The 105,951-nt window shown below is 47.1% G+C and overlaps 16 protein-coding genes, 1 long non-coding RNA gene and 1 pseudogene across 21 annotated transcripts; 10 read left to right on the forward strand and 8 right to left on the reverse strand.

The window, feature by feature from the left end:
- Window positions 1-3,193: 3,193 nt before the first annotated feature.
- On the forward strand, window positions 3,194-7,434 carry LOC117864507 (sm-like protein LSM1B). The gene is made up of 5 exons (XM_034748638.2): window positions 3,194-3,485; window positions 5,465-5,533; window positions 5,623-5,738; window positions 5,826-5,888; window positions 7,169-7,434. Exons 1-5 carry the CDS (start codon window positions 3,425-3,427, stop codon window positions 7,244-7,246), a joined length of 387 nt encoding a protein of 128 aa, XP_034604529.1. The 5' UTR covers window positions 3,194-3,424; the 3' UTR covers window positions 7,247-7,434.
- A 1,329-nt stretch (window positions 7,435-8,763) lies between these two features.
- Window positions 8,764-9,714, reverse strand: LOC117864508 (uncharacterized). The gene has a single exon (XM_034748639.2). It carries the CDS (start codon window positions 9,569-9,571, stop codon window positions 9,221-9,223), a length of 351 nt encoding a protein of 116 aa, XP_034604530.1. The 5' UTR covers window positions 9,572-9,714; the 3' UTR covers window positions 8,764-9,220.
- Window positions 9,715-15,726: 6,012 nt separating this feature from the next.
- On the reverse strand, window positions 15,727-16,857 carry LOC140223543 (uncharacterized). The gene is made up of 2 exons (XR_011898874.1): window positions 16,363-16,857; window positions 15,727-16,264 (listed from the first exon to the last, which is right to left on the reverse strand). It is a non-coding gene; the product is annotated as an uncharacterized lncRNA (long non-coding RNA).
- LOC117864362 (protein LURP-one-related 6) lies at window positions 16,249-17,799 on the forward strand. The gene is made up of 3 exons (XM_034748439.2): window positions 16,249-16,473; window positions 16,850-17,092; window positions 17,461-17,799. Exons 1-3 carry the CDS (start codon window positions 16,249-16,251, stop codon window positions 17,590-17,592), a joined length of 600 nt encoding a protein of 199 aa, XP_034604330.1. The 3' UTR covers window positions 17,593-17,799.
- Window positions 17,800-18,869: 1,070 nt separating this feature from the next.
- LOC117864360 (uncharacterized) lies at window positions 18,870-21,940 on the reverse strand. The gene is made up of 2 exons (XM_034748437.2): window positions 20,039-21,940; window positions 18,870-19,577 (listed from the first exon to the last, which is right to left on the reverse strand). Exon 1 carries the CDS (start codon window positions 21,807-21,809, stop codon window positions 20,145-20,147), a length of 1,665 nt encoding a protein of 554 aa, XP_034604328.1. The 5' UTR covers window positions 21,810-21,940; the 3' UTR covers window positions 18,870-19,577; window positions 20,039-20,144.
- Window positions 21,941-24,203: 2,263 nt separating this feature from the next.
- On the forward strand, window positions 24,204-26,689 carry LOC117864887 (uncharacterized). Its single transcript, XM_034748955.2, has 4 exons — window positions 24,204-24,482; window positions 24,856-25,008; window positions 25,994-26,169; window positions 26,395-26,689. The coding sequence occupies exons 1-4, from the start codon at window positions 24,324-24,326 to the stop codon at window positions 26,495-26,497; spliced, it is 591 nt and encodes a 196-aa protein (XP_034604846.1). The 5' UTR covers window positions 24,204-24,323; the 3' UTR covers window positions 26,498-26,689.
- A 434-nt stretch (window positions 26,690-27,123) lies between these two features.
- On the reverse strand, window positions 27,124-29,711 carry LOC117864888 (signal peptidase complex subunit 2). Its single transcript, XM_072295429.1, has 5 exons — window positions 29,532-29,711; window positions 29,263-29,412; window positions 29,049-29,132; window positions 27,765-27,907; window positions 27,124-27,359 (listed from the first exon to the last, which is right to left on the reverse strand). The coding sequence occupies exons 1-5, from the start codon at window positions 29,637-29,639 to the stop codon at window positions 27,266-27,268; spliced, it is 579 nt and encodes a 192-aa protein (XP_072151530.1). The 5' UTR covers window positions 29,640-29,711; the 3' UTR covers window positions 27,124-27,265.
- Window positions 29,712-32,379: 2,668 nt separating this feature from the next.
- LOC117862840 (uncharacterized) lies at window positions 32,380-33,544 on the reverse strand. The gene has a single exon (XM_034746367.2). The coding sequence runs from the start codon at window positions 33,210-33,212 to the stop codon at window positions 32,784-32,786; it is 429 nt and encodes a 142-aa protein (XP_034602258.1). The 5' UTR covers window positions 33,213-33,544; the 3' UTR covers window positions 32,380-32,783.
- A 1,740-nt stretch (window positions 33,545-35,284) lies between these two features.
- LOC117863902 (peptidyl-prolyl cis-trans isomerase FKBP53) lies at window positions 35,285-39,510 on the forward strand. The gene is made up of 12 exons (XM_034747807.2): window positions 35,285-35,501; window positions 35,582-35,655; window positions 35,754-35,971; window positions 36,319-36,421; window positions 36,501-36,597; window positions 37,531-37,828; window positions 37,916-38,134; window positions 38,236-38,458; window positions 38,782-38,866; window positions 38,956-38,997; window positions 39,104-39,152; window positions 39,230-39,510. Exons 1-12 carry the CDS (start codon window positions 35,486-35,488, stop codon window positions 39,306-39,308), a joined length of 1,503 nt encoding a protein of 500 aa, XP_034603698.1. The 5' UTR covers window positions 35,285-35,485; the 3' UTR covers window positions 39,309-39,510.
- Window positions 39,511-40,068: 558 nt separating this feature from the next.
- Window positions 40,069-42,164, forward strand: LOC117863900 (uncharacterized). Its single transcript, XM_034747806.2, has one exon. The coding sequence runs from the start codon at window positions 40,108-40,110 to the stop codon at window positions 41,884-41,886; it is 1,779 nt and encodes a 592-aa protein (XP_034603697.1). The 5' UTR covers window positions 40,069-40,107; the 3' UTR covers window positions 41,887-42,164.
- An 18,666-nt stretch (window positions 42,165-60,830) lies between these two features.
- Window positions 60,831-65,249, forward strand: LOC117864503 (putative lipoxygenase 5). The gene is made up of 7 exons (XM_034748636.2): window positions 60,831-61,511; window positions 61,950-62,480; window positions 62,664-62,987; window positions 63,096-63,181; window positions 63,341-63,753; window positions 63,837-64,103; window positions 64,252-65,249. Exons 1-7 carry the CDS (start codon window positions 61,118-61,120, stop codon window positions 65,003-65,005), a joined length of 2,769 nt encoding a protein of 922 aa, XP_034604527.2. The 5' UTR covers window positions 60,831-61,117; the 3' UTR covers window positions 65,006-65,249.
- Window positions 65,250-67,265: 2,016 nt separating this feature from the next.
- Window positions 67,266-69,637, reverse strand: LOC117864504 (glutamate decarboxylase-like; annotated as a pseudogene).
- Window positions 69,638-70,011: 374 nt separating this feature from the next.
- LOC117863068 (serine carboxypeptidase-like 7) lies at window positions 70,012-76,636 on the reverse strand. The gene is made up of 13 exons (XM_034746650.2): window positions 76,403-76,636; window positions 76,129-76,274; window positions 75,825-76,024; window positions 75,231-75,333; window positions 74,772-74,809; window positions 73,923-74,024; window positions 73,677-73,757; window positions 73,158-73,301; window positions 72,943-73,014; window positions 72,739-72,857; window positions 72,447-72,560; window positions 70,381-70,426; window positions 70,012-70,247 (listed from the first exon to the last, which is right to left on the reverse strand). Exons 1-13 carry the CDS (start codon window positions 76,564-76,566, stop codon window positions 70,164-70,166), a joined length of 1,413 nt encoding a protein of 470 aa, XP_034602541.1. The 5' UTR covers window positions 76,567-76,636; the 3' UTR covers window positions 70,012-70,163.
- Window positions 76,637-77,562: 926 nt separating this feature from the next.
- LOC117863540 (deoxymugineic acid synthase 1-D) lies at window positions 77,563-82,763 on the forward strand. 4 transcript variants are annotated; one of them, XR_004642247.2, is made up of 6 exons: window positions 77,563-77,783; window positions 78,387-78,837; window positions 79,410-79,653; window positions 80,854-81,030; window positions 81,446-81,741; window positions 82,339-82,763. XR_004642247.2 is itself a non-coding variant. In XM_034747316.2 (5 exons), exons 2-5 carry the CDS (start codon window positions 78,404-78,406, stop codon window positions 81,671-81,673), a joined length of 1,083 nt encoding a protein of 360 aa, XP_034603207.1. In that variant the 5' UTR covers window positions 77,563-77,783; window positions 78,387-78,403; the 3' UTR covers window positions 81,674-81,993. The 4 variants fall into 4 exon arrangements, 2 of the variants coding, with proteins under 2 accessions (XP_034603207.1, XP_034603208.1); XR_004642246.2 differs by lacking the exon at window positions 82,339-82,763 and adding an exon at window positions 81,825-81,993; XM_034747316.2 differs by lacking the exon at window positions 82,339-82,763 and having other exon boundaries at window positions 81,446-81,993.
- Window positions 82,764-83,999: 1,236 nt separating this feature from the next.
- On the forward strand, window positions 84,000-85,897 carry LOC117864734 (chitinase CLP). Its single transcript, XM_034748840.2, has one exon. It carries the CDS (start codon window positions 84,419-84,421, stop codon window positions 85,721-85,723), a length of 1,305 nt encoding a protein of 434 aa, XP_034604731.1. The 5' UTR covers window positions 84,000-84,418; the 3' UTR covers window positions 85,724-85,897.
- Window positions 85,898-88,126: 2,229 nt separating this feature from the next.
- LOC117864735 (chitinase CLP) lies at window positions 88,127-90,483 on the forward strand. Its single transcript, XM_034748841.2, has 3 exons — window positions 88,127-88,363; window positions 88,944-89,080; window positions 89,156-90,483. Exons 1-3 carry the CDS (start codon window positions 88,127-88,129, stop codon window positions 90,282-90,284), a joined length of 1,503 nt encoding a protein of 500 aa, XP_034604732.1. The 3' UTR covers window positions 90,285-90,483.
- A 4,592-nt stretch (window positions 90,484-95,075) lies between these two features.
- Window positions 95,076-97,483, reverse strand: LOC117863539 (deoxymugineic acid synthase 1-D). Of its 2 annotated transcripts, XM_034747314.2 has the most exons (4): window positions 96,993-97,474; window positions 96,591-96,834; window positions 95,825-95,992; window positions 95,076-95,681 (listed from the first exon to the last, which is right to left on the reverse strand). In XM_034747314.2, the coding sequence occupies exons 1-4, from the start codon at window positions 97,334-97,336 to the stop codon at window positions 95,454-95,456; spliced, it is 984 nt and encodes a 327-aa protein (XP_034603205.1). In that variant the 5' UTR covers window positions 97,337-97,474; the 3' UTR covers window positions 95,076-95,453. The 2 variants fall into 2 exon arrangements, with proteins under 2 accessions (XP_034603205.1, XP_034603206.1); XM_034747315.2 differs by lacking the exon at window positions 95,825-95,992 and having other exon boundaries at window positions 96,993-97,483.
- A 2,961-nt stretch (window positions 97,484-100,444) lies between these two features.
- On the forward strand, window positions 100,445-101,976 carry LOC117863541 (NAD(P)H-dependent 6'-deoxychalcone synthase). Its single transcript, XM_034747319.2, has 3 exons — window positions 100,445-100,907; window positions 100,982-101,411; window positions 101,669-101,976. The coding sequence occupies exons 1-3, from the start codon at window positions 100,561-100,563 to the stop codon at window positions 101,897-101,899; spliced, it is 1,008 nt and encodes a 335-aa protein (XP_034603210.1). The 5' UTR covers window positions 100,445-100,560; the 3' UTR covers window positions 101,900-101,976.
- Window positions 101,977-105,951: the final 3,975 nt, after the last annotated feature.

The following is a 105,951-nucleotide window of genomic DNA, read 5'->3' on the forward strand; positions in this document are numbered from 1 at the left end:
AGTCGCACGGCTCGCCGCCAGCACCCTCCGCCGCCACCGGCGCGTCTATGGAGTCAAAGGTCGGGTCGGGTGCAGGGAGGTAAAGGAGAATACGGGGGCAAAAGCGTCGATGTTTCGTGTGATCGTACGCCACGCTCTCCTCACTTCTGATGGCTAGCACTCAAAAGACAAGGAGTAATACTGGTTCGGGAAGATCCCTATGTCTAGTTTCGGCAGGAGTCGTGTTCCTTGGATCAAGTGCACTAGGCTTACAACAGGGTGCTTGCAAACAAATTCGTGTGATGTGTGGGTGTATGTGTCTAATGTGAGAGAGAGTGAAAGGAGGCACGATTCCCTTTATATAGGCCAGGGACGGGGGACAATGCTGAGAAATGGAGGGGTCTCCAACCTCATAGGTCGGGGGTTGTGGTGTGGTCGGGTCTTCCTTACACCAAGGGGCTTCCTTGTCCTGTCCTCTTGGCCGGTCGTGGGCTTCGCACGCCAGCGTGGGCTACTTACGCACGGCCTGGCATGCTCCGTGGCGTGCCCTGTCCCGTCCACCAACCTCGTGGCAGTGAACGGGATGGGAGCTATTTGCTGACGTCCGTACTGGTGATGAGTGGGCGGACCTTGATTAGCGGCCTGGACGGGGCGTGCCACTCATCCCGGCTCCTTTTTAGTGTGCTCATGGCCGCTTCTCACCGTAACGTCTGTCGCTGGGTTCCGCCTCACCCGCGGGACCGTATCGGGCCTGGCGCGGTGCTATGGCCTTGACCTTGACGGGTCACCCTGGTGAAGGCGATGACGACTCCGGGACGCGTGGATGTGTACGGCCGCGTGACCTCGTCCTGCAAGCCATTCTGGGCGGTCCGAAGGGTGTAGCCTCACCCTCGGACCCCCTACAGCCTTCGGACCCCCTAGTTAAAGGTGGCTCCCCTCGCCTGGTCATGTCTCCGACGTGAGGCGGTTAGGGGGGCCACACCCTGCATTTAATGCCTCTAGTACGGCACAGGTCTTCTTGAGTCAATGAGTGGGTAAGGCGCTATGAGCTTCTTGCGGGCCCCACCCTCGATCTAACCGAGCCGGCGAGTCATGGCTCTTGGCTCCCGACCAAAGGGGGGGTGGTAGGCACACAGCGTCGTCTGGGCCGTTTCCAGTATGTTTCTAACTGTTAGGCCTTTGGTCTTTTGACGCCTGGTCGCCTTAAATTCCTTACCAGGGGTACCCCTGGTAAAGGAATCCGTCAAGAAGTGACATTTTCGCGTGGGTCAACACGCTGGCGGGTTGACGTGTCGTGCCACGTAGGCGAATTTTGCAAAAATGTTAGAATTCTTTCCTCACCGCTGGCAAAATTTGTAGATCATTCACAAAATAAGCATTTGAAGAGTGCCCATCCGTAAGGAGGCAAAAACTTAAATATCCCAGCCTGGGGCCGCTATCCCTTTCTTGCTTGCTAGCAGAGCAGTTCACACTTAAGAATTTCAGATGACTCTGTGCACTGTGCTCGACTTGTATTTTGAGGTCCAGACTCCAGAAACGTTAAAAGGAACACGCCTCCTAAAAATTCAGATGACCGAAAATACTGCATTTAGTCTTATCTTTGATGTAGTTTTTTTCTTTTCCGGATAATCTTTGATAGAGATTTAACAGGCAGGTCGTTTGGCTAGTGCTGGGCTTAGCAGTCACAACCCTATGCTCGACTCGTATTTCATGAGGTCCTTCAGATGAGTGAAACTAGTGCATTTATCTTCGATGGAGATTTTTTTGTGCGCGTAATCTTCGATGGAGATTTAACGTTCTAGGTAGAGGCATATCGTTTTGCTAGGCTTAGAGAAATGGTTTTGGACGGCGACCGAACATGAGAAAGGGTGATGGTGGAAAGTAAACAGGGCTCTAGCAGTAGCAGCAAGCAAAGGAGCTGGTCACACCGTTCTTGAAGAAACAAAAGAAACAAAGGATCCGTTGTGAAGAGATACAAGAAAGAGGGTAACCCAATTATGTTTATCTAGTTGCTTAAGATGGTCGACTATAAATTTTTATGGACTAAATTCTTAGCCGCTGCACCAACTATTTTGTTGTTTTACACCCTTTTTTAAGACTCTGGAACAAAGAAGAGCACATACTTCCCAATCCCAATCATAATAAACTAGTTCTAACACCTGCACGGATTGCTCGCCCTACCTATGAGCATGCTGCGATTGATCACAGGTTTGCTCTTCAGCAAGCATAAGTCCTAGGCCCATTTATTAGAGCTCCAGTTTTGACTTCTCCTGCGGCTCTAGGTGAAGCTCTACCGAACAGTTTAGTTAAAAACAGCACCATCCCTGGATCTCGGACTACTAGAGTAGTCGGAGCCGCTTTATATGGAAAAGCTGGAAAAAAAAATTGCTCCTTCCCATTTTAGGAGGAGGCGGAGCCCTACCTAAGGAACCTTAGAATTAGAAGATTGAAGGCCAACTGTTTAATTGCATCATAGAACATGCGCATGTAATTGGTTTGTTTTACTATCCATTATGCAATGCTTCCTTGTTTTACGTGGGGTAGTTGAGTACGAAGGTCCAAGTGCAGCTCATCTTCTCAAAATGGAAATGCACATTGCGTTGTAGCAGCAAGCTTGCCTGTACGGAATCATTTGCTTTGTCGTGTATGTTTCGATGTATCCTTCACACAATTCATATGTCACCATACTTGCAGCACAAAGTTTTGGATATTGCTTGGAAATTGGAATGTAAAATAAAAGCGGGTGGAATTTTCTCAACTCAGTGAGCACTCTACCGAAAGTAATCGTTCTTTAAGAAATAATTCAATTGCTGCTCCTTACTAAACATATACCTGTTGTTATTCTACAATCTGGTCAAACAACCTTTCAAAGATTAAACCTTTTTTCAAGACTAATGCTCACCCATTTATTAGAGTACACCAATATAGCCACTCATAGAATTCACCAAAGAAGCATTAATCACAAATTTCATCCAGTCCAATTAACTTTACTAGTAGTAGTACATTGTTTTGGGATCAATTAACCACATAAGCACAAATTCTTGTGGCAAAAAAACACATGTTCAATTAATATTTTTTCCACCATGGAGATTGTATGGAAAATCCTTTTATCGTGATCTGAATATGATACGTGTTAGCCTAACATGGAACACTCTCGGGGCCCACCGGTCAGTGCACGTCTCTTCTCTTATCGAGTACCCAACCCTTTCCGATCTGCTTCCTTTTCCTGTCCGTGTATCAAGCACCGAACTCTACTCCTCCCCTGCTTCCGTCCCGTCCACGCCAGAGCACTCCACTCCCACGCAAACCCTAGCAGCGGTTCTCCCCTCCCTGCGGGAGGCCCGCCAGGCGGCTTTGGTCCAAGCCGTCGGAGCAACTCCGATCCAGCTGCGGCGGGTTGGGGCCGCCGGCTCCGGTTTGTGGCGCCGGATTTGGGATCGGCGCGATGTCGTGGGCCGGGCCCGACGAGATCCTCCTCTCCACCTCCCTCGCCGGCTTCTTGGACAGTGAGTTGCTGAGATCCTCTATCAGGCGATGCCTCTGAGCTTGTCTGGTTGCCTCGTTGCTGATTGGTCCGCGGGACTGAGCCGGTGCGGCTAGATTTGATTTATTTTGTGGGGTTCGTAGATCCGATTGGCCTCCAGTTTCCGGCTTGTGTAGGCCGCGATTCTAACCCGGAGTGGAATTTTCTGTCGGCGATTGCCTTCCATGGGTGGCTCAGGCCAAAAGTAGACTCTTTGCGAATCTCTGTAGCCTTTGTTAGTACGCGAACTCGAGAAGTGACTTTCATTGGTTGTGCAGGCATCGGTATTTGATACAGCTCATTTGAGTGGTTTTGACAAATCATCGTATCTTCCTGTGACTCACTTCAAATTCGTGCGAATGTGTTGAACCTTGTGGGAGCTTTTCAGTAGGTTGATTTGTGTGGATATGCGCATAGATTGCTTATTTTGTGTGGACATTTTGTGCCAATGTCTGAATGTTATTGTGTCTGTACTGAATGAGAATGCCTTATGGTGTTGATGGAAATCTTACATTTAGTTGGTCTTGCCCTGTGGCATACGAAGGTGCAGTTATGTGGGTTCACACTAAGCATGTGTGGTTAGTACTGGTGGATTATATTGTGTTGTGAAAGGTTTTATGCCCCACTATTTGTTCAGTTTAATCTCTATATAAGTGACACTTTCTTTTGTCATTGATTGTAGATTTCAGTTTTTCTTTCTATTTGCGCTTTAGTGGATCATGTGTGCCTTTGAGTATAATATAGTTAATTATGATAGCTGCTAACTATTTAAGTCTGTTATTTGGCCCTCCATTTGCCGTCACTATAATACAGTCACCTTTTGTCCACCTGAGTTTCTCTGAATTAGTCAATGTGTTCATGCCTCGATAAATAAATCTTTAAAGTGAAATTATCTGCGCTATTTCAGTAGAACCTTATTGTGATTCTATAACCTGATGGTGATATGATTGTTACCTCCATTAGTGTATATATGAGACATTGACCTTTGATATTGTGTGTAGTGAATGAGCTTCCCTGAATCACTTGATATGCTTCATGCCTCAATAAATGTCCAGCTGAAATCATTTTCCATGTGAGGTAGAAGGTTAGGGTGACTTTACAGACAGATGTCATTATGACTGTTTGGCACAGTTGTTGGTGTAAACGAGATGATGATGAGAGCTGGTTAACTTGTGCAGCCATCATAACTGCAGAGCTACACAAGTGTGTTTGGTATACGATTGCGTGACTTGTCACTGGAGCAAAATGGCAGAAAATCTTTTGTGTTTCCGAAACGATCTACTAAATATATTATTTTTTACTGGGTTTTTGGCATCTTTTTAAGCCCCGAATGGATAGTCGATACTATATGCAAAGGGGTAGTGTCTTCAATCAGTTTTTTTTCCTCGGGCACGCCACAGAATGTAAGATTTGCTTCATGTCACACAGTGTAATTGTGTAGAAGTAGGTTACGTAGGACTTATAAGCATATATGGATAAGTTTGTTTCCTGTATACTGTTATTACCTTGGGAGGATAACAAAGGCCTTAGTCCTGCTTTTCATAGAAAGCAAAAATATAGGTTGTTGGGGCTACCAGCTTACGGACCAAGCATTGAACTGGTTCTTCTATGAAGCAACCAAAAATCTTACCATCTCCACCAAACTAACTCCTGCTTAGGATGACCTTAACCAGGACAAAAGAGCAATTACAGATCCTTGGAAAGATAATTTCCAATTGGTAATTGCATGGGTAGCATACGCTCTTTGGGGGTTTGAGCTAGATCATAGTTATTGCCGAAACAGCTGGAACCAATGTATTGTAGTATGAGTCTTGCGCTTTCCTTTGCTATAACACAGACAACAACAATCATGCGTAGATGTTCTGCATGCTTTGGCTGTTTTTTATCACTTGGTTTGTGTCAGAAACAATATTTATGTTTGGCAACCTATTCTTACTAACTTCTTACACATTCTGATTACAGAGAAGCTTATTGTCCTGCTTAGAGATGGACGGAAACTGCTTGGCACCCTGTGCTCGTTTGATCAGTTTGGTATGCCGCTTTTACACCCACTTGCCTTAGCGTTGATTCCAATTATATTTTCTGCCATTAATGTTCTGCTTCATTATTTTACTCTGCAGCAAATGTTGTTCTTCAGGGTGCTTGTGAACGAGTAATTGTTGGGGAGCAATATTGTGATGTTCCTCTTGGTCTGTATGTGATCCGGGGAGAGAATGTTGTTTTAATCGGAGAATTGGTAATGACCTCTGTTGCATTAGAAAGTGGCCATGGTCAAACTCATATCTCCATGTTGATGTCATAAATCTGGTATTGCATTGAGCAGGACCGCGAAAAGGATGAACTCCCTGCTCACATGACATGTGTTTCCGAAGCAGAAATTAGAAAGGTACGCACTTGTGCACAATCGTTCCCTTGTTTTGAAGTAGGTGTTTAGCTACCTTCTCTTTGAATGCGGCTTAGCTCTATCGTTCACCTTAACCATTTATATTCCATGCATTTATGTTCTTGATAAATTGAACTAGTGCCTTTAGTCTGTCTGCACTCTATAGGCATATACAGGTTATACATGTATGGTGATGTCCTATTGATACAGATGAACAGTACTGTTTCTTTTTTCTCCTGAAGGGCATTTTTAAATTCGGCACTAAAATGTTCATGTTTTTTTCACTTCTACTGCGCATTCCATTGATGTTGTTCATGGCAACAGTTTCTTCCTTATGTAACAGTAGTTGATAATTTTAAATTGTAAAGTGTGCAACCCATCCTGATATACAAACATGGAAAACTGTGGATTCAGCTGTTATTATGTTCCGGTCCTTCTCGCCCTCCCTCTCATGTTCCTCTCCCTCTCATGAACATGATAATGCTTATATGCCCGAACCTCTCATTTGTGAACTTTATCAATGAACCGATTGCTTGCATATATATTTTTTTAATCCTGTAATATATGTCTTATAACTCGGTTCAGCAGCAGCTTTACATAACATTGGACCTGTGTAGGCTTGCTTGCATTAGATGGTAGACACATTGGGATTGGCCCTACTTTATTCTATAGAAAGCAAAAGATCTGGAGGACTAGGATTCCAGTTAACTATTAACTGAGAGTACATAACTTGAAAAAGAAAAGGTCCTCTTCACAGTTAGGCAACAATTCTACTCAACCAAGTCTGACTAGATTAGTTTCTTAACCCGGCAAAACTAACTAGGAATGCTCGTATGGACCTGGGTACATCACAGGAGCAGAACAAAGTGATTCCGGTCTGCTATCTATCTTCAGCCTCCTGCATTAGTTGCCGTCTTGCCTTCAGCCTGACATTGCACTCTCAAGCATGCTTCTTTCATCTAGTCTTCTGATGCTACGGCAAACGATAGAGAAGTATTACATCCCTGTAAAGTCTTGAAGTCGTTGCAGGCTAGCATAGGAGGCAGCTTCTAGGAGAAACAATTTGAATATCTTTAATACGGAACCACCTGACCCCAAAACTCTTCCAAACAACCTGATTGTTTTTAAGCTGCGTTTTCTTAGCCAAAATTGATACAAATCTTTCAATCAAGCATTGAAATATTTGTGTTTGGCTTATATGTGCTCTTTGAAAGAGGAACCTGACTCCTTTATATTGTTATTTTTACCTTTACAACTAACACGATGCACCTATCTTTACCCAGGCCGAGAAGGCGGAAAGGGAAGCAAGAGACCTGAAAGGCACGATGAGGAAACGGATGGAGTTCCTAGACTTCGATTAGTTCCCTTGTGGTATGTCAGTTGCTGCCCCCCACCCCATTGTGGCCGCGTTGTTTTTAGTGGCGGCTTGTGTTATACATGTCGGCAGAAGAAAGCCTGATGATTGCGCTGTATCCCAGTCGAATGCTTCTTGTTTAACCAGAACGCTTTTGGCCCTTTTGGGTTGATGAAAACAGATTCTTTTGTAGCAGTGTGCCGTTCTTTGTTGTTGTTGTTGTTGTTGTTGTTGTTGCTACAGTTCATTCAGAGCCCTCCCTTGCAAGTTGTAACTTTGTCACCTTTCTGCCTGCATGGAGGTGAATGAGATACGTTTTGCTCCTGTTGTCGTTTGCAACAGTACCCTGCCTTATCGGGATTCTACATGGCACGCCACTGTGCACCTGATTGGATCTGGGGCCAGTGCCATGCTTCGCCGGGATCCTCGAGCTGCCAATCAGCAGCTCAACATGGCTGCTGACCTGGTCCAGTGGTGTTGCAGTTGAGATAATAATATCTCCATCTCCAGTCTGTTGCTGCTGCTGGATCAGCAGCCCAACATGCAAGTGAAGCGAGCTAGCTGTTGGTGTCGCGCCAATGCTCCCCTTTCCGCCGTCCCCATCCTTGAAAGGCGCCGTCGCTAAATGAAACAACGCTGAACCCCTCTCATCAACAGAGTTACGGAGCCACATCGGCATCGGCGGCCTGGCCTGCCAGTCACAGGCGCCGCCGGGTTTCAATCAACGGTGGGGTGTCAGTGTTACCGAACGCCCGAGGGGAGCAATGACGACCTGATAATGCACGCTGCTGGTACCAAACGAGCATTGATGAGCAGTGACCCCATTGTTACCGACACCAATCACTGCACCCCTCCAACCTCCGTGACGCCAACAGGTCACTGAAACGAGCAAGCATTCCTTCCTCCCAATGATCACTTGATCAGCAACAGCAGCCTAGCTAGCCAGTAATCAGACGCGTTCGAGAGAGTACAAATCGGCAGATCCCATCCCCCCAGTTTCAGAAACCACTCAGGTTCGGTTGCGCTTGCACTTGCGGTCACGCACGCACGGCAGGTTGGGCGCCTCCATTGATTAATGGCGTGTACTGGGTGGCAGGCAGGGCAGGGGCGAGGCAGCGCACATGGCGATGCGAGGCCGGCAGCGGCAGGGCGCCTGCCTGCGCGGCCGCGCTCGATCCTTATCCGCCGGCGGGCCGGCCGGGGCATTGAACTTGAAGACGGCAACGTGCACGTGGGTGGGCTAGCTCCCAACGGCGGCCGGCCGAGCTTCACCTGCCGTGCGACGCGGGGTCCGGAGAGGGAGAGAGAGATCAGGCGTTAATTGGCGGCGTGATGGGGTTCACGTGCCACCGAACCAACACACTGTTGGAAAAGCCCTCGGAGCTGTAGCTGTGTGCCCTCAGTCGGCAGCTCGTGCTGTACTTCTGCTCACTGCGGAACTGTGAAGATCAAGGGAAGTGTCGTCGTCTCTGAATGCACGAACGAGAGCAGTTCATTCACATTATCGGTGTGGGGAGGATCAGAGGCAGCAGCTATACTTTCATTAACATTGATAGGTAGCAGTACAAAGTACAGAACACTATGTGCCGTAACGGAGCTACATTTTTCCTAAAGCTGGAGTGATCGGTCGAATTGAAAAGAATCAGTAACGCCCATGATTGGAGCTGCAGCAAGCACACTGTTTGGCGGCAGTACTGCGCATGCTTCCTCGTTGCCTGAAGAAGCAGAAGGAGGAAGAAGAAGAAGAAGAAGAAAAGGAGGAGGAGGAGGAGGAAGGTGGATTGAGCACAGTGCGCGCCTCTACGTGATCCACCTGCTGCGATCAGCGTTGTCGGACGCGCACACCATGCACGCGACGCGATCACTGGAGACCGATCACCACACGCCGACGCGCCGCGGCGAATCACCGGCAACATGCAGACGCCGCGTTGCGCGTCGTGGCGAATGCGGCTAGAGACAAAGGGCGTGGCGGCGACGGCGGCTAGGCCTGCGCGCCCGCCGCGCGCTTCATCCGCGCGATGGGGACGAAGGGCGCCGCGAAGTAGGGCTCCACGCCCGTCCACGGCGGGTGGGCGCTGGCCGCCGGCGCCCCCGCCGGGTGGTGGCCCGACGACAGCGCCGCCACGCACAGCTCCGCCAGGCGCCAGACCGCGCGCCGCAGCCACCGACGGAGCCGGAACCCGCGCCGCGCCGGGGCGCGGGCCCCAGGGCCGCCGCCGCCGCCGCCGAGCCGGACCACGTGGACCTTCCGGCGCCCGTGGCGGGGCAGCCGGAACGAGTGCGCGGCGGCGCGGCGAGGCGCCACGACAACGACGCACGGCGCCTCCCCCATCCTTGTCCTCTCTTGGCGGCTTCGACCGTGATCTTTCTCCACTCTGCTCTGCTCGCTCTGCAGCGCCTCTCGCTTTCCTCTCCCTCGCCGCAGCCCACGGTTTGCTTCTTCTTCTTCTCCGTTGCGTTGCGTTCTCGTGTGCTGCCGTGCGCGTATATAAAGGGAGGAGGGACACACGGACACACACGGTTGAGCTGGGCCAGTGTGCAGCGTGTACACGCGTATTTTAAAATTTAAACTAACAATCAAATAATGAAACAAAAAAGCGGGAAAATGATAAAAAGCAGCCGCAAGACAATATATTCAATCTGCGAGGACGAACAAGCTGGCTGGCAATGCTGGAGCGCAACACACTTTTTCATGATTTTGGAGGGTGCAGTGTCATTCTTAAAACAATGGAGGATCAGAGGCAAGCCTAGCTGCAGCCTGCAGCCAGAGAGTTCATATGGCAGGTGCCAAGAAATTGAGATGCCTGCCACTTCCAGAGAGCCATGTGTCCCTATGGAATACATTCTGATACTATCATGTTTGATTTTATCTTTATGGAAGAAAAAAAAATACTCGAGGCATTCCTTTGGAAATTCGAGGGCACGGAATTAAGGCAAAAATTGGAGAATAATCAGAGGATCGTCATCTGGCTACCTTGTGAACCAATTCTCGTCAGTTGATCAAGGATGATGGGGATTTAGCATCTACATTTGTACACATCTATCTTACCAAATGAAGTGAAATCAGGTGTGCGATAGGACAATTGTTCTGAACATTTCCATGCCTTAGGACCTGTGTACACGCTTGACGAGTACGGGGTAGCTACTACAGCAAGCAACGCATGGGACTGTGGGAGTGGTTCAGACACGTTTATCAGGACAGGTGACGCTCACGGTTGGTGAAATAAAAGGAGAGCAAAGAAAAGGAAAAGCCGGGCAAAATTAAATGGAAAAGGGAATTCCAGGCGAGGACCATGTGTGTGCGGGGTACGTACTACCAGTCCACCACTGCCTTTTTCTTTCATTTCATTTTTTTCTTTCTTTGCGCAGCCACATCTCAGTTGCTGCTGCTTCTGTTTTTCAATATGATGATCACGTGCTTGGTCTCTTTCTTTGATCATCTTTCTTTTTCAGAAGACACAGGGTCCTGCACCACTTGCATGTTCATGTTGGAAGTTGGAACCCTTGGAGGATTGGATTTCTCATGTACTGCTACTGTTAGTAAATTTCCAGTTAAAAATTAAAAGAGAGGAATTGTTTGTCATGGGAATGGAAATCTGTTACATTCTCAAATCCATGTGTCCTGATCATACGGCTGCTGATTTGTTTGTAGGCTAGGCTAAGACAAAAGGGTGTGTCGTCCCCGTCGGCGAGGAAGAAGGAAACAAATTTGGGACCCCGGGGCGATTGACAGACAGGAGACTGCATTTGGTGCCAACATAGAAACAGAAACATTATGGATCATCCCCAATCATGTCAGTGATCGACATTGGAGGCTTATGAAAATGGCGTCGACACGTACTGGGGGACTGGGGCCACACCATGGAATGCAAGGTTCGTGACTCTGTCTGCACTGCATTTTTTTCGCTGCGTGTTTATACGAAAAATAAGCATAGTGCTAATTGGGGGGGGGGGGGGGGGGGGGGGGGGGGGTTCGTTAGGCGAAGAAGTGTTGACTGATGACAACTCCACAACAAAAAAGCAGGCTCTCACCATTTTTCCAGCTCTCGCGTGCACGGAAGCACGTAATGGCATAACAAGTGCATAACAGCCTGCCCCTTTTTAAAGCCAGAAGATGCACCGACGGATCCGAGAACGAAGTGGCGGCCGGCAAGGTTCGGCAGACGGCGAGCATCCGAAGGGCAGGAGCAGATAAGAATGCCGTCGGTGAAGTGGGACGATGCGGCCGCGTTGTTCGTTTGTTCTCCAGGGTTAACGCCAAGGGAGTAGTAACTGGCACGGGCAGCGGGGACAAATCGAAGCGTCACCCCGGTGCCGCGCCAAAACGCACGGAAGGAGGCAGAGCGGTCTTCGCTTCGTCCGTTGCTTTGGCGGTGACGATGGTTGATTCGGTTCGACCTCAGGACGGCAGAGGGAGCGTCAACTTGCTACGAGCGAGTGTTGTTGGTTTGGCAAGGACGGGCGCTTCGCTTGGCAGATTCTGTTGAGAGGCAGGCTCTGTGTACACGGCACTTGCGACCACCACTGGACTGTCACGTCGCTTTATCCGGCCCAAGTCAAGTGAATCGGCTGGTGGGCTATGCGCCTATGCTGCTGCCAAGGCACGGCCAAGCGGGCGATTCCGTCTTCCAGCCACATGGAACCGGCGCTGAGCTGAGGCAGGCAGGAACGGCACGGCCACATGGGGACGCCTTCACGCCGTTCAGCCTGCGCGCGGGCGACGACGGTGAGAGGAGGAGGAACGGGACGGGAGCAGCGCACGCGGTCGGGTCGGTGCAGCTGGCGGCACCAATGCAGGTGCAGCAGCCAGGAGGGGCCACGGGCCACCGCAGACCGGCCGGGCGGGCCGCGGTTTCCGAGTCCGGCGGGGTGCCGGTGTCCGCGCCGCGCGGCGTCGCCAGCCCAGGCGGACGTGAGGATGCTGCGTGCGGGACCAGGCCCCAGGCGGCCAGGCGTACACAGCTAGCACCCGCGCTGCGGCGGCATCGCGCGCCCTGCGGTTTGCCCACGCCCCCGACCGCGTGTTCCACAATGCTCGATGTAGATGTGCAGATAGTCCGCAGCCCGATGGCCCGGCACGCAGCACGATTTTTTAGCCTGGCTCAAGCCTGGCCCGGCCCGGTAGCCAGCGTGCTCGGGCCGGCACGGTCTAGAGGGCCCACCCGTATAAACCCCGCACAAGAAAACTTCTAATTGTCTCCGGTCTAACCTAAACTATTTCACCAACCTTAACCTGCCGCCACCTCTTCGTTCCCCGTCATTCCTATCTGGCTTCCGGAAGCTAGATAGTTACTTGGCTCAGTTACTTTAAGATTCGTGCGCAACTTCCAGGCCATCCGATCACCTTCCTCTTCCTCTCCTCTCCTCCTCTCTCGCGCTGCCGTTGACCTCCCCACGCCACCACCGTCTCCCACGCCACTGAGGAATCCAAGCCCGGTGGAGTGGGCGGGAGGTGGGGGGAGCGCTGCCGGTCAGGGTGGTGGTGGAGGCGGCGGCGGGGTTAGGGTTCAGGGTTGCTAGGTGGAGGCTCCAATGGTCGGTGGACATAAAAGAGGAGGGGGGGGCAAGGGCGTCGGAGGACCGGCAGCGGCACGGTAGCGTCGGACAGTCGGATGGGCTGGTGACTGGCGGCGGGGGCGAGGATGCCCATGGGATTAGGAAGGACGGGCGGCGATAGTTGGGGGGGCAGCTGCCAGCCGGGGTGGAGGAGGAGGGGGCGGGGGTGGTGGCGCGTCAAGAGGAAGAAGTCGAGGAAGGAGAGGAAGGCCTACTGGGCCTCTAAGCTACTGCTCCTATCTGGCTTCCACAAGCTAGATAGGAGCTCCCTTCGTTCCCACACTCGCTACTGAGCTGCCGCTTGACCGCCTCTCTTCCTTGCCATACTCGCCTGGTGCTTCCACTCCGGCCTCCGGCGGCCACCCTCCTCATCGAAACCACGTTGCGCCCGGCAACCAGTGCTTCCCTTTCTTCCTGACCTCGAGCTCGCCGCTCCCTTTCTATTGTTCGCTCCCCTCCGGCCTCCCCCCCTCCCTCCTCTGAATATGAGCTCCAAGCGCGGCCGTGGCTTGTGCAGCTCGGAAGTTGCTCCGATGCCGCCCCTCTCCGAGGCTTCGAGCCACGTCGATCCCACCGGTGCCACCCCTGCTTCCCACTCAACCGCGCACATCAGATCCCAGCGCCCTGCAGCTGGGGCAGTGGATACGGTGACGTGCGCGGGGCGGCTCGTCGAGCCGAAGGCGACGCCAGCGGCGCACAGGAAGCAGGCGCACGCCGTGCTTCGGGATGGCCCGTAGTCTGTTGTGCCTTCGGACCGCCCATAGCCTACCGTGCTTGGGCTGCTGGCTCACGGGCACGGCACGGCATGGCATGGCAGCATCACCGTGACGGGTCAGGCACGGTGCACGGTGCACGGTGCAACCGGGCCCGTGCCGGGCAGTCCGAATGGCCATCTATAGTGCTCGCCCATGGCTGCGAACCAGCAAGGCCCGAGCTCCCAGGCATGCGCACGCGATCGGACTCTGCTGTCTCCTTCACGAGGAGAAGGATGGTACATGTTGGCGTGCGATGACGTTACTGGCATCAGCCTCACAGTTGCCGGAGATCACTACTCGAGTCTCTACTCCCGTAGGCTGTAGTGTCCAACGGAAACCGCATTACCCAACAACCCATCTCCCAGAGCACCAATCATGACGCACAGCGTTTATGTAATGTAACCAAAAGGTTTCCAAGGCAACAAAAGGCTAATAAAAGGTGTAACCCGGGTCTCTCCACCGAAACTTTGTGAACCTTCCGTCCTTCCGTCCACTTCGCAGCAGCGACCAACGTTCGTGCCAGCGTTTTCGCCGGGGCGACGAATAGCCGCTCCCTCCGTCTACCATATCTCAAGGTACAATAAAAGCAGTGCTCACAGATTATTTCCTACATAAAACTGGACTTTGCAGAGAGACGATGCGGTCAAGTTTTCCTTTAGCAGGTGGTTGCTTCGCCCCAAAGGTTCGGTCTGAAGGGCGCGCCGGCAATTCCCTCTTTGCGAACTGGCCGCAGCTTTGCTTGCCACTTGCCAGAAATGTTTGACGATGTTCCGCCGGCGCCACTGTTGGGCTTTTCCTGGCCACGGAGAAACAGTAGGGTTAGGCAGGAGAATCCTCTAGGGTTAGGCACCTTGTACCAAAGCTATATAGAGGTTGCTGCAAAAAAAGGCCACAACTCTATGTGATGCTTGATCAACTCTATAGCATATACTCACTCCGTTTCAAATTGTAAGTCGTTTTGACTTTTCTAGACCCACTAAATATAGTGTATGTCTAGAACCTAGAAAAGTTAAAACAACCTACAATTTGGAAGTTAAAACGACCTACAATTTGGAACGGAAGGAGTAGCTTGTTAACCACACACGCACAAACATCTGCTGCAGCATTAGTGGTTGGCTTCACATAATATGAAGAATCATCATGTATTCTTTCCCAAAACCTCAAGTATAGTTCACTAATAACCAGCGAAGGACAGCAATATAGGAAAAAATCAAGCATTCTTTTGTCCTAAAAAAGAAAGTCACAAAAGATTTGGAGGCCACCAGAAAACACCAGTGATGGAATATAGTCAATCCCTTTTCAACCGAAGTGATATACGCATCAAGAGTAAGAAATGCAGTGCGCTTTTTCATGCAAAGTGCCTCAGAAATCAAGGATCCTAAGATCCAACAGCTCTGTCCAGTATGATTGATTGCATGAAAGGGACATTCGTTCTTCAAGCAAAGAAAAGGAAAAACTTGTCAACAACAACAAAAGGACATGGTGCGAACAAATTTTTGTTCTAAAGATCCCAAACTCACCGGTGGAATGGCAATAAATAAAACAAATAACTCTAGGTTCAGTACAGTTTCATAAATTTTAATAGTTGCACACAGATGAAAAGAGAGAAAAATCTCTTCAAACGCACAAAAATGCAGGACGATGGGCACCAACCAATGACACGCTAACAAGATGCAAAGGTTCCATTTCATTGTTGGTGTAGCTATCATTCACATGCTTCATTTGGCGCTTTGGCATTTTCCTTGAATAGGTTAATAGCTTGCTCAGCAGCTCAGCCAAACTGGATAGTCTAGCAAAATCAGGTCGCCCATTTTCATTACCTTTCATCCAACGTCTCCTTTTCTTTCTGCTCACCTCTCAGTACATATCTGCTTCCATGCTAATCCACATGTTTGGTGCATATGTAATCCTTGAGATTGCCAAGTATCATTACATGTTTAACTGCTGAACAGAACATTTTTATGAATTCATGAGCAATATGAGAGCTTTATAGCTAAACAGAAAAAAAAAAGTTACTGATCACCTGCAATTACAAACAATAGTAGCAATGCATAGAGCATGTGCCAAGAGGCCAGACGCCAGAAGTACTTTTCCATGGACATGGATTACACAAGGCTACTTCATTCGGACAAAAGTATGTGTAATAAGAAACAGCTCTGGTGACAAATATTCTGCATTCTGGTAAAATTATTATCATCTAATAATGCCACACCCTCTATATTTGAGACATTACAAGAAGTTTGAGATGAAATCAACAGCAGTGTTGCAACCTCAAATGAAATGAATTAGAATGCGCATCAGAAGCACTTGCAGAAGAGATACATACAATTGCCAAGGAGAAACTTCTGAGCAACACCACCAGAAAGATGCTGCTTTATGAAAGTTAGACAAACTATATTCAACCAGAGCAGTTGTTTTCTGGTTGCTTTATGCAGGGCTTTTGTCCAACTTCCAAGAAAAGGTTCTTGCAGTGACTTTCCATTGTAGAGAGACTCTGAACCACACCAACCTACTGGATTTTCCTCATTGCTTCTCAGCTTGGGAGACTACCTTGTTTGAAACAATTGTCCTTTGCTCCAATATAAGTACTCGCCTGCTGGCCACAGAACTTGCTAGAGGCAAGGTAGGCAAACAGAAACAGGGGTACAGATCCAAGCAACAGATCTCTCCCTCAACTTCGTGAGCAGCATCGAGCAAAATGGACAACAGCATTCCTGTAGTTAGCAAGATTTTTTGCTCAGACACTCCAACAATGCTGATGATCAGGAGACGACCCATTGTAGTGAATGGTGGTGGTTTTGTTGTTACTGACCTCAGTCACAATGTTGTCTTCGTCGTAGATGGTTGTGGAATACTTGGATCCAAGGGAGAGCTTATGGTTAAAGATGGTGAAGGAGAACCAATACTATCCATCTCTAAAAAGGTAATGGTAATAACTGCAAAATATGATGCATGCTTTCTTGATTTTCCATGATTTTGAGTGCTTCACTTGAACCAAAAATTGATAGGTCAAGAACTATAGCTCCATCAAGTTGATCTAATTCCTATGAGCATATTTACATTATTAGCAAAGGCTAGGCTAGCTCTTAAATTTTTTAGAGATGTGGGAACACCTTTCTGTTCCAGCTCCCATTTACAATAGGGAGACTAGTTCTTAAAGAAGAAAATAGCGAGAAGGATGCAAGAACTTCACATACTTTTCTTGAGAAATGGCAGAAACATAAATGCGAAAAATACACAAATGATGTCTTCCCTTCATATGTTATTGATGTTCACAGTATTAAAACTCTACACCACAGGGAGGAATTGTCCAGGCTCTAAGCACTAGGAACAAATGGAATGGATACTTGATGGATTACCAAGGAAAAGACAAGTTGGTCTTCAGCCTAACTGATCCAAAATCATGTATAGCACAAAGTGCTCCAATTAGAATTCATATTGAACCCAAGATGCACTGCAAAAATTGGGATTTCGAAATTGGTGGATCTTTTGCAGATAGAGACTGTACAATAGTTGATTGCACCAGAAAAATAGTAGCCCAGGTATGCCATCCACACCATTATAGTTACCTACTCTTACTTCAGCTTTTGTAGTAAATTACCTTGGCAGACATTCTTTTTGTTGACACCGAATTTGATTAAGGCATACATAAACTAATCCAGGTCATGATTAACAAGAATTATTCCATGACAGCAGAAAAAACAAAGTATATTCTAGACATCTACAGTCACGGTTCATGTAGGGCTAAGAAAAGTGTTTAATCATCTCAAATGATATTGCTACCCTGTTATGTAAATGCACATGCACCTGTTTAAATGAAAGTGTAGAAGTGTATGATCAACATTGCATTCGTGCCACCAACATTTGAGCATCAAGGATTGAGATCTAACACATGGTATCTGTTCTGCAGATGGGTAGGAAAGAACTGATGGGAGGCAAGGACTTCTATCATGTGGAAGTGCAGTCAGGATATGACCAAGCTTTCATCATTGGGGTGATGGCAATTCTTGACAATATCCATGGAGAATCAACCAGATGCTGATAGCATAAATGAGAGAATAGAGTAGGCTCATGTTCAATAGCATTGATCTTGCAACCTACTTTCATCTTCAAGTTAGAAACAGGTGCACGCTGGCACCATCACATGATTGTATGACCCACACTGAATATCATTTCGAGGCCAGCTGATATGAGCCTTTCGCTGCCAGTCAGTTGTTCGTTAATAAACAGGGAGACACATAACAAGCAAGAGGACTAACCGACTAAGGGCACAGAAACATAGAGCATCCCTATTCCAACGGTACCTACCTGCTATGTATTATAATTCAACAAACAAAAATTTGCAATTGTCATGAGTTATCAACGAAGTTGCCTTGTACCATAGTCAGTAGAAACCTGGGTCGAGGTCAACCGGGCCGTGGGTAGCAGAGGTGCCTAAAAATATGGGTCACTGATATGCCAACATAAGTAGTTATTGAAGATCAGTACAAAGTAAAAAAAGTTTTTTTAAAAAAAAGACAGTAAATTCATTCAGCCCATCCAGCCAACTACACCACCTAATGTTACAACAGTCACGCACGCAGCACCTTCTCCCTCCTGCAGTCGTGCCTTGCTCCTCACCTTCTCTCTCTTCTCTGGCAACCCACCTCCGATGTCCACAAGTCAACCACTGGTAGCCCACATCTCAAACCAGGCAGCAGTAAAATTGATTGCCCATGGTCTCCTCTTCTGTTTTGTGCCCTAAATTTTGTTGGAGACAGTTTAATTTTGCGTTGGCCGTTGGTGCTCCCTAAGTTGTGTGGTCCTATCCGCCTTTGGCTGTATCAGCTGTCCCAGACATCATTGCACCCCCCCCCCCCAACCCCCCGCTCCCTCGTCTCCTTTCCCCTGTTCCTTTGTACGGGCCATTCCACCCATGGTGTGCCCCTGCTGGTGCAGAGTGGTTATCCACGAAGAAATGGACATGTCTACACCATGACCCTTGATTTGGGACAATGCCCCCCGGGTTGTGGAACGCGCCATCGACCCCGACATCTGTCACTATGCCTTGTACACCCCAAGTAGTGCTCAAGGATATCCCTTAAGCAGCGCAAACAGAAATAGGATGATTGAAATTATGAAGAACATTACAACCTTAACTTGGAGTTCTTTTGGACAGCTTAAACTTAATTTTGATGCTGGAACAAACTTAAGTACTCCCAAAAGTGTGATATTTGAGGCCTAGCAGACAAGCCAATGTGGAACTTTCATGAAGAGATCGAAGTCCATCCTTGGCTTAACTGATTCCAGATCCTCAACAGAGTATAGAATATGTTAGTAAAACTTGAAACTAGATACTCGTGCTTGATGGCATGCTTAAAGTTGGAACGGAAAAGGCATATACTCAGGCTTGCGTAGACATGCTAGCAAAAATTGTATACGAGGCTACTGTAGACATAGCTATCTGGACATGAAAAATGCACAACAGTGTGCATACTCTTTCCTAAAAGAATCTATATGAGGATGAACAATACACAGAGAAGAAAGAATACAGCTGAGGTACCTCTGCTAGAGAGTAAATTACTTCCATCCAATTCCTCAAGCATAGTCTTCAACTGAAGAAAGGATATAACTGAAGTAGCTCTGCTAGAGAGTAAATTTACTTCCATAAAAATTTTCAAACATTGAATCATCAACTGCTACTTCAATCTTGTTCAGTTAAGAATCTCCAGAACATAGTGGCTCTTGAATCTTGGCAAAATGCCCAAAGTAACGGAAACTATGCCCGGATATAATGTTTACAGGAGCGTCCCAAGCATTGATGTGTGCAAGATCATCACTAAAGCAGGGCAGCACTACGGACACTTGTTTGAGTCCTCTTCATGAGACTCACCAAATCAACTCGCTGAATGCACAATGCACCAAATAGCTTAACCTTTTCATTCTTATTCAGTATGAACTTGGTTTGATTACTTTCTTGATAATTAGGTAGCCTTGGTGCAACCAAGATCTCAATATTTACACTTGAGTTCCTTTTAGATGGATGTCCTGCAAAACAACAACTTTGTTTCATTGAATAAACTAAAGTGGGAATGTGGGATTCACATGACGAGGCATGTTGACAAACTAAGAAGGAAAGATGCCAATTAGGTCTTTAATTTAGAAATAATGATATTATGACCAGTGCAGTAAAATGTGCATATCCAAGCAGGCTATTAAACTCAGCATTTTTTTTCTAAGATTGAACATGGTGCCATATTTGTGATGTGCTAGATTGTGTTGTGTGTGTGTGTGTGTTGGGGGGGGGGGGGGGGGGGGGGGGGTTGCATTAGGCATGCTTTCAAGTTATTAGATCTTACACAGCTTACAGAATCAGAGTGCTGATTAGGTAATTATAAGTTAAAATGGAAATAGATTAAAAACAACTGATTAAAATCAGAGTGCTGATTAGGTAACTAATTAGCACAGTTGTGATGCAGGAGGCAACTGATTAAAAACAAAAAACTCACCAGAGCCTGCTGCTCTCATCTAGATAACTCCCAGGTTTATGCTGAAATAAGCACCGGAGGCAGTTAAGGTGCTCTTCACTGAATTCTCTATTTTAGCACAGTTCAACTATACAGCAATTGAAGTATCTAGTCTTTGGCTCTGGCGAGAACAAACTTTCTGACGAGATGAAGCATGTCCCGAAGCAATAAGCATTATGCGATCCACCTCGTTAGGCATCCCAGCCTTCAAAAGACAACTAATAAAAGAATCAACTGTAATATTGTCAGGGTGACACCCAGTCTCCACCATTTTGTGGAAAAGGGTGACTGCTTCTGATATCCTACCTTTCATACAGTGCCCAATTATTAAAATAGTATACGTATACTTGTCAGGATGACACCCTTTCTCTTCCATATCCAATAGGATCAAGTTTGCTTCATTCACCTTTCCTCCCTTGCACAATATATCAATCACAGGGTTATATATGAATGTTCGTGGAGCAATGTCTTCCCGCATGTTCAATTCCCTCAGAAGACCAAGGGCTTCCTCTGATCTGTTCTGCTTACAAAGTGAGTGTATGATGATAGAGAAAGTGTATACGTTTGGTTGAATATGATACTGAGCCATCTCCTTCCAAATCCTCATTGCACCATCAAGCTGTCCACACCGACAATATCCATCAATCAGCGAACTAAATGTCACAATATCAGGAGGGCAGCGACGGAGCATCAGCTGCTGATACATTCCCACTGCAGATTCAATATCTCCAGCCTTTCCATATCCATTAATAAGCACATTGTATGTGACCGTGTTGGGTCTTGTCCCAGATTCAAGCATGTCATTGTATACTGCCATCGCATCCTCCATCCTGCCAGCCTTACAATAACCTGAGATCACTGAGGTGTATGTCACTACATTGGGCGTGGAAACACCATCCCTCTGGAGCCTCCTCAATACCTCACGGCCTTTGTTCACCTCCTTCACCCTACATAGCCCATCAACAAGAATATTGTGTGTGACGGTATCCGGTGAACACCCAAACTCATCCATCCTTTCAACCAATGCAAGTGCCTTTTGGACATTCCCCACACGACAGACCCCCTTAATGACAACATTAAAACTCCAGACATCCGGTGAGTACAGACCTTCTTCAATCCAATTCTCAAACAAAGCAACAGCATCCTGCACGCGACCATGTGCAATCAACGAGTTCATGAGCTTGTTATACGCATACGGCTCAATGTCGCAACCAAACTGGGAGCCCTTTGCGAGCAAAGTCACCGTGGCATCAAGAAGGCCGGCATTAGTGCAGGATCCTGCCACGAACGAGAAGAATCCGGCATCGGGAAAGTACCCCGACTGGCCCATCATTTGGTCGAACAGCTTGAGGGCGTCGCTGTGGCGGCCGGACTGGCACAGCAACGAGATGACGTGGCGGTAGGAGTGCTCGGAAGGGGGTAGGGAGAGCGGTGGGGAGTGCAGGGCGGAGAAGATGCGCAGCGCGGCGGCAGCGCACGGCGCGAGTCGGACCGCGGCCGCGGCGGCGAGCGGTGAGGGCGCGAGGCCGCGGAAGGCCGGGAGGCGGTGCGGCCGTAGGAGGGCCGCGGATGCGAGCGCCTTAGCGATCCAGAGCTCGGCGGCGTGCGGCGGTGCCGGGGCCGGGGGCGTGGACGGATGTTGCGGCGTAAGGTGGGCGGCGGGGCTGAAGGAGTAGTGGAGGAGGCGGAGGAGGGGGTGGTGAGGAGGAAGGCGGAGGCGGACGAGGAGGAAGGTGTTGTGGCGGAGGAACATCGGGGAATGCGGAGACCGGGGCGGCAGGGCGTATGCGAGGAGGAGGAGGCGGCGGCGGCGGTCATCGACTCTGGGCGCGGGGAGGAGGCATAGGGCGTGAGAGTCAGGGGGTGCGCGTTGGAGGGAGAGGACTGAGCAGGGTTTTTCGGTGTTTCCGTGGTGGAAAGTTGAAACGACAAGCCAAACCAGGCTCTATTTTTCAGCAAATGCGAGACTCTATTTTACCGAAGGAAAAATTGCATTTTACTGCTCTCGACTATTTACTTTATCCATTTAACCCTAAAGCAAAATTTAAATTCACTTTACTTCCCAAAATTATTTCATTTGATCCATTCTACCCTCTAATTAGATTTTTTTTATTTCTTCAAGTACATATTGAAATTTAATTTCAGATTTGATCAGTTGACTTATAACATGACGTTCTATGTTAGAAAAATATATTAGAATTTTTTCGTGATTACTTCTCGTACAATTTTGTATATCTAAGATCAATTGTATATTAAATATTCCTAACCTATGAAAATAACCATGAAAAATTCTTAGTATAATTTTCTAACGTAAGGCGCCATGTTTGTATATGCTCACAAAATTTGAACTCAAAATTAAACTCATACACGATGAAACAAAAAAGAGAAATCTAATTAGAGGGTAGATTGGATCAGATGAAAAAGTCCAGGGAACTTGGTTTAGGGAGTTAAGCGGACAAAGTGGATAGGTGAGGGGAGTAAAATGGACTTTTTCCTTTTCTGAAAAATAAAACACGGGGAAACGCAATTCATAATGCAAAAATATAAAGACTTCTCTAATTCTGCTTTAGATATATTAATAATAGAGAGAGTTACATATGACTAATAGATATATTAATAATAGACAGAGTTACATATGACTAAGGTCAGTCTCAGTGCACAGTTTCATTGCACAGTTAATAAGGTTGAGAACTAGGTAACTGTACTAGCGGAGTATCATGGGATATAACTCCTCGAAACTCTCCTCATTCAGCAAAATTGCTAATGTGGCATAAAATTTAATGCCCATAAAATTCTTCATAAACTCCATTAAAGCTGACCTAAGCTAAAAAAATAAAGAAATATACATCGGATCACCACAAAATTGCTCAGCGCAATTAGCACCTCTAGGTGCTTGTCCCCTTGCCAACGAGGTGCTTGTCCCCTGCCAACGTTCAGCGTCTTGCCACCTCTTTAATTTTTGAAACCAAAGAGTCCGACGGAAGGAAAGGTCCTTTGGCACAGCCTAGTGTAAAAGAGTTTCGGCTTCAACGCGCGCTATTTAGCACTGTGTGTTACTATGGACGAAGCCGGAACATATAACAGGGCTTCAAAATGAACTCAGAAGCCGGTGAAGCCTAAAAAAGTGGCTTTCTGCGGCTTCGGCTCCGCTTGCTACAGTACTGCTATAGTTGCGAAGTCGAAACCCTCCTAAGCCATACCAAATGAGCCCGAAGTTTCTTCGGAAAACTCGTTGAAAGTTCCCAACACACAAGCTTCTTTTCTTGAAAACTAGATAATTTTCCACCCAATTATGACTTAGTAGAAAGGAAGAGGTAATAATTCACTGTAAATTTATTTTGAAACACCAATCGATGTAAAAGGAAATTTTAAAAGACTTATCATCTATACCAAGAGAGGGTCCTTAACTCTAAACGCATCATGTTGAGCCATGTTCCCCAAAATTTTGGCCCTGTTTGTTTGCCTCCTAAATTATATATGTTTGTTTGCCTCCTAAATTATATATGCATAATAATATATATGCATCTAAAAAACTAAAATGACCTATAATTTTAGAACAGAGGGAGTATAATCTAGATTATGGTCCAAGAATAGTAGGGTAAAAATCATCTTAGGATCATAAATAGTCTCAATAGATTATTTGAGATTATTCGTGGTCCCATGATGATCCTAAGTGTTTTTTTACTATAGTACACATGACCCATAATCTAAATTATATAATCTAGATGGATTAATCTGTAAGGCCTTAGCCTATTAGATTGACCGGATCACTTAACTCTAAGATAGCATCATGTTGAGCCATGTTTCCTATAGTCCATTAGATTGACCAGTTCGCTTCATCCTCATTATCTATCTCTGTGTTTTCATCATCGCAGCCACCATGGACCACTTACTGATTTTATTGTCAAATAAATACTTTAAACTTAAGTATCTTTAAGCTTGCCAATGACGGGTAAGACCAAAATGAACTTTGCAAGTTGCTGCTTCAGCTTTCAAATAGAATTTTTGATCAAATTGTTGCAATTATCTTTGATGAAATCGATCTACAGAAGTGCTTCTTGCTCACATTTCAAACGGGCGCAACGTCCCAACACGCAGAATCTAAAAATGTGAGGGTGCGATGTGAAAATCCCCAAAACACCCAACTAGATTACGGCCGGGTGGCGCGGGCCGGCCGCTCCATCGTGTCCCGAGAGGTCGGACCGCCGCCGCGCCGCCCAAATCCACCGCCGAAAAAAAAGGGAAGCCCCTCTCTCTGTTCGGCTCGATGGCCTCGAGCTCCGGCAGCGGCGGTGGGGCGGAAGGCGGGGTCGGGGAGGGGCCGACGACGCTGGACGAGCTGTACCAGATCAACGTGGTGCCGGCCGAGCTGCACTTCAAGTTCCGCAAGGAGCTCCAGGGCCTCCGCGTCGGCCTCAACCTCGAGGTCTCATCTTGTCCCGTACCAAACCCTAAACCTCGTCATAAAACCCAGTGCTGGATATGAATTTTCATCACTCATAGATTTATTTGGTCCTTTCCTCCAATAGTTTGCCTCTGACCGATAATAAAATTGATCCCGCCCCAAGCATCCTTGGCTTCGGAAATGTTAAATCCTCGCAATGGTTGTGCTGTCGAAATAGTATCATCCATAAAATTCCCTCCCCTTCTGTACACTGACAATCTCATCTGATCAAAATCTTACCGATGTGGAAATTTTAGTGTCGTGTCCCCCATATTGGTTGTTACTACTCTGAACTATGTTTAATAGTTTCAGCTGCTTCGTAATGTCTAAATGTGATGATATATTGCCTTTGCAGTTCTACAATCTTGAGGTGAATGGTTTTGAGGCGAAGATAGTACTCAAGCCTCTAGACTACGAACGGAAGTGGAAATTCCAGTACAAGCCCATCAGTGGTGACGTACAGCTGCTTTCCAAGAAGATACCAGTTACAAAGTTTCTAAATCTACAGGTTCTTTTCTTCTGTATAATCCTGTTAATTGGAATAGTGTTTTGTGACAGCAAGCACTGTACATACTCGGAAAATCATTCTATGCAGACAAGTTCCAGCTAATTTATATCATTCATAGACCACAGGTATTGTCTATGAAATTTGTGCCTACTGGTGCAGCTACCAATGTTAATTGGCCAATGTGACTGCGTTATGTATTTGATGCTTATGTGAATGCATGGAATTTATGCAAGCAAGAAGTTACAGTTAAAAAGATTAAGATTGGTAAAAGTAACCTTATTTGTATTTGCTGCCTTGATTCTGGTAGCATAATGCTGAAGAAAATATCTCATTACACCCCAGCTAAGGATAATTATTGTCTGTACAAAGTACAAACTGCGTCTTGTATTTGAGCAAGCTTTGGTTGCAATATTCTTTAGAAACTATTCCTTGGGATGCATCAACTTGTATTACAAGAAGCAAGAATAATGTTTTAATTTCTGGTTACATGAAGTGTGAAACCACCTATATAGTATGTAGATATTTAATATCTTTCTCTTTTGCGATTTAACATTTCCCTGAGTAAATGAGGGTAGCTGAGAACACAATTTAGTTGATATGCTATTCTTCCCTGTGTGATTTGATGATTAAGGTTTACATGCTTAGTTATTTATGCTAGCAGAAATTGGTCATGTATATGGTCCTGAAAAAATTGCATGCTTCATTAGAAACAGAGTATGTACCACTTACCTAGACAAGAAGTCCATTGAACATTATTACTCACCAGAGTCACCTCCAAAAGGTGTGCAGTAATCATCATCATCTAAATAGATGCCATAAACATGATAGGGTAGAAAAATTACACCAATTGGCCATCCCATCCTTGGTCCAGAAAGGCCAATTGTTTTGAAACTAAATGCTCATATGTGAAGTTCACTTTGATTTGTATAAGTTTGTTTTGTGTCATTGATAGTGCATGGAATTTCTAACAGCATGGATTACACAGGTTGGCATCGGTCACAATTTTCACATGAATGCAACTGGATGGAAATGGAAGCTTTCTACCTGCCTTGGGGGAGATGGTGTCTCACAAATAAGAAACAAGTCTAAAATCAGCATGTTCCCAGGGTTTGATTTGAGGATTGGATGGAGAGCTGAATATGTGCTTCCTGAGATACATGGGTAAGTCTGAATCAACACTAACCTTACTTAAATTGCTGTGACCGTTAGAAGTATTGAGCAGGACCCTAGACTCATATCCATCGAAAACCTGCTGCATTGAGGACAATTTGAACTCACAAACACGACAACTCAACCTTTTCTTTTTCGAATCAACACTACAACCCAACGCTTTCTTTCGAATCAACACTACAACTCAATTGTGATTACTATCTTTGCTCTACACAGGGCTGTTGGCACAGGAGAACCTGCCTTCAGTTTGAATTATGGGCGGCTGCATGCATCAATAGATCGGGTCGAGGCTATCGTTACTCAATCAGATCAGTACTGATCGTCCATGGTGGAAGTCAAAGGAGAGTTCTTCATCGCCAGCAATCATCTCAACCAAATCTCAGGGTTTACTAGAAGCATTTTTAAGCTCTATGTACAGTTGTTAGCGAACTTTGAGTTTCTCCAAACCCTGTGCGGCTTTTCCTATGTCTGAAAACGTAATGAAATAATATCATGCAACTTGTGTTTGGCACTTGGGACCATCTACCAAAGAGATGCGCACTGGCGCTTACACTACCAGAATATCAGTACAAGCTGTGACCTCGCTCCACACACTAGCAAATTGTGCTGCACGCCTGCACTACAAGAATATCAGTACAAGCTGTGAGGTCATTCCACACACTAGCAAATTGCGCTGCATTGCTGTGTACCGCACCAGATTAGAGACATGGGTGGCTGGTGCATGATCTTTAGGCATTCAGATTTGTATTCTAACATACTAAAGTAAACACTTAAAGCGGTTGAGGTAAAGAAATACGTGATTCAACGGCTATTTCATTTGTCTTCAAAAATTGCTCCAGTGCAAAGGGCACGGAATGAACCGGCTGCAAGCCTATACCATGGTCTACGATAGAGTAACCAGATAGTTATTGATAGACACGACAGAAAGCACAGAACTAATGTCTATGTCTTGAACGGTATTCATTCACTGATCAAGCAGTACAGTATGCAAAAATGTCTGTTTAGATTAGACTAAGCTCTCTTCCACAAGAGGGGTTTCCCTAGACAACCGATGTCTCCCAGATGGTCAGAGACATGAGCTACCAATTCATTTACTCTTGCGCTCGCTGTTGTAGTCATCAATCAGCTTCTCAACATCCTTCCAGAACAGACCTTCCACAAGAACACCTTCCTTAGTAAACCTGCCCAAGGGAGTACTGTTAGTATGCTTGTGAATTTCAGAAGAACTAGGACATCGATACAAACAAAAAGTTGTGTACATGCACTTGAGCTTGCACAATTTTGCCATGACATGGAATAAGACCCAGAAAGCAACCACTGTGATTTTCAACTAACGCGCAGCATTGATGACTAGCTAATATACTATGAAACTACATAGGAGTTTTAGGTGCATCATACAAGAAACATTGTCGCAGAGCCTTGTGTGCCGATGTGTCAGTTGATTGCATGCTGGATAGTAAGCATTTCAATCAGATTTAAAATGTAACTAGAGAAGGATGCCTCGCTACAATTGAGATTAAAACAAGAAATTCATTCTCACTATTAAGAAATCTAAAATTCTCAATTGAAAACTATTGTACACATACCACTTTGTCACGCTCTTAGAGAAACGGACTGGCTTATTCGCAGAGATAGACTGCAGGTCCGCACTGTCTATTGTGAGAGTGTACATGTCTGAGAATCTTGGTAACTTAGAAGAAATAATGAGGCCAGTGCTGTTGAAAGAACCCTGAGAGAAAACTCAGAAGTTAGCAAAGGTATACACATCACGTCCATATGACAATACTGAATGAAACAAGAACAGACATCTCAAGTAACTGGCAATCACCAAAATAAGATCACATCACTATCTAATACGCAAGGCATTCACTACCACATCAATCTTAAAAGCAACACATACACCAAAAGGGGCAAATAACAAGTACCATTTCTAGAAACATGTTCTTTAGTAACTACAAGGACTGGACAGCCCAGCAAATTTGAAATTACGGTCACTGGAAGCAAAATGCTCAAATCATCTACATACACACCCTTTTGCTGTCTAAACTATGCAATGCAGTTCCCTTCTAAATTGATAATATCTATAGTATCATGCAAGTCGTGATCAAATAAAGCAGTTATTTAGCATTCAAGCAAAAATGAGACCAAGTGTGCAACTACTAAGCATAGTGTATCACTCCACACCCAACTACTCCACAGAGTGTGCCACTGTGACTAAAATTGAATAGTTTGAAAGTTTGAAACTAAAGGCATGTGTTGAGTAATGAGGAAGCAAAATACACAGCTGAACATTGTTCCTGGAGAGAAGGGTAAATAATAAAATCCATGTTGTCTAACAATCATAAGAAAAAGCTATTCCGTTGGCAAAAAATGTCCATAAAGTGGGATTAGGAAACTTATCACAGCTCTTAAAAGTTACCCAGAAACTTCCAAGGCAATTGCAAATAAAACAGCAGCAATTTTGGGTCATCAGAATTTTAAACAGGTGAAAACTTCTTAACATTGTTCAGCATGGGCAAATCTGCATGGATACTTGATTGAAGAACAATCGCTTCAGTTGGTTGAATGTACCATTATTCAACAGTCTTTAAGCAGCAATTTTGTCAAATGATTTTTTTATTAAAACACATCCACCTCGGTAAGAATTTCAAGATGGAACACATACACTCAAAGAAGCACTTCATATAGCCAGTATCAAAATTGCTTATCCATGATCAACCATATCTAACAGATGCATATACACAAACTGAAAAAAAAAATTGTAGTTTCGTTCGGATACAGTACAGTCAGGAAGAAAGTAAAAAACGGATTGAATAGGGGTAAGATCTACACATGGAATTCAAGAGCAACAAGTGGGGATGGAGACTAACCGCAGGAGGGTGGGTGAAGAGGATGGCATCCTTCTCCTTGGTGTAGCTAAGGATCAGCAGAACCACATTCAGCGCCACATATGTGTCGACACATCCAAGTCAAGGACCAACAACAAAAAACAGCAATTCCACACAATTCTCAACCCAAATCAGATCTAGCGCCGACTCATCAGAAGCAAAAGTTCGGGCAAACCAAGCGAAGAAAAGGATATAGTGCGATGCAGCCGAGGAGGAACTCGCGGTTTTGCGGGAACTTTTTCGGGTAGAACTGCGCGAGCAGGGCGACGGCGATCACGGCCGCCCCGATCCCCAGCTTCAAATTGCCCAGCCGGGTGTCCTCCGTGTAGCCCTTGCTCTTCACGACCTTATAGCACCACGGAACCACCTCGTCAGATGCTAAATCTAAAGGAACCAGGAGCGATCGAGAAGGGGCGGGGGAAGAGAGGGGGAGGAGAGACTAGGGTTTAGGGTGAAGCGTAGTACATCGGAGATGGTCTCGTCGAGGAGGTGCTTGATGGAGTGCGGGTCGAGGAGGTTGGCCTTCTTCGGGGTCACCTTCGCCGGCGTGCCCGCCGCGCCGTCGCTCGCCATCTGCGCCGCTGCTCCGCGGGATCGTCGACGAGGAGGGGGGAAGTGGTGGGAGACGGAGCGGGGAGTGGAAGACGAGAGATGCGGGACCCGCGGGTATATGCGGGATCAGTCTATGACGGGTGGGCTCATAGGTACTGGGACCCAGTTCGTCAGTGACAGATAGGGTTGCTTCACGGTACTCTGGACAGGATCTGAAACGCGGATAGTGGGCGGACCAATGGGAGATCAGGAACGCGTCACTGGAACGCCATGTCAGCAATCAGGACTGCTATCCCTCAAAAGATTCAAGCCATGTTTTTTGAGACGATTCAGGTCTGGTTTGGTTTACTCTTGCTTATTTTTAGCAACCGTTACATCGAATATTTAGATACTAATTAGAAGTATTAAACGTAGACTATTTACAAAACCCATTACATAAGTGGAGGCGATGAGACGAATCTATTAAGCCTAATAGATTTGTCTCGTCGTTTAGCCTCCATCTGTGTAATAGGTTTTGTAAATAGTCTACGTTTAATACTCCGAATTAGTATCTAAACATTCGATGTGACACATGCTAAAAATAAGCAAAGGGAACCAAACGCCCCTCAAGCCATGTTTTGAACCCGGAACATGATTTTTTTTGTCTTTTGGAACTCATGGCTTTTAAGAACAATTTTTATATTGATTTCAAGACCCTATTGATATGAAAGACGTAGGATTAGAATTGCAAGAAATTTGCAAACTCCAAATGTAGAAAAGTTTCTAATAGAACCTCATGAGATCCAACATCTAGTTTCTCTCCAATTTTTTTGATGAATTTATGCATCCTGTAGTAATTCGAAGGAAATTACAGCATGCAAACCTTTGTTTCAAATGGGCATATAGGAAATTTTCCTATAAGATTAGAATTCTCCAAATTACCTATGATTTTCATTTGTTCTAATGGACCTTAAAGTGCATGAAACTCTTTAATGGGACGTCTAGATACAACATAAAATATATGAATTTGAGTAGAGAGATAGACATAAAAAAAATTCTAGATTGGTTCTCATGTTAAATTTACCTCAAAATCCACCAATGCAGAAAGAGAGAGAGATGAAGAGAAATTGAGAAATAGGGCTAAAATGGCTGAGATTTTTTCTATACGAAGAAAGCTTTAATAAAGTTCTGATTTTTTAACAAGCTGATATACTCATATACACAACCACTAGAAAAACACCGGTAGACTTTTACTCGAGAACATCGCACAGAATACCGTTCGTCATCGAGGTTGTTATCGAACAAGATTTTGATTATTTTACGCTATGCAATAGAACTTCGCCGTTCTTGCTAAAAAATTGGGCAAACGAGTGGCATTTTGGCAAGTTGAACAGTGCGTAATGATATCTAAGAATTTCTTTTTCAAACAACAATCTAGCCTACTGTACAGACTTAGCCAACCATGTTAACATCTGTCCTGATTGATAAGTCCACAGTGAAGCAGAAGCTACCAGGGTGCTATATCACACTGAGTTTATGGACATCCAATTAATACTGAAATTTTGAGCAGCAATAGTCACTCAGCTGATCCTTCTATAAACTGCATCCATTTCACAATAAAGTATGCCATCAAAAGATACATAGAGTCGTCAGAATTCAAATACAGCACCAGTCAAGAGAACATTCCACGTTTTGGAATTCAGCAGACAGCTGCTCTTTCGAGGCCAGTACATTTCTGATGTCAAGACCTGGGGAGTTTGGATCTGAGCACTATAAAAAGATAAGATTTGACGAGCTGTCCGAGATGCATGCCAGAATATACGAGTGAACAACTACTGACTAACTTGTCCCTCACATGCATCGCCATCTGTTCCCATACATTTCATAATCAAAACATTTGATCTTGAACAGCTGTTGAGGTTTTCCTTCTTTTTTCTATTTAGTCAGAATAGCTGCTGAGAAATTCATATGAAATTGCAGCTATGAGCAAATGCATTTAACATATTCTTGAGTAGAACGAGGCATACATACACTTCTGTTTCTGTCTGCATACATAAAACATTGAACAAAACATGGGGCATAGTTCAGTCATGGATTGCGAAAATGAACCAGCGACTGAGACTGCGAAGTCAATAAACATTATTTGGTTCCTTGCATTGTTTAATGGACAGAGAATTTCAGTTATTTGAGACGTATCCCATAACATTTTCATGTCTCTGCATAACCTTTGACTACTTGGGTGCCAGATGTCACTGGTTGCAACACAGAAAATAAGAAAATTATCCAGTCTGTCATAAGATGAAAAGGTGCCATTGAAGAACTGCCAACGAATTTTATCTTAAGGAATTCTGTGCATAAGTAAGAAGATAAGTCTTTCTGCTTCAAAAAATAAAATTGAGGCACTGTGTATGTTTTCTTCTGAATTTTGGGAGTGGGGAGCAGTATTAACATGAACTATTCAAATCCCCAAAAAAGTTATGTTCAATACTTCGCAAAAAAATCACCATGCTCAAATTATCCTGCACTTTCCTATGAGATGGTAATAGGCATTCAACGAAAGAAAGCATGGAGAAAGAAATTAAAAATCTTACAAACTACCAAGCTCTCCTGTGATACGAGTCCCAGGACGGTGTGGGAATCGGGATCAGGGCCTTAAGCGCACATTATATGTTTGATTGTTTACTCAATCATTCCACATGGAATGATCTTGATTGTGAAAACAGAAAAGTGCAACTGACAGGTTAGTTTATGTCATACCGGTGCAATAATTGGAACAAATCGCTTTGAAAATCGAATCCCATTTAACCTCAAAAGCCTGAAGTATGCAATTCTAACACTGGAACATCATATAGAAGCAGCAGCAGCTAACCATCTAGATCAGGTAACGCACGGCAAGTCGGCAACAATTAAAGCAGCAGCGCAACTCTCATATCACATAGCCTCTCAACTAGAGCCTGCACGGAGCAGAAGCAGATTGTACACGGTAGTAGTACTGGTACAACAAGAACGAAAAGAATGGCGTCCAACATGGACAGGTGCAGCTACTGCGCGCACCCTGGATCCCTTTACAGCAGCGGCGGCGGCGGCAAGCGGCATCAGATCAGCTCACAAATAAATCACGGACCTGACACCCGGACGAGCTTGGGTTTCGATTGGCGCGGGCGAGGCGGGGAATGGAGCGGTCTGTCAGGTGAGGGGCGTTGAGGAGGACACCTCGGCCTTGTCGAGCCGCCGCAGCTGACACGCGCGCAGCGCCAGGAAGGCGCCGAGGAAGAGCTGCATTGCGACGGCGACGCCGGCGAAGGCGATCCCGAGCCGCTCCCCGAAGTTGAGCCGCCGCCGGCGCTGCCTGGGCGGCGGTGGCGGGGGCGGGTGCCTCCGGTGCCGGTGCCGCGGCCGCGGGGCCCGCCGCGCCGGAGGGGGAGGGGAGGCCGGGGGGTCGGAGGCCGACGCGACCTGCCGCTGCGTGGCGGGGACCGCCGAGGAGGGCGGCGAGGGGGCGGCGGAGGAGAGGGGGAGGGACGGGGAGGCGAGGAGGAGGAGCGGGAGGAGGAGGATGGTCAGGGTCGCGGCTCGGGCGGGTGCCGAGCGGCGCGGGCGCGGGCGTGGCGCCATGGGAGGGGGCGTGGCATCAAGGTGAGGGGAGGGGGGGGCGTCGAGGCGAATCTGGTGGTGGTGGGATTGGGGGAGAGGTCGGGGCTGGTAGGAAGAGGGGAGAGGTGGGAAGGTGAAGCTTGCCTTGAGGGCGCTGAGCGTGGGCGGAGCTGCGATGAGCTGGTGCGAGGCGAGAGGGAGCTGGACGCGTGGTTCGGGTTCTCACTGCAAGGTGTTTTTTAGGTGCGTTCGGTGAGAGGTGGCACCGTGGCAGTGGCACATGCCTGGCTGGGTGCTGGATGGCTTGCTTCGGCTTTGTGCCGGCAGCCGCCGCCGATCCGGATGGCCACAAAGCCCACAAGCCGCGAGCCCACACCGTAGCGTGTAGGCTGTGGCGAAGCTACGACAGGTACCTGTCGGGCGTAGTAATGGCGGAAACGCGGCTGTGCAGCACGGAGGTACGTAGCAGCTCCAAATGCGCGTGAAGAAGTCGACATATGGACCCCATTGCGAGCTGAGAATACTACGGGTGATACCCCTGCTAAACTTTAGCACATATCACATCAAATGTTTGAATACTAATTAGGAGTATTAAACATAGTTTAATTACAAAACTAATTGCACAGATGAAATCTAATTCACGAGATGAATCTATTAAGCCTAATTAGTCGATGATTTGACAGTGTGGTGCTACAGTAACCATTTGCTAATGATGGTTTAATTAGCTTTAATAGATTCGTCTTGCAATTTAGACTCCATCTGTGTAATTAGTTTTGTAATTAGTTCATGTTTAGTTTTCCTAATTAGCATCCGAACATCCGATGTGACTCTGCTAAAGTTTAGCACCTCGTATCCAAACACCCCCTTACGTCTACGTGGTCAGTTTCATACCTTCAAAAATAGCATATATTTGAATATTTGATGGCCTTGTCATCGTTTTAAATTTTCAGTATGTGATAGGCACCTCCATGCAGTCCACGGTGCTCCTTCCCTTAAAACTTCTAGACATGGATAAGGAGGAGGAGGAGGAGGAGGATAAAAGGAGGACAAATTTCTTACACGGTCAACGAATAAAATCTAAGTCCAGCATATGCCACGGCCACTAACTTTAGGGGTTCCGACATGTTACAGATAGATCGATGGATGTGGATGGCATATGAGAGTATAAGTTTTTTTATTGGCATGTAACGATTTTTTTCATGTAAATATGAGAAAGAAGGTGATAGAGAGATGAAAATAGTTAAAAGGAAATATAAATGGATACCCGTTGCTCGAAAGCAATAGAAAATTGCTAGGAAATGATATTGAGGAAAATGCACGTTGACTATATGCCGTTAGTGAATATGAGATAGCAACTTAGTGGATGCTCGTATCAAGCATTCAAGCTAGGTCTAGCAAAACAAAGACAGAGCTTTGAGCTTGATGTAGCTAAGAGGCTACGAAACCAGGGACGAATTAAAGATTAAGGCAGGGACAAAGTTAGGATTAAACAATACGATGGGAGCAAACAAGCTGTATCATGAAAGTTTCTTAGATGTAGCTCAAGTGTTTTGAGCATAGGAGGCCATGGCCCTTACTTGGCCCATCCACGGCTTCGTCACACCATGGAGCAATTTTTTTTGGCCATAGATGAAGCGAAAAATTGATAAAGGAGAGGGAGGGGAAAAAGAGGGACACCAGAATAAAGATGAACCTTTTCGACAAAAAGATTATAAATAATCAGGATGTTCATCTTTCGACAAAAAGATTATAAGATGCATTAAAAGAATTCTCTACACTTAGCAAATCGCGAGTGAAATGCTTATATGATGTGGAAAAAGGTGCTCCATCGGATGGAAGAACGAACATTAACACATACAACAAGGTGATCTCTCACAACGAAGAGTGAACGGCACGTGTAATATGCTTCTTTTTTTTTTGCAAGCACGTGTAATATGCTAGAGGTAGACGGTAGTAGACATTGGAGGTATTACGAAGCCGATGTTGTTGAACATGAGCCCAAATGGGAAACGTTTACTGGCCCAAATGGGCCTCAATGCTACGAACGGCCCGAGGGCAAAAGAGCAAAACGACAACCCCATACATCCTCTTCCCTCCGCCGCCGCTCCCCTAAAACCCCATTCTTTAGGGTTTCTCCGCGGCGCGAAGCTCCCCCTTCTCCCCTCCCCGCCGCTTCCACTACCCTCTCGAAGCTTCCCCTGCTCCACAGCGCCGCCCATATCAACCCCAACCCCCTCCCGTCTCCTCTCCCCTAAGCCGCCGCCGCGCGAAGTACTCGCCCAGCCGCCCCAACCATGTCGACGTTCTGGGGTAACAATCGTTTCCGCCGCCACCGATTTTGCTGTCAATTTCCGTTGTGTTGCCTGACTGGATTGTCGCGTTCCTCGCAGGCGTGGAGGTTAAGCCGGGGAAGCCCTACACGCTCACCCACAGCGACTGTGGCGGCCGCCTGCGCCTCACCCAGGTCCGCTTCTTCTCGCGGTTTGACGGTGGTAGCGTATATTTGTGATGTTGTGTGACGAATGTGGTGTTTATTGGTTGGATGGGAAATTTGCAACGCAGGCAACGCTGGGGGATGAGGCCGGTAAGGGGGAGAAGGGTGGCGGCCGGAAGAAGTGTGTGCTACAGTGCAGCGTCGAGAGCAAGGATCCCGTTTACCTTTGTGCCTTGGTGCCGGAGCAGTCGGAAACATGCCACCTGGAGCTGGAGTTTGATGAGGTGGAAGTCACTTTTTCAGTGATTGGGCAGAGGAGTGTCCATCTTGTTGGATACTACATCGCGTATCCTCTGCTGCATTAGTGTCAATTGATTCTCTTTCTTTGTATTAGGTTGCTGTAGGATGGTTTCAATTGATTATCTTTCTTTCTAGTATGCTAGGTTGCTGTAGGATGGTTTCAATCGATTGCCTTTCATTCTCTTATGGTAGGTAGCTTTAGGATGGTTTCAATTGCTTATCTTTCTTTGTAGTAGATTACTGCAGGATGGTTTCAATTGATTATCTTTCTTTCTAGTATGCTGTAGGATGGTTTCAATTGCTTATCTTTCGTTGTAGTAGATTGCTGTAGGATGCTCATTGTGTTGGGAATTGTTGTTGTGGAGCTTGTTTTTCCTTAAGTGTTTTTGTCAGTGATGCGTACGAGGAAGATATGAGTGACAGTGATGCTGAGAGTGACTCTCTTCAAGGCTCCGACGAGGATGGTTTCTTGGTAGATGATGATGACAATAACATGGTAATGATTGACCAGATGACCACGGGTAATACACATGTTTTGTCTTGGTGCAGAACTCATTTTAGTATGTTACTGTCAGGTTATGGGATATTCAGACAGTGAAGATGATTCAGACTATGATTCAGAGTCTGATGATGAAGAGATGGCATACGATCAGCGTAGGGGCAAAAGTTCAGGTAAGCATTACATACTGTTCCATTGCCCTGCCATATAATCAATAAAAGAATGCCCTGACATATAACTAGATTCTCCTTCTCACTCGTTGCTTTGGACCTTAAAATTTAGTTATCTCTAGGTCTATTTTCCCTTTCGTAGTCATTAGTGTTGGTGTAGCCTTGTATTTTGGGATTGACAGAGGGAGAACGTTTGAACCAAAGCTGTGATATGAACTGGTAGGGGCAGGAAATTGTAAATGCTTATGTCCAATGAATAACTGATGAAAATAAATGTAACATTGATTTGATGTTTGCACAGGAGCTTGTTAACAAATGGTATATACATTATAAAATTTATCATGAAAAGATGCCTTGGAATTCTTTTGCTTATGCATATTGCCAGAGTGAAACTTATTCTGTAACTTCTTGGGGTTACTTCATGTGTCACATACCTCCTCTTAATACCCTTTAAAGTATTTATATAACTATATGCATGATTTAGCTGCAGAAAGCGTTAGAACCCTTTCATATTAAGCTTAGTTGATTGAAACACTACATTCTGTGGGGTAATCTGGCACTTGCCAGGATTGTTGATTTGCACTTCTGTTGGTGCTTAATGCCTGATGTACCTAAAGAATAGCAGTATTTGCATTCTGTTAAGTGTACTGTATTGGAATATATTCTACTTCTGTATACATCGATTCGAGTATTCAAATGTGCATGGTGAGGTTATGTACACGCTTATGTGGAATTAATATTACAAACTACAGCCCTATTTTCCCTATCGCATTAGAGAAATCATGAATTACCATTTATTTCACTTAGTTTCAGTTGCACTTCTCATTGGCATTGGCATTGGCATTACCTCATGCAAGGGATGTTTGATTTTCCTTACCCCAGTCAGGATCGCTTTATGCCTTCATGGGTTTCTTTACCTGTTGCTAAATTTTGCAGTTGTTATTGAGGAAATTCAAGAGGATGACAAGCCTTCTGCGGGTGAAGTACAGAAGGGATCAAACAAGAAGCGGAGCAGTGAAAATGGTGATAAGTCTCAACTCCAGCTTGTTGTGAGGGATCCTGCTACTGAATCCTTGGAAAGTGAAGATGAAGATGGCTTTCCTGTATCATTTTCTGAATCAAAGAAGAGTTCCGAGAGTGTTTCGAAGAAAAAAGGGGGAAAAGACAAGGAGGCTAGCAATGAAGACCGGAAAAGGAAAAGTGGAGTCATTACAGATCGTGGTGACTCTTCAGGGTACATGCTAACTCACTTTTTGCCCCAGAATTTGTCATTGGTGTGGTAACATGCTCTGATACTTTGTAAATTTACCTATGGTTCTAGGGATGTAAAGGCTGAAAATGATGGGGCATCAAAGAAGAAGAAAAAGACCAAGGACAAAAGCACTGCTATGGACAACGGAAAGGTGAACAATGATGTAAAGGAGGTTAAGCAACAAGATGCTTCAGCTGAACCTGTCAGTGCAAAACATAAGAAGAAAAACAAGAACACAAGTGCTTCTGAGGCTGGTACCGATGAGCAATCTGCTAAGAAAAACAATATGTAAGTATCTTAAGGTGCTGCATTGTTTTTTCTTTTTACATTGAAATGCTTTTCACATGGTTCTACACTGTTTGACAACATTACCTTCTACCTAATTCCAGTCACAAAGATGGCGAGGCTGTAACTGCTCAGGAGGCTAATAAAAAGAACAAGAAAAAGAAAGGACAGGACACAAACAGAAGTGAAAATCAGTCACCAACTGGACTTGTAGAGTCAGATAGCAAGAAGGAGCCACTACAAACACGGACTTTTGCCAATGGTATGATAATTCAGGAGATGGAGCTGGGCAAGCCTGATGGTAAAAAAGCCACCAATGGAAAGAAGGTAAACATTTCTGGCTTCTTGATGGGATGATCCTCTCCAAGCTACCATTTTAGTATTGCAATTTCTCACTGACTAGGCAATGCTGACATTTGCATGCTCGAGTTTCAGTATCTTCACATAGTTGCTTGCTTTTGCATGGTTATGATAGATTGGACCAAATAGAAAACTTTCCATTATCTGACTTGCATGCTCGAGTTTCAGTATCCTCATCTGAGCATTAGTTGCATGATTTGTATAATTATGATAGATTGGGATGATCAGGCAACTTTCCACTATCTGACTTTCATGTTGACTTTTATAAGTATGACCTCTTTTTTCCTTAGGTTGCTATGAGATATATTGGCAAGCTAAAGAATGGCACGATTTTTGACTCCAATGTTAGCGGAAGACCATTTGAGTTCAGACTAGGTAATTGTTTTTTTTCCTGCTAATGTCTTGCTTTCTACCATCACTCAAGATCAATATTGGGGTTGACTCAATTGATACCTTGCCTGCAGGTGTTGGGCAGGTTATCAAAGGATGGGACGTCGGCGTCAATGGTATATAAGCCTTTTTTTTTTGTATATAAGCCTTCATCTTGTTATCAAACACACAATCATGTTGCAGTGCATATTTTCATGCTTTTGGCTTGGTGCTTGTTAACAGGTATGCGGGTTGGTGACAAAAGGAGACTCACCGTTCCACCTTCAATGGGGTAAGATATCCATTACATTGCTTTGTACTATCAGCGAGTGGTCGTTCCAATCCAGCCCTGATTTGTTGCTTCTGTAGTTACGGGAGCCAGAGAGTGGGGCCGATACCGCAGAACTCAACTCTCATCTTTGATGTGGAGCTAGTGAACGTGAAATGAAGTTTGAGGACCAAGATAGCATGAAGGTCCATGAGAAACTGAGGCAGTTTCGAAAGTTTTGGAGTGCACCATTTTCCTTCTGCAGTGCTATTTCATAGCCGTAGGGACATGTTCAGCTGATTCCAAGCCATTTTTATCGACATTATCGTTACTGTAAACTGGAGCTATTCAGGCTAATTGCCGGGTTGCAACATTTGCCCTACTTGCGCTTGATCTTGCCGTGGTTGATTCCTTTTGGTCCGGTTTGGACTAGATCATCTACTGAGTGAAATGATTAGCACTAGTAGAGTTTATGTTGCTGTGTTTTAGAATTTCAGTTGCACCCTGTTGCCTCCAAAATCATTTTAAACTTTGTGAGAGAAGTAACTGACTGGAGTTGTTTGGGTTTTGCTGCTAGCTTTCCAAGCCTAATTTCACTCATTGCAAAATACGAGCATTTTGGGATGGTCTTCCTTTTCTTTCCGCGTGCTCCATATTTACCATTTGCCTAGATCTGTGATCATTCTTTGGCCTGAGTGAGACCCAAATCTTCTGGTTCAGATCGACACCTGAGAAGGCTTCAAGCCTTCAATTCGGTAACGGTCATGTCTCAGCAGGATCAGCTTGCGGCTTGCGCCTTGTTGCCATCTGCCATTGCGATTTGCGAGCGCCCTTGTGACTCGTGAGCGGACTGTACGACGCGACTTCCCTCACCAGTAGAGCGGATGAGTTGGCAGTGGCGCACCCAGCGGCGCGCTCGGCGCCCACGCGGCCACAGCCACGGCCCATCGCTTCCCGAGCGCCGAAATCCAAACGCACGATGCCTTCGCCCCCACCGCCCCCCACCGTGTGCGCTCTCCTCCTCCCCTTCCCCCCCTCCTCATCCACCACCTCCGGCCAACAACCCCGCCGCCTGCGCGTCCGCAGCTCGAAGCCCAGCCCGCCGGGCCTCCCCAAGCCCAGCACCAGCACCAGGCCGCCCCCGCGCCGCCTGCACGAGGCGGACCGCCGCCTCAGCTCCCTGGTCCACCGGGGCGACCTCGACGCGGCGCTCCGCCTCGTCCGCTCCTCGCCGCGCCCGCCCGACGTGCCCCTCGCCAACCGCCTCGTCCGCGACCTCTGCCGCCGTGGCCGCCCCGCCGACGCCGCGCGCGTCGTCGAGGCCTGCGGGCCGGATGCCACGGCCGCCACCTACGGCGCGCTGGTGGACGGGTACTGCCGCGCGGGGCTGCTCGAGGACGCGCGCCGCGTCGTCGACGGCATGCCCGCGGCCGCGCGGGCCAGCAGCGCCTACGCCTACAACCCGCTCATCCACGCGCTCTGCGACCGCGGCCGGGTCGCCGACGCGCTCGGGGTGCTCGACGGCATGCTCTGCCGCGGGTGCGCCCCCGACGCGGTCACCTACAACATCCTCCTCGAGGCGGCGTGCAAGGCCAGGGGGCACCGGCGGGCCATGGAGCTGGTCGACCTCATGCGCGCCGAGGGGTGCGAGCCCAACAACGTCACGTACAATGTCATTATCGACGCCATGTGCAGGGAACGGGATGTGGACCAGGCGCGCGAGTTCCTCGACAGCCTGCCTTCCAGGGGTTGCAAGCCCAACACCGTCAACTACAACACGGTCTTGAAGGGGTTCTGTAGCGCCGAGCGATGGGAGGATGCTGATGAGCTTCTTGACGAGATGGTCCGAGAGAACTGCCCGCCGAGCGAGGCGACCCTCAATGTGATCGTCAATGCGTTGTGCCGGAAAGGATTGCTCCAGAAGGTTACTCGCTATCTAGAGAAAATGTCCAAACATGGCTGCGCGGCAAATGTTGTTACCTACAATGCTGTCATCAATGGGATCTGTGAGCAAGGGCATGTGGACAGTGCCTTGGAGTTACTAAACAACATGCAATCCTATGGCTGTAAACCTGATATCGTCACCTACAACACTCTGCTCAAGGGTCTGTGCAGTGCTGAGCGATGGGAGGATGCTGAGGAGCTAATGGCTAAAATGACCCAGAATGATTGCGTTCCAGATAATGGCACATTCAATACTGTAATTAATTTCTTGTGTCAAAAGGGATTGATTGTGCAGGCCTTTGAAGTCTTTAAGCAAATGCCTGAGAAAGGCTGCAATCCTAACTCAATCACTTACAGTACAATGGTAGGTGGACTTGCCAAGGCTGGCAAGCTGGAACAAGCCCTTGAGTTGTTGAATGAAATGGCCTGCAGAGGATTCAACTCAGATAAAATGTATCAATTGTTAACTGAGTATCTGAATAAAGAGGATAAAATTGAAGAGGTGGTTCAGGCAGTTCATAAACTGCAAGGTGCAGGCGCACCACCCCACGCTGCACTCTACAACACAGTACTGTTAGGGCTTTGCAGAAATGGGAAAACAGATTATGCTATCGATGTGTTTGCTGATATGGTGTCCTGTGGTTGTATGCCTGATGAATTGTCGTACATTATACTCATTGAAGGTTTGGCATATGAGGGCTATTTGAAGGAGGCAAGAGAATTGCTAAGCAAGTTGTGCTCTAGAAATGTTCTTTCTAACAGCTTGATCAAGAATGAAGCTTTGTTGTTAGATCAAAATATTCACTCTTCTTGAGTCATGATTAATTTGAGGGATGTCTGCACTTTTAACTACATTATATATAGCAGTGGAGTAGGTTAGGACTTACACATTGCTTCAATTTTGATTGTAAGTGCCCTTTGCTTCAGACATGTTGTAGTGTAGAGCTTAGTTGTCCACCTGTTTAAGTTCTTTCTGTAACCATGCTGTCCAATATCATGCCTGTTTGGCTGATTGTAGTTGCAAATTTTCATGCATGCTTACAGAATATGAGCATATTGGATTATAAACATGATTTGATTTTACTTTCTGGATGCACATTTAGTCAAGGCACCCTCGTATCCAAAATATAAGTCGTTTTAGAATTGTATTTTGGATCATTCTTTGTTTCTGTTCGATGGAGATACTTGCCCTAGGATTTAAGCTAAGCTGAAATGTGCATCCTGGTTTAAGAAGCAGGGATATTGTAGGCCTGCACCTATATAGTATTCTCGTTCCTGGAGTACTTTGTTTAGAAACAAGTGGTCAAATTTTGAGTGGTTATATATGAAACCGAAAATGGATACTAGGCCTATGAGAGAAGTATAGTAAGTGTTTATTTGTTTTAAACTAGAAGACTTGAAAAAAGTGAGGCCTTAATGTAACAATTCCTATTCTGATTTTCTTACTTTAGTGTAACAGAAATAACATTTAAAGAATCATTATACAATTGGAGCTCAAGTTACTTCTGATTGATGGTAATTTTTGTCTTGTAAGGTGTCCTGGACCCCATGTTTGTGCTATACTGCTATTTGAAGATAATCCTCTTGGTGATATTGTCAAGTTCATGCTCTTTCTTTGAGTTCGTTATGCCAATTGAATTGGAGTAAATATTACCTGGCAGTTATATTAACCTCGTGGCTCCTAAGTGAAACTATGCAAGTGCTGCATATTTTCTCAAACACTCGTGCTGCAACTTTACACGTGGATGGCTTTTATTTTTTTGTTACTGCAGTTAGGAGATAAGGCAGCTATATGCTTTGAACCGAAGTAATATAAGCACTAATATTATCGATATTGCATTATCTGATAGTCGTCTCATTTCACTATTATGACCGTAGCATGAGTTCATTCTTTTCTTCTACTTCCATCCATAGTGCCAAATTAGTCCAGCCTTCATGGGTGTTACCATTTCACCATGTTTATATCTTACACCCTAGATTGGTTTGCTTTGCCCACTTGTGAAGAGTTTTAATTTGACTTTGTTAGGCTAGGTTAGCATATAGTATCATTTAGAAAGTCTTGTTATGCTATGGTGCAATTCCTGAATTGTGCAGAGTCTGCACGACTGCAGAAAGCTCTCCAGCCTGGATGCTTTGGAAAGACCGAATCTAAGGTGCATGATCACCTTTTACTTATCTCTGGGTTGCTCCTCATATGGATGATCATCTTCCTTTGACCAAATCTGTGGTGCGTATAGTCATCACCTTGGTTGATTCAGAGGGGATAAATCCTTCTAAATATGGTCCACTGAAGTTAATTTGTGCGTTTGAACATTGCTGGTTTAGTGTATTTTAACTTAGAATTCTATTTTTCTAGTTTTAAAGTGATGAAAGGTTGTACTGCACTTCCCTACTCGGGTTGCTGTCTACAAAGCGTTAAAACCTTTATTCTCTCAATTTGAATCTTGGGAAAAAAAAATCTGCCCTCTATTGATTCAGCGTTCCTTTTTAGTAGTATCTTATACCTACGGAGGTCCAGGTAGCGACATGGCACAGTAGTATCTTGAATCTTTTCGTGCGTATCAGCTGCACAAGTCTAAAACGAAAGGTAAAGCTAAACATCACAAATTTCTGAATTTATGTTTTGTTTTTGCAGTTTACCTCTAGAGGGTACAGATTTGGTTGCCACTTTCCAGGGCCTGAAGCCCTGAACACTCGTTGCTGGGGTTCTGTTCTACTCAAAACAGTCCCCTGCTCCAAGAGAATCATGACAGGTATCTAAGACACCATCTAAATGTTCTTCCTGTCGGCAGTAAAGCTGCCTAGCCACCAACACGTTGTGAAAGTTCAGGCTCCACTTGATCATAACAATATACCATATGGTCTTTCTCTCCAACTCGTTTTTGCTTTAGTGGTCTGGTCATCGATGTATCTACTATTCTAATCTTTTCAAAAAGCAGTTGAGATATTGGCCTTGACGAGCATACGGCATTGTATGTTTTGTATTGCTGCTGCTGCTCGTCATTCTTAAGCCAGTGTGCAAACTCCAAAAGCATTTTTGGCTTCTCGCTGGCTGCTTTTGTATCTGGTCTCTGCTCGCTGACCACGGACCGTGATGTACCACGGCATGATAAGGTTATTGGTACAGCATTATCTGTCTCATTTCACTATTGAGTTCATATCTTTTCTTCTACTTACATCCATGGTACAAAATCGGTCCAACCTTCAAGTGTGATTACCATTTTACCATGTTTATATCTTACACCCTAGACTGGATTGCCTTGCCCACTTGTGAAGAGTTTTGGTTTGACTTTGTTAGGCTAGGTTAGCATGTAGTATCATTTGAAATTTCTTGTTATGCTATGGTGTAATTCCTTAATTGTGAAGAGTCTGCACGACTGCAGAAAGCTCTCCAGCCTGGATGCCCTGGAAAGATCAAATTTTGGGTAATGCATGATCACCTTTTCCTTATCCCTGGGTTGCTCCTCATATGGACGATCATCTTCCTTTGACCAAGCCTGTGGTGTGTACAACACATTTTTCTAGTGCTAAAGTGGTGAAAGGATGTACTGCACTTGGCTACTCAGGTTGCCATGTAATGTGCGTTCAAGCCTTTTTATTCTCTTAAGTGGAATCTTGGAAAATATCTGCCCAGCCTCCTATTGATTCAGCGTTCTTTTTTAGTATCTTACACCTAGAGAGGCCCAAAGTAGCAACATGGCATGGTAGTAGTATCTCAGCTCATGGGCCTTGAATCTTGAATTGATGAGTTCTCATTCGTGTGTGTCACTTGTACAAATCATCTTGTTTTTTTGCAGTTTCCCTCTACAGAACTGGTATCAGCTCCCGGGGCCTGAAGCTCGTTGCTGGGGTTCTGTTCCACTCAAAACAGCCTATTGCTCCAAGTAAGGAGGCGTTTGGTTCCCTTTGCTTATTTTTAAACAAGTGTCACATCAATGTTTAGATACTAATTAGGAGTATTAAACGTAGGCTATTTACAAAACCCATTACATAAGTGGAGGCTAAACAGCGAGACGAACCTATTAAGCCTAATTAATCCATCATTAGCAAATGTTTACTGTAGCAACACATTGTCAAATCATGGACTAATTAGGCTTAATAGATTCGTCTCACCGTTTAGCCTCCACTTATGTAATGGATTTTGTAAATAGTCTACGTTTAATACTCCTAATTAGTATCTAAACATTCGATGTGACGGGTGCTTAAAAATAAGCAAACCAACCGGCCTAAATCATGCCAGGTATCTGAAGACACCATGTGAATGTCCTTCCAGTCGGTTGTCGGTAAAGCTGCCTATCCACCAACACGTCGTGAAAGGTTCAGGCCCCACTCGATCATAACAGTATACCGTCTGGCCTTTACCTCCGACTTGTTTTTGCTCTACTGGTCTGGTCATCGATGTATCTACTATTCTGCTTTCTTTTCAGAGGGGGGAAGCAGCAGCAGCAGCTGAGATGTTGGACTGGAGGAGCCGACGAGCATACCCATTCCGTGTGTTCGTGTGGCTGTCATCTTTCGTGAGCTACTGTTCAAACTCCATGAGCATTTTCAGCTACTCGATGGCTACTTATCCACCCGCTCTCCCCTCGCTGACCACGGACCGCGACGTACCACGGCATGGTAGCTCGGACCTGGACCTGGAACCGGAAAGCCTTCTCGAGATCTGGATGCAGGCCGATGCTTCTGCTGCCGCTGCGCGTTGTCAACCATGTTGTAAAATCCCTAAAAAGAAAACCCCATGTTATTGCCAACTTGCCATATACTAGTATGAAGCTTGCTATCGTCTGTTCCTCACCCATCGGGTTGCGTCTACGCGCCGTGGCCGGAGCTCCTCACCCGGCCTCGTTGACACCCCGCGGTTTGTTTGGTGGTCAAGCCTATTGCATGGTGTTGACATCCTCTGCGTCAACGCGGACCTGCCCCTCGGCCCTTTCACATTCTGACGACGACCGTTGCTGTGTGGACGCTGGACGCACCGGCCGGATCCGGCGAGCTGACCTGCGTACGCTACAGCCGTTACGTTACCGTCGCCGGTTTCATACCCTGTACGGGCTGCACCCCGTGGCCGTAGCGCCGCGGTCTCCGTCCCCGGTCCTCCGTCGGTCGTGACGACGTGTCCCGTTTGGACCGCCTCTCGTTGAACTAGTAGCAGCAGCCCGATAGGTTGTACTAGTAGCTTATAGTAGGAGCAGTAGCGAAGACTCGTCAAGTACACATTGACACCTTGCACTGTCGGCGTCGCGTGCGACTCGCGCGAGCCCGTTCCGCCACCAGCGTAACGTTGTCTGAAAGCCGTTGCCGTTCGTTTCAGTCACCGTGCACTACTTCGCTGCAAAGGGTTAGAAAAAACTTCGTTATTGTTGCAGCCGTGTCACCGTCAGCGACCGGCATGGTGAGGAGTTGTCGTTCGCCTAGCAGCAGTAGCAGCGATGGCGAATTAAATACCAAAAAGCTCAGGCCCGTACATTACGTGGTGCAACGTGGTGCAAGTGGCGCGATCGCACCTGGCCACCAATTTTGAGGGGTCACCTTAAGTAATAATTAGCTCATGTTACAATCCAGTCTTTTCTACATCAAGCTCAGTAGTTCACAGCTCAGGCAATCAAATCAAGCATTTATGAAAATAGAGTATGTGGTCATGATGTCTCTCACCTTCCATCGACAACCACGGCATGAGGCTGACACGGATGAAGATGCAATCGGCATCTAGTAAAATTACGACTTAGTGCGAGCCCGCGAGGCATTAATAATTACGGTAATTACATTATAAAGTATAACTGCATTTTTCTTATTTGCATCATGGAAATACATAGGGTCACCGGTTTTTATTTGCACCAGGGCCTTGTAAACTTAGTACGGGCCTGCCCAATATCACGCTGCTTGCACCGCATGCAGTAGACTAGTGTATTTCTTCTCTCTCTGTTTTTCCCCAGCGTTTACCGTGGGCGTTGCAGTGGGTTTCCTGATCAATTCTTACATACGCTTTCACGATCTAACTGTTGTTTTCGTCTTCCTGCATTCCTGTGGGTGGCTTTTAATTTGACCTATTGGTGCCCTACACTTTCCATGGTACCAAAGGCACGGGATTCAGTTGCTATTGGCTTAGCCCAAGTGCCCTACACTTTCCATAGTGCTGATTGAGTTCAGAGTACCTGGGTCTTGTTTACTTCACCCTCAACTCCCAACTTTGACACTATGCAAAAAGAAGATTCACCATCACATCAAACTTGCGGTACATGCATGGAGTACTAAATGTAGACGAAATTAAAAACTAATTGCACAGTTTTATTGTACTTTGCGAGACGAATCTTTTGAGCCTAATTAGTCAATGTTTGGACAATAATTTACAAATACAAACGAAACGCTATAGTATGCTACAGTGCTGTAACAGTAATTTGGCACCTCCAAACTTTGGCAACTAAACCCTGGTTAATCTCTCTAACACCGGTCTAATCTTCTAGATTGGCTGCCTATGCCTGTCCGGTAGAAAATGCACCGGGTACCGAACCTGACAGGAGCACCCCGGGTGCACAGATTCTTCTTCTGCTACATCCCTCTCCGTAAAAGCGAAATTCTTGGTGTTTGTGAAGAAAGGGGCGAAATTCTTCCCACTGGGCGGAGGCGACTGGGAAGGCCCGCGCGAGGCCCGAATGGGAACGCTTGAATTGAACGACCCCAGCAGGCCGCCGAAGTAGGAGACCCGTCCGTCGGTGCAGCCCGCGCGGGAGTGGCCGCCGCCTCTCGTTCCTCCGGCTCGCCCTCCGCCCCCGCTGCTGGTCAAGCTCCGACCACCCCCCGTTCAGAAGCACGCATGGGCGGTGACCGGCGCTCGGGGACCTAGACCCTCCGGCCAGCCGCAACGTCCCTTTCATCCGGCGGGCCACCGGGTGGTGGTGGTGATCGTGGTGCGCCGTGCGTCGCCCATGGGAACGCGCGGTCCTGTGGGTGCGTTTCTCCGGGCTTCGTGTCGGCTCTCGCTTTTGCGGCTGGTACGGTCAATCTCTGAAAACGCGACGCCTTCATCGAGCGTATGATCGAGTAGTAGCCGAGTTCACTTTCGGCACTTTGACTGGTTACTGCGACGACCTCATCGGAGTCCAAGGGGACGGTGAACTCTTCCTAGTCCAGAACGAAGTTTCTAGCTACCTGGACGGGGTTGCTGGCGTCGTGTAGGTAGGCTGTTTCTTGTTAGCAGCTCGTTTCCGACAGTTTTGTGTCATGCGTGACTTCATCGCCGACGCACGCATACTACGAGATGACGGATCGGAATGCGTCAATGCCCTTTGCCATCGAAACACTTCCTCCTCCTACCCTGTGTCCCGTCAAGGCGTCAACGGTGGGTCAAAACTTTTGGTAATAACAACTGTTCGTCAATGGTCCGCCCGCGCGCGGTCCTGGTCATCCATACGACCATATATAACTGGCCACGTCTCGTAGCCGAAGAAATTAACTTCCGTGCGCTTCCTCGGCACACAGGCACGCAGCCTCACGTCTCGCCGGGATCGAAACGACTGGATGTGTGCGTGCAACCACCCGGCCGGCCGGCGGCCGGGCCAGGGAAGGCCCGCTCGTACGTTTGCTGCGGCAAGCCGGCCGACCGCCGCGCGACGCGACCCCCCAAAGCCTCTGCCCCCCGCAGGCCGCAGCCACCACCGCCCCCCGCGTGGCGCGCGCGCGGCAACACGTGCGCACCCAAGTCCCTAGCGGCGCCGACCCGCAAATCATCGCCACGCCCAGAGGCATGCGTGCGTGCATGCCCCCGTCGCGTCGCGTCGCGTCACCTCACCGCACCGATCGATGATCACCGCGCCACCGCCGACGGCCGCTGGCGCGACGCGCACCGGTAGTAGGCGAGCGACGTGCCGCCGCCACCCTCTTAATAACTCGAGCGCGACATGCGACACCGCCCGGCCGCTTTTCGTGACGGCAACGGACGGGATCACGGGGCGCGTACGTGTTCGCGCGGCCGGGTGCCGAGGGCGACCCGCCCGTCACGCGGCGGGGGGCAATGCTGGAGCCGGCCGCGGCCACACGAAGCGTGCGTTGGCCGGGGCGGCCGCGTCGCCCGTGCCGTGCGCGTGCTCCCGCCCGCCACCGAGCAGTAGCAGCGGCAGCATTCATGCCGCCCGGGGGTCCATCGTCCATGTAGCAAGATTAGTGCTACTACGTTACGTCCCCGTCGCGTTCCGATCCGGGTCCCAGCCGGCTTGTGTTCGTTTAGTCAACCGAGTTTTATTTGCCGCCGCGGACTTGTTGCATATCATCGTGTGGTGTACCCACTAGCAAGGGAGAACGAAGCTGTCCTGATGAGCCTCCCGATCTCCTTCCTAGTGCCATATTGCACGCCAAATCATTGTCCCCCGTTCCCTCTCTCGGTTGCGGTCCAGGTTGTATCCGTTTCCCTTGTGTGTAGTGGATGGAGTGCCACAAGGATCTGCTCGAATAATTTGGATGTTGCCTGTTGCGTACCAAATTGAATGCTCAACCAAAAAACCTTTTACTCCTAGCGTGGTTAGTCTAGTTACCACGGGCAATGGGTGGTTCAAGTTCAGTTCAGCGTCCACATTCACCGAGCTCTGCTGGACTGTTCGCTTTAACTACTCCATGGCGAGCAGAGAGCCAGGCACGGCCAAACCCTTGACCGAGACACCACCTAGTTAAGTTAAAAGGGCGTGTTTGGGACGACTCCGCTCAAAAAAATAGTTCCACTCCACTAACTCCACCCTTTTGTAGCTTCACTCCATCAACTTCAGAAAAATAAGAAGCTATGAACCTATTTGGCTAATGGTGTAAACTCCAGCTCCAGAAATCGTAGGAATTGACCAGAATAGTCTCTATTGCCCTTGGTTGGGGTTAGTGCTTTTTTTAACGAGCTACAGTACCCCCTACTGCTACAGTGCCTCACGGCGAACACTTTAAGTAGGAAGTATGATATATGGTTAACATATCTAAGTAGTTCTTGAGCATAGAAAAATGAGTTTGGATATTTAAATTGGAGGTCAAAGGTTGAACTTTACACTGTTTCAGCATTTCTTGAGTTACTGTGGGACGAGTCTAAATGTTTAGAAGGAACCTATGTTTTTTGCCCAGCGGTTTGTATATTTCAATCCATTGATCTTTGGAGCAAAAATTATATCTATTACTTGTAACTGTTTGTACTAACTCTAACTTTGATTAAAGGCTCAGGGCGAGTTGGTGTTTGGTTTGGACGAATTTCATCGAACAAGGGACTGTGTTTTTTTGCACTTTTGAGCTTTACCAGTTGGCAGAGAGCACAACCGCCGCCCAGAAGCAGAGCACGCCATCGCCACTCCTCCTAGTCCCCGATGATTCCGAGGGAACACAGAGCAATATCGCGTGCTCCCGTCAACACGTTGCTCACGCTCAGGTGCCTACCGCCGGTCTCCGATCCCACCGGAGTCCCCTGTCGTCTGTGCATCTCATTTGCTAATGCTCTGCTTTTCTTGTCTTTCTTGTGTGTCGCAGCCGGAAGGGCTACGCGGCGGTGGCCGGGCGGGAAGTGCACCAGTGCGTGGCGCCGGCAGCGGCACTGGCGGCGAGGGTCTCCGGATTTCTGGACGCCGGAGCAAGGAAGAAGGGGCAGTGGCGGTATTGTTTTGCGAGGGGTAGAGGCGGCGGCAGGAGATCGATTCTTTTTCCCCTCGCGAAGCAGTACGTTGTGTAACTAATGGTGGGTAATTTTTACCCAACTCCAAGAGGAGGTATGAAACGTGTATTTTCGGAGCATCGTCTGAGAAGCTCCAGAAAAACTTTGGAGTTGCCCCTCAGATCCACCTTTTTTTTCTAGAGTTTGTATTGTTAGAGCTGGAGGTGCTTGGCAATATGAGTTTGAAGTAGAGCTGCAAAACTTGGAGCGGAACAGTTCCAAACACACTCTAAGAGCGTACTTGCTTCCCAGCCACAGGAAGCCACGCCACATGGTTGTGGCGCCAATTCTGGGTGCCACACCTGCCACACCACAATGGCGTGACATCTCATGGCTGGAACCAAGCCCCTAAGTCTACTACTACACGGTGCTTAATCAATCAATGGAGCCCTGACTCCATAGCCCTCAACCAACCACCACCAAACCGCTGCCGGCTCACGCGCGCGAGGGATCAATATGTCCATCCCATGGCTGGCTTCGACCAGCAATGCGGCACCCCTGTTCACCAGGAACAGCCGGAGGACGGTCGCCGTCGCTCACCGGCATCCATCGGAGGCCTTTCATATGATTGTTTTGTTTGTCAACACGACACCCCAGAGGCCGGAGCTGAGGAAGCAGAGAGTCAGGGCTAGCGGCGGCGCCGTCGCGTGAGAGGCGCTGCTCGTGCCACGCCGCACAGGCGTTCTGCGCGCTGCCAACCGCGGCGATGCGTGACTTGCAAGGCATTGCCAACGAACGCCGACTCCCATCATATGCATGCCAAGGTCTATGGGAGAAACTCTATCGGTGTTTCACCTACATGCTGTGCTACTCCAGTGCTCCCCATGCACCGACTGGGGTGGTAAAAATGTTTCCAAGGACATGTACCTGCACACATCAGCTGGCGTCTGCCACAGAACCAGCCAACCAGGAACCGAGCATGCCTGGACGACATACGACAAATCTTGGCTCTGTAATCTGTGACTGTACCTGTACGCCAAGATCTGCACGGAAGTTGGTCCCCTTCCCCTGCTCCGGTCCCGGTACGAGCTGGTACCTAGCTCTAAATACTTTATTGATAATTTTTTTAATGATCTAGCTTTTAGCGTATAGTTCATAAGGTCAGTTTCAATAGAAGAAACCAACCTAGTTTCCATAGTCTAGGATATTGTATCAAGAAATCATCCTCCACAATGCAACTTTTTTATCTAGAGTCTAAACAAAAATCCAACCAATCATTCTCCCTTCTAGTACCAGATCCTCTGTGCATCATGTAAAGGAGCTCGAGTGATGGGTAGCAGTGGTGCAAGCGCAAAGGATCCGGCAATAAGTAAGAAGAAACTACTTGGGTCTCCCCAATGCAGATTCGCTGGTTTCTTGGCTCATTGGTGCGCGTAAGGACTTGGTTTCCTCTCTAAGAAATGGTTTCTCTTTCTCTCCATAATAAATCTACTGCCACATCAGCAAATTGCTTAGTTGGCATGATAATTAAGAGGGATAGAAACTATCATCAATGTCCCATTGGAACTGCCCTAATCTGAATTGATCCTACACGTCATCCCACATAATCTTGAAGTGAGTGTATGAGACAGCTCTAAATACTTTAAAGATAATTCTTTTAATGATCTAGCTTTTAGCGCATAGTTCATAATATGAATGACCCTACACGTCATCCCACGTAATCTTGAAGTGAGTGTACGAGACTATTTCATGATCAAAAGATAACTCTTCTTTTTTTTTCCTATTAAAATATGAGAAAATATTTTATCAGCGTGGCCCGACCAACTGTCACTCGGTTGACCATTTGCGCCTAGACCAGCTGGGATTAGATACGGCCAGGTCAGAGACCGCGGGACAGCTACAGTGTCCCTATGCCCCTAGCTGACAGAGCAGGTGTGGAGGTGCAGCTCAGCTGCTCTCAAGCGTGCAGCTCACAGTACACTGTACACCACTGCACAAGTACAGTACTGTACGGTACTACAGTACTGGTTTTTACTACTAGTCAGGCAGGGATCACCGGATGAGGCAGGTCTCTTTTCCCATACTGTACTGTATAAAATGCGCCATACGCAGCAGAGCTTGCGAGCTCCGGCATTATTTTTCACGCGGTATTGTTGGTGAAAGTAATCACTTGCCTCCTGGTCCTGAATCATGTCCTCTCGCAGCAGTCCAGGAAGACAAGATCACTGAGGCGCTCCACCGAAAGGCGATCGTAGCATCAGACGACATCCTGACCTCCAGACAATGAGGATTTCCAAACTCCAGAGACGTGACAGGGTGTGGGTGATGGACGCTCCGGGGTAGAAGGCAAGCAGGGCGGGCATCCCAGCAGGAAAAGCGCGCGGCCGGAAAGCCACATCTTGTAGCCCTGCTGCCTGCAGGCCTGCACTGCACGTCTCACTATCTCCACTAGCGACGGATAATAGTATGCAGCAGGGAATGCAGGATGATCCGAAACAGCTGGGGGCCTCAGACCTGTTAATGGAAAAAGGCGTAGGGAGTCGGATAGGGTCGGAGCCAGCGTTCGTGCGTCCGCGGAGAGGCGTACACCTGTGCAGCTGTGCTCCAGGGGTCATGTTCCCGTGGAAACATTCAAGTACTAGCTGGCCGTGGCCGGGCCGGGCGGCCGCTTGCCGGATGCGGAAGCTGGCTGATCGGCGGCTGGTCCGTTCCCCAACCCAGACGGAAGCGGAAACTCCGCCTCTTCCCTTCCTCTTCACAGTCAGATCGGCGGCCACATCCGGTGCGCCGGCTTTCAGCCGATCAGCGAGGAGAGCCCCCACCCGCCCGCCCGCCCGCCGGTACGCCTTCGACCAGTCCCAGTGATTCTTGGCGCCCGGGCCGGAGACCTCCCCCCCCCCGCGTCGCGACTCGCGACAGCCGCAGATTCCCCGCCTTAGCCCCGCCCATTCAGCGACCTGATCCGGATCCAGCGCCACCAGCTAATACTAAACAAATCATCACGCGCCCCGTCCCGCCAGTGCTGCACGCGCGCGCCGGCCTCGCGGTCAGCCTGCTGCACCGTGCACCGCCGCCTCCATCTTTCGGCCGATCGAAAAATTCAAAACAATGACCTCTCCGTCCACGGTCCGCCCTTGCGATTAGGTTGTGTTTCTTAATCGTGTTGGACTAGCAGTCCGAAGCCCTGTAAATTCCTAGAAAAGCGCTACGGCAGTTAGGCTCAAGCACACATCGGACCCGCGCATTGACTCGGTGACCCAGCGATCGAGCCATCGAGGCGAGTTCTGAGTTCAGGTTTGGTCACCGGATTAGGGGGCAGTAGGCTCAGCCCGTTGGAAAGGAGCCACGCTGGCCGGCGCCAGATTGACTACCGCGCTGAGATGTGGTGGTTCCGTGCGCGCATCCGGCTAGAAAATCGACCACTGGACTTTCGTTCCGCGCCGGTGCTGCATCGCTCGGTCAGCCGCTGGTTCGTACATGCGCATGCGTGGGTTGGGACTTGAACCAGCGGAATGAAGGAGGTATGCACCCGTGTCGGATCGGACTTGCGGGTTAGTTTGGTCAGCGAAAGACACGCTCGGAATTCCGTGCAGCAGGCACGAGTCGAGCATACACACTACCGACTTGACCCAAATTAAGACAGGATCGCTCGGTCTTACGCTCTGAATTCCGTGCAGCCGGCGTGCGTAGATCGATCGATCCGGCGGCCGGTTTGCCACGTACATGTGTGTCATCAGAACTCAGAAGGCATAGCCGCACAGGCATGACGCGCAGCCGGAGGGTGGGACACATGCGCGGAGAAGACCGGATCGCAAGGGATCTGGACCAGGGGTGTCTACCTAGACCGATCAGAACACGTACGTGTACTTCAACACACACACACACACACTTGTCAAGCCTCGAGAAGCAATTTGGAACGAAGAAAAGCAAAAGGGGGGATGCAAATGCACCTGGCTGCTAGCTGTCTTTGACCTCCGAAGAGACTAGCATGCATCGACTGCAAATGGTATTAAGCATGCATCTTCACGGAAATTACTACATAACTTCCCGGTAAAAATTAATCTGGGCTACAGTGCATATTCGGTGAATTCGTGAAACTGTAGTAGAAGGCATGTTTAAGATATTTTTTCTAGGGAACCATACGGTGATACAAAGAAAACATGGCATACAGTGGGATGCACTAGTTTTGTATAGCTGTGTGTGGCCTACCAGACTGGATGTGGATAACATGCCACCTAATGAACCTGAAGCAGCATTATATATTGGAGTGGCGCACCAAACACAGGCCTGCTAACACACAGATTAAAGGCTCCCAGACGATATGATTAAGGGCCTTAATGATGGAGATCAAAGCCAGATCAACAAACTAAATCACCCACATGGGACGTTTTAATGGTGGAGATCAAGCCAGATTATCTCGTGATCGGCGAGGAGAATATAGAATTAGCTAGGTCAGGTCTTGCTGTGGTGTTTAAAATCCCAAATTGTAAGTCATTCCAAGAATCTTGGAGAGTCAAAATATCTCAAGTTTGACCAAAATTATAGAGAAAATTATAAAGATTTATGACATCAAATAGGTATACTATGAAAATATAATTGATGAAGAATCTAATGATACTTAGATGACATCATAAATGTTATTATATTATCATATAAATTTGTTCAAACTTGAGATACTTTGACTCTCCAAGATTCCTGGAATGACTTACAATTTGGGATGGATGAGCAATTTAGTTTTTATTATATGTTTAGTTTGAAGATGGGACTCCAAACAGTTCTCTTGTCTGCTCCGGGGCCGATGGTAGGAGGCTAGGAGGTAGGTGGAGCGGCTACGGCACTCTCCAGTCTCTCCTCCGTTCTTCTTTAGGAACAGAGAGTCGTTTCTTCTGAAGAAAATAGAAGTGCAATATATAGTTTTCCTTTATTTCAACTTTTCAAGATCCATAAGGTACCACTTCGACCACTAATTCTAGAACTTGGGTTTTTTTCTTCTTCTTCTCAGAAGTGCGCTAGGAATTCTGCCATTTCTCACTAGAAAAGAAACCAAGAGATAAATGTGGAAATAGTACTTGCCATTTGTCCCAACTCTCTTACGCCCGGAATTTTACCCCTTATGCTGAAAAATCAACTCGAGTATATGTCAAGGGCCTATTTGTTTCCACCCTCCTAAAATTTTAGCTTCTAAAAAATGACTAAAATGTGACTAAAGAGCCAAACACTCCTCCTAAAAAGTGACTAAAAAGTTTTAAGAGGCTCAAAACTTTTAGTACCCCACCCCCTCCTAAAACCTCCTAAAATCAGTATTGGACTCCCAATACCTCTCTTTATTGCGTTTGTCCCCCTCTCCCCGAACGCTCCCCTTGTCTCTTCTCTCCCTCTCCTCTCCTCTCTTCCTTTCCTTAGATCCAGCAAGCGCAGCGCGGCGGGCGGGCCAAGCGTCTGCGAAGGGGCGGTGCGGCGTCGGCGACGGAGGGGCGGTGCGGGGCCGGCGGCGAGCGGACCAAGCGCCGGCGAAGGGGCTGTGCGGGGCCAGCGATGGCGAGCCAAGCTCCGGCGAAGGGGCGGTGCGGGGCCGGCGGCGGGCGGGCCAAGCGCTGATGGAGGGGCGGTGCGGGGCCGGCGACGGCCGAGCCAAGCGCCAGCGGAGGGGCAGGGCGGGGCCGGCGGCGGGCGGGCCAAGCGCGGGCGGAGGGGCGGTGCGGGGCCGGAGTACACCGAAGAATGGCGCCAACAGCAGGGGCATGGGAAGGGCATCTTGGGTATTTTACCACTTTATTAATTGCCTTTAGTCAGTTTTAGGAGGTGGAACCAAACATACTTTTAGGAGGTGACTAAAAACTGCCTAAAAAATTTTAGGAGCTAAAATTTTGGGAGGGTGGAAACATGTTGAAAAGCTTCGCTCATTTTTCGCAATGAATCATCACTTGTCTCGTCCAGAGCGAAAAAGAGGTCGCCTTTATGTCAACTTTTCAAGGTCGATAAGGTACCGCTTTGGTCATTAATTGTGGCACGGGAAATTCTTTTTTCGAGAAGTTCGGCAGGAATTCCGCCATTTCATTGGTGGAGAAACCCAAGACATCTACGGGAATGGTACGTGCCATCGATCCCAAACTCTCATGGGCTTGAAATGTAATCTTTTATTCATGAAAAATCGGCGACCATCTATAAAACTGAGGCGAGGAAAAGGGTTTACCGAAGTATATTAATACACGTTGAAAGATTTGCTCATTTCTACACTGTATCATGCACGTCATCACTTAGCTTGTCAGGAGAGAAAATAAGTCGCATGTATTTCGACTTTTCAAGGACGACATGGTACCACCTGGGCCACTAATAACGGTTGCTCCTTTTTCCAAGAAATTTAGGGGATGTTTGGATACTAGTGCTAAACTTTAGTAGTGTCACATTGAAGTTCGGATACTAATTAGGAGGACTAAACATGAGCTAATTATAAAAATTAATTATAAAAGCTAATTATAAAAACTAATTATAAAAACTTTAGCTCAAGGTATCCAAATAGGACCTTATTAGGAATTCTGCCATTTCATTTGAGGAGAAACCCAAGACATTTACGAAATGGTCGTTGCCATTGTTCCCCACTCCCTCACGCTTGAAATTTACTTCTTAGCATATTGATACTCCCTCCATTTTTAAAAAGACGTATTTCGTTTCGTTAGGACAAGACATCTTAGCATATTGATACTCCCTCCATTTTTAAAAAGACGTATTTCGTTTCGTTAGGACAAGACAGATTTGATGAAGGAGTACTCTATCGATATTTTAGTCTTGTGCAACTAAGTATACTCATAAAAAGTATTTTAGAGTATGAATCAAATGAGATAGAGTACCCATTTGTACACTTGCAACTTGCAATTGTGTTCCTCGGACCCACACATGCTCAGTGGTTTTAACTTGACTTCTATGACTAATTGTGCATATATTATCGCACTAGTTTGTGAACCTAAAGTAAAGCTAGGATTGGAAGTTTGAAGGAATCCAAGATTGGTATCAAGAGTATCATTTTAGTATATACTTAGGAAAAAGATTGACCAAGATTAAATAAACTATTTGAAGAATGAAGAAGATATCATCTGTATGTATAATTGATGATGCTCTTATAATGTAGTAGTTGTGTGATTGTATCATGTACATGTTATGAATCTCCCAGACATACATGATGTTTATATATATGAGCGCATAAAGAGAAAAAGATTGCACTCCCTTTCCAGCCAAAATAGTACACCCTGGTAGGTGCCTTGATGGTAGCATGCTCTATTATTAGTCACATTTGCGAGCAGTTGCTAAGCCTCATCATCAGGTACAGGATAAGATCCTCTGCAGCCTACATGGCAAAGAAAAATGTTCCTTTTTTGTTTTTGGTAGGTAATATTTCTATGCCTACAACGGAGAAACCCCAGTTTGGGTACAGAGAGAAGAGAATAGCAAATTTCGTATACACATAACTTGCGGTCGCGGTCCATTCTGAGAAACCGTTATCAATCAATTTTAGCAGTAGATTTTATGCCACCTATAAACTATATGAAGATAAAACACCCACGCTTTAGGATTAGGAAAGCTATGGTTGAACTTCTAAAAAAAGGGAACTATTTATGGAATAGTTTAGTGAGCGATGATACAGTGATGTTTCAGTCCGGAAGATGCTTGCATTTCTGTGGGTAAGTGAGTTCACCTTCTCTCGTATCCAGCTTATTCTACATATCAGTACTAACACCGGTAGAAAACTCACCTTTAGTCCCGGTTGGTAGGTGTCAAATCTCCCGAAAATCCATCCGGGATAAAACAATCGAGACAAGAGGGGGTCTTCAGTCCTGAGTCGCTCAACCGGAACCAAAGACACCCTTTAGTCCCAGTTGATTTTACCAACCGGGACAAAAGAGTTTTCCAAAAAAATAAAAAAAGCACCGGTGGGCAGAGGCCTGCCTCGGCTCCCGCGCCGCCCGTGCCAGCTCGGCCGGCCGCGCGTGCCCCCGCGCCGCCGCCACCGAGCCCCCGTGCCGCCCGCCTCCACTCTCCGCCCCGCCAGCCTCCTCCCCACCGGTCGCGCCGCGTCGCTCCTCCCCGGCCTTCTCCCCACGCCTCCCAAATCGGCCCGCCTCCACTGCCGCCTGCCGCCCCGACTCCGTGTCGCGCCCTGCCCTCACCCCGCTGCCGCTCCTCACTGCTAGTGAGGGGCGAGCATTGGGGGAAGGGAAGGAGCAGCAGAAGGGAAGGGGTCGGGAGAGGAAGGGAGGAAGGGGAGGGGAAGGAGGAGAGGGACGCGTCTGTGGTGGAGAAGATAAGGAGAAGGAGAGAGAAGGAAAACTTAAAGGAGAGAAAGAGGAGAAGTTAATGTGGGGAGGGGGGCACGTGGGAGGGAGTTTCCAACCGACCAGGATAAAAGGTCCCCCTTTTGTCCCGGTTGATAATTTTGTCCCGGTTGGAGTTTCCAACGGGGATAAAAGACCTCCTTTTTATCTCGGTTGGAATTACCAACCGGGACAAAAGGGGACGTTTTTTGTCCCGGTTGGAAACTGGCCCCGTTGCGATATTTCTAGCCGTTTTAACCGGGACAAAAGGGGGGGTCTTTAGTCTTGGTTGTAAACACCAACCAGGACTAAAACTCTCCCTCCCACGGTAGCCTTTGAGGGCATATTTTTGATCCGGGACTAAAGCTACTTTTGTCACAGGCTAAATATTAACCGGGACGAAAGGAGGTGGATGGAAGGTCAATTCTCTACTAGTGTAATTTGGAAATAAGATGATATTCATGTTAAATCAGGTAGAGCACATGACGCACCAGCCTGGTTTTGTTCAAAATGGTATGCAACGTCGTGCAATTTAGTTATCAGAGGATTGTGCTTGACAAATATGATTTTAGTTTAGCGTGTTAACGGATGCCACGTAAAGATCAACATTATTTGGGAAACATCCTTCATGAGTACCCTACCCATGCCATTTTGGTGGTCGACCATGTACACGTGTAACTTCAACTTTGCCATTTTGGTGGTCGACCATGTACACGTGTAACTTCAACTTTGTTCCCCTCCCTCCACTCCCAACTCCCGAGTTGAAATGGTTTGGAGTTTTGTTAGGGGCTATCTATGAAATACTCGAGTGTTGAAGGACCTCCCCGCACTCGAATTTTTTAGCCATCAGATTGAAAACGTACGACCCATATGAATCCCTGCCTTCCTTTTATCCTCTTTCCCGTGGCCTCTTCTTCTTCCTCACGCCCTCTTCCTCTTCCCCACGCGAGTCTGTCACAAGCGCCGTGCGGGTGTCTCGCCCCCGCGACTCTCGGCTCCAACACCCTACCGCCGTTGATGCTAACCAATTGAAGCTCTACGCCCTCGCCGCCTCCACCTACCAATCGGGAGTCGCCCGCCGCCCGGCTTCGACGGCGCCCATACCGTTTCGACCGTCACCACCGCCGGCCAGCGAGCCGCCATGAAGCTCCCTCTAGCCGGAGGCCACAGGTAACCCCAACCCCAACCCAAACCCCGAAACCCTAACTTTAAAGGCTCACCGGCGTTGTTGCCAGAGAAGAAGGAGAAGAGGAGCTAGCGTTCATGGATTGGTGAAAAAATTAAGTGTGAGAGCTCCTCAAAACACTCGAGTGTGATATAGCTTTCCCCTTCTGTTATCACTAGCCTATCGCAGCTGTAGCATCAACTCTAACAATCCTCGTTTTTATTTTGTAAAAGTGATGTTCCTCCTCTTCTCTACCCCTAGAAATATAGCATTTTGTTTTGAAAACAAGAATCCAGCATTTTCCATCGTTTAGTTTTCTGCCCAACTAACCCTTCCGGCGACCCGAGTGGCTTTATGGAGGCACGGCGAGGGGGCATCGTTGTCCGAATCACCAGCCACACACACTGCAGCAACCGCGACCTCCTCGCCCGGCTCCCGCACCTCAGCTGCGCCGAAGCCTCGGCCCCGCAGCATCCCCCACCTCCTTTCCGGGGCTCATACTAGGACGCATGCAACACGTGTGGCCGGCGCAGGAATCATCCGCCGAGCGGAGCCCGGACGAGCGAGACACGAGCTCGTCTCATCGGTTGCTGCGTGCCCGGGCCCGCCCCCCCGGTCCTCACAGACCGCTGCCTCCGCGGGCGGCGCGCCGCCCACCGCCTATATAAGGTGCTCCTCCCGCAGCCAGAAAGCTAGCTCGCGGAGGCCACCGCACAAACACAGACTGGTCCAAGCTCCAAAGCCAGCACGCAGCGGAGTGGAAAAATAATAACTCGCTCCGGAACAACTACAACTACCCCCACCCTCGCCGCTGCTGACGCGAGCTGTCTTGACCGGCGGCGATTTCTTTCTTTTCTCTCTCTTTCTCTCCCTCCCTCCCGTGCCTGCACCAACCTTTAACTGCTACGATCGATCGATCGAGCGGGGGTGGGCGAGGGAGGAAGGTTCCAGTCCAGTCGTACGGCACATGGCGTCGGCGGCGATGGAGCTGCTGGGGAGATCCTTCTTGCCGGGCCCTGCGGCGGGCGCGGCGGGCCGGGAGCGGGGAGGCGGGCCCTGCTTCGCCGCGGTCGGAAGGGAGGGTAGGAGGGGGAGGAGGCCGCTGCGGTCGGCGGCGCCGGTGGGGGCGCTGGCGGAGCGGGTCGTCGTGACGCCGGCGCCGGCGGAGAGGGCCGGGGCGGCGCCGCCGGAGGAGCAGCCGCCGCAGCACCCGCAGAGCGTCGCGGCGCGGGCCGTGGTGACCGTGCGGCGGAGGCGCAAGGAGGACACCAAGCGCCGCGTCGCCGAGCAGCTGGACGCCTACGCCGACAGGGTCGGCCGGAGCGTCCTCCTCGAGCTCGTCAGCACGGAGACCGACCCAAGTAAGAAAAACAAAGGCTTCCGTGATCCCACCACCATCCATCCCCTCCGCCGCCGCCACAGCCGCGCGATGCTTCCTTCCTGCGCGGCGACTTGGAATTCCATGGCCGGCCGCATCCTGCGTTTGCGTTGCATCTTTGAATTGTCCTAGCCAGCACAATCTGGTTCCTTTTTTCTTTCTTCCTTCTCTCCTCGCCTTTTCCATTCGCTGCTTGATGAGAGCTTCATGGAACCCGGGGCAAGAATATTCCAGCTGGTGCGCTTGACCTCTGGGGCCTTGTCTTCCGAGTCATCATTTCCAAATGGACCATCACGTGGAGCTGTCTCTCTCGATTTGATTGATCGGTGTCAGACGCCGCGAATTTTTACCGTCCCGACTCCTGATCGTACGAACGAATCGAGGCATCAATCTGACTGAATCTTTGCTGAATCGGTGGCAGGGAAAGGGGGCCCCAAGAAGAGCAAGCGATCGGCGCTGGTGGGGTGGTTCGAGAAGAAGGACGTCAAGGCGGAGCGGGTGGTGTATACGGCGGAGTTCACCGTCGACGCGTCCTTCGGCGAGCCCGGCGCGGTGACCGTGCTCAACCGCCACCAGCGGGAGTTCTTTATCGAGAGCATCGTCGTGGAGGGCTTCCCCACCGGCCCCGCGCACTTCACCTGCAACTCGTGGGTCCAGCCCACCCGCGTGGACCGCAACCCGCGCGTGTTCTTCACCAACAAGCCGTACCTCCCCGCCGAGACGCCGCCGGGGCTGCAGGAGCTCCGGCAAAAGGAGCTCAGCGACCTGAGGGGCGAGAGCGCCGCCGACGCCGCCGGCGAGCGCAAGCTCACCGACCGGGTGTGGGACTACGACGTGTACAATGACCTCGGCAACCCGGACAAGGGCGCCGAGTTCGCGCGCCCCGTCCTCGGCGGCGAGCAGCTGCCGTACCCGCGCCGGATGCGCACGGGCCGGCCCAAGACCGTCACAGGCAAGCTCTCACTTTCCCTCTCTCACCACCGCCAGCCATCTGTCCATTAAATTCCGCGACAGCAACAGTGGCTGACCTGACATGGCGGCCGGGGGAGGCCGCCGTCGCCGTCGCGCGTAGCTTTCGTATCCAAACCACCCGATCGCGGGCGACGTTGACCGGCGCTAACGTTTCCTTGCGCAGACGAGCGCGCGGAGAGCAGGGTGGAGTACCCGGAGCCCACCTACGTGTCGCGGGACGAGGAGTTCGAGGAGGGCAAGAACGAGATGCTGTCGGAGGGCGCGCTCAAGGCGCTGCTCCACAACTTCATGCCGCTGCTGGTGAGCTCCGTGTCCCCCGACATCCGCGACTTCGCCGGCTTCCACGACGTCGACAACCTCTTCAAGGAGGGGCTCCGGCTGAAGCAGGCGCTGCAGGACCAGCTGTTCCAGAAGATCCCCTTCGTGCGAAAGATCCAGGAGAACAGCGAGGGCCTCCTCCGCTACGACACCCCCGACATCATCAAGAGTAAGCGACCGTCCTCCTCCTGCTCCGTGAAGCGATCCATGGCGATCCGATACGATAAGATACGTTGCACGGCACTTTTGTAACTGATGATGTCGTTCCGTGTGGCAGAGGACAAGTTTGCGTGGCTGCGCGACGACGAGTTCGCGCGGCAGGCGCTGGCTGGCATCAACCCCGTCAACATCGAGCGCCTTCAGGTAATCCGTCGCCGTCACGCCCAAACACGCCGCGGACACTGAGACTGCCCTGGCCGCGCCAGTGCTCGGCGGTTGCTGTCGTCCGCGGGGTGGAGCCGAAAGGCGCCGCCGTGCTTGCCGCTCACTTGCTGGTTCGTGTTCTCGCGTGTCCTCCCCCAGGCGTTCCCGCCGGTGAGCAAGCTGGACCCGGCCGTGTACGGCCCTAAGGAGTCGGCCATCACGGAGGAGCACATCATCGGGCAGCTGGACGGCATGTCGGTGGCGCAGGCGCTGGAGGACAACCGGCTGTACATGCTGGACTACCACGACATCTTCCTGCCGTTCTTGGACAGGATCAACTCGCTGGACGGGCGCAAGGCCTACGGCACGCGCACGCTCTTCTTCCTGACGGCCGCCGGCACGCTCAAGCCCATCGCCATCGAGCTCAGCCTGCCGCCCATGACCGAGGGGTGCAAGCGCGCCAAGCGTGTGTTCACGCCGCCCGCCGACGCCACCAGCAACTGGCTGTGGCAGCTCGCCAAGGCGCACGTCTGCTCCAACGACGCCGGCGTCCACCAGCTCATCAACCACTGGTACGCCTCTGAACACGATTTCCTTCAGGCTTCAGCATTCGATGCAGAGGAACTCAGCTGCGGGATTCGATGCGTGTGTGCAGGCTGAGGACGCACGCGTGCATGGAGCCGTTCATCATCGCGGCGCACCGGCAGATGAGCGCGATGCACCCCATCTTCAAGTTGCTCAAGCCGCACATGCGGTACACGCTCAAGATCAACGCGCTGGCGCGGCAGATCCTCATCGCCGGCGATGGCGTCATCGAGTCCGGCTTCACCCCCGGCCGCTACTGCATGGAGATGAGCGCCTTCGCGTACCGGGAGCTCTGGCGGCTCGACCAGGAGGGCCTCCCCGCCGATCTCATCAGAAGGTACATGCGCACACATTATTGCAATACTATTTCACTGCATTACCTGAAATGCGATGTCTCTGAAATCTTCATCGCATAGGTGCAATGCAACAGAAATTGTCTGCCTGGTTCCTCAGTTCATTTGTTTTTTTTTTCTGTTGACACACAGGGGCATGGCCGTGGAGGACCCGACGAAGCCGCACGGTCTCCGGCTGCTCATCGAGGACTACCCGTACGCCACCGACGGGCTGCTGCTGTGGTCGGCCATCGAGCGGTGGTGCGACGCTTACGTCGCCACGTACTACCCGTCCGACGAGTCGGTGCGGGGCGACGCCGAACTGCAGGCGTGGTACGACGAGGCCGTGCGGGTGGGGCACGCCGACAAGCGCGACGCGCCGTGGTGGCCGCGCCTGTCGACGCCGGCGGACCTGGCGTCGCTGCTCACGACGCTGCTGTGGCTGACCTCGGCGCAGCACGCGGCGCTCAACTTCGGGCAGTACCCGCTGGGCGGCTACATCCCCAACCGCCCGCCGCTGATGCGGCGGCTGGTGCCCGCCGAGGGCGACCCGGAGCACGCGCACCTGGTGGCGGACCCGCACCGCTTCTTCCTGTCGGCGCTGCCCAGCCTCACGCAGACCACCACCTTCATGACCGTCATCGACACGCTCTCCACGCACTCTGCCGACGAGCAGTACCTCGGCGAGCGCCCCGACGAGGCGTGGACGGCCGACCCGGCCGCGCTGGCGGCGGCGCGGGAGTTCTCGGAGGAGGTGCGGCGCGCCGAGGAGGAGATCGAGCGCCGCAACGCCGACACGGGCAGGCGCAACCGGTGCGGCGCCGGCGTGCTGCCGTACGAGCTCATGGCGCCCACGTCCGGGCCGGGCATCACCTGCCGCGGCGTCCCCAACAGCGTCACCATCTAGTCTCAGTTCAGCAGACATGGGAGGATAACGAGATGATTTGGAAGTGAGAAATTTCCGCTCATTATACTCGGGCGGGGAGAAATCTTAGCAGAAGAAGATTACTTTTGCCATAATTCTCCCCATTTGATTCGGGGTCCGGATAGGATGAATATTTTGACATGGGTGGGAGGAATTGATATTGTAGAGTGGGTGTAAATAACACAATCAATGGAATATAGTCGTATAGAGTTCTCAAGGAAAGTTATCCAGTATCTCATCATGATTATGCAGAACTGTTCAGCGTGGGGTTTATCTTCATGTCAGTGCTGTCTACAAATACTACTGCACATTATTTGCTTTGTCCAGATTCATGGCGTCATATAGGTGGATCGTCAAAATGTAAGTATTATTTGAACAGATTGATAGTGTCATTTAAGCAGATAGTCAAACTTCACTTAGCACACGATTTGGTAAGAGCTCATATCTGTTCTTTTTCATCCTTCTCAGTTCTCATTCCGAAATTCTGAATTTGATTTATTCAGTTTATTGGCAGTTGACAATCGTTGGAATATTGCGGTACAGAGTTCTCAAAGTTGTCTATCATCTTATACATAACTGGTTAGTGTGCTTTTTATCTTGCTCATGTCAGTGTTATCTTGCACATCATTTGCTTTGACCAGATTGATGGCGTCATTTAAGCGGATCGTCAAACAAGTTTTATTTGAACAGATTGAAACTGTCATTTAAGCAGATACGGAGTAGTCATAATTATTTTAGCACGTGATTTGGTAGGAGCTCGTATCAGTTCTGCTGCGTACTTCACATTTCTCATTCCCAAAATCTCAAGTTATTTTATTCAGCTCAGAACTGAGCTATTTTCAAATACTACTTAAAATTATTTGCTTTGTCCAGACTGATTGTAATATACGTGGTTCGTCAGAATTTCAGTTTGTTTGACCTGATTGGAAGTGTCATTAAGCAGATAGTCAAAATTCACATTAGCACGACTTGGTAAGAACTAAGAGCTCAAATCCTTTTGTGTTCTCAGTTCTCACTCGGTCACTCCAAGATTCTGAAGTCAAATTATTCGGAGCAAGTCTTTGCTCACTTTTTCATAAGAAATATTAGCTTATTATTAGTGGCAAACCATAAGATAAGCCTGTACAGATAGGATCAATCTCTTTTATTCACAACTGTATGGACAAGTTGAATGCACGCGCCATACCAGAGGATGGCGAGTGCCAGAATCATAGCCCGATTGTTTTCGGCAACGTACAGCGCTGAAAACGCTACTAATAGAAGCGCATCAGAGACTCTAATTTATTGCCTCAACGATAGGTCACAGCAATTAATTTGATTTTCTCTGTAGTCATTAGCTTAAGCAACTGTTGACGGTTCTTTCTCCGTCCATCTCAATCATTGAGTTGATCAGCGCAAGGATTTTCTTTTTGACTAACAGGAGAACGAATCCTTTTTAAAGATCAACTGAAAGAACAGATCTAGTCGGAAAAGGGGGAAATTGAGCAGATCGATTGACTGTACGGACAAGTTGAATGCACAGGCCATACGAGAGGATGGCCACTGCCAGAATCTTAGCCCGATCACTCTCGGCAACGTACAGCGCTGAAAACGCTACTGAAAGAAGCGCATCAGAGACTCTAATTTATTGCCTCGAAACTAGTTCAGAAACACTACAAGCACAGGAAACTATTGGATCCAGATCGAAGATTCGAGGGAGAGAAAAAAAAAGAGGAGAAAGGTTGCATTAGACTCACGACAGCTTTGTGCAATCAACAGAGCGTATGATTGTTCAGAGTTTGATGGTATGTATGAGCAAATCATCATCGTCCAACGCAGAACCGAATCACCAAGAACAAATCACAGAAGAAAAGGAAAAAACAGAGAGGAAACCGGGCAACGAGAAATCAATCGGAAACTGAAGCAAGCGGAGAAGAACGGCGGCGGTGGCGGCCGGGGAGTGAAAGGTTACCTTCGAATGTCAGGTGCCCGATTATATAGAGCGGCCGCCGGGGGCTGCAAACCCTAGCGACCTTGGAAATTTACTCGTTTGCCCTTGTCGATTGGCTCGGAGAGCGATCGTGAAACCCAATGGGCCTTCTATGGTTGTGGATCCATTCGCTTCCGACTTCGGCGGCCCACGTATAGGATTAAGGCCCGGTACACAGCCGCACCTAGCTCTAAATCCAACGCCAAGAATCTCGCACTGGGGTATTGCTCCCACAATTATACAGAGTATATTTTCATGGAAAGCCAACAAAGCTTCTCAACTTGACATGTGTCCATATGCCTATATATCCCTTCAGGTTACAATCTTTCTCGTCAACTGGCGCGACGAAGCGCGCACAGATCGAACCGAACAAAATCAGACCTCAAATCAAATGCACATACGGGGAAAAAAGAAGAAACAAAAAATGGAGAAGAAGAACAAAGCTCGAGATTGGAGTGAGAGCAGCTCGAATGTTATTCCGGCGCAGCCGCGGCGGCGTCCGCACGTCGTGCATCAGCACACCATGCTGCTCTTCTTCTTGGCGACGAGCCTCTTCCAGAAGGTGGTGACCTCCTTCTCGATCTCGTGCACCGACTTCTTGGCCGGGTGGTCGTGGCCCGCCTTCTTCCCGGCGTGCGCGTCCATGTCCGCCATGGTCTTGCCCAGGTCGGCGATAAGCCGCTCGGCGAGGCTGCGGCTGAAGTCCTCGCGGATGACGACGCGCATCACGGCGACGTGCTCGGCGTCGGCGGGCATGGTGTAGGCCGGGACGATCCAGCCGAAGCGGCGGAGGCTCTCGGCCACCTCGAACACCGTGTACTTGGAGGTGTCCTTGAGGGAGAAGGCCACCAGCGGCACGCCCGAGTCCTTGGACACCACGTCGAAGTAGCCCATCTTCTCGATGCCCTCCCGGAGCACCGTCGCGTTGTCGCGGCAGTTCTGCATCACGTCCTTGTACCCCTGCCGTGCCCATAACATCAGTTGCAGATAGAATTGGTCTTATAGTGTTTCCTGATTTGTACATGGACCTTAACAAGCTTAAAAACTTTTTCATCTGTGCGTATGTTTGCATAAACTAGGATTGCTTTTTCGAATGACATTGAATGGACTGATGGTGAAGAACATTCGGATAGCATGAAGAAGTAATGGACGGCATCACAACAGTCTGAACAGCCAGCTGAAACTGAACATGCATGGATTGCGTGTTTGTTCGCTTGCAGATGCAAACAACACACGTTTCTGTGCGTTCCTTGCAAACACAAGCAACAAACAAGCCTCGGATGTAAACCGTAGCAACAATTACCTCAAATCCGAGACGGATGAGCTGGTAATACTGCGCGATGATCTGGCTAGACCCTGCACAAAATTAGATATGTCAGAGTTCAGCATCTTAATCGGCAACGAGATGCTAATATGTGTCTGGCATGGCGATGATCTTCTCGTGCCTTTGGAGAAGTTGAGCGTGAAGGTGGGCTGGTCCGCGCCGAGGTAGTTGATGTGGAAGATGAGCTCGTCGGGGAGGTCCTCCTTGCTCCTCCAGATGACCCAGCCGACGCCGGCGTAGACGAGGCCGTACTTGTGGCCGCTGACGTTGATGCTCTTCACCAGCGGCAGCCGGAAGTCCCACTCCAGCTCCGGGTAGATGAACGGCGCGATGAAGCCGCCGCTCGCCGCGTCCACGTGGATCGGCGTGTCCCACCCCGTCTCGGCGTTCTTGGCGGCGAGCAGGTCGTTGAGCATCTTGACGTCCTCGAACTCGCCGTTGAGCGTGGAGCCGAGGATGGCGGCGACGCAGATGGTGTTCTCGTCGACCATCTCGGCGGCCTTCTCGGGGTCCATGACGTAGTAGCCTTCCCTGAGCTTCACCTCCTTGAGCTCCACCTCGAAGTAGCGCGCGAACTTCTCCCAGCACACCTGGACGTTGGCGCCGGTGACGATGTTGGGCTTGTCGTAGGGTTTCCCCGCCGCCTTCATCTTGTTCTGCCACTTCCGCTTGAACGCCAGCCCGGCCAGCATGATTGCCTCCGAGGAGCCGACGGTGCCCACGCCGACGGCCGTCTCGTCGTCGCCGATCGGGGCGTTGAAGAGGTGCGCGATCATGTTGACGCACCGGTTCTGTTCTTTTCCCCAGTGCAATGCAAACTCGATCAGCAGAGATCAGCAGCAGTTCAGAGATGATGATGGATCCCGCGTAGTACGTGTACCTGGAGCTCGGTGGTGACGGGGGTACTCGTCCATGTCGACGTAGTTCTTGTTGATGGAGGCCTGGATGAGCTTGTCGCACTCGGGCTCCATCCACGTGGTGACGAAGGACGCCAGGTTCAGCCGCGGGTTCCCGTCCAGCATCAGCTCGTCGTTGATGATCTGGTACGCCGCCTCCTTGGGGATCGATTGCTCCGGGATCTTGAACCTGCGCACACCGCCGGCCGGCCGATCAGTCCCCGGGACACGCAGCTGAAACTGAAATCAGGGACGGCGGCGCGCCATCGCGATCGCTGCCGTGTTGTTACCTCGGGAGCGCGGTGCGCACGTAGCGTGACGCGAAGGTGGAGCAGTGCAGGGACTCGCCGGCGTTCGTCTTCGCCGTGGACAGCGCCATTTCGGCTCAGTGGATGCGGATCTCTGGGTTACGCGGCGAATTTCTCCGAGACGGGGGGGGGGGGGGGGGGGGGGGGGGGGGGGGGGGGGGGGGGGAGCGGATCAGAGAGGACAGAGCGGAGCGGTGGGAGGAGCGGTTTTATAAAGGGGATGGATGGGCCGGTGCGCGCGACGTGGTCGGGGCGCCCATGGTTCTTGCGGAGACGAACGGGGGAGCAAGCAGCACGGCATCCGCTCGTATGCCGGGCAGGGCGCAGGTGTTTCGGCGCTGGACTCGGGGTGGGTCTCTCGCTCCGATCTCCTGCTCGTCGCCCACTCGCAGAGACAACAGGAGGTAGCTGTTCCTTTTTCTTCTTTTGCGTGTCCAGTTGTGGCATCTGCGCGGCGCTGATGTCATCTACGGAGTAGGACAGTATAGGAGTACGGGAACATATCCAATTTTGGCAAAGGTACCACATGACTAGGCACGATGTAACCATTTATTACATGTCACGAAAAATGTCTTTTGAGTTTTGACCATGGATGGTACAAAACGCGGCACACTGAAACCTGATTCCATCCGGAGGGAGCATATCATAGAGGATCCTGCGACATCCATCTTCTAAACATTGTTTGGCACTCCAAGGGCCTATACAATGGAGCAATATGCCCAGCACCCTGCAATGTTGAATACACAAATAAACGCAAAAGATTGTTATCTGAACATACATTATGATATAAAACGTAGTGCATATAGCTAAAAATCTTCGAAGTACACTGTCAACTGACAGCATTTTCCTACAGCACTGACCTTCACGGTTGCAAATGTTAGGTTGCTCGAGTATCTCCTTGTGAATCTAGGAAACAAAATAATTAGCTGGTTAGAGGAATATAAGAGTAGAGCAGTATTAATCTATACAGATCTAGCAGCTGGGAGGAAGTTGCCAGTTGAAGATTGCTGATGTGCAGTTTTTGTTTAAGATTGTCATACGCGCATATATTGGTATTTTCTTTTCAAAAAACATTTACTAATCTTACTATTACTGCTAAAGGCTCCTCGAAGCCTACACGTGAAGTCACCTAGAATCCTAGGTGAACACTTAGAAGAAGAGAGAAATTCTAAAAAATTCTCACAAAAATACTATTACTAATTGGAGACCCTTTTGAAGTCTACATGTGAGCCACCTAGGATGATCCTAGGTGAACACTTTAGAAAAAGAGAGAAATTCTAGAAATTCTCGCAAAAAAGTAAAACAACTAGCCATCAATCGGTAGACTCAAATAATCGTAGCCATTGGATCTATATGTCTTCTAAAAAATTACACACCTATGGTATTATGAAAATAGCCTAAAGTAACCCTTAAATCTATATCTAAATTACCCACCTCTACCATTGTGTAATAAATTAAAGTAACCCCTAATATTCATCAAAATTACCCACTTATGCCATTATAAATAATATTTAAAATAAACCCTAAATTTGCAACTAAATTGCCCACCACTAATACTCCAAAATATAACTTAAAGTAACCTTTTAAATTTGCATCTACATTACCTATATATGCTATTATTAAAAATAACATGAAGTAAACCCACATTTCAATCCAAATCACTTTAATTAAAAATATACACCAATATATGATTCTAAATCATCTATCTAAATCATCTATTTCTTACCTGCGATATAATAATTAAGGTTTATACGTATGATGTGCATCACCATTTGTAAAGATATAGAGAAAGTGGTGAGAATATAGATTTCTATATTAAAATTATAGCTCAAGCTTATAGTCCATTAAACAAATTCAAGTGCTTACCAACTATGCAAACTAATTAAAATCTGTAACGATCAGTTGAATAATCAGATGAAGATAACAAGTATATAGATATATACGTATTGTAGCTCAAGATAATAGTTTTGTAGCAAGTGTGGACTTATTTTTTTTTCATTGAAGGCTCCTCATTAGTTCTCACGAGACATGCTAGAAAAAAATCCTAAAAATTTTAACAAAGATAAGAAAAATCAATCCTATAAATATAATAATCATAGATATTGATCTATTATATTTTCTAAAAAGTTAACCACCACTATCATATAAAAATATTCAAAAGAAACCCTAAATCTATATCAAAATTAACGAGCTATACCAAATAATTTAAAATAATCTCAAAATCTTCATCCAATTTACTCATGCATATCATTACAAAGCATAACTTAAAATGACATTCTAAATTTGTATCTAAGTTACTGACGTATGTCGTTATCAGAAATAACCTAAAATAAACACCTAAATCTTAAATCTTAATCTAATTATCTTCAAGTGCATCATACAGAAATGTCCAAAAGTAAACTAATATATTATTATAAATTATCTATTTATGTCATTGTTAATATAGAAATATTAAGTTAGGGTATATATGCATGTATCACCATGTAGTATACATACATGTATGTGAGGAAGTGATGAAAAATATTGATTTTTATACTAAACACAATGTATGGAGGTGCGATGCAGAATGAAAAAAAGTGTAAATGTGGATGAAAAAGTGTATAGAGTAATTATTAATTAAAAATCAATCATAATTGAACAAAGATAAGCACACATCTATATGAGTATCGTGTTGCAGTATTAAAAAAATGAGAGAGTAGCTAGAAGTTTAATTTCTAAATAATTTTTAAATACAATAGATTTTAAAAACATTAGTCCGTGCGGGAGTACACGAGTTGATGGACCAGTACTTTAGAATATTCTAAAGAAAACATTCAACAAGGATATAACAACTGCTATCAAGTGTCAGACAACACATCAATTCATCAAGCGTACGTATGTGACATTCCAGATTAAGCAAGTGATGATGTAGAAGCATGCTCCTTACCCAGCAACTTGGTCACCAACATACCATGGTCGCCAGTCATCTACGATGGTCAAGTTTAGGTGTCTAATCCATGCTTGTGTGCCAACATGGGTTATACCGGGATCGTGATCGCCACTGCATGGTAAATTCGTTAGGCAACCAAGAATTCAATGTAGGGTAAGCATGCCAAATAATTTCTACTCCCTAGCCCAACAACAGTGCAAATATTGCACGGTCCATATAGTCTTCGAGTGGCTATGCAGTAAATCTGCAGCCTGCAATACAAAGCACTATACTTCCTTGGGCTAATTACCTGTATATGAGAGCTGCGTATCCTTTTGTGGCTAGCCTTGAATGATACTCCACTGCACTCTGGATGTCTTCAGTGTAAGACAATCCATGGTTAAATCTTCTCCATTCTCCAATTGTTCCCTGGAATGTGGCACAAACAAACTCCAGTGAGAAAATGTGCTCTTTGCTTTCTCTAGACTAGATTGTGTGCCAAGATCGCCGGTACCTTTCGAACACCAAGGCTCTCCTGAATTGTTGCATCATTTCCCCATATGTCGGATAGAACGTACTCAGCTTCCTGCAGCAAAAGGAAAGTGTTTGTATGACAACAGAGTCAGATAAAGCTTAACCACTAGTTGATCCCTGACCGAAATTGGACGAAGGAGATCGAATGAACAGTTTAAGGGTTGTGAGATTCTTTGGCGATCTTTGGCACTCAACTGGACATTTGAACCCGGACAGAAACTCTGCAGACTCTAGCATCACCCGACTAATTCCGTCTGCCAGTGCCACAGTCTTGGTGCTCCACACCACATCAGGGCAAGCCGGCTCCAGGATGTGTTGCCCACTGAGATCCCTTGTGCACTGCATTTTCATAACTTAGGCGGTAAATCATGTGAGCCAATATCAGGTTGCAATGAGACACATAAGCACAATATATAGCCCCACTTGAGAGATGCAAAAGGTGACTAAAATTTGGGAATCAGAATTCAGAATATGTGACAAGCTACTGTCATAAGCTTAACTAATGGTTCATAGTCATCACAGCTTTCAAGTTTGTGCACCGACCTTTCAAGTTTGTCTACATGTAACTGTTTGTGATACTCTGTTTGCATTGCAGAAGGCATAATTGAAATTGTATAATGCAAGACTACTTTTGATAATATACCTAATGGTGCCGTTTCACACGATCAAGTTCCAAATAATGAGATCTGTAACAGTATCAACTTAAGTACTCACATTCTTTATAGCTTGGATGGCCTCTGTGCATGCAGCGTTGCTAGGAGCACTATATTTTCCACCACAGTTCCCCCTAGCATTCTGCAAGTAAAAATATGTGAAACATAATAATAGTATTTTTTGAATGAAAGATATGTCATTGCAACTGCGTTGATCACCTTGATGGTTATCTTTAAAGCATCTAGAACTATAGTTGAAAGTATGTTATGTAAATCATTTTAAAAATTTCATGAGATGATGGATCACCTCGTAAAGCTCATCTGATACAAGTCCCATGCCATGAAGATATGGAATTTGGCCGTCCGTATCAAATTGGCTGTCAGTCACCGGGTTGCCAGCAATGTACCCCTGAGTTTGTGTAGAAAATAAAAAAAAATTGAATTATACATGTGCTCTATAACCAACCAAGGCAGCACTGAAATTGCCAAGCTACTCCTAGCCCGGAATACAGATCAGGTACATACTGAATTCAGTGAGGACTATGTGAAAAAAATATCACATTAAACCAAATGTTACCCACCATATTTTAACACATGAATAAATTTCATTGCAGTCCTAGATCTTTAGCTTATTATCACATAAATTGAATCCTTCGTCTCATTCACTCATGAATCAGGTCCTAATTATCTTACCAATTAGCATGTTTTTTAAGCATCTTGCTCCTTCGAAATTTAGTAACTTAGGTTTATCCTTATTTTCATTTTTTTGCACTTTTGTAGATTAATCATTTTTTCTTTTACATCCTATGGATTAATTAAGACTCCTTGTCTTCTTATTGGTTACTTGATCTTGAAATCAGAATCTAAATTAAACATTACGTGAATATTTACATCACTACAGTAGAATGCGCATGCAATTGTTATTGATTGTGTTGATACATAAGGAGTGGACATAAAAAATGTATATTTTCATGGTCCGAATGATGTTATTCGGTTATTCCCGAACCAAGAAACATGAGAAAAGAAAAAAAGGTCCCTATTTTTCCCAGAAAAGATAAAAAAGAACCATTTGAGAGAAGAATAAATGGGCAAAATTAATAATCGAGGTAAGCTCAGGACAAATATCTTAGTGAACATTGAAATATTTTCACCAGACCTTGAGATTGAAAAGTGGTTTTTCACCAAGTTCTATACCTGCAAATTGTAAAAAAGTTGTTAACAGTGCCTCATGTGTAAAATAAAAAAATGATACAGTGAATCGAATATTTGTTTTTTTATAGACATAATCACATAAACCATGTCCATGTCCGGCAGGGCGTACTAGGACTGTTCTTTATTACCAACATTTGGGTGGCCAAACAGATTAGCAACTATTGTACTCGTCACCAGTAATATTGGATTAAAGATATTGCAAAACCCAGACAGTCTAAAGCAAAAGTTGTTGTTTTGATTCAGGGGCATCATTTTGACTATAAGATCAACTTAGTTATAGCCTTTTTATAGAGTAATGCGCATATATATATAGTGCGCCGTCAGAGAATTTTCTATTCACTCATAGATCTCACCCAATTAAAAAGTTCCATGATCTAGAGAACAAATTTGAAAGGAAGCTTACTTCTGTCGATTTCTAATGTAAGACCAGGAATGATGAGACCACTGTATGAATCCCCAGCAATGTAAAGCGGATTCGACAGGAACCGGGGATGATCTTGAAGCCACTGCACACAACCATTCTCTCAGAGCATACAGAAAGTAGTATTTTATTCACGCAGACAAAATGTTACAGTCTGTTGCAGTCTTGCAGAGTGGTGGCTACTCTATATAGCGTTATAGCAAGTAACGTCAGGCAACATCAAGAGCCTTGTTTAGTTACCCAAAATTCCAACCTTGACACTATGCAAAAAGAAAATTCCTATCACATCAAACTTACGGTACATACATGGAGTACTGAATGTAGACGAAATCAAAAAATAATTGCACAGTTTGGTTGTACTTTGCGAGACAAATCTTTTAAGCCTAATTAGTTAATATTTGGACAATAATTCACAAATACAAACGAAACACTACAGTATATTATAGTGCTAGCGCAGTGATTTTAGTTGTCCAAAATCGGGCATCTAAACAGCCCCTAGGACGGCCAAGCAGTCCTCGGGCGTGTTGACCTGCTGTGCTGCTCGAGTCTGAGACAGGGGAAGGAGGAGGCACTGACCTTTCTGAGAAAAATGACCAGCTGCTCCACTGCTTTGGTGTCATTGGCCTTGAGCCCTTCCTCCGTCGTGGCGTAGGAGAACCCAGTCCCCACCGGGGAATCCACGAATATGATGTTGCTCGTCTTGGTCGATGTCTCCGGCCGGTAGAGCAGGGTTGGGAACCCGCCTCTGTACCCTTTGGCATCAAACTTTAGGGGTCCTATGCACACGCGCATTTCACCCCTGGGTTAACACGCAAATCTCCCGTCGACGAACTCGGTGCGGCCGGCGAAGAGAATGGCGGCGGCGCAAGCCGGGGGTTACCTATCTCGTAGGCGAGGCCGGAGATGCCGGAGCAGCCGGGCCCGCCGGACAGCCACAGCACCAGCGGGTCCTCGTCCGAGTCCTTCTCCGACCGCACGAAATAGTAGAAGAGCTGCACGCCGTGCCGCTCGTCCACCTCCACGTACCTGCAGCATCCCAGCGCAGCAGCACGCAGCGGCCGCTGCCGCCGCACCGGCGGTGAGAACGAAGCGAGATAAAGCACGGGGGTTTGCACTTTGCAGGGACAGATCTCGGCGGCGCGGCGAGTGCGTACCCGGTTTCGAGGTAGAACGGGAGGGGCCCGTCGAACCCGCGCATGTGCGTGACGACGTGGCCGCTGCCGCCGGCCGGCCAGAGCCGGAGGCTGGCGGCGAGGAGGAGCCACAGCGACAGCAGCAGCGAACGCTTGCCGCCGCCGCCACTGTTCCTGTTCGACATGGCTGTCGACTGCCGCTGATGATGGAGCGGAGTGTCCGCCGATGGTTGCTCGGCGCGTTAGCGGCGGCTCGCACATTTAAAACGCCCGCGCGAGCAGGGTAAGCTTGACGTGGACGATCGTCCTGATGAAGGCAGCGGCAGCACGACGCGTGGACGTTTCTTGTTTGTTCCCTGTCTCTCTCGTTCAAGACTCAAGAGGTTCCGAACTTCCAACCACTTTGCGTTACCTACCCTTTGAAAAATGTACTTTTTTTGGGTCGCAGTCCGTATCGCCCTGCGATGTAACGGATGAGTAGTTGGGAGAAAGCTTTCCCCCTCGACCTCCTAAAAAATCTACTCTTAATGTGTAAAAGTAAATTGAGTTTTGAATTCAAATTTTTCGAGACGACGTATAATTCAAAGTTCCTATAATTTTTTAGAACATGTAAGATTCCTATAACTAAGGGGTGTTTGGATACTAGGTGCTAAACTTTAGCAGTGTCATATCAAATGTTCGAATGCTAACTAGAAGGACTAAACATGAACTAATTATAAAACTAATTACAGAACTCCTATGCTATTTCACGAGATGAATCTATTAAGCCTAATTAATCCATCATTAGCAAATGGTTACTGTAGCACTACATTGTCAAATCATGGACTAATTAGGTTTAATAGATTCGTCTCGCGAATTAGACTCCATCTGTGCAATTAGTTTTATAATTAGCCTATATTTAATACTCCTAATTAGCATCCAAACATCCGATGTGATATATGCTAAACTTTAGCATGGGGTATCCAAACACCCCTAAGAGACGGCCACAGATATTAGTATCCTTTTCGGTCCTATTTCATTTTTTCCTTTTATTTTGAGAGGTTCCTGGCCCTATTAGCTAGGTCCATTACTTTCCTTTTGAGACTGGGTCGTGAAACAGGCTGAAAGCCTACCCAACTGCAATGTAACAGAGTGATGGGCTTTACGGATACTGGGCCAAACCGCTTCAGTCTCTCAGCTGTCTCTAGTGTGAACGAGAGCTTTGCCAACGCACAACCCTAGTGTCTAGTGAGCAACAGCGGCCGCCGGCGAGACACCTGCGCGCGGCGGGGAGTGGGAAGGCAGGCGCCGGGCACCTGAAACCAGCGGTGGCAGGTTCGTGTCAGTGCGGCACCATTAAGCAGCTGCCGCAGGCAGTCGGCGCCACCGCAGCACCGGGCAGGTCGAGGCGAGGACTGAGCAGGTACATATTCCAAATTTCCAAGGACACCCATCAACTGATAACTGATAAGTCCTGCCTTTGTAGTCCGATGCATAATTGCAGCTACGCTAGACGCACAATCGAGGCGAATTCGATTAATACCCTGTTATAATATTCGAACCAATATATGCGCCAGCTCCCAGCTCTCTAATGGGTGAATCTCGCTTCTGTTTTCTTTTTCTATTTTTATCTCTAGGAATAGGATTATTTTACTGAAGCACACGAAATGGCTGTTGAACCATTAGAACCTATATTAGCTCATCATTCTACTTGTATCGATAGACTCCAACAATTGTTTATTCATCCATATGTTATATATACATTGGCAGTGGGTATTTAGATTCCTCAATAATGGAAAATAACGATGTCAAGATGCATTCGAAGTTGTAAAACTCAACAAAATTCTAGTAATCAAACTTCAAGCTTGGTTGATGACTTGACTTGTGACTAGCACACATTAATGAGCTATATATTGGTGATTGGCGCATCATTCATCATTTGGGTACTATCACCAGTTCCTCAATCTCATTGTTTTTCGCTTTGCTTCTGCTCTACTTATGTATAAATTTGGCTTGAACAATGCAGTTTTATGTAGGTTCCTTATGCATATCCTGAATTTGAGTCCTGCGTACGCTGTCTATACCACCCCTGCCACACCACTCAAGCACAGAGAACCACACAAACAGCAGGCCATGGCATCACTGGCGGGAAGGAGCAGCATCCGCCACTCCAAGATTCCAGAGTTCTTGGTGGGCCCTAGTGGGCAACCGATGCCAGCAGTAGGGCTTGGCACGGTGTCGCACCCATTCGTGGAGGACGAAGTTAGGGCCGCTGTGCTCACCGCGCTGGAGCTCGGCTACCGTCACATCGATACCGCAGCGCTGTATGCCTCTGAGCGGGTTGTCGGCGAGGCCATGGCTGAGGCATTGCAGTCTGGGATTGTGGCATCTAGGGAGGAGCTGTTTGTGACGAGCAAGGTGTGGTGCACACAGTGCCACCCTGAGCTCGTGCTCCCATCCCTTAAGGAGAGCTTGCAGTAAGTTTCTGGAGCTTGATTTTGCCTCCTGCCTATTTGGAATCTTATAGTAAACTTTGCAGTGAAATACTTGGTTCCTTAAACCAATTTCTCACTTAGGTAATTAAGAGATATTGGTGCGGTGAATTTGTATGGGGTGCCCATCTAATTGTTAGCCATGTTTCAGGCTTGCAGCTATTATTGAAACCAGAGCTCAAAGTATTGTTAAATTTGGAATCTGGAAACAGTTCACAACTAGAAGTTGAAATCAACCCTGATTTAGACCCAATCAAGTTACTGAATTTAAGGTTATTCTGTAAAAAAATTTAACAGATTGAACCGTTACATCCTGTTTGAAATCAAAATTCTATGTACCGAACATTTGTAGTCTATACCGAAAGCAAATATGCAACTTCAAATGTTAGTTCATAAACCTCACAGCATTAAAGTTAGTACAGAAATTATATGTTTACAAGTTGTAATTGAATTGGCACTATAAGTTACTGTATTTAACCACTTCTGCAGTAGCCGGCATTACCTATAGAAATAATCTACTTTGGTGATAGGCAAGATACTTACCTCTCCATCTGCAGGAACCTTCAAATGGAATATGTTGATTTGTACCTGATTCATTGGCCCATGGCTGTAAAGCCTAGCAAGCCTCATTTCCCAATGAAAAGGGAGGACATTGTGCCGATGGACCTGAGTGGTGTATGGCAGGCTATGGAGGAATGTCATCGGCTTGGCCTTGCTAAAATGATTGGTGTTAGCAATTTCACAACAAAGAAGCTGCAGGAGCTGCTTTCCATTGCAAAAATACCTCCAGCAGTAAATCAGGTTTGTATTAATCAATTAATGAATCGCTGATGGCAATAACCCTCTAGATTTCTGTTGTTAGCTACCAATCTTTAATTTTTCCAAGTTTCTTGTATGACTACCAATCTATTTTTGTATACCTCATGTTAAAGAAACCAATATATTTTACTATATTTTATTAGACCAAAGGCTTTTGGTTTTGGCCCAGCTTTATAGAAAGCAAAGATCATCCATTGGAGTTACCAGCTTTACAAAAAAGCTAGCAAAAAATCATGCAACTCCTACTTAGAGCTTACTAGGCCTTAGACAGAGGAGACCAAGAAACCTCATCATGGCGACATCAGCTAATGAGTTTTCTAGTTTCCTGATCAAGGACTTAAAAAAAACTCTCACTCTAGAATCCCTCCAAACTGTAATCTTCGCGCAAAATATATTGCTATCCATGACAACTGAAAGAGAACATGGTATATCGGTTATCCAACATCAACGGGTAGAATTGGATATGTCTCTTGACGTAGCCTCACAAGCTTTCCCTTCAGTCTCTGTCCACCCATTGTTGACCATCCTCCTTGTTTAACTGCTTCCATCGCTGCATAAGGGACACCATATGGAAGATCACAGTCTCTGTGGAAGAGGCTGCAATGTTTTGAAAGACTAAAACATTCTTAGTCAACCATAAGGTCCAACATACACCTCCAAGCATGAAATAGGGTTCTGTTTTAGCTGTTTATTTTGAACTTGAACCAGTAGTGTTTGGCAGCTCTCTAAGCTAACTGGGACATGCTGCCACTGAAAGATATCTCTGCACATACTCCACACACACGCAGCCATAGAGCATTGAACACTATATTATCGGTTATTTCAGTCACGCTGTTCTTCTTTGCACTCAGGAGTGCTTGGCCAGTTCTTCAACAACGGTTCAGCTGATTGAATCCTATCATTATAGACTTGCCACATGAAAACTAATTTTTAATAGCAATTTATCTTTCAACATATCAACCATTGTATTGTCTGTAACGGTGTAACCTCTGGAAACCTCACAAATTTATATAAAGATAAGGTGGATAAACCCTGACTTCTCCAGTGCCAAACTCACTATACTGAACTTTGAGCCGAGCTGATGAAACTCATTCTATATGGTCGTATCTTTTATAAGTTCAAGTCTTCCATATCATCTCAATGTCACATCAGTGGTAGTCATGCATGTGATAACCTCTGCAGGTTGAATTGAATCCGACTTGGCAGCAGAAAAAACTAATTGAGTTCTGCAAAGATAAGAGTATTCAGGTGGCTGCTTATTCTCCCCTGGGAGGCCAAAGAATACCTAAAATGAATCCAGTACGACAATCTGATGTTCTGGAAGAGATTGGAAGGACCAGAGGGAAGTCAGTGGCTCAGGTATGAACTGTATTCTCTCAATGCATCTTCATCTTACTAGAGCAATTCACTTGATTTCTCATCCAAACTCAAAATCTTTGAATGCTCTCACATATTTATCAAATTCGGTGTAGAGGTGATGATTGCACAGTATTTCTTGGCTAAAAACTAATTGCACATATTTATCACCTTACTAGGGCTTGCACAGTATTTCTTGGCTAAAAAACTTTATGCAGTTTGGCAGTGCACCTAATATGTAGTTTAACAAGCAAACGCATGAGAAAAACACACTAACAGCTCAACAAAACGATCTAATCTGTGTTCTGAACAAAATGTGACAGAAATCTGAATTCAATACTGGCAACCTGTCGCATTCTTGCAGTTTTGCTAACATTATGTGATTTTACCAACTCAACTAACTTCCCATTCCCCCCAGATTTCACTGAGATGGATCTACGAGCAAGGTGCAAGCATGGTGGTGAAGAGCTTGAAAAGAGAAAGGCTTAAGGAGAACATCGAGATTTTCGATTGGGAATTGAGTGATGGAGACCGGTCGAAGATTGGTCAGATACCACAGCGCAAGTTGATCACAGTACAGAATCTTCTCTGCCCTGAAGGCATCTCCAGTGTGGATATCTCGGATGTTGATGTTTTTGAAATGTAGCTGTGATCTCCGAATATTTGTGGTGGATGAAGAATTTAGTGTATAGCAGGTTTATACGTCAGAAGCAGGTAAGGCATCTTTTTCACATGTAGTCCCAAGAAAGTAGACATAGGCTAAATCCTTTGTTCCCATGACTTTTCTTTTCCTGCAGGTTACCTGACTCTGCTCTGCGCAATCTGTGATAAGATTAAATTGCACAAATTTTCGCTAGCACATATACCATCCATGCTGACTTTTATTCTGAGTCACTGAGATATGTTATATATGTTAGCATTGAACCTAAGACTGCTTAATGGCGTAGCTTTTTCGTTTGTTGACCACATCAGCTTTGCTCTTTTCCAGTAAGCAGCCTTTTTTTTGGGTTCTAACTAGGGAGGTTGCAGTTGTCCTTGCATTTTGAAAGGTTCAGCTCATTGAGCATTTTCAATCGATTTCATGGCCTACAGCATACAGTATTTCCTGTCTATGTCTCAATCCATTATCGCTGTTTTTGAAAACTAATACCTGACAATTTGGGCTCTTAGGAGAGGTGCAATGTTTGCAGCCTCGATATGAAAATGCGCACTTTGTTACACCGTTCTCACTTGAAAATGTGCTGGTTTTCTGATCCCACTGAAAATGCGCTGTCTTTCTTCTGTACTATTTTTCTTATTTCTTTTTGGCAGAACACACTATAGCGGGTGTCTTAGTTCGCGGTGAAGAGGCGCAAGGAGAAATTCGCATGGTTTAGTGCACAAGGGTTACTGGCTAACCAGTTGACACATAAATGACTGTCTACGGGTGATGGAGCAATCTTTCACAAGAACCTAAGCGCAGACTGAACGAGCAAATTTGAAAAAGAAAAGGAGATGAGGAGATACTGCCTTTCCATTTTGTTGTGCTTTTTATGCGCGCTTCGTCTTCGTTTATCGATCCTGTGTTCTAGATGTCCCCCTAGCACTGACCTGTCAGAAACGTGGAAAAAAGATAGAAGTATTTTCTGTTGAATGCTTGCAATGCAATGCACCCCCTCCGACCGTAAAGACTGTTCGAAGATAGTAGCAATGCTAAAAGTTTATAGTACCCTAATAAATCTTTTTAATCGGATGTATTACTGAGTTGAATTAATTATGCATGCACGCTTGCTCGGGCATCGATGGTGGGAGTAAATGATCAATCCGTTAACTGGGTCAGAAGGTATTATGATGGCCTTTGTTGGACTGTATGTTTGTTGGATTGTCTGAAAGTTATATAGACACTGTTTGTGGGATAAGTTTTGAAGGTTAAGAGCAACTCTAAAAGTATGCTAAAAATTTCTTCCCCAAAACGAGGTATTGGAGGTTATGCTAAAATATTTCTCCTTCAAAAATATATCAACCCATAGCAGAATGCTAAAAGCTAGTCATTCTGCTAAAAGTTAGTCCCCCAATATTTCAAATCAAGCAACGTCATCGTATTGGATCCATTTTAAAATCCATTTTTTTTGCTAAGCAGCATTGGAACCTCACGCACCATCGCCAGGCTTTTTATTTCCTCACGCACCATCACGCCGCCAGAACCAAGGCCACCCACGCCATCGTCACGATCACGCCGGCGACAGATTTTTTATTTCCCTGTAAAAAATAATGCACAAGTAACTCCACATGCACAACCTCAATATTGCTATGATATATCTGAGTTGCATGTGGGGATCCATATATAAGACCATAACAATCATGAATCAGGATGAACATTTTTAAATTCCATAACAATCAAATGCAGTCTTGCACATAGCAATACCCTCATTATCGTATTTAAAGTACTCCATACATCAGTCTTGCACATAATAGATCACACACTTATTCGTAGTGCTAGCAACAATACCATGGTAACTTGACTCTGCAACTATCAAAGGCTGCAAGCAGCATCTGTTATTCAAACTAGGACTTAAAGACTATATAGAGACAAACCATAAGTAGATACTATTGACAAGTTGAACCATATCACTTCTAAGTAGAAGCTGGATACATGGTTGTGCTCTTCTGGAGTGCCCAAGCCCTGTGCTTTAGCCTGATGAAGTCCGAAGCTTTTGTATCCACATCATCTTTCATCCTGTGGCCATGCCCCAACTTGTCACTGGTGCCTGGTGCTGCCCCATCCTTGATAGCATTGGACGTGGGACGGGGGGAGTACTGTAACAACAAGTTGACCGCAGAAATCTTGAGCTCGGTACTTGTGACATCTTCGTCCACTGCGCCCCCTGCCGCCCCCTGCCGCCGGGTTTGGGTACACGGCGCACGCCATCTACCTCGCCGATGCAATTTTGTAGCGAGTTTGTAAATTGTAAACCCCGGATCACATCGTTTTGCACGCAACCTTTCCCGATTCGAGGTCACCACCTGCGCTGCTCCCCGTCGACTGCCTCGATGTATAGGAACTGCCAAGTTTTGGCGAGAGGCCATTTGTTTAGGACCGCGGCCATCGCGACCCGCGACCCGGATCGCCTTGGTTTTCGCCACGGCCATTTCCCCGATTCCACCGACGGAGGCACTCACCTCACCCTAGGCGGATAGTGGGCACGCCGTTGTATTGCTAATTTGCTACTAGCGCCCATGGAAGCCATGGCACGCAATCTAGTGGCAATATGCGTGCGTGGTTGACCAAATTAACTTCATCCACTCCAATCCATGCGTGCATGCGGCCAATCGCCTGTGCTCTGATGCTATAAAAGGAGGTAGGACAACGACGTCGATCAACTCACAGCAACCCACTACTAAGGCCTTCATCATGTCTCTGCACTCCAGCAGCTCACCTGTGCTCCCGCTGCTCGTGCTCTCGCTGCTGCTGCTGTCGCCTCCGGGGACACTAGCCGGCGATGCCCACCCGCCGTCCAAGCCCGTAGTGACCGCCATCACCAAGGACGACTCCACCGGGCTCTACACCATCCCCGTCAAGAACGGCGCGCCGCTCGTCCTCGACCTCGCCGGCCCGCTGGTCTGGTCCCCGTGCCAGTCCCCGCACCGCACGGTCCCGTGCAAGTCCAGCGTCTGCACCGTCGCCAACAGGAACCGCCCGGCTAGCTGCGCGTCGTCCGCCAACGGCGGCCAGCCGGGCTCCGCCGACCCCAACTGCGCCTGCACCGCGTACGCGTACAACCCGGCGAGCGGCCAGTGCGCCGGCGGTGACCTCTTCTCCGTGCCGCTCTCCGCCAACGCCACGGACGGCAACAACCCGCTGTTCCCCGTGACCTTCTCCGCCTACTCGGCCTGCGCGCCCGACGGGCTCCTCGAGTCGCTCCCCTCGGGCGCCGCCGGCGTCGCGGGCCTGTCGAGGCAGCCGGTGTCGCTGCCGTCCCAGGTCGCGTCCAGGCTGAAGGTGGCCAAGGAGTTCGCGCTGTGCCTCCCCGGCAGCGGCCAGACCGGTGCTGCCATCTTCGGCGGCGGCGCGTTCGTGATCCAGGCGGCTCCACAACCCATTGATTTCGCCGGAGAGATCCGCCAGAACCCCCTCCCCCTCCTCAAGAACCCCAAGAACGGCGCCTACTACTTCGGCGTCCGCGGCATCGCCGTCAACCAGGAGCACCTGAACCTGCCGGCCGGCGCCTTCGACCTCGACCGCCGCCAGGGCACGGGCGGCGTCGTGTTCAGCACCGCGACGCGGTTCACCACGCTGCGCTCCGACATCTACAGCGCGGTGATGAACGCGTTCGACGCGGTCACGCGCGGCATCCCGCGCCGGAAGCCCTTCCCGCCCTTCCAGCTGTGCTACGACGTGTCCGGGGTCCCCACGACCCGGGTCGGCCCCGCCGTGCCGAACATCGACCTGATGCTCGACGGCGGCCGGAACTGGACGCTTCCCGGCGACAGCTTGCTGGTGCAGTTCGGCGGCGGGACAGCGTGCTTCGCGTTCGATAGCATGGGGAACGAGCAGTCGGCGGCGTTTAACTCGCCGGCGGTCATCTTCGGGGCCCACCAGATGGAGAACAACCTGCTGCTGTTCGACCTGGAGAAGGGCACGTTCGGCTCCAGTGGGCTGCTCTTGGGAAGGAGCACCACCTGCGGCAACTTCAACTTCGCCGTGGGGAGCTCGTAGAAGTGTCAGCAGAGTAGCAGGAAGGATTCATCCTATTTCCAATTTTCTCTGTTTCGTACGAGTCCAGCTAGTTTCTTTTTGTTTCTCTGTTTCCATGACCTCGTTTCAGTACCTGAAAAAAAAGAAACAGGGGAATTTGCATCCAATATACAAACATTAAAGACGCACTTTTCACCTATACAATATTAACATCAGACTACAATTCATTTATACATAATAAAACAAATATTTTACTACTCCCTTCCAAATTGCAAGTTACTTTGAGATTAATAGATTTTGTCATATACCTAAGATATACACTATCTCTATATACGTTGCAAAACTATATATATTTACAAATACTAAAATAATTCGAAATGTAGGAAGTATAATTTATTAGAAAAAAAATGGATCTATACCATTGAAAGATTCAAACTTTAGAAAAATATCATAAAAGATTGAACTTTAGAAATTTGCCATCGAAATGTTGCTCTATTATTTCTTTCTACTCATTCATGTTATCTACCCCTCCATTACGAATTGTAAGGAGTTTTAGCTTTTCTAAACATGAAGCTTTTACTGTGTACATAGGAATTCAAAAAACCCCTCGTAATTAGATGTGAACTCTTGATTAAAAAAAACAAACGAATTCACCCAGCGAGCCTGCCCGGCCGAACGCACACACGCACCCCAGGCCCAAACACACGGATCCAAGGCTGCAGTCCATCGCCATCCCTGTTCCTCCGAGAACGGCGGGCGCTCGAAGTGGCTCGCGAAGCTGCGCCGCCCCCCGACGAAGTTGACCATCGCGAGCGCCCCAACTCAGCTGAGGCGAGCACGACCCGGTCCGACGGGTGCACGGGGAGCCTCTCGGCGCGGGAACCGCGCGGAGCGTGGCGAGGAGTGCGAGTCCGTCGGCATCGTAGTGGTGGAGCACACTCCGTCGTCGCAGTCGGCGAGGAGGTTCCGTCGTAGTGCCCAGATGAACCGCTCGTAGGAGCCGGTGACAAGGTGAGTTCGTGAGGTTTTTGTTTATCTCGGTGTCATTACGAGGAAATTTGCCAAAAAAGAAACTTATTGATTTCTGCAAAGATAAGTGTATTCAGTTGGCGGCTGCCATCGAGATGCAGGCCACGGCCCACAAGCAAATAACCAGGCACCACACTAGCTGCCTCTGCGATGCAATTTTGTAAGCCAGATCACATCTTTTGCACGTAACCTTTTCTTGATTCGAGGCCACCACGTGCAATCTCTCGACTGCCGCGGTGCACGTAACAAACCACACGCCTCCAGCATTATAGATGGCCAGACCACTGGGTGGCCCGTAGCACAGCCCAAAAAAGTCCAGCACTAGCCCGGCACGACCCGTAATGGATAGTGCCCAGGCCGACTCGGCATGATACGTCGGGCCATGCTTGGGCTGCCTCCCCGGCACGCTGGACTAGCACGAGCCCGGCACGGATTTTGGGTCAACCCGATACCCTGCGACCCTCCTTCCAACCATTGGATCAAGCGGGACGCTCCCCCTCCCCCTCCTGATCGTTGGATCGGAACGTTGGGGAGGGTAGTATATAACCCCAGGGTCGGCCGCGTCCCCCAGCTAGAAACCCTAACGGTTCATTTTTTCCTTTGTTCGGCCGACGCTCTCGCCCCTTCACGACTCTCTGGCTCTCTCGCCCTCTCGTCTCCTCCCTCTCCGGCGACCGGAAGTCGGCGTTGGCCGCCGCCCTAGCCAGAAACCCTAGCCTCCTTGCTCCCCCGCCCACTCCTCCCTCGACTCCCATCACTCTTCGCCTCTCCGCCTCTCTCTCTCCTCCTCTAACCTCTCGCACCTCTCTAGACTAGATGACTAGATCCACTCTCTGGCCGCTCCCGTCATCTCCTTGCTAGATCCGTTGGTCGTCGACCTCGCCGGTCGCTCTGGTGGTCCAGAACCGTCGGTAAGATCTCCTCCCCTCATCGGTCACTCTAGTGCTCTGGAACTGTCGGTAAGATCTCCTCCCCTCATCGGTTGCTCTGGTGCTCCAGATACGAAACCGCCAGTCTCGAAGCCGTTGAGGGACTAGAGGTTCGGTGATTTGCTAGTTAGCCATCGATCTTGTTCTAGCCTAATTGTCTTCTTCCCCCATCCCCCACCTACTCCTCTCTCCTGTCGCCACCTCTCTCTCATCCTCTTGCTCCTCCCTAGCTCTAGTGCTCCGGATCCGTTGTTCGTCGACCTCGTCGGTCGCTCTGGTGCTCCGGATTTGCTGGTAAGCCATCGATCCCTCGCTCCTCCTTGGCTTTGGTGCTCTACTTGATTTCTTCTTTTCTTTGACGTCTTGTCATCTCTGTTTACAGGGCAGTCTGTTGAGGGACTAGAGCACCGACGATGGACGACGACGACGAGTTCCAGGGCACACCATCAACGATGAGCTTTGGATGATGGGCCAGCGTCCAGATGACGAGAGTGACATAGGGACGGGGCGGGAAGAGCTCTTCGGTGGCAGCGATGCCGAACCAATAGACGTCGCTGATGGCGGTGACGACGGTGCTGGTGAAGCAGCACCTAATGCTGCTGATCCAGACATGGTGAGTAGCGGCACTAAGAGGAGCCGTTCCACCACCTCTGAATGCTGGAAGGACTTCGAAAAGATATTCAAGGACATCAATGGTAAGAAGGTAAGGGTCTCTACTAAGGCATTCATTATGGCACTTTATACGCTGCTCAATCTTCTATTGGCACTAGCCATCTAAACCGGCATGTTGAGAAATGCCCAACGAGGAAGTCAAAGCTTCGTGTTTTCCAACCTTTGATCCAATTCAATATGGACGGAAGTGTCCGTCACTAGGATTACAGTTCTGAGGTAGCTCGTACTCAGCTTTGTTGAATGATTGCTAGACTTGATTTTTCTCTTAGTTTTGGTGAATCTGCTGCATTTGAAGAGTACTTTAAGTTTGCTCATAATCCTAGATTCTCTACTGTTTTTAGATAAACGACCACTAGAGATTTCAGCAAGTACTTTAATGATTACCGTGCTAAGTTTATTGAATCATTAACTAGTATTTCATCTGTGTCTATCACTTCTGATATCTGGTCTAGTAATATTAAGGAAGATTACCTTTCTCTACTGTTTCTAGATAAACGACCACTAGAGATTTCAGCAAGTACTTTAATGATTACCGTGCTAAGCTTATTGAATCATTAACTAGTATTTCATCGTTGTCTATCGCTTCTGATATCTGGTCTGGTAATATTAAGGAAGATTATCTTAGTATGGTTGCTTATTATGTTAATGTTGAATGGCAATTAGAGAAGAGGATAATTGATTTTAGGCTCATTGATGAATCTCATATTGGCCAGAACATTGTTGATCGTGTGACTTCTATGCTTGAGGAGTATGATTTGATTTCAAAGATATTTTCTGTTACTTTGGATAATGCCTGTGCTAATGCCACGTACTAATGCCGCAGCACCCCACCCGTGCTCCCGCTGCTCGTGCTCTCGCTGCTGTTCCTGCTGTCGCCTCCGGGCGCACTCGCCGGCGATGGCAAGCCCATCGTGACCCCCATATCGAAGGGCGCCTCGCTCTACACCGTCCCCGTCAAGAACGGCGCGCCGCTCGTCCTCGACCTCGCCGGCTCGCTGGTCTGGTCGCGGTGCCCGCCGCCGCAGGGCAGGGCCCCGTGCAAGTCCAGCGTGTGCGCGGTCACCGCGAAGTCGCTCTCCGCCAACGCCACGGACGGGAAGAACCCGCTGTACCCGGTGTCCTTCCCCGCGAACGTGGCGTGCGCGTCCGACGGGCTCCTCGCGACGCTCCCACCCGGCGCCGCCGGCGTCGCGGGCCTGTCGAGGACGCCGACGTCGCTGCCGTCCCAGGTCGCGTCAAAGCTGAAGGTGGCCAGGCAGTTCGCGCTCTGCCTCCCAGGCGGCGGCCAGACCGGCGCGGCCATCTTCGCCGGCGGCCCGTTCCAGCTCCTGGCTTCCCCGCCCGTGGAGCTCGCGGAGGGTCTCCGTCGGAACCCCATCCCGCTCCTCGACAACCCCAGGAACGGCGCCTACTACTTCCGCGTGCACGGCATCGCCGTGAACCAGGAGCCGGTGCCCGTACCGGCCGGCGCCTTCGACCTCGACGCCCGGCACCGCACGGGCGGCGTCACGCTCAGCACGGTGACCCCCTACACCACGCTGCACTCCGAAATCTACCGCGCGCTGCACGACGCGTTCGACGCGGCCACGAGCGGCATCCCGCGCGCGCCGCCCGTGGCGCCCTTCCAGATGTGCTACCAGTCGTCCGCGTTAGGCTCCACCCGGCTCGGCCCCGCCGTGGCGAACATCGACCTGACGCTCGACGGCGGCCGCATCTGGCAGCTGCCCGGCGCCAAGTCGCTGGTCGGGGTGAACGACCAGACCTTCGCGTTCCTCGAGATGGGGCCCGCGGCGGCGGTGCCCGATTCGCCGGCGGTCATCATTGGGGGCTACCAGATGGAGGACCACCTGATGCTCTTCGATCTGGAGAAAGGGACGCTCGGGCTCAGTGGACTGCTCCTCGGAATCCGCACTACCTGTGGCAACTTCATCTTCACCATGGGAAGCTCGTAGAAGCGTGTCAACGCAGCAGCAGGAGTCCTTTGTTTTCCTTTTGCTCGAAGAGTTACAGTTACAGGTCATGCCGTCACCGTTTGCTTTCCACGTTCCTACGAGACTAGACCTTTGTTTCATTTCGGTGAGTCTCCTACTAGTCGACCTGTAATGCAATCGTTTGATTGTCACGTTAGCAATGGAAATAAAAATTGGTCAATGAAATCTTTTTACTTCCCTGTATACTTCTTTTGTGGTATGTCCTATTAAAAGTGATCTTTTCGTGCTAGCCACCATTGACTTTTGAGTATGACGTACGATCATTTATATATGTTGTCAAAAAATTTAGTGTGAACATGCAAAAAATATGAATCGTATTTAAAGTACATCAAATAAAACAAGCCAAAAAATATATTATTTGCATAAATTTTTAATAAGACGAACCCTTGAGGGGATGGAAAATTACAAGCAAGCTCTTTTGGGATCCTTTCAGCCAACTTTGTCATTAATTAGAACAGCAGAACTTGAAGTTTGAAACTGAATCCCAATGGCGGAACGTGTCAGCAATGTTGATGTACACGACTTGTAACATTTGGAATTTTTGAGAGGACATCGACAACATCATGGAGATCGGCTTGAGGAAGACAACCATGAGAGGGCTCTTAGAGCCGCATTTTTCTTAAGATTAGTCATTACTTTGTTAGAGAACCGATTTATGTAATATCGACTATGTAAGAACTTTCTTTCTTCTCCTGCTTATATAATTTGGCAGTGCTCCTGCTGCCTTTGGTTAAAGAAAACGGATGAAGTTTTGTCAAAGTTTTGAAACAGCTCCAAGAGAAGTCCATCCCATCAAACAAAACGATGCATTTCTTCTTCCTCTCCCTTCTTCCTTCTTTCCTCCGGGGGGCTCAGGCCCTCCATTGGCCCGCATGGAGTTAAGGTAGACATAGCTTTAACTTGGGAGTCACTGGAGTTTATGCTAGCGAAAGCACCTGCATCAGAAATGCTAGGGAGGAGGAGCAAAATTCAATGTGATACCTTGCTATTTGGTTACTGTAGAGAGAGAGGTGCATAGGTATTCATAGTTATTCACGTGAATACTCATAATTTTGGACCAAGTTTTTACTATATACATAGTTTCAATGTTGTTCATATATGTATGAAGGCCCAGCCGTCACTATCCCACCCGAGGAATCTTGTTTTTTTTTACAATGCATACTAAAATGAAAATCTTGCCCACGTCGTAATGGGGAATGAATAGTCATATACTTTTAGCTATGAAAATCCCGGGACTACGCTACTACCTATTCCCTATGACAAATAATGTTTGTCTAAATTTATAACGTCTGTCAAATCAAGGACGCAACATATAAAAATATATTCATACTAGATATAATGATGCTAATTTGATGTTATAAATACTATTGATTTTTATAACTAGTCCATCAACCCATGCTCCAACATGAGCTAATGTTTTTAGAAGCTATTGTATTTAAAAATTATTTAGAAATTAAACTCCTAGCTAATAATCAAAATTATTTACCTACCGCTCTCTTATTTTTCAATACTTCAACATAATACTTATATAGATATATACCTATCTTTATCCAGTTATGATTGATTTTTAATTAATAATTACTCTATGCACATTTTCATCCATATTCGTACTTTTTCCATTTTGTATCACATGTTCAATCCTCATACATTATGTTTAGCATACAAATCAATATTTTTCATCGATTCCTCACATACAATAATAAATGGTCTAAATAGTGGCACTCACCATATGTATATACTTTAAATTAGTATTTTTATAGTAACAATGACATAAATAGGTAATTTAGAATCATATATTAGTTTACTTTTTGTATGATGCACATGAAGATAATTACCATCACAATGGTATTCTCTAGATGGAACTCACAATTGTATTCTGAGCCTGTCATCAATTACTTGCTATCCGAGATGCCCGATGATTTTTCTCCGCGCGTGAGGAACTGCAGGATTGCCACGATCGAAGATCGAAGATGGTCGGCGTTAGTTTATCTCCGTGTGTGAGAGTCGGAGATGGCCGGCGTTAGTTTATCTCCGTGCGTGAGAGGCAGCTGTGTGATTATCCTGGTTTTATCTATTTCTAATTTATTTCTAAATCAATGGCTGTGATTTTTTTAAAACTCCTACCTCGTAATGGGACTATTGCTTTTTATAATGTTAGTGGTGGGAAATTTTGATGCAAATTTAGGGAGTTATTTTAATTTTTTTATAATGGTATAAGTGAGTAATTTAGATGAAGATTAGAGGTTACTTTAGTTAATTTATATAATGGCAGAGGTGGGTAATTTAGATATGAATCTAGAGGTTACTTTATGCTATTTTCATAATAGCAGAGGTGGATAATTTTTTTAGAAAACATAATAGATCCAATGGCTATTATGATTTTAATCTATCGAATTGATGACTAGATGTTTTATTTTTTTGAGAGAATTTTTAGGATTTCTCTATGTTTCTAGAGTGTCCACCTAGGATCCTAGGTGGCTTCATGTGGAGGCTTCAAAAGGAGCCTCCTGTTTACTTTAAGTTATTTTTAATAACGACATACATGGGTAATATAGATAAAATTTTAGAATGACATTTTAAGTTATGCTTTATAATGATGTGTATTAGTAAATTGGATGAAGATTATGATGTTATTTTAGATTATTTTTTATAATAGCTAAGCTCGGTAATTTAGATATAGGGTTAGAGCTCATTTTTGAATATTTTCACGGTGGGTAACTTTTTAGAAAATATAATAGATCAATGGCTATGATTATTAGAGTTTACAGGATTGGTGTTTGATGTTTTTAAATTTTATGAGAATTTATCTCTTTTTTCTAGCTTGTCTCGTGGGAACTAATGCGGAGTCTCCAATGGAAAAAAAGAGACTACATTGCTACAAAACTATTACCATAAGCTACCTCTCGTTTGTTAAATATTCGAACACAATACTTATGTAGATACATACTTAATATCTTCATCCAATTATGATAGATTTTAGTTAGTAATTACTCTATAATATTTTCAACCACATTTATAATCTTTAACTTTTCACTTTGCATCACAGGTATACACTTGAAATTTGTTTAATGAACTCTAAGTTTGAGATACAATTTTAGCATAGAAATCTATATTCTCATCACTTTATATTCTTATAGATGGTAACACATATCATGCGTATAGACCTTAATTGTTATATCGTATACCAATAGTAAAAGATATATAGTAAAAGATATAGACGATTTAGAATCATATATTGTTGTATATTTTTAATTAAGGTTATTTGATTTAAATGTAGGGTTACCTCATGTTATTTTTAATAATGGCATGTGTGGGTAATATAGATGCTAATTTAAGGGGTTACTTTAAGTTTTAAGTTTTTTAAGTAATAATGGTAGGCAATTCAATTGCAAATTAGAGGGTTATTTTAAATATTGTTTATAATGGTATAAGTGGGTAATTTGGATTGCTTTAGTTTATTTTATATAATGGTAGATGTGGATAATTTATATATAGATTTAGGGGATTACTTTAGGCTATTTTCATAATGGCATAGGTCGGTAATTTTTTAGAAAACATAATAGATCCAATGACTATGATGATTTGAATCTATTGATTGATGGTCGGATGTTTTGCTTTTTTTTTTGAGAATTTTCAGGATTTCTCTCTTTTCGTAGAGTGTCCACCTAGAAATCCTAGGTGACTTCACCTGGAAGTTTCGAAAGGAGCCTTCAATTAGTAATAGTAAGATTGCGAGACTGATCAACCGACACGTCAAACCAGCCTCCATCGAGATTATTATGGGCCTGTTTAGCTTCTACGTGCTAAAGTTTAGCACCTGTCACATCATCGGATGTTTGGATAGGAGTATTAAATATAAGCTAATTACAAAACTAATTGCACAGATGGAGTCTAATTCGCGCTAATTAATCCATCATTAGTAAATGGGTTCGCTTGACGAATCTATTAAGCCTCATTAATCTATGATTTGACAATATGGTGCTACAATAACCATTTGCTAATGATGGATTAATTAGTTTTAATAGATCGTCTCGCGAATTAGCCTAGGGGTTCTACAATTAATTTTATAATTAGCTCATATTTAGTCCTTATAATTAGCATCCGAACATCCGATATGATATGGTTAAAGTTTAGCAACTAGTATCAAACACCCTATATTAGAGAACACGGTTTCAACCATGACAATCTCCCTCTGCGGAGGAATCCGGCTGATCTTGAACCAATCTGCATGCGGTGGTCTCGTACTCGAAAATCATCTCAAGGTTCTTCGCAAGCCTGTCCTTGTGTTGAAGTTGAAGCTCTTGACACTCCCTGCTCATATATCAATCTCAGCGACACCTGGATGAAGATGAGAATCGACGCCCCTGTTCGACGAATACGAGCGAGCAGCGGCGGCATCGAGCGTGCGGCTGCCGATTTGGGCCGGCAAGGTAGCGAATGAAGACAAGCGGCGGCGGACTCAAGCGACCGTCGAGCAAATCAAGCGGAACGCCGGAGTATCCACGCGCTGCGCTGGAGGGGGGATATGTTGCCTCGCTACTCCAGGGACCCGCTTGCTGGAGTGTTTTTTTTCTTCCTTTTGCCATCGGTTCCTAATTTTTGAGTAGAGGTTGATCAGCAGGGGTCTTGCTGGAGCTGCTCTCAGAAGCTCTAATGTACACTCATAAAATTAATATTATAGAAAACCATGAACACTCATTTCTTTCTGAACATGGACAATATGATCCGTGCTGATAGAAGGCAAGCTAAGAATTGACAAATACACACAACTCCAATGATTTACACTTTAGGGACGACGTTTCAGTTGCAGCACCGTACCCAAACGTACAATACACACAGCTCCAATATGCTTTAGGGCCGGTCACTGCTAGCTCCAGAAATTCTTACAGCAACAGTTGTTGTAACAGTATTTATTGATTAAGAAACTCTAGTATATTCTTTTTAGTTTAGATCACTTTATAGTATAGTATCTTTATATATAAACTCTAAATCCTATATGCGTCTCCGAGCTGCAGGTGTGAGGAATCAATGTTGAGTGTATGGCCGGCATCCAGAAATTCCCAGTGTGACTCCTCATGCATGCTCGAGCCACCAAATATCTAGCCCATTGCAAATGCATGGAGATGCCGGTTACATTTCAACGACATCGACCTCGGTGATATCCACGCTGGAGACGCCTTCGGGGCAGAGGATTCCCGTCACTCTGGCCATTTTGTGCTGTGGCATCTGACTTATCTTCAGCCGGTCCTCGTCGCTGAGTTCCCAGTCGAAGATCTCGGTGTTCTCCTTGAGCCTCTCCTGTTTCCAGCTCTTCACCACCATGCTTGCGCCTTGCTCGTAGATCCATCTCAGCGAAATCTGAGGGGGAGAATGTATGCATGCGGATGAGATGTCAGCCACGCTGCTAGCATGATGCTAACAATGATCCGATCCAGTACTGTTAATACACGAGTAATTAAATGGATCACTAAACTGGGATTACGAAGAAATGCAGTCGATACCTGAGCCACCGACTTCCCTCTAGCCTTCGCAATCCCATCTAGAACCTTAGACGGTAGTACTTTGGATCTAAATTGGCCTCCCAAGGGAGAATAAGCAGTCACATGAATACCCTTATCTTTGCAGAACTCAATTAGTTTCCGCTGTTGCCAAGATGGATTTAATTCGACCTGCAAAGTGTAGTCTCATGCATCAGTACCTCTGATATTGTGACATGTGAGACAGTGTGGCTTGAGACTCGAGAACAGAGCCGACCGTGCATTAGCACGTTTTTCATTAAGAGGAGGAGAAAAGTTACAACCTAAGGAAATGATGAAACGGGCCGAGATCTAGAGAAAAGAAAAGAAACACACACACACACATACATGTGCAGACAATACATTGCAAGGGCTGTGCGACCAAGGGGGAGAGCGCCGAAACTTCTGTGCAAGCGGCAGACTTGAGAACAGAGCCACATACAAATTAAGCAAATAAGTTTTCATCAAATTGGCTCAAGCTCTACTGCTGCTATAGTACATAGTAGCATTTTTGTTTTTATTTTTGTATGAAGTGTAAACATAGTAAGAAATATTTTAACACAGTAAGAAATGCTAGCACTAAAAATAAGCGGAAGTTGTCTAGGAGTTGTATAACAACAAATATTTTAACACAGTAAGAAATGCTAACTAGTGTTTTGAACTAAACAGGTACGATATTTCTCGGTCGTCGTATCAACAGTGAAAAAGAGAACGGCCAGGTGTGACTATTCATCAGTTGATCAGCACGAACCTGATTCACTGCTGGGGGGACATTTGCGGTTGCAAGCAGCTCCTTGAGCTTCCTTGTCGTGAAATTGCTAACGCCGATCATCTTAGCAAGGCCCAGGCGATGGCATTCCTCCATTGCCTGCCAGACGCCGCCCAGGTCCATCGGCACCATGTCCTCCCTCTTCATTGGGAAGTGGGGCTTGCTTGGTTTTACAGCCATGGGCCAATGGACCAGGTACAAATCCACATATTCCATTTGAAGGTTCCTACAGATCGATGAAGAGATAAATAAAGGAACCTTCCCTGAGCTTGACATCAAAGCACAGCCTATTTTTTGTGCAATTGGTACTCCCAGCCGCCGCAGAATCGATTAGCAATTTAGCATTCTAAAGGAGAAGCGAACTCAATTTTGACGAAAGCTTACTGCAAACTCTCCCTGAGGGAAGGGAGCACGAGCTCCGGGTGGCACTGCGTGCACCACACCTTGGTCGTCACGAACACCTCCTCCCTGGACGCCACGACACCGCGGCGCGCCGCCTCGGCCACGGCCTCGCCGACGGCCCGCTCGGAGCGGTAGAGCGAAGCGGTGTCGAGGTGGCGGTAGCCGAGCTCCAGCGCGGCGAGGACGGCGGCCCTGACATCTTCCTCCACGAGCGGGAACGATGCCGTGCCGAGCCCCACCGCCGGCACCGGCCGCCCGGCAGGGCCCGCTGGAAACTCTGGGATCTTGGGGGAGCGAGCGCTGGCCATCCGTGGTGGCGATGCCATGGGCGCCGGCGCGCCGCCGCCTGCGCGCTCTCCTTTCTCTGCTTGGTCAGCTGATTCCACGGCCGTGCCGTCGGGCGAGGAGAGTTGACTGAACCGGGGGCTTCCAACGCAATTACGAAAAAAAAAATCCCAAAAGAAAACGAGCCTCATGACTCGTGAGTCGCGCGAGACGTATAAAATAACCATCGGGCCGGCAGGCAGGTAGTTACACATTGGTTCCTTCACCGAGCACTGTGTTACCTCACCGAGCAACGATAAAGAATGAGCGTAGAGGTTTGGTTTTCTTGTCTGGGCACCTCAAAATCTGTGTGGACGAGTTTTAGCTTGCTTCCGTGGAAGAGCAAAATTAGCTCGGGCGAGCTCCTCGTTGCTCGCGAGGCAAGCAGAGATTGAGAGAACAAAGGTGCCAGTTTCAATCTGGCTGACATGCGGTCGAACAGATCGAGCCAACGATTTGGGCATCATTCGGTGTAAGTTAGACAGCATCACTCGGTTTTGTTTGGCAGAATGCTGGCGAGTACGATAAATGGGCCACAAACGCGTGCGTTCAAGAAACAAAGCCCAATTGACTACTCTCTCTATCAATAACTATAATTAAGTCCGGTAAATCAAACTATTTTAAATTTGATCAGATGTCCCTTTTGAAACTTCCAGGTGAAGCCACCTAGAATTCCTAGGTGGACACTCTAGAAAAAGAGAGAAATCCTAGAAATTCTTAAAAAAAGCAAAACATCCGACCATCAATCGATAGATTCAAATCATCATACCATTGGATCTATTATATTTTTTTAAAAAATTATCCACCTATACTATTATGAAAATAGCCTAAAGTAACCTCCTAAATCTATATATAAATTACCCACCTCTGCCATTATATAAAATAAACTAAAGTAACCTCTAATCTTCATCCAAATTACCCACTTATACCATTATAAATAATATTTAAAATACCCCCCTAATTTGCAATTGAATTGCCTAAAAAACTTAAAGTAACCCCTTAAATTAGTATCTATATTACCCACACATGCTATTATTAAAAATAACATGAGGTAATCCTACATTTAAATCAAATAACCTTAATTAAAAATATACAACATTATATGATTCTAAATCATCTATATCTTCCACTATTGGTATACGATATAACAATTAAGGTCTATACGCATAATGTGTGTCACCATTTATAAGGATATAAAGTGATGAGAATATAGATTTCTATGCTTAAATTGTGTCTCAAACTTAGGGTTCATTAAACAAATTCAAGCACATATCTGTGATGCAAAGTGAAAAGTTAAATATTATAAATGTGGTTGAAAATATTATAGAGTAACTAACTAAAATCTATCACAATTGGATGAAGATATTAAGTATATATCTAAATAAGTATTGTGTTCAAATATTTAACAAACGAGAGGTAGCTTATGGAAATAGTTTTGTAGTAATGTAGTCTCATTTTTTTTCATTGGAGACTCCGCATTAGTTCCCATGAGACAAGCTAGAAAAAAGAGACAAATTCTCATAAAAATTTAAAACATCAAACACCAATCCTGTAAACTCTAATAATCATAGCCATTGATCTATTATATTTTCTAAAAAGTTACCCACCATTGTCATTGTGAAAATATTAAAAAATGAGCTCTAAACCTATCTATAAATTACCGAGCTCAGCTATTATAAAAAATAATCTAAAATAACCCCATAATTTTCATCCAATTTACTAATACACATCATTATAAAGAATAACTTAAAATGTCATTCTAAAATTTAATCTATATTACCCATGTGTGTCGTTATTAAAAATAACCTAAAGTGAACAGGAGCCTTCTTTTGAAGCCTCCACACGAAGCCACCTAGGATCCTAGGTGGACACTCTAGAAAAATGGAGAAATCCTAGAAATTCTCTCAAAAAAACAAAACATCTGGCCATCAATTCGATAAATTAAAATCATAATAGCCATTGGATCTATTATGTTTTGTAAAAAATTACCCACCTCTGCCATTAGAAAAATAGCATAAAGTAACCCCTAGATTCATATCTAAATTACCCACCTCTGCCATTATATAAATTAACTAAAGTAACCTCTAATCTTCATCTAAATTACTCACCTATACCATTATGAAAAAATAAAATAACTCCCTAAATTTGCATCAAAATTGCCCACCACTAACATTATAAAAAGCAATAGTCCAATTACCCATATGAGGTAGGAGTTTTAAAAAAAATCACACCCATTGATTTAATTAAAAAAATCAGAAATGGATAAAATCACGATAATCACAGAGCTGCCTCTCACGCACGGAGATAAACTAGCGCCGGCCATCTCCGATCGTGGCAATCCTGCAGTTCCTCGCGCGCGGAGAAAAATCATCGGGCATCTCGGATAGCAAGTAATTGATGACAGGCTTAGCATATGCAGTTTCATGTAGAGAATATAATTGTGAGTTCCATCTAGAGAATACCATTGTGATGGTACAGAAATATCAAAGAGTAAACTAATATATAATTCTAAATTATCTATTTATGTCCTTGTTAATATAAAAATACTAATTTAAAGTATATACACATGATAAGTGCCACCATTTAGACTATTTATACATGTATGTGAGGAATCGATGAAAAATATTGATTTGTATGCTAAACATAATGTATGGAGGATTGGAGGTGTGATACAAAATGGAAAAAGTACGAATATGGATAAAAACGTGCATAGAGTAATTATTAATTAAAAATCAATCATAACTGGACAAAATAGGTACATATATAAGTATTACGTTGAAGTATTGAAAAATAAGAGAGTAGTAGATAAACAATTTTGATTATTAGTTAGGAGTTTAATTTCTAAATAATTTCCAAATACAATACCTTCTAAAAACATTAGCTCGTGTAGGAGTATGGGTTGATGGACTAATGGGAGTACGGGTTGATCGACGTCCTAATTAGGGATAAGTCAGACAATGAATTTATATTGCGTGGTCAGCTACCGTACGTTCTAGCTCTGCTTACGTACGTTGCGCGATCGCCAACACAATGGCGCAATGCGGCTCTGGAAGCCTGCATGCGAAACACGAGACTCGGGTGGACTAGCAGCCTGCCGGCTAGCTGCCGCTCTTAAGTTCCGAGGGAAGGCTGGTCATCGCGGCACGCGAACCTGCTCTGCACCCACACGCAACAAGTGCCACGCGACGCACCAGCGCACCTGCAGGCGTGCGGGCGGAGGCTACACATGGCCTCGGCGGGCAGGACGGCCACTGCGGCGGCGGTGCCGGAGGATGTGCCCCTACGTTCCAGCGCCGCGAGGCCGATGCCGGCCGTCGGAATGGGCACGGCGTCGCCGACCCCCGTGGCGCACGAGGCCACCAAGGAGGCGGTGCTGGCGGCCATCGAGGTGGGGTTCCGCCACCTCGACACCGCCTGCATGTACGGCACGGAGAGGCCGCTCGGCGAGGCCGTGGCGGAGGCGGTGCGGCGCGGGCTCGTCCAGTCCCGGGAGGAGCTGTTCGTCACCTCCAAGCTGTGGTGCACGCAGAACCACCCGGACCTCGTGCTCCCCTCCCTCCGGGAGACCCTCAAGTAAGATTATTCCCGGGCCGATTGATGTGAAATTTCTGAAAACTAATCTTTCCTCGTGCGTGCCGTGGGAGCAGGAACCTGCAGATGGAGTACCTGGACCTGTACCTGATCCACTGGCCGGTCTCCATCAAGCCCATGCCAATAACTTTCCCGAACAAGAAGGAGGACGCCGTGCCGTTCGACGTCGAGGGCGTGTGGCGCGCGATGGAGGAGTGCCAGCGTCTGGGCCTTGCCAAGGCGATCGGCGTCAGCAACTTCACCACCAGGCACCTCGACAAGCTCCTGGCCGTCGCCACCATCCCTCCCGCCGTGAACCAGGTGGAGCTGAACCCGGCGTGGCAGCAGCGCACGCTGAGGGCCTACTGCGCCGAGAAGGGCATCCACGTCGCGGCGTACTCGCCGCTGGGAGGTCAGAACTGGTCCGGATCCGGGGAAGGCAACGCCGTGCTGGAGTCCGAGGTGCTCGCGGAGATAGCCAAAGCAAGAGGGAAAACCGTGGCACAGGTACGCGGCTAGTCCATGTTGACTTCGTTCATCGTCATCCCTGAAGTGCGGCGGCGCTCCGATCCGGTTGTTTGGTCCACGACTCCATGCTTCGTTTTCACTTGCCTACTCAATGTTGTCCAGGACCCTATAATTTTTTGTTGAGACTGATAGGGTAACTGCCGCCGCCGCTTGTACAGCGTCATTGCTAGCTCTGGTCTTTGTTCTATCCCTTTGTGTTAAATATTCTCCTTTGTAACACCACTATTCCCTCTCAGGTGTCGTTGAGATGGACACATGAGCAGGGAGTGACTTGGATCGTCAAGAGCTACAACAAGGAGAGGCTCGAGGAAAACATCGACATCTTCGGCTGGGAGCTGACCGATGAAGACCGGCACAAGATCAGCCAGATCCCGCAGAAGAAGTGTGTCACGGCTACAGCCCTGTTCTCGCCGGAGGGCGAGTTCCCGTCGGTTGGTCTTTCGGACATGGACATTGTAGAGGAATAGGTATACCGATGAAGGAAAATGGCCTGCCTTTGTGTCTCTACATCTGAATAAAAAAAGTCCACTGATGTGTTCATGCCCTTCACTTCGTCCTACTGAAATCTGGTGACGCTGACAGTTCAGTAAAGATTGTAACCGCCGCCATTTTCGGACGTGCACACATCTGGGCGTTTGTGTGGCCCATTTAGGGCGGACAGCCGTTTGTCTAAACTGGGCTAGGCTTCTCGGAGAATCCAGCCCAAAATCACAGAGCTCGTGCGTGTGCGTGCTACTCGGACAGTACTGGTCTGGTAGTTTTCTGACTGAAATTGGGACAGTTTCGTTCACTTTTGTCCTCCTTTGTTTAAAATCATAAACTTTCATAGAGAACAGGAGGCCTCACATTCAAATTACTGCTAACCCATGTCAATTCTCAAACAAGGCTTGTGGAGCGTAGGCTCCACATGGACCACATACATTCACAACCATCCTCACATTCAGACCACAGGTCAACAACTCAACAAACAAGTTAGTTCCGTTCCAGAATGCACTTATCAAACCAAATGGTAACAACTAGCCAAGCACACACCAGAGTTTTCTTAAGTCTGCGGCAACACTGCATCTTACATCAGACTAAACATTTCAATGAGCTGACTGCATAGAAAAAAAATATTCTAGCCGGTAAATTTGATCACTTCGACTGAAAAGGAATAGCTAGCCAAGCACAGGTCCAATGCAGCATCCACCTTCTGGCTTCTAGTCAGAACTCAGAACCAGCAGCATGGCACAAAAGCATCTAGAACGTGCAGCTTATTCAAATGCATCTAGAACATGCAGCTTATTCAAATCCCTGCAATCAGATTAAGAGTGAGAAATCATGATTGCCACACTAGCTAAACCATTAAGCTCAAAGCTGTATATGATTGGGGGGAAAAAGTGAAAGTTGGACATACAATCTGTTTGCTTTGGAGCTATAGGTGTGGTGTGCAACACTATGGAAACAAATATGTGGATCCTTAATGCTCGCATCATGATCATATAGTTAGGGGAAAGTCCATACTGCTCAAACTATCCAAAGATCAACTCCTACAGTCTCAACTACGAACTGGTTGAGTTATCCCCTAGTTGTAGCTACGAAGAAAAGGAACATTGTACTTTGCATAAATCACCGAATCTTGGGATATAGATTAACTGATTTAGTGCTACTAGCCAACCATTGATTGTGCATGCTTTACAATATTGACAGTGGTTGCTAAAATGATGGAAATCATCCTTTCTCATATCACCAACAGGCAAAAGGTAGCAACCATGACTGTTGTTTAAACCACATAAAGCGAACCCAGAAATCAAAAGGTCATGCATGCACACTATAAAAAAAAACAAGTGAAACACTTGCTGTTCTCATCCAGGATGGCTATCTACATTTTTTTTATAAGGGATGGTTCTCTACATTTAAAATTATAACTACGAGTTTACTGAGCTATGCAGATAATTGGAAAGGCATTACTATAGTCTATGTGTCGGTGTTTTATATCCGGCAACCTACCGAGGGGTATCCCGAGGTAGTAGATTGGTCGGTGGGGGATCGCCGGATCTGGAAGTTGATGGTAAAAGCGAGGACACAAAACACATATTTATACAGGCTCGGGCCACCAAAGTAGCGTAATACCCTACGTCCTATTTGGGGTGTTGTATATTGCGCCCTGTACTTGCGTGTTGTTTGGTGTTGAGGATTTGGTCCTCTGTTATGGTTCTATGTGATCTTCGTCTACCGATCTAGGGACCCATGCCCTCCTTTATATACTTAGGGGGTGGGATTCCTAGGAGTTCTAGTAAGGTTACAGGGTATGAGTCTTAGTAGGATTATAGGGGAATCCTAGTAGGAGTCCGTCTTCTTCCTTCCTTGCGGGTATTGGGGATTTATCCCCGACAAGCCCCCAAGCGCTTTATAGTCGAATGCAGCAGTCTCCGAGTACTTTTCAGATCCTCGTCGAGTAGTTTAGTGCTTCTCGAGTACTTTGTCTGGCTGAATCTTCAAAGTTCTTCAAAGTTGCCATGAAGCTATGGTGCACTCAAGCCCTTGATCATCTTGATTTTGTAATCTTCATCTTTGCTGACATGGAGGGCAGCGGAAGTCGCACTCCATATGGAGTATCCTCCGAATCTTAGGTTGAATCGAAAAATCAGGCTGAGGGTCAATAAAATCTTGAATCTTCTTTCATCTTGAAAAAATCAACTATTCGGTGTAGCTTATCAACCCCGAGCCTTGAAATGATTAAATAATCAATCTAAGGGTCTAGAGAGTAGTTTTGCGGTGTCACGCAAGTCATCATCTAAGTAGTTTTGTGGCGTCCAACACCGAGCTTTTAGGCCAGGTGAGCTGTAGGAGCCATGTTGAGTAGTTATTGGCGCCCAGCCCGAGCCACTAGAGGTATTCTGAGTAGTAATTGGCGCTTAGCCTCCAAGTTTGGAAGCTACCTGAGCTATTGGAGGTACGCTGAGCATCCTGGAGAGTCGACTCTGAAGCTTGACTTGAAAAAGAGATGCATACATTATATAGCATATTTGTAGAATACTGAAACTACTGAAATTTATTTAGTGATAAATGTAAATATTTTGTGTCGTGCTCTTGTTTTGGTCATATTTCTCCTAAGTAGTTAGCCTGTTACGTTTAGACTCTCAGTCCCTGTTTAGCCATTGCCTCTGCGTGTGAGATCTTTGTCTCGTGTACGCGTATTGACACTGCTTCTACGCGTTTGAGATCTCTGTCTCGTGTACAAGTCCTAGCATTTAGGCATGACAGAAGATCCGAGGCTTTCACATATTAAGGCGTGTTCTACTCGAGAACATTAGTGACCATTAAGAGTAGATATTGAAAATAAGTAGTCAACATTGCAACAAAAAGACTGCATGATTACACATAGAGAGTTTTCTTTCCTTCGGCGAGGAGAGCGTGTGTTGTTGCACACATGATTTGTACCTCCTTAGGGTGTAGCCGTTGTGCGCCTTCAGCACTCAGTGCACTAAATCCGTGGCCATAGCGTCCGAAATTTGATGTACCAAGTCTGTTGGCGGAGCTTCCAGAACTCAGTACACAAAACTCGTGGCTATAGCCTCCGTAATTCGGTGTACCAAGCCCATTGCTGTCGGTTAACATGCCCCAGAAATAATTAGCAAAGTGTAGCTCTGGAGGGTAATTTCTATCGAGAGGTGTACACAAAAAAGTACTCGGCGCATTGCCCTGCATGCGGAAAACAAGCCGAAAAAATTATTGAAATAATTAGAAAATGTGACTTAGCTTGATTCATGGACGATTGTCGATGAAGCTGCGGCAGTCATCGATGAAATCGCGATGGTTGTTGATGAAGCCGACTAGTCGGAGTCGATTTTGACTGGTTGTCGATGGTGTGAAGCCTGCTCCGACTAATTTTTAGTCAAGATGAGTAGTTTCGCTGGCGTGTACAACTCTTGTGTGCATCCCGCCAAGAGCTTGGCACCTTATGGTACGTAGTTGGTGCACTCGTAGTGGATTTACACCAAATTTGACGTCAGTCTGAACTTGCGTGCGATGCTTGAATAGGTTGTGAGATGATCTTGCTGCTAGGAAAATACAGAACCGTACTCCGACTTAGCCCTCGAGTAGAAAAATTGCATCGGCTAGCTATTACTGATCGACTCGGATGCGGAGTCCAGGAAGTTGATCTCATGGTGGCGCGACGAATCCAGTCAAAGCTCGCGGTAAAGATAGCGGTGTTGTTACACTGAATATATTAATCTTAATAACAGAGGGTCCTTCAAGCTCACCCCGTGATCTTGACAATCACCCCTACCTGGCACACCAGATGTCGGTGTTTTATACCCGGCAACCTACCCAGGAGTATCCTGAGGTAGTAAATTGGTCGGTGGGGAATCGCCAGACCTGAAACTTGATGGTAAAAGCGAGGACACAAGACACAAATTTATGTAGGTTCGGGCCACCATAGTAGCGTAATACCCTACGTCCTATTTGGAACGTTGTATATTGCACCCTGCGCTTGCGTGTTGTTTGATGTTGAGGATTTGGTCATCTGTTATGG

Source organism: Setaria viridis, chromosome 7 (assembly GCF_005286985.2).
Source record: "Setaria viridis chromosome 7, Setaria_viridis_v4.0, whole genome shotgun sequence".
Lineage (NCBI taxonomy): Eukaryota > Viridiplantae > Streptophyta > Magnoliopsida > Poales > Poaceae > Setaria > Setaria viridis.

Coding starts and splice junctions, on each gene's coding strand:
- LOC117864360 (XM_034748437.2), bottom strand. CDS start 21,809: ATGTTCCTCCGCCACAACACCTTCCTCCTCGTCCGCCTCCGCCTTCCT.
- LOC117863541 (XM_034747319.2), top strand. CDS start 100,561: ATGGCCTCGGCGGGCAGGACGGCCACTGCGGCGGCGGTGCCGGAGGAT. Junction 100,908..100,981: donor TCCCTCCGGGAGACCCTCAA/GTAAGATTATTC, acceptor CCGTGGGAGCAG/GAACCTGCAGATGGAGTACC. Junction 101,412..101,668: donor GAGGGAAAACCGTGGCACAG/GTACGCGGCTAG, acceptor ATTCCCTCTCAG/GTGTCGTTGAGATGGACACA.
- LOC117863902 (XM_034747807.2), top strand. Junction 36,598..37,530: donor GCGTAGGGGCAAAAGTTCAG/GTAAGCATTACA, acceptor TAAATTTTGCAG/TTGTTATTGAGGAAATTCAA. Junction 38,998..39,103: donor ATGGGACGTCGGCGTCAATG/GTATATAAGCCT, acceptor GCTTGTTAACAG/GTATGCGGGTTGGTGACAAA.
- LOC117864508 (XM_034748639.2), bottom strand. CDS start 9,571: ATGGGGGAGGCGCCGTGCGTCGTTGTCGTGGCGCCTCGCCGCGCCGCC.
- LOC117864887 (XM_034748955.2), top strand. CDS start 24,324: ATGGCCTCGAGCTCCGGCAGCGGCGGTGGGGCGGAAGGCGGGGTCGGG. Junction 25,009..25,993: donor CAAAGTTTCTAAATCTACAG/GTTCTTTTCTTC, acceptor TGGATTACACAG/GTTGGCATCGGTCACAATTT. Junction 26,170..26,394: donor GTGCTTCCTGAGATACATGG/GTAAGTCTGAAT, acceptor TGCTCTACACAG/GGCTGTTGGCACAGGAGAAC.
- LOC117864362 (XM_034748439.2), top strand. CDS start 16,249: ATGGACAACAGCATTCCTGTAGTTAGCAAGATTTTTTGCTCAGACACT. Junction 16,474..16,849: donor TACTATCCATCTCTAAAAAG/GTAATGGTAATA, acceptor TCTACACCACAG/GGAGGAATTGTCCAGGCTCT. Junction 17,093..17,460: donor CCAGAAAAATAGTAGCCCAG/GTATGCCATCCA, acceptor TCTGTTCTGCAG/ATGGGTAGGAAAGAACTGAT.
- LOC117864503 (XM_034748636.2), top strand. CDS start 61,118: ATGGCGTCGGCGGCGATGGAGCTGCTGGGGAGATCCTTCTTGCCGGGC. Junction 61,512..61,949: donor CAGCACGGAGACCGACCCAA/GTAAGAAAAACA, acceptor AATCGGTGGCAG/GGAAAGGGGGCCCCAAGAAG. Junction 62,988..63,095: donor CACCCCCGACATCATCAAGA/GTAAGCGACCGT, acceptor TCCGTGTGGCAG/AGGACAAGTTTGCGTGGCTG.
- LOC117864734 (XM_034748840.2), top strand. CDS start 84,419: ATGTCTCTGCACTCCAGCAGCTCACCTGTGCTCCCGCTGCTCGTGCTC.
- LOC117863900 (XM_034747806.2), top strand. CDS start 40,108: ATGCCTTCGCCCCCACCGCCCCCCACCGTGTGCGCTCTCCTCCTCCCC.
- LOC117864507 (XM_034748638.2), top strand. CDS start 3,425: ATGTCGTGGGCCGGGCCCGACGAGATCCTCCTCTCCACCTCCCTCGCC. Junction 5,534..5,622: donor GTGCTCGTTTGATCAGTTTG/GTATGCCGCTTT, acceptor TTTACTCTGCAG/CAAATGTTGTTCTTCAGGGT. Junction 5,889..7,168: donor CCGAAGCAGAAATTAGAAAG/GTACGCACTTGT, acceptor ATCTTTACCCAG/GCCGAGAAGGCGGAAAGGGA.
- LOC117864888 (XM_072295429.1), bottom strand. CDS start 29,639: ATGGCGAGCGACGGCGCGGCGGGCACGCCGGCGAAGGTGACCCCGAAG. Junction 29,413..29,531: donor TCGACGAGACCATCTCCGAT/GTACTACGCTTC, acceptor TGGTGCTATAAG/GTCGTGAAGAGCAAGGGCTA. Junction 27,360..27,764: donor TCTAAGAGCGTGACAAAGTG/GTATGTGTACAA, acceptor TCCCTTGGGCAG/GTTTACTAAGGAAGGTGTTC.
- LOC117863068 (XM_034746650.2), bottom strand. CDS start 76,566: ATGTCGAACAGGAACAGTGGCGGCGGCGGCAAGCGTTCGCTGCTGCTG. Junction 76,275..76,402: donor CCGTTCTACCTCGAAACCGG/GTACGCACTCGC, acceptor GGGATGCTGCAG/GTACGTGGAGGTGGACGAGC. Junction 75,334..75,824: donor TGGTCATTTTTCTCAGAAAG/GTCAGTGCCTCC, acceptor GGTTGTGTGCAG/TGGCTTCAAGATCATCCCCG.
- LOC117864735 (XM_034748841.2), top strand. CDS start 88,127: ATGGGCCAGCGTCCAGATGACGAGAGTGACATAGGGACGGGGCGGGAA. Junction 88,364..88,943: donor AGGACATCAATGGTAAGAAG/GTAAGGGTCTCT, acceptor GGTAATATTAAG/GAAGATTATCTTAGTATGGT. Junction 89,081..89,155: donor GTGACTTCTATGCTTGAGGA/GTATGATTTGAT, acceptor CTAATGCCGCAG/CACCCCACCCGTGCTCCCGC.
- LOC117863540 (XM_034747316.2), top strand. CDS start 78,404: ATGCATATCCTGAATTTGAGTCCTGCGTACGCTGTCTATACCACCCCT. Junction 78,838..79,409: donor TCCCTTAAGGAGAGCTTGCA/GTAAGTTTCTGG, acceptor CTCCATCTGCAG/GAACCTTCAAATGGAATATG. Junction 79,654..80,853: donor TACCTCCAGCAGTAAATCAG/GTTTGTATTAAT, acceptor TAACCTCTGCAG/GTTGAATTGAATCCGACTTG.
- LOC117863539 (XM_034747314.2), bottom strand. CDS start 97,336: ATGGCATCGCCACCACGGATGGCCAGCGCTCGCTCCCCCAAGATCCCA. Junction 96,835..96,992: donor TCCCTCAGGGAGAGTTTGCA/GTAAGCTTTCGT, acceptor ATCGATCTGTAG/GAACCTTCAAATGGAATATG. Junction 95,993..96,590: donor TCCCCCCAGCAGTGAATCAG/GTTCGTGCTGAT, acceptor TACACTTTGCAG/GTCGAATTAAATCCATCTTG.
- LOC117862840 (XM_034746367.2), bottom strand. CDS start 33,212: ATGGCGCCACGCCCGCGCCCGCGCCGCTCGGCACCCGCCCGAGCCGCG.